The sequence below is a fragment of the Tachypleus tridentatus genome, chromosome 10 (genome assembly GCF_004210375.1).
Source record: "Tachypleus tridentatus isolate NWPU-2018 chromosome 10, ASM421037v1, whole genome shotgun sequence".
Lineage (NCBI taxonomy): Eukaryota > Metazoa > Arthropoda > Merostomata > Xiphosura > Limulidae > Tachypleus > Tachypleus tridentatus.
The window spans coordinates 45,679,076-45,823,254 of record NC_134834.1 but is presented as its reverse complement, the minus strand read 5'-3'; the positions used below and the strand labels follow the sequence as shown (position 1 = coordinate 45,823,254).

At 32.6% G+C, this 144,179-nt stretch overlaps 1 protein-coding gene across 2 annotated transcripts; it reads left to right on the top strand.

Moving 5' to 3' along the window:
* The first annotated feature begins 31,167 nt into the window (after positions 1–31,167).
* On the top strand, positions 31,168–143,113 carry LOC143229188 (SPEG neighbor protein-like). Of its 2 annotated transcripts, XM_076461147.1 has the most exons (6): positions 31,168–31,548; positions 89,438–89,619; positions 91,872–91,946; positions 123,238–123,448; positions 126,473–126,766; positions 142,639–143,113. In XM_076461147.1, the coding sequence occupies exons 1-6, from the start codon at positions 31,476–31,478 to the stop codon at positions 142,755–142,757; spliced, it is 954 nt and encodes a 317-aa protein (XP_076317262.1). In that variant the 5' UTR covers positions 31,168–31,475; the 3' UTR covers positions 142,758–143,113. The 2 variants fall into 2 exon arrangements, with proteins under 2 accessions (XP_076317262.1, XP_076317263.1); XM_076461148.1 differs by lacking the exon at positions 91,872–91,946 and having other exon boundaries at positions 142,639–143,112.
* Positions 143,114–144,179: the final 1,066 nt, after the last annotated feature.

Here is a 144,179-nt window from a genome sequence, read left to right as displayed (position 1 = left end):
TTGTATGCAGTTTTATGGTAGTATAGTAGCAAATATACCTAGTAAGACCATCTGCTTTGGTAAAACAAATGTAATACAACTGGATATATAAATAAGATTTATAAATATGAGTTGAAACAATCTGAAATCTGCTGGCAATCGTCTCGGAGTATAGTAATGTTATCTGTCTACAGAAATACCATCCATCTTTATAAAACACACTACACACACAATACACTTAATAAGACTATCTGTTTAAAGAACCTCATTAGCACTGTCTGTCTAGTAACACCATCTGTCTATACAAATACTATCTTTAGTAACAGCATTAAGCTATAGAACCTTAGTAACAACGTTTGCCTGGTAAGACCATCCATCCATTTTTCTAATACCTATGTATTATATAAGCAAAATCTATGTAATTGATAAGTTTGCAATAGCAGATTTAACGTTTTCAAGAGCAACTTTTTGAAAACTTTTCTGTAATGTTAATTGTAAATATGAGATTATGTAAATTACATTAAATAAATTATTAATTTTAAGACTTTGTTTATTACTATGAAGTTAATGTCATTTTGATATACTTGATATTCTGTGGTTATTTTCATTATCTCAAAACACTTTCTTGTGCCACTTCGTGGTAAAGACGTATAGTAACAATATCTGTATCTCAGAAATGCTGGTATAGGTTTTAACACTTTTATTACTAAGGAGAGAACAACGTTTCGATCTTCCTATATCATCTTCAGGTTAAGTCGACGTAGAAGAAATGGACTTTTCGATTACATAACAGGCTGTGGTTTGATAAGAAGAGTTTTGAACTCTGACGCTTTCAACAACGTAAAATTAAAATAATTTAATTGTTATTTGTATAATCCGATTTATTGGAATCTCTCTTGTCTTTCTGTGGAAGTTCCTTCTTTTTGTTTATTAATTTTCTAAAGTATTTTGAAGTGCAATCTTGTTATTACTGTTACGTCGTTGTTAAGCGTTATAAAATCGTTATCAATATTACTATTACCATTCGAGTTATTTTGATTGGCCGGTTTCCTTCGAGTCGCAGGTGGATAAAAAAGAAGTGAGAGACTGGATTTTAGTAAAACGACGTCACTCATTCTGATATGGATGCTCCCATTAACAGCAGTACTTACGACGATCTCGTCCAGTGTAGATGAGCCTGAAATATTAAACCTATCATACACTGTAGCTCAGTGTTAGTAGTTGCAGCTTACTGTAATAACTTTATTTTTTGCAACGTTTTGATTTTTTGACTATGATACTTTTCTTAAGAAGTGTCAGAAGAAAATGAAGACATTGTAACCAAGTAATGCATTACTTTAACAGAAATCATAGAAATAAGAAGATGTGTATGTCTGTGAATACGTGTAATGAAAAGTATCCATAAATATTAGTTTCGTTACAAATAAAAAAGAAAAAGGAGAACAGGAGAGAAAGAATATTAAGAACGGATCAACCTCTTACAAGAGAAATGACATTTTGAACAAATACATTTATTCAAAGTTTACTGTTGTATAAAATCAACCTGAAACAATCTAGTCCAACAAAGCAAAGTATATCAGACGTAATTATATAACTGAATAAATTACATAGAAAACGCATTTGATTGCCTTCCTTTATATTTCAAAGAGTGACGCAACCAGATAGTAAGACTAGACTGAGTTTCAAAGCACTATCAAAGATCAATATAAAGACAGTTGGAACTAAACTAACAGTCGCTTGTTACATTTGTTCTTTATCCATGACATGTGCATTTGACACACAGATCTACAAGGTAAAAATTTAAAATAGCCTAATACACCTAAGATTTATTGGAAATTTTTCTTTGTGAATGTATACGTCTTCATCAGTCATTTTTCTGATGAAGTTGAGACCGTCTACATATATGTATTACCACAACACATTTATCATGTACTGGGATAGGACGTATCATTTATTGTAGTTTCGACTGGGCTGAAGAATGTAAAAATAAGTATGTTATTTTTATGGCATTAGTAGAAGGAGAAGAAAATAAAGGTGATTTAATGGAAAACAGACACATATTTTGATAACTAAGATAAAACTCTGACTTTTAGAATATGTACCTAAGACACTTCTAAATAAACAACCAGAGTCTTTCAGATTTTCATGTTAGAAATATTTGGTTACAGTTCTTGTTTTGTCTCACATACATTTTTTTCCATAGTTAGTGCTCCTTCACAAATGAACAGTGAAGAAGCAGTGCGATGTACGAAATAATTTAAGTTTAGACCACTTCTTTGTTAATTTAAGTTTAGACCACTTCTTTGTTAATTTTACTCTTCTGCCAATATTATACTTCTAACTGTTTTTGCCGGTGAAACACAAATATGAAAGATATATAGCACATAACTCAGAAGTATTAATTAAATAGTAATTAGATTTATTTTAATGTAGGATTCCCTATTTAATAACCTGAATTTTAAAGGATTTAATCATAAATATCGAAAATCCAAAAATAATAATAATTTATATTTTAATATCTAAATATTATTTCACAGAACTTATATCCTACTCACAACCATAATTTAATCCCTAGTGTGATTAATTAGATAGCACGAAAAGAAAAAAACATTAGAAAAAAAGAAAAGTTATTAAAATAAAAATACAATATGTATGATATTAAAATCAAAACTTTTTTTGTCATTAGTAATATTGATTGGATGTTTAGATTTCAATTATGTGGAAAGAAATATAAAGCCATGTCTGTTATGTTATGTAACTCCCATTACATCCATCAAAGAGATGCTTCAACAAAAAAAACCGGATAAACCTATTGAATTCGAAATACTTCAATAATCACTCAAAAAAAAAAGCAATGAGTAACCTTACAAGGTATTTCGCAAACAGTAGTAAAATCATAGGTAAGAGTGATTTGTTGTTATTTTATTGTGGAAATTGTATGTTTACTTTCGATTATAACTGATTTAAAAAGCTCGTGCCTGCAATGTAAGTTTATAAAAATTACTCTTGATTACTTGCTATTACAAAGAATGTTTTAACCAAAATGTTTTTTATGAAAATAATATTGTACAATATATTTTTCTTTTCTTTAGTAGCTTGATAGATTTAGACGCTTGTAAATATATTCATACAAAATATACGCAATTTTGATAAGTTTTTAGCTCTTTTCTCTAAAAAACTGTAGTTATTATATAATTCTTACATTTGAAAAAAGTATTTTCAAAATGTACTTAAATGACGCAATTAAATACATGTTCAAAGTAAAGTTTTATAACTTTACGAGAGAAAATATAGTTTGGTTTATTCATAGTTTAAGAACAACAGCAAATAATCACGGTGATTTTTAAATATTTAAGAAAGCTATAGTAGAAATTTATATTTCTTTTTGCTATTTAGGTTTTATGTTTTTCTGGATTAAAATAATATCAAATACAATAGATTCTGTCCTTGCTGTAGTAATAATAGTTCTAAATAATGTGAAACTTAATTTGTTTATGATAAACAGTTGAAGAGCTCAGTAGGCTTTATGGTTGTTTTTAATATTAAACTTTATATTATATCTTAATAATATTAAATATTTTACAAACGTAATAAAAGGAAGGCATGTGAAATTATTACAAAATTAACAGAGGTTTTTGATAGGTGTTTAAAGTAGACCAGATGCGTTTTAAATGTGACTTATGTTTGGCTAAAGGTGAGTTTTCCTGCTCAAGGGATCTTCCGCTAGAGCAGGGGTTAGTCTTCAGATTTACACTGCTAAAATCAGGGGTTCGATTCACCACAGTAGAGCCATCCTGTATGTCTTTCCTTACAGGAAACATTTCTGAAACCTGTTGATACAGTCACCTTTCGACAGTTTTCTTTGCACAGAAATGTCAGGCTATGTGATGGACGAGTGCATGGAGGGGTGGCACTGTTGGTTGATCAGCATGTGCCTTCCCTGTCTTTGTCACTCAACACACCCTTTGAATCCGTAGCCATCCGTGTTTTCTTGGGTCATACCATCACTGTTTGTTCCCTCTACCTGTCACCTGGAGAGACATGTGATCAATCAGACCTTGATGCTCTCATTGAACAGTTGCCATCTCCTTTTTAATCCTGGGGGACTTTAAACGAACATCATCCCTCTGGGGAAGTGCTGTTATTGTTAGGAGGGGTCACTCTGTAGAATGTATGTTCTCTGATCACAACCTTTCTCTTTTCAATGCTGGTTTTTCTACTTATTTTCATGCACCTAGTCAGTCCTTTACTGCAATTGATCTCTCAGTTCGCTCCCCTTCATTATTCTCTCATTTTTCATGGAGAGTTGACAATAATCTACAATTGACAATAATAATTTTGAGAAAGACAGGCCGTGGTCGATGCCACCCAACCCGCGTGCCCCGGTGGAAGCTGGATCAGGCAGACTGGCCCACTTTCACTGCTTTCGCAGAACTTGATCCTGCCATCGTCTGTCAGCCATCAATAAACGAATGTGTGGCAGCAGTAACTGATTGTATTATACAAGCAGCTGCTCAATGTACTCCTAAAACCTCGACATGTTTTTCACTATATTTTCGTCCATGGTGGAATTCTGCCTGCCACATGGCACGGAAGGCTCAAAAACGGGCCTGGGATACTTTCAGTAGATATCCCACACTTTCAAACCGCATCGCTTTCCAGCGAGCCCGTGCACGTTCTCGGTAGATAAGACGTCAAAGCCAGAAGGAATCTTGGATTAAGTTCACAATTGGCATATCTTCTACCACCAGTTCCCAAGTCACATGAAACAAGATTCAAAAGGTCAGTGGGGAATACAATTCTGTCCCCTCTCGATCTTACTCTCTAATGGCCAGGAAGTAGCTGATATCCGAAGCATCGTCGATACTCTATGTGAAAGTTTTTACCGGGTATCTAGCACTTCTGCTTCTTCCTCCACCTTCTTAGCCATCAAGACTCGGGCGAAGCGATCACCTCGTTCCTTTTGAGCTGAATTGAAACTGGCCCTTCATTAGTCTGGCAGTACATCGGTTAGATCAGATGATGTACACTATGACATGCTACGAGGCCCGGCATGGCCAAGCGTGTTAAGGCGTGCGACTTATAATCTGATGGTCACGGGTTCGCATCCCCGTCGCACCAAACATGCTCGCCCTCCCAGCCGTGGGGGCGTTGTAATGTGACGGTCAATCCCACTATTCGTTGGTAAAAGAGTAGCCCAAGAGTTGGCGGTGGGTGGTGATGACTAGTTGCCTTCCCTCTAGTCTTACACTGCTAAATTAGGGACGGCTAGCACAGATAGCCCACGAGTAGCTTTGTGCGAAATTAAAAAAACAAACAAACAGACATGCTACGCCATCTATATCCTGCTTTTCTTGATATTCTTCTAATTGTTTTTAATCGGGGCAGGAGAATGTTTTTCCTGATGCCTGGTGCCAGGCTATTGTCCTACCTTTCTCTAACCCGGGGAAAGATCCCATGATTCCTTCAAACTAACGTACAATTGCTTTAACGAATTGTCTCTGTAAGACCTTAGAGAGGATGGTTAATGCTCGTCTTGTTTGGTTCCTCGAATCAAACAACCTTCTCTCGCCCACCCACTGTGGGTTCCGACAACAGTGCTCTATCAAGGACCACCTAATTCGACTTGAAACGTCAACCAGAGAAGCCTTTCTCAAACGACAACATTTTGTATCAATATTCTTTGACATTGAGAAGACTTATGACACAACATGGAGGTATGGCATTTTGCGAGACCTCCATATATATGAGTTACGTGGCTATTTGCCCATTTTTATTACAATTTTTTTAATGGACAGGAGATTTCAAGTTCGTGTGGATTTGACACTTTCCCGTTCTTTTCTTCGGGAGCTTGGAGTCCCTCAGGGCTGCGTTTTAAGTGTCACACTTTTCAGTATAAAGATTAATGCCATTACTGAACAACTCCCTCTTACTGTTGCAAACAGGCTCTACGTCGACAACTTTCATATCTCATGTCAGTCGTCGAACATGAGATATATTGAGCGGCAGCTACAAACTGCCCTCAATCGTGTACTGAAGTGGACCACGGTGAACGGCTTTAATTTATCTCTATCTAAAACCGTTTGTGTGCACTTATTTCTGCCAACGGGGTATTCACCATGATCCTGAACTCCGTATTGGTGAAGTTGTGCTGCCTGTGGTACCTGAGACCAAGTTTTTGGGGCTTATCTTTGACCGTAAGCTAACCTTTATACTACACATTAAGCAGCTACGGGTCAAATGTACAAGAGCACTGAACATCATCCGTGTCCTTTATACTACCACTTGGAGAGGGAATTGATGTTCTATGCTAAAGGTATATCGTGCTCTTATTTGATCGAAACTCAACTATGGATCACTGGTCTATGGCTCTACCAGACCTTCGGTCTTACAGATGCTGGACCCCATTCGTCATCAAGGACTTCGGCTCTGCACTGGAGCTTTCCGCACCTCCCCAGTTCAGAGTTTATACATAGAGTCTCATGAACCTCCTTTGCACCTTCGCCGTTTGCAACTGTCTCTACTATATGCTTTGAGACTTCGTTCCTTATCAAAGCATCCCACCTGGGGTTGTGTTTCCCTTCCTCGGTGGGCCATACTTTTTCAGAAAAGACAATCTGCCATTGCTCCTTTTGACCTTCGTATCCAGGCGCAGTTGGATGTTTTGGGTCTGTCTTTGGATAACATTGCAGTATCCACTGGTCAGCCCATCCTACCATGGCTTATTACAGTCCCCAAATGTGACCTTTCTTTAAGTCATCTGATAAAAGCAGATACTCCCGATTTGAAATACCGTATTTTATTTGCTGAGCATCTTTCGAACAATTTTTCCATTTCTATTTATAGCCTCATGTGTATTTGCTATAAGAAACACACACACACACTGGTCTAGAAAATGTTGTTTTAGATTTTATTTATATTTTTGAACTTTTCCCATTGATATTTCTGGTGCAGTTGTATGTTGGGATTATTACGTTGGTGGATTAATAAAAACCCCTAAGGTCTGACTAATTCGATACAAAATACAATGATATTTGAATGAAGTTAAAATATTTGTGGGTACGGTTATCAACTGAACTGGTGGTTTGTAGGTATCTTCAGGGCTTTAAGCAAGCAACATGACTTCGGTCGACTCTTTTCCTTGGTCAGAAACTTATCTTAATGAATGAAGCAAAAAGTAAATTGTTGCTTTGCATTTTGACGAAAAAACGTTTTTTTATTAAAATTAAAAACATTAAAACCAGCCAGACGAGTTTATTTATAAGTCCAAATGATACACGTTTCGGAAGTGCCAAAAAAAAAAAAGAGTTGTATTCCTACAAGACAAATCCATCATGGATACAAGAGGAATGTTTAATGTTCTTATTTGATGTATTATTATTATTATTTATCTAATTATTATTAGATTTGATATCTCACAAGTGAAAAACAAAATTAAATATATTCAAAAATAAATAAGATAAAATCAATTAAGCATTACGTTATTTTATCACAATTGGATTTATGTACACAGTTGGACATTTTAGGTGAAATTATTTGCGGTAACACAATTGAAGTGTCTAGTTTGTATTAATTATTTATGTACAAATTTTGTTAATGTGGTTGGAATTAGTTATTTATGTCTACGTTTGGTTAGCATTGTTTGAGTTAATTATGTACCTGCACATTAAGCATTTATTTACAATTACATAGTGTTACTGATATTGGTAATTTGCAGACTTAGTTAATCTAATTAGAACTAATCATGGAAGTACACATTTGGTAAGACAAATTACTTTCATTGAAATTAGTTATTCGTGTGAAGCAGATGGTTGGAATAGTTAGAATTCCAGCCCAATGGGTAACTGAAAAATAAGCTTTACTCTTCTTTTGTCATCAGAAGGAGACAAAGATGAATGCAACTCGAACTGTATTACGTGTTCATGATGTGGACATTTATGGAGTAAGTTATTGCAGTTTACTGATTTATTCAATTACATTTTCGTAACTGAAATGTAGCACTGAGTTAATAACGTTGTTTTCTTGCAAAGAAACACTTTAAATAATCGGGTTTTGTACTGTTCAAAATAAGCTCCTTGTTCTGGCATTCTCAGCAAATGGCACAATTCTTTTTCAAACATTATGTTTCTTGGAGTCTGTGTTAAGAGTTAATTAAACAACACATTCTTTTGATTTACATTTCTGTGATTACATATGCTCATACTGCACAAGAAATAGTGGTATTAGAAAACTATATTAAAAAAAAAACTCATTGAATTAAGCCTTTGTTTTGCAACCTCTGCATCGGTTGTTTCATAAGACGTTTAAGTTTTAATATTTATACTTCTTGACACCGTATTCCGAAATCAGATTTGAGTTATTTGTTTGTCGCAGCTTTAGATATTTTTTCTATTTTGTTTGAATCTGAAGTAAAAAATTTTCATTCTGAACAAACCATGTTATAGCACAATGCTTGAAAATAAATGTACGCATTCATGAAAGAACTGAAGCCTATGAGTTCAGAATTATGTCTTATATTTGATTATTTTAATCATATTTAAATACTAATATCATCATTTTGTAGCATTGTCTAACCTTCTGTTTCTGAGTCAGAGAAAGTAAGCCATTTATTTTTTATCTTATAAGTATATCATCACTGTGGTCACACATAAAATATTACATATGTGTTTAATTAATTGACAGACTTTAAGGAAAGCATCAATCTCCCTCAATCCTTTTGATATTGTTACGTATTATAAATTACCTCTGACGAGTCTTTGATTTATTATGTTGCGTAAGTTAAGTGTTACGATTTCAAACAGCCGGAAATTTAAATTTGAATTTAAAAGTTATTTAAATATTTAATTTATGATATTTGTCAATAAGATTTATATCAATAATTTTCTTTCTGAACACAAATATATTTTTATGTACAAGCAGCAATACAATTTATAATAATAGTTATTACAAATAACTAGTTATATACAGAAATTTCAAAAAACTCATAAACGATTTTCAGTCTTCTGTCTGGTTTGAAATTTAATTTTTTATCAACGGTTCGGGTCCATGATGAGCGAATTAATTTTATATTCATACACAGATACATTTCACTTGACGCAAATGTCAGGTTTCTCGTAGAAATACTAACTTCCAAAGTTAATTCTCTAAAGTCGAATAGTTCGTAATGTTTGAAATCTATGCATTTTCCTCGTCAAATATCTATAGTTTATCATTATTATAGTTTCCGAGCCTATAGTATACTGACCGTAACAAACTAACAATATTAAACTGTCTCTTGGCGCTTCGATTTATAATATTTAGTCAAAGTTCTAGAAAGTTCAGCTGGTCCAAGAGTATTTAAAGATACGCTAGCGCTTTCGTAAAATATATTTATTGTTGATCCTTACTATCAAGAATCTTCTACGAATTTAGAGAACAGGCATGACTTGCGCAATACACATTTAACAATATATGTTACATACCTTTCTAAATATATATGGTATATATATAAATATATATACGTAGATATTAAATTAAATGTACTTTATTATATCATTTACAATATGAAGTACAAAAGTTATATTAAAGCAGTTCTGAGTACGATAATTAGAAAGTCATATGGCAAATAAAATAGATTTTCGTTACCATACATATATCAATATTGCTTAGGTAAACTGGTGCACTGAAAATTGATTACTTTGCGGAAAGAATATGTAACAGACGTTGTCTACACAAAATATCCAGACATTTAAATTACAATAACGTGCTCATACTGTAGGAAAAGAGTTTCCAAAACTTGAATATCCTGTGTACCAAAACGAATTGTGTGTGTGTTTTTTTATAACAAAGCCACATCGAGCTATCTGCTGAGTCCACCTAAGGGAATCGAACCCCTGATTTTAGCGTTGTAAATCCGTGGACTTATCGCTTTACTACTGGAGGACAGGAGAAGTGGAAACCTCAGCAACATGGAAGGCTACCATCTAGAAAGATATTGGCACCACAAATAACCTTTGTCGTGGTAGTGTCGTGGCAAAATGTAGTCTTTTAATAAATGAGAATCTATGAACATAAATATAATTGTCAAAAGCCACTCCAGTTCACAACATAATCAACCATGGCATACTTTAAGCAGTTGGGGTATGAAATATGTATTCTCCATAAAAGCGTACCAATCACGTCATGAGACAATAGATTTCTCTTTCATTGAACTGAGGAAAATTATCTCGTTCTCTTCCACTCTATGGTTTATATGAAGGTACCTAGGATGATATATATGCTTTTGGTATGATAGTCTTGTTGTTCAGTCCATTTCAATGGCAATTGTGCTACAGAGCTATCGTCATGATTATGGCTGTAAAATAGAGTAAAACTGATAGTGTCAACACAGATTTAACGACGTTGTGACGGTACAAAACTGTTTTATGTAGTGGTGCAACAAAATATTGAACATATTAAAGGAACTCAGAATTACTTTGAAGTGAGTACTAACTATGAGAGAACATTGCAAAAATGTAAATAGAAAGTTTGCTAGACTGTTACTAAAACAAACTATTTTTAAACCATATTTTTAGCTTTACAATTCGTTTTACAATCCATTTCTGGATGAAAATCTAATGGTCCAATTCGTACTGCTGTATATAATATACATCATACTTTAATTTTGAGTAACTTTTTAGTAATTTATTTTTCCAGTACGAGTAAAGTGATATTACTTAAAAGTATCTTACTTTGTTAATATAATTTTCAAGTTTTATTGCAATGATATGTAAATATTTCATTGCATCATGATAAAGCATAAATTATAATTTTATTGAATTTTAAAGGTTATGATATTACAAACTAATATAAATACATTCTTCTATAAAAGGCTGTCCTATAACTAAAGTAATAATTACTTACTTGGTGACTTAATGGTAAGCCTGAAGACACATAGCACTAAATATTGGGTATCGTTACACAATACAGGCCATAGAATCCGTTGAATATGTTTAACTTTATGAACAAAATATCTAAGTAATTAAGTTTGCATTATTAGGATAGTAAATAATTTTTTTCTTTATTTGATGTCTCCTTAAATACTTTGATTTCTTAATTGTATTAATGTCAGTTTTGTTACAATGAAACTCGATACCATAGATATAAAAGACTCTGAATAGTTAATATAGCCATCCAGGACGGGAAATAGACAAACATGACTTAGACCCAATTTCAATAAGGTCACAGAAATGTAATGATGTGATGAGAGCATTGACCTCATTCGTATGTATGTAGTATATCATCATCAAAGGCGTGTTGATATTTGCATATCTCTAGATTGTATAATATAATTACATGATAAACAGAGGGCGCGTTCTTAAGTTTTTTCATATCATTTCATCAGATTTATACTATTTGTTTTTATAACTAATTATCACTGACATTTTATGGAAATCTGTAGAGAAAAACGAATTTATCCAACTTTAATTAGAGTAATGTGGTGTATCTTACCTTTCAAAAATTTAAGAGCAATCACTATCTGTATGAATCCAACATATTTAATTATAACGTAAAGAAACAAAAATGTATCATGATTTTGAAAACGACTTCTAATATATATCTACAGGGTGTTCTTAATTTTCTTACTTTAATTTTGTTTAATGTAACAACATGTTTACTATATATATATGTATATATATTTTATGTAGTTTAGTTATCAAAATCATTATAGTAAGAAGATTAATAAAGGTTTTTTTTAATCTAAAGATATTTGTCAGAGTGATTTCTATTATGTAGAAGATACTAATCGTCCTAGATCATAATAATCTTGGTTGTAGATCATCTGATGAAACAAAACGAATCTCATGAAAATATTGTTTATTTGTCATAAATATATAGACCACAGTTACTTTATTTCACATTTTTACATACATGTCAGATGGTTTTTGAATAAATTTACCATTTTCAATGAAATCAAGGGGATTTAACTTCTTAGAATCATGCATATTTAGCTTAATAGCTCTATCTTGAAACGAGGCTAATATAATGTTTTACCCATTTAAGTCTACACAGCAATTAGTTATAGCCAGATACCTCCATCAAGATCCAATATCAGCTTGAATAGGATCGTCAATTTCAAAAGCTAAGCAATTCTTCTTTCTATTTTTTCTATAACGAGAAATATATGTTCAGTGTGTATGTAAAATAACGATTCTTTAATGATATTAGAATTAGATGTATTTTCTGACTTGGTTTTCTATAGATTTAAATATGAATTAACAAAACAAATTTTTCAAATCACTCATACCATTTATACTTTTTTATAACTTATAAGACTTCATACATAATTATTAACGTTATATTGTGTTGAAACATAATGGATACATGGAACTAGCAGTGACTATGACAATATATTCGAATTCTTGCCATTTAACTTTGGTATAGCATGATATTTCCATAATCTCTACATTGACAAATGACTATCCGTGATGACGAGAAAACCCACTTGTAGAGAAAATTATGTATGTAAAAACGGCTGGTATGCATAGAGAAAGCACTATGTAGAGGAGCAAGCAACGTTTCGACCTTCTTTGGTCGTCGTCAGATTCGCAAAGAAAGAAAGGGTTATAGAACACTCACTTAATTTTGTCAATCCCATTAACTCTATACGTCTTAACATTAACTTCACGTGTGAACAGAAAGAAAGCAACAAAATATTATTTCTTAACCTCAAAATTACAAGAACCGATACACAATTTAAAACAGAAATCCACCGGAAAAACACCCATACTGGACTATACATTCCTTGGAACTCAACAAATAAAACAAAACAAGAAACCCAACATACTTAGAAACCAAATAAACACAGTCACAAAACTGTGTGCTCACCAGATAAAATTAACAACGAATAAGACAAAATAAAACAATACTTCATCCACATCAACAAGTTTCTTCCAAAAACCGTAGAAAACTTTATACGCACACACCTAAATCAACTAACAAAAGAAAATATACCCCATGATTTCAGTTAATATCAAATTTATTCAAAATCCTGACACAAAACTAAGGTCTATATTATGTAAAAAATACATAGACAAACACAACACTAACATTATTTATAAAATACAATGTCATAACTGCCACAACTTCTATATTGGAGAAAGAAGTAGAAAAATGGAAACAAACCAGATTAAAAGAACACAAAGAGTCACCTTCACACGTCTTCGAACACTGTAAATCAAATAAACACAACATAACCATAGAAAACACCCAAATACTAAATAAAAAAACAAACAAAGGTAAAATTAAAGAAGCCTTACTTATACAACAACTTAAGCCCAAAATAAACCAATACAAATGAACAAAGGAGCTAACATAGCTCTCGTCAAATTTCGTTCCAAAAATAAAACTAGTGGAGGAAATTTTGACATAAATGTTCCTAAAAGTGTGTAGTCTGAAAAAATTTAATTTTGATTTTTTCTGCTATTTCTAATAAAATATATTATTTGTTATAATTATTTCACCTGTAAAGTAATTTTAAATGAACTATAAAAAGCTATTTCTATCTTACATTTTTTCACATAAGATTTGCGTAATTTTTAGAACCTAATAAATTAATATCAATTTTAAAGGTAAATATATATACTTTATTTTCCATTTTGTCTACTATATCACTAATTCTATCTATTGTCATCAACATATAGTGCAATGAAATGTCTAAAATTAGTAAGTGAAAATATGTACATATCTTTCAAAACTCCACAGAAATTCGCTAGAATGGTCTTCTTTGCTTCACATGCGTAATTTCTCGTCTCTATTTTTTTCACTTTTCAATTCTATGCCTTTTATTATTTATGGAGACACTCAGCTCGTGCCATTGAGGCTTGATAGTCATTACCTGCTGACGACCGCACACAATCTCGTTTATAAGGTGATAAGTTAAATTTATAAAATAATTAAACCTTTCGAGTATGCATTTAAAGATAGAGATAATATATAATCGATTAAAATATAAAAGTGAAATGTGAATTAAAACTAACGACTATAAGGTGAGAAATAGTTGTCAAGCACTACATACCACTCACAACAATTACGGACTTAGCTTCATTTTATCCATTTCAAAATAAAACACTACACACATTTTTGCTATTACAGTATCAGTATTCAAGAACGATACCTGTTATTTCTGTTGATTAGAACTATGCCATTCGATTTCAAACTGAAGCATAGTAACTCAGTTTCGACTCTGCTAGTGAGGTGTGGCTGATCTTAAACTAAGAAAGTATTTACAACTGTTTCTTGTGGTAAGGAAATCCTCAAAAGTAAAATAAGACAGTAATGCAAACTACATGTATATGGACTTTGGTCATTTGAAAGAAACCTTTACAGTGCAACAGTTTCTTCTCAACCAGTTATTAAAATTGAGAAATTCTAATACAATATGATCATTTGACAAAAAACAAACAAACTGAAGTTTTACTTTTTGTTTTAAATATTGTTTTTTAAATAAAGACTCAAAAATATAAAACTAAATTATAATGTATTTGACAATAATAATGATTTTATTAAAATACATTTATAGTAAAGTGGTTTAGTTAACTTCTCAATGTAATACAGTAACAATGCAGAAATGAATTTGAGAATGGCACCAGAGTCAATAGACTTATGTGGTGTTCAGACTACATGCAACAGTCCAAATATGTTGATATCCAACATGCTCTGAGCAATAGTAAGATTAAAATATTAAATTGTAGTGTTGATAGCTTCTATAAGAAGCATATATGATTTTTATGAGAATCGGACAGGCAATATGAACTAGAATATAAGAGATATGAAATTATTTTGATCTGGAAACATTATTTTATGAAATCCACCAATAAAAACGTAATTAGATGTATTGGGGACTACACAGTATTTCCTCACCTGGATATACAGGACAGTCTCTATGGTGGTAATGTCAATGCTGCTATACTTTTATACGAAAAGAAAAGTGAAAATATCAAGTACTTTCAATTTATGACTCATATACATGGATGAATAGGTACACTGAGTATCTAGTTGATCATCCTATAATCATTAAAACAAGTATTTCAGATCACTAGTTTCACTAAAAGTTTCGTATTGTTTTACTTATGTTAAACAAAAACAGAAAATAAACTTTCCATCTCTGTAATATGTGTATTTATTTACATACACTGTCCTCACATAATAAATTGAATGAGAAGAAATTTTCTATCACCATATGGATTACTGAAAGCATTTGAGTGTGGTTATAATATAGTAAAAAATCATGATATTTACCATTTATCTGAAAGTTTCATACGACTCTTTAAATATTACAGAGTAATATATCTTAAAAATTAAACATGGAAGTTCAGTATGGCCTTCTCAATGCATTACAGAAAGTTTCTGAGCAGTCTGTTGAAAAAAAAGGTATGCAACTGATCCCAAAAACATAGAGATTAATCCATGTAGAGGGTCAGTTACTATTTTTTCTCTTAATTTTTTCTAGAGTCATTGAAGTTTGTCTAAAAACAAGTCATACTTGACCTACATGTCATCTGTTAAACAATTATTAATCTTTTGGGGCCTGGCATGGCCTAGCGCGTTAATGCGTGGGCTTCGAAATCTGAGGGTCGCGGGTTCGCGCCCGAGTCGCGCCAAACATGCTCGCCCTCCCAGCCGTGGGGGCGTTATAATGTTCAATCAATTCCACTTTTCGTTGGTAAAAGAGTAGCCCAAGAGTTGGCGGTGGGTGGTGATGACTAGCTGCCTTCCCTCTAGTCTTACACTGCTAAATTAGGGACGGCTAGCACAGATAGCCCTCGAGTAGCTTTGTGCGAAATTCCACAAACACATTAATCTTTTGTGAATGATAACAACAAAATTGTAACAGATGTTACACTAGTTACTGATAAAATTATTGCTCTTTTTTGGAGATACAAGCACGAGTATTTACGTTAGAAAGATCAAACAAATATCTTTCTGGTAGTATTTTTCATAATTCACATGTATCCAAAATGGTACCATGCAATAGAGACATTAAAATTCGTGTATTTCATAGTATGGCATTGATAGTGTTGTTTACATATCAGATGTAACTAATGACTTACATGTGGTTATCTCGAGTAATTTACAGACGGGCTTCATGGACGTTACATCACATCATGGTTCAGTGGTGGACTTAAACATTATGGTTACTTACATGAAGATGGAAATCTTTTTGCAAGATTAAAGGGATTACCTTTAAGTTTTATCAGCAGTTAGAAGTTAAACTTCTCTTCAATGAAGAGTGAAATATTAGATGCTGTTACAATAATGAATGAAAATAAAATATGTTGGGATATGAAAACACTATCTATAACAAAAAAGAAAGCGAAAAAATATATTCATTTATACACCAAAATACATATTTTACGAGATTTTAGCACCCGAAATAAAGCTGTTCATATTGTATATGTGTATATTATCATTGTAGTTTAAGATTGATTACTGCTTCCAACATCCTTTTACTTGCTTAATGTAACGTCAATCAGTAAAACAGTTTCTTAGCAACGTGTTATCAAATTGTTGTAATCATATTATTTACTTTACTGCAAACATAATTGTGTGGTTCTTTAGCGAAATTCAGAAGTTGTGTACTTAATGCAAACCATTCCTGACATCCATTTTGTTAAAGATGTACCTGAAAATTTTCGTAATTATTTACAACTGAAAAAGCTATTTCTTTCCATAATTGATGATCTTATGTGCGAGCATAGAGAAAATGAAAAAATGTCGAAACTGTTTATATATGGGCGTAACTATTTCAACTGACCCGTGTTTTATATTGCACAGAATCTATTTCATCACAGTAGAGAAATGCATAACATTAGATTAAAATCTCAATTCATAGGTTTGAGAAAAGTTTCAGCTGAATTTTTAGTGAAACAAATATTTCTGATATGTGTTAGACACTTTGAAGAAATCTATCGAGATGCAACTCGGCAATCATTTAGATATCTATTCAAAGATTTGAACTCTCAAACTGTTGACCAATTACGTTTAAGAACTGATTTATTTCCATGAGATGAAATTCTAGTATATGTGCTCAAGTGACATGTGTCCATATATCACAGTGACTTCGGCTGTGATAAATAATGAGGATGGACTATATGTTATTAAACAACTAATGTTCAAAAATTTATTCAGCAGTTATATAAGTGTGTTTTCTTTAAACAAGTTTTGAAGAAATTTCTACAAGAGACAGACAACATGCAATGGGATTAGGTGACTAGAAATATTAATAAAATTACCTGAAAGGTAGAACCATGAAGTATATCTGTTTATGGAATGTGTTTAGTTTGCTAAGACAATTTTACTGCTGTGTTGTCCAGTTAAAATTTGGAGTCAGTTCGTTGTGTCACAGTTAATCAACTTCATAAACCAACTCCACTCTATAATAATGAAATAACTTATTATTGTCGTGTTAAATAAGCCGATGTTATATCTAATTGCATTATAAATAATTTTATAATTATATTTGTAAATAAATAGATTTATATGTTGTTCACATACTCTTTTTTTTGTCCTTTATTCCCCGTGACACCTAAATAAAGCAACACTGGGATTTCCTTCGAGCGTTAACTAAAACTACATATAAAATAATTAAAAATGATTTTATAACTTTTATTTCTTAATGGATTTTAAATGCCTAAACGGGTAATATTCCCACGGCAAACCTCTATATACAGAAATTTAAACAACACAAGTCATTATTAAGAGCACTGATTGATAAGAAAATATATGTAAATTCTGACCACATGGACTGTGTTAACTTTACGAACCTTTCTTTACTCGTATAGAGTCTTTATAGTTTTGATACTACTAACTTTTAATATAGTGTGTAAATATTCAAGAACTTTGGCAGTCTTTCAATATACATATTTCTAGTAAGGTATTTTTAATAAACTAATAAAGATTTGTACTTGAAAATATCAAGTATTTGTTTTTAATAGTCAGTGCGTAAAGTGATTTTCATGTTAAGATTTAAAATACTGTTCCTCATTTTACACCAATGACATAGATGAAAAAAATGGTTAATAAATTACTTAAATATGTAGTCTTGGGTGTTGCTAGCTGTGAAAAGAATGCTGCTAATTTACAAAATAATTTAGATCAAGTAGTGATATGGGCAAATGAATGGAAAATATGTTTTAATTATAATAAATGAGACATAATGCGCATGGATTGTAATTATTTGAATTATAATTGTAATTTAGATGAGAATGATCTTAGCAGTATCATGAAATAAAAGATTTTGGTGTAATACTTGATCATTCTCTAAACCTATTCAAGCAGTGTGCTCTTGGTAGGCAGATAGGTTTTTAGGTTGTATTATCTACGGAAATATTGAATACAAGTCTAAAAAAATTATAATTTCATTGTATAGATTCACTGGTTAGGTCACAATTTGGATATTTTATTCAGCAGGCCCCTTACCTTAAAAAACAAATTGAATTATCGGAAAGGGTTCAGAGAATAATTACTAGAATGGTGCCTGTGATGGGGAATTGTCATAAGAGGAGAGTCTGAAATATTTCAAATTGTTTTATCTTAAAAAAAGGAGTTAGAGGAAATCTGATTGACGTGTTTAAGATTGGAAAGGGGTAGAAATGCTACTGTATAATCTTTTATCATACTTAACAGTGAGAATATAAGGCCTAGGAGACACGAGTATAAATTTTAGCATGGTAGAAGTAATCTTGAACTAAAACTTTTATTTTTCTAACAGAGCGGTTGGCTTTTGGAATATGGTGCCTTCAGATGTTATAGAGGCAGTAAATTTAAATAACTTCAAAAGAAAGCTTGATAAGTAAACAAATGTGACTTTTTAAAACTTATTTATTTATAGTTTTAGTTTAGTTTAGAGAATAGAACTGCCAAAATGGACTAATAAATGCCATTTTCTCCCAAAACGTTATGTTATGATAAGATAAATGCTCTTCTTACTTTTAACTCAAATTATTATAGACAGTAAATTGAATCATTAACATTTTCGAAACTATGTTAGTGAATATTCACTTTGGTACAGAAATATTTACCACTTCTCTTTAAGTAGTCATGTTTATCAATAACCGATTTTGCATTAAAGGTATATTGTTGAAACATATGTCATTTCACTTTAACAAATTAATGTCAGTAAATACATCCTTTGTATAAACGGAATATTGTTGAAACATTTATTGTTTCACATTAAAGAAGTCATGTTAGTGGATTTCTCCTTTACATAGAAGGAACAACGTTGAAACATTTACCAATTCTCATTAAAAAGGTCACGCCATTGAATACCTCCTTTCCACTGGACGTATATTATGAAACTATTGCTGTTCTCTCTTAACTAAGCCATGTTAGTGCATACACACGTAATATTTGATAGAAGGAACAATATCGAAATGTTTCTCATTAACAAAGTTATGTTAGCGAACACTCGCCTTAGTATAGAAGGTATGTTGTTGAAACACACATCTTTCATCATTAATGAAGTTATTTTAAAAGACAATTACTTTAGAAAAGAGATACGTTTTGAATAATTTACCGTTTCTTATTAACGGAATTCGGTCAAAAAGTACTTAGTTGAAAAACATGCGACTTCACATTGATAAACTCGTTTTAGTGAACATCCACTTTAGTTGTACGCTCTTGACACATTGGCTGTTTCTCATTTAAAATTCATTTTAGTTAATACTTTACTAAAAAAAGTACGTGGCCTGGCATGGCCAGGTTGGTTAAGGTGTTTGACTCGTAATCTAAGAGTCGCAGGTTTGAATCCCCGTCGCACCAAACATGCTCGCTCTCTCAGCTATAATGTGACTGTCAATCCCACTATTCGTTGGTAAAAGAGTAGCCCAACAGTTGGCGGTGGGTGGTGATGACTAGCTTTGCGCGAAATTTCAAAACAAAGAGAAGGTACATTGTTGAACTACAAACCTTTTCTCATTAACAAAGTCATTTCAGTGAATACCTTCTTTATGTAGAAGAAATAATGTGCAAATATTTACCATTTCTCATTAATGAAGTCAGATCAGTGAATAACCATTTTTTAACATAAGGTAAGTCTTTTAACGATTTACCTTTTCTCATTAGCGAAGACATGTTAGTGAATATCTACTTTCGTATAAAGGGTAAGTAGTTGTAAAATTTACTTTTTCTTAGTTACGAATTTGTGTTAGATACCCACATTACTGAGGAAGGTGCGATCATAAAACATGTACTCTTTCTAATATTTAAACTTTTATAAAGCAGTATTAACTCAATCATAAAAATGCTAAAAGTTAACTGACCTAGTCAGAATCAAGAATTTCTTAGTATAATATGCCTTAATAGGTCCAATTTCATCATCTAATACAATTCCATCTTTCTTTAACCCTTACACACTAATCCAAGTTTTCTAAAAACTTAAGTGTGATAACTTTCAGCAGTAGATTAGGTCTCTGCTAGAGGTCTTAACTTTACACCACCCTTAGTGACATTTGTATATTATTTTAGAATTTTGGAAACCCTTAGACTACAAAAACTTCTACACGTGAATATCGTCACATCCTTCGGGGAAAGTTCGATTCTAGTGACAGATTGGAATCTGCATTTCAGAAAGTTTCGGTAATGTATATATTTCTAGGCCTAAGTCAGAGCGCTCTAGAATACAATAACTTTTTTGTAATTGAGGAACATTCGATGAGAATTAATCATATTAATTATGCTTAGGTTTCTCACCAAATTTATTTGGCTTTTATATTTCGACCATTAAGATCAATATTAAAAACAGTAATATTTACACCTAACAGTTACAGTATTATAATTATTTGTTATTATCACCACTACGTAACAAGAACAATTTACGAGTTCTTAAATTAATCTTTATATAATCAACAAAGTAGTTTTTCAGAGAATTGTAAATTGTGTTTTTGTTCATTTCAATAGCTTTTGTCTGGAAAGCATTTTAATGAATTTAATCAAAATGTTTCTAAATCGTTCTTATAGGACTGTAAGCTGTTATCTTTCGTTATGAAATATTTTATATTTAATAATTCTCTAAACTTAATAAGTCTATATCTAATGTTTTAAATATTAACGTTCCAAAGAAAGAAGGTAATCTGATCGTGGTCAGAGAGTATCAACAGACAGAAATTAGACACATGTTAAGTCTATGATAAAATACACAATTTTCTTATGTATTACATTTATATATCCTACTTGTTCTTAAACTGTGTCGGTGTTTAGGTGGTCTCCTTTTAATATGAGAGAAAATGTTACACAGAACCAGCGACGATGTATTCGAGGGTCGTGATCCGCGTTTAATCCCACAATATAATACTTGTCACATTAGAACCGTAGATGTGTTATAAGAATAGGTACTAAATACTTTTAGTTCATTAGAACAGTCTCAGGTTGATGCTGTTAAGTAGTTTTCTAATCTCTAGTGTATCGGTCTAACATTGGAAGGTTAATATAAGTAACCCATGTGTAGTTTTGCACAAATATCCGTGAAAATTAATTGAGGATTGCATGAAATACTTTAACCAAATGTAACACTGCTTTTACTAATGTTAACTTTGTTGTAGTTAATTAGTCAAAGTGAGAAGGAAGAGCATTTGAGGTTTCGTGATAATTGAAACTGATAATGACGTCAGTATGATTCGGTGACACCATTTCTCCTTAAATGGCTATTTCTTTTTCGTTATAATAATGTTAGGTCATTATGTGGCTATGAAAGGTTTCGATATTGGGTATCACAAGATTTTACTTGAAGTATGTTAGGTGACTTACTATCAAACGCATGACAGTAAGAAACTTATAAGCTCTGTGAGATTTATTACCGACGCCTAGCATTAAAAGAACGTAACAACCTAAAAGTATTGTTATTTCTATAAATATATAGAATTGCGGAATTACAATAATTGTATTCCTCTCTAAATTACTACTGGACAGAGTTGTCTACTATTTTTTAACTTTAACTATCTTTCTAGAGCTTGTGGTGACCATTTTAGGCTGTGCTTTATCCAGCTTATCTGCACTGAGTTATTGTCTGCGGTGCTTAACATTTTCATAAAATATCAATTTTTTCATCTCGTATCACTAACCTGTCAAGAAAAGGCTAGTTACGTCACGAGAATGCAAATGTCCACTCTTTCTCTAAAATTGGCTTCTGTCAAATTATAGAAGACCCATTTTCCAAGTTTTGACTCCTTTTCAAGCTGTTGCAGATGACGGTAAATTGTTGAATGGGTTGAATTAAGCTTCTGTGCCAGTTCTTCAATTGTTACAGCACAATCTTCATCAAGTGCAGCCAGCAGCAAGTTGTCATTAAACTCAACAGGACGAACTGAACGTGGCACATCACTTAAGTTGTAGTCAGCTGAACTTCTCAAACACCTTCGATATTTTCTTTCATTGACACCTTGAATGTTTCTTGTAGTTTCTGCTGCACTATTGCTTTTTTTAAACTCATAAAGCATTATATGGCTAATGTGCTCCTCAGACACATCCATCTTCATAAGGGTTTATTTGATTAATTATCTGAGAAAGTGGAGTTGGGTGTGCGTGTTTTCTTATAGCAAAGCCACATCGGACTATCGAACCCCTGAATTTAGCGTTGTAAATACGTAGACTTACCGCTGTACTAACGATGGGCAGGAGTTGGGTGAGTTTCTTTTATTTGTCTGAACATTTTTATACACGTCCTACTACATATTTTAGTCATTAAAGAAAGAAAAAAATGATGATGCATTTTCTATAATAAATTTTCAGACATTACTTATGGGGTGACCTGATAATTACCACGATAACTGAAATAATTCCAAGCAATTATAAAACAAGAATAAAATGTGTAGAAATTGATCTATTTTCTTGAAATTTTATTAAAACTTTTACTACATACATATATCTGTGTAGGATATTTATAAAAAATAATACAAAATTAGTTAATGTAAAAATGTTAAAGCATTTCCTAGTGAGAATTACATGTTATTCTTACCTCACTATCTGTAAGAAGGAATTGTTCTTAATAGCAGAGCACAACATGATAGCTATTGCTCTACTTGGAAGAAGAAATTGTTTCCAGTGGAAGAACACAATGTAAAGAGACATTGTAATCTGTAAGTAAATATTGTCCCATTATTTTCCTAGCACTAAGAAGACGTTTTCTCACATGTAGTAAGATGTTTTTGTATCTATAATAAGGCACTGTCTTACATGAAAAAATACATGGTGCTATATATGGAAAAATGTTTGTTTGTTTTTTTGTAAAATAATAGAGAAAGAAATTTTAATTGAATGAAGTTAGTGTCTTACATAAAGGAACTACTTCTATAACTTAGAAAATGGTTTATTCTAGCTTTAATAAGTCAATAACATGTTTAGAAAGAGCAGCTCTGTTCTTTCTATGAGTGAAGCCTTTTAGTAACTCGAAAACCTTTATATTTTATTTTTTTTTGTAAACCTGAAACAAAATCTACTGTCATGAGATTTCCGGATTTTGCGAGGACTGTATCCATGTAACAAACTACTGTAATAAACAAAATCTTATAATATTTGTTTATGATAATTCACATTTTTAGAAACACTTTAATGATTTCAATTGATGCTTCAACAATCTATTGTTTGTAAAACTATAACAAAGAAATTAATATTAATAAGTTTATCTAAATAATAATTATTACAAGAAAATTATTAGGATCAGTTTTGTTTTGTGAATAAAGCAGAATGCATTATTAAAGTATACAGTAACTCTAAGGTTGATGTATATATGCACACAAATACACAACCAATTACAGTTAACATATAGGATAATCCAAGCTCGATGGGTTCTCTGTCTTAAAGAAAGTGCGCTTCCTAAACCACTTTTAGCCATTTAATCAGGAATTTCGTTGTATTTCCTTCTTTTTCTTCAGAATACAGTTTTTTTTCTGAATAATCGAGGGATATTGATCAATTATGAAATAATGAAGTACTTACGAAGATATTATACATTTTAAAAAGTTAAGAATTTTTTGTGTAAAACTGATTTCTGACCATAAGTTGTTTTATATGACTTCATTGAGAATAGAATACTTAAAAAGCAAGAACGTTTATACCAGTCATTCCAAATTCCGTACAAACTCGAAAGCATCAGTTTCGAAATTGAACTGTGAGTGCAAGTTTGCAAAATGCTCAGAATTCTACCACTGTAATGCAGAAAATGTGGATTTTATTATGACTGAATACCTGTGGCCGAGACAATAAGACAAAGAACATTTAACTCTGACAAAAGCGACTACGCAAATAAAGATCACAAGCGATCGGATATTTTCAAGAGATTTCAAAAAAGGTCCTTAATCACCAAAAATTAGTGTAAGCAAGAGCCACGATGAAGGGGCAATAAATAGTGATGACTTATTATACGGGCTTGGTCTGGCTTATGATAATCTTATAACCAACTTTTCACTCTACAAACTTTTCAATTGTAACTAAATTCTCTGAAGTGTGTGTGTTTTCTTTTAGCAAAGCCACAAAAATTCTCTGAAGATCTTACTCTACCCATCAATGTGATTCATTATACTTTTTCAGATTTAGCCAGAACCTTACTTATATAATAAACTACTATAATTTTCTGGTTAAATAATAGATAGCTCGTTAAAAATCAGTACTCTGTAGAGGTTTGAATGCATAATCACTGCCCTTCATTCAGTTGTCAAACAAAGAAAGAGAACCGCATCTTTCTTCTCACATTAATTAATACATCTTAAAACCTCAAGAAAAAACAACAATATTAGCATGCAGAAACACTATAATAAATTATTTTAATGAATAATTCATACAGCTGACCTTATGACAAACTGTCGCAAATTATTTCGGCTAGCAAATGCAGAGATGAGAATTATCTGCAGTTTGTTCTTTGTGCTCAAATAAGATACAAAATAAATAAATAAAAGTAGACACTGAAGAACTCAAAATAAAATTTGTGAGTTGAATGTATTCTTTGGATAATTTGTTGTTTTGGTGCAAATAAATCAAGTCTTATAAAATGAACAAATAGCAATTCTATTGATTTGTTGCACAACACTATTCACTAAACGTGATTACTGAAGGAAAAAGAAAGTTAATAAACACCACTGAAAGAAACGAGAAAACTTATCTGCTGATTTAGCGCAATTCGTTATAAATTGTTCAGGGATTCTAGAACATTTTAGGAAAACAATTGAAAAAACAAGAACAAACCATCTATTTACTTGATTCGATTTTTCTCGCGTAGTGTTTCTGAAAGAACTCAAGAAGAAAAATTTAAGGTACAGTGAAAACACGTTGTGGATCTAGTAATAATGGATGTATATTGAACAGTCTGTAAAGAACACTATAAAATATTTAAATTAACATTAATCTAGTCATCAAAGTTAATATAACCAGTTATACCTCGCAACATGTTTTTACAGTTGTTTAATAATTTAAATAATTATAAAACAAATGATATTTAATTTAGTGAAATAGGTTATAGTTAGCTCAGAGATGCTAACAAAGTTTAGAAACAGAACTCAAAAAAAAAAAAATTCATTTTTATGTAAGATCGGCCATACAGTGAATTAATAACACTTTAAAAAGACTGTGTTATTAACTAGAATAAGTTTTCTATTGATTCTTCACAACTAGTTATTTCTCACCAGGAGAACTTGAAACAAAAAGAGAGGAAGAGTAGAATCTGTATTACTGAAGTACTACGTTTGGTTAAAGCTGGCCTGGTTTTGAACAAACTATATAAAAGTTCCTGGAAGAAAGCTGGAATATGATGTTCATTAGTAAAGTAAAATAACTTAATACATTTTCAGGTTTGATAAATATTTGTATAAAGTCTTTGAGAAATTATTTATCAAATGTATTACATGCTCCATGCTCCTGGTTTAGTGTGAAATAAGATTGAATAAAATATCCACTTTTCTGACAATCCCTAAAGCGTGTTTGTTGACCAACATATTTATAACACAACTTGAGAAAGCAGTATTGACTTATCTTTCGTGATTACAAAATTTGTTGACAAATGAAATTAACAATAATTCTTGAACATTGTGCAGCAGCAAGAAAACAGTTTATTTTAAACAGTGTTGTTTCATTATATGTTTATTTTTTTGTTTGTGCATGTTTTTTGCATAACAATTTAGGCTACTCAGATCACATTATTTTTGATTAAGCATCCTTATGTCGTTTTTTCTTCTTTACAGTAATGCTTAAAACAAACAAATCAGTTTGTATAAATTCATTTGAAGAGGCTTTCGTTTCCACGAGAGCTGTCATAGGTATCAACCAAACAAAGAATTTGGATATCTCAGAGTACTTTATGATATTCCAAACATTAAAGCGGTAAGTTTGATTGACGTACTGCTGCTGATTTAAGCTGATGTGAAAAACAGCAAGTATAAACATATAATACTCTCGCTATGTATAAGAACAAAAATTAACAAAGTAAATAAAATCATTCTTACTTTGATTTATGAGTTTAATAATCATAGTAATTATCGACTGCAATAAACTTTCCCGGTTTTAAAAGTATTTTATTTTTACGATAGAACCTTCGAACTTCCTTAAGCTCGTTACTTTCCAAGCAGTTCACAAACATCAAATAAAAATGTTTATCAAAATACAACAACATAGTCAGTTTTAGCATTAGATGAGGATTATACAACAGTAGTATATTCATGGAGTGTCCCGGCATGGCAAGGTGGATTAAGGCGTTCGACTCGTAATCCGAAGATCGCGGGTTCGAATCCCGTCACACCAAACATGCTCGCTCTTTCAGTCGTGGGGGAGTTATAATATGACGGTCAATCCCACTATTCGTTGGTAAAAGAGTAGCCCAAGAGTTGGCGGTGGGTGGTGATGACTAGCTGTCTTCCCTCTAGTCTTACACTGCAAAATTAGGGACGACTAGCGCAGATAGCCCTCGAGTAGCTTTGCGCGAAATTCGAAAAAACAAACAAAAAACAAACTCAAAAAGTGTCTAGTAGAGTGGTCGAGAGCAATGTATGAAATTAATCGTATAAAGGATAAAAAAAATTATAAAATATGTTTTCACCGTAGCCACTCCTAACATAAACCTAATATTTCCAATACTGAAGCTGTTTTGGTAAAAAAAGTAATAGTAAGATTATTATAATTAAGGCATTTGTAATAGGTGCTACATATTGCAAGCATTAGCTATGTATAAATTAAATGCTTCATTGTGCAATTAATGCCGAATAACAATAATTTGTCTTGTATGATTTTAAAAAAAATTTATATATGTGTACCTATTTTATAAATTTTAATAAAAAATACTCAACTTAATCTGGAATAATACTTTGTGTTTCTATACGTGTTTATTACAAAAATTTCAGTCGCTTGTATTTAACAGCTATTTATATATTATTATAACTAATGTCACACAAACTTTGTAATACAACAGACAGACATCTCGCAAAAAATGTCTAAGACCTATTTTTTATTCACTATGTTGATATTCTCTGTAAAAGAATAGGAAAACACATTAAACGTATTGTATGACTCGACCTTTCGAGAATAGCTTGTATGCCTGTAATTCTAAATAACTGGAGATTTCACGAGTTAAATAACAGTTGAAATATAGATGGATAAGCAAGGAAAGAGAGAAAAGATATGTAATCCGAAAATTATATCAGCAAAGGAGTTTGAGGAAAACAAATTCTTACACAGTTTTCACATTCAAATAAAAATCAGATTATGTTCTTTAAATCAGTTGTTTAATATCGTGTCTACAATCATTTCACTATGAATTCAGACACACCAAAATTATATCACAATTGTCTCCGAGTTTTCTATGTTTCGAACATTTTAACAGTTCTACCTTTGTGTTCTATTTCCATTAAAAATATCAGCCAATGATTCACAAGTAATAGTATCATGTGGAACGAACGCAAAAGCAGGATTTCTGCAAACTACCGTTTTTTAAAACTGGAATGACGATACCGACTCTCTATAACAAGCATCACATGTAAAATATTCCTGAACAGCTGTGCATTCTCACAGTAGAGCATGCAAAACAACCAATTGTGGTTAGGTATAATTTTCCAACCAGTGCCCTTTTTTTATTCTATTTAAATATCTAGTAAATAAAAATACAAATAACAAAAACTAAGCACAATTTTAATCTCCTTCTATCTTCCGGAAAGTTATGGTTCTTTCTTTGCCAATGAATTTATTTGTACTTAGTAAGAAGAACCAACGATTATGTGTTGTAATTTGTCCAATATTTCTTCAGTTGACATAAAATTTACATTTTTAAACACAATATTTGGAGTAAAAAAGTATGAACGCAACAAATAGAAGATCCTGTGATGATTTGGAATATCAAGATTATGTATTTACTATTTTTCATATTGTATAATTTATCACAAAACCTACACGGTAACAGGAGTATTTTCGCTAGCTGAATTATTTTGGTTAACTGCCTGAATAATGGGTTCACAACAGAAGCTTTTTGAATTTGAAATTTATTTTCATATATTCATAATTCTGGTCAGTTATTAATAATCCTTTTACGTAATTTTAGTGTATCTGAAAGTTAAATATGTATGAAAATTGAAGAGTAATTTGTTGTATCTGAAGCGTAATTTATACCTTCAAATACTTTCCCTATGGCTCACAGAATGTGGCCTCCAAGATGTATGGAATATCAAGTATTTTACAAGTCAGCTGCACTTTTTTATGCAATATTAAAATTAAGCTGCTAAAGTTACGAAAACAACCACAGGTAATGGAAATTGCACTGGATTCCAAAAAATAAGAAAAAGCACTCTACTAGGAGTTCCACAAAAAACCGGAACTTTTTCCAATGAGTATTGCATAATTTCACCTATGCATTTTCCTTAATCGATTTGTTAAAATTTCTATTAGAGTAAATAGTCATAACATAATATCAACTGTTCATTTATATAGATTTTTGGGTGATTACAACCACATCATATAGGAATTAATAATTACCAAAGCACACACTAGTTATTAACACCATGTCCAGGAAACCCAAATTTTAAACACTAATTTTCTTTTTTCTAAATTATAAATAAATAAAAACATAACGCGTGCTCACATCATATTAACGACAAATAGTTTTCTAAAATTACACGGAAATATCAGCAGCATGTTTCTCCTCTTCTCTATAAAATGCAAAACTGTGCCGATGAATCAGTGTTTACGAACACCCGTATTAATTGAACTGCGCTCAAACCAACTTGATTCTCATGTTACATATTTACCCGAAAGAAAGATACGGGCCTATTACAAACTCAATACAAACATTATTACAAGCGATATTAAACGGACATAGCATATAAATGTTACAACACTTCAGTTGTCACAAGTCACATGTTTCATTTCCGACTGCGACACATTACTGACGTCTAGAGTGTCAAACTACGTCATAAAAAATGTGTGTGTGTTTTTCATACAGCAAAGCCACATCGGACTATCTGGTGAGTCCAGCAAGGGGAATCGAATCCTTGATTTTCACGTAGTAAATCCATAGAGTCACCCTTTTTATAATATGTATTAAAACAGTTACAAAAATGATCTCATGATATCATTTTCTATAAAATATATACTAAACAGTTCTGGAAGTTAAGGCTGAACACAACCATCAACCTACATTGAATATTAGCTTTATTAAGAGTGAAAAATAAGAATGACGTTCAATGGCACAATGAAAGATAAAATCGTTATAAAAGTTTTCAGCCAATTAGTGTAGAAAACACAACTGGTAACTGTATTACTGAAAAGAGTCGACTTAAATATTTTCAATAAATTTTTATCTTTCATTGTTGAACTACGTTTTTCATCGTAAAGTTTCAGAGTAAAACTTTTGTTTATTTTATTCATACAACGTTTCACCAGATTTTCCTGCCATCATCAGTTGAACAACAAGAACGGAGGCTAACGAATTATTTTTTTAAGAAAAAGGAATCCCGTGCGCATCTATAACAAAACTAATTTCTAAGCATATGACTAAGGAATTCCAAAGTTAATAAAGTAAGCATTAATGAACTCTCAAATTTAGGAATATATAAATAACAACTCATAGATCTTTCTTTGTTAACATGAAGATGATCTAGCAAGGTCGAAACGTTGTTGTCTGCTTATCAATAAAAGTGTTGATACCCATACCAGCCGTTCTAAGATACATTTATACAGCTTTTGTTTGTTTGTTTTTGAATTTTGCACAAAGCTATTCGAGGGCTATCTGTGCTAGCCGCCCCTAATTTAGCAGTGTAAGACTAGAGGGAAGGCAGCTAGTCATCACCACCAACCGCCAACTCTTGGGCTACTTTTTTACCAACGAATAGTGGGATTGACCGTACATTATAACGCCCCCACGGCTGAAAGGGCGAGCATGTTTGGCGCGACGGGGATGCGAACCCGCAACCCTCAGATTACGAGTTGCACGCCTTAACCTACTTGGCCATGCCGGGCCTACTTATACAGCTTGTAGGTCTGAGTTTTAGTATTAAAGTTAATTATAGGTATAAGAGGAAAAGGAGCTAATGAAATAGATATAATTAAATATATTGATATTGTTAAGAATAGGATTATGAGTTGTTGTTTATTTTCGATTAATAAGACTTTCTTTATTTTTGGGGCCTGGCATGGCCAAGCTCGTAAAGCATATTTGGAACACTCTTATAACCTATATGGCAAATAACAACAATTATGAAAATCTGCTCTATAGATCTATTAGTGATTTTGTGGCTTTGTTATAAGAAAACACAAACAGCTAGAGAACTTAAAACGTAATATTTGAAACGCTTGTTATTAAAATTATTTTAAAATGGAGGTTACAGTAACATTTGAAGTGCAAGGATGTTTTAATGATTTCTATTCGCCCTAAAAATTTAAGTATTTTTAATTCTTTTATACAAGCAAAGCGCAGTGACTCTTCATGTTAACAAGAAGTAAAAGTTAATTACCAGATTTTTTCATTTTATTTTATAATACTGTTCATTACAAATTGTTTATAAGGAAACAACAAATAAAATAAAATAAATAACAACTGTCAAACATCAGTTAATTCAGTTTCTACCTGAACAATCAACATAAATTATCACCTTGGCAAATCGCCGACGATCATGTGTCATACTTTCCTAGATTCGATACGAATTTCACCAGATGTCGTTGCTTTGCTATAAATATCGGTTTCTCTTACGTAAAGTTCGCCAGCGCGAGGTTTGTGACTGACTGTTCAATGTTTGTCTTAGAAAAAAACTTTTATTCCTAGACCTCAAATCGATCTCTGTAAGAGAAAGTTGGGAGCTGAGTAAGCTGGTGCTGTAAAAGGAATGCTATGCCATTTGGCAATAAAACGGGATTAATAAACACAAGTTTTCAAACAAAAAACCGATGAGACTTTAAAATGGAAAATATCTAACTTCTCTTTATAATCGTGTTGCTCGTCTCCACTAAAGCAGAGGGTCTTAGAAACTGAAAGGATAAGACAAGTCTTCAAAACGCAGTACATTTTCATAACGTTCAGCATGAATCTCCGGAATCACAAATGGTGTGCATTTACCAGAATTGTGTTTATTTTCGTCCTAGTGTCATGTAGAGGTAAGCTTTTATTTTATTTTTCATGACTCAACTATTGTTATATACCTTAAAAAAACAAAATAATGTTTGGATTATGACTTTAGTGTATATGTTCCTAATCAGTTCGAGTCAATATTACGTATATTCTACGCTTTATATCTCAGTGATGATCATAGCACCTTTTATGTTGTATTTTGTTGAACATTTTTGTTATTTCTCTTGAAATGAGGTTAATTTTTTCTTGTATCCTAATACGTTTAACAATATCAGTAAGTTAAAGACCGTATATTTTAATTACATGTGTATTAAGCTCAAAAGTTATCAGCAGTTAATTAACGGAATACTGACAGTATTACAAGCCCCTTAAAGGGAGATTTTTCACGTTTTTTTGAAGTAAAGAAAATCTTGAAAATATTTCAGTTTCAAAAGATTCAAAGTTATTTGGTCTATAACCTAACTGTAGATTTGTATTTGAGTAGAAAGCTATCTGTACTCTACCCATGACGGGTATTGAAACCCGGTCTCCAGCGTTTATGTCCGCAGATTTTCAGCTGTGCTACTGGGGAAGCCGGTAACAGTTAAATGTTGTACGATATATATTTATATATATTGGTGCTGAGAATTTAAAAATGATAAAAAAATTTTAGTGGGGGAAAAATCTAACAATAAAGGTGTATGACTAAGGTGGTTCATTTAACAACAGACTCTATTTTTTTTATTTAAGGCTCTATAGTAAATTCGAAGAATACGTTATTCCTTTGCTGTGCTATGTAAATCTTTCATAACTTAGCAGTCGAGAAATGTGGGAAGCTTAGCGAGTTCAAAATACTTTCAGGAAAAGATCCTTCTCTTACTTTTGTTATAACCTTCAAGTACTTATCTACCTGTTTGAACCAAATCTGATATTTGAAAACCATACTATAATTAACTAATATAATGAAACATTGTTGAAAAATTTCTTTTATAAAATACTTTTCAAGTGTATATATATATATATATGTATGTATGTATCTATATATATTCTAAAACGTAGCTGCCACAGGAATGTTACGTTAAATCAGTATATTTTGTGTTTATCTAGATTTTAAAAAAATTCAAGAAACCTACAATCCAAGAGTACTCATACTGTGAGTTGAGAAAAAAAATATAAACACCGTAAGTGTTCTATTGGTTGGATTACATTACCGAATAATTCATTCTCTTTGGTTACTGATTAAGAAACTGAAACTTACGTAAATCCTATTCTTTTAATATATTTTACCTCTGTTTGTTGGATTCAAGTTGTAACCTTGCCTGCAGATCTATCTATCTTTACTATTCTCAAACATACTTTCTTTTTTTTTTCCACTAACGTTATGTACATTTTCACCTGTCTTAGATACATTGTATTGTGCCTGTCTGTTCCATTGTAGCCTATTTTGTATATACCTATGAACTTTCGCCTGTGTAACATATTTTCTGCTTTGATTCTGTTTTCATTTGTCTTAATCTATTAATATCCTTATGACCTTACCTAATTATGTATTTAATAATCCTCATAAGCATGCGTGAAACCTATCCTCTATCCTTTGAATTATTTGTTCATACTTCTAGAAAACCTTTCCTTTATTCCCTAATTAGTTTGATCATGCATCTTTAAAACCTTTCTTTAGTTACTGGAATAGTTTATTCATATATTACCTGAAACCATTATTTTACATTATTCGAATCCCTGTCACACCGCGCATGCTTGCCCTTTCAGCCGTGGGGACGTTACAATGTTACGATCAATCCCACTATTCGTTAGTAAAAGAGTAGCTCAAGAGTTGGCGGTGTGTGGTGATGACTAGCTGCATTCCCTTTAGTCTTACGGTGCAAATTTAGGGACGGTTAGCGTAGATAACCCTTGTGTAGCTTTGCGCGAAATAAAAAAAAAACACGAACTAATCTGAAGCGTTAGAGCCTATCCTTTAGAAATAGTTTTATTCCCTAGAACATTGTTTACTTTTCCTGTATTCTCAAATACTCCCTTTACATACAGCATTGAATTCTGATCCGATAGCCTGGAATTCCTGAATATGTCCTTCAAAATTTGATTAATAGCGATCATTTACTCTTTTTGAATCCACTAGATTGGTGTTTTCTAATATTCTTTAGCAAATTCGTCTCTATGTAGCATATAAATAATATGTATGTATATTGTAAGGTTATCTTATAGTCCTTTAATATCTACTTCCTGAACATTCCCCACGTAATGCTTATATATATTAAACCTTTGTGTCTCGATCTACCATCCTAATTCTATTTATTGAATTTCCAAGCTCTATAAATGTCTATTTAACTTATTTAATATTATCCAGTATTATTATATCATAATTTAATTCAAGCTAGGAATACGCTTTGTGATTTTAAGAAATATGCAAAAATAATTTTATTTTGTTTTTGTTTGTTTCTTGGAATTTCGACCAAAGTTACACGAGGGCTATCTGCGCTAACCTCCCTAATTTATCAGTGTAAGACTAGAGGGAAGGCAGCTAGTCATCACTACCCACCGCCAACTCTTGAGCTACTCTTTTGCCAACGAATAGTGGTAAATTATAACGTCCCCACAGCTAACAGGGCGAGCATGTTTGGTGCGACGGGGATTCTTACCCGCGACCCTAATATTACGAGTCGAACGTCTTAACCCACCTTGTCATTTCGGGCCTATTTTGTTTTTAATTATTCCTTATTTCAGGATATTAGATCATATGATCAGTTCAGTAATCTTCGTAAGAGCATATTAGTAATCTTGTAATATTATACAATACCTTTCTTTTGATAAATGACTTACAATCGTATTTCCTCCCGCAGGGAATCAGCATTTGATATTCCACATGGAAAATAGATCCAACTAATTAATGAGTATCCAAATAAAACGTGCAAGGTTTCCTCGGGCAGCTTGCAAGCATTAGGCTTTCGTTATGGCTCTTTCTAAACTGTTGATGTCAGCCTTGCAAATAAAATGGGTTATCTCGAGCGAAGTTACGTATAGACATTTTTAAAATCGTCATTTATTGAATCGCACCTTATCGTTTACCACTATCGCTTTAGTTATGTAATATAATTTAAAAAATTCACATTTATTTCTTCTCGTTCTTTCCTTTTGTAAGAGATAGGAAGTCACATTCAAAACGTGATAATAATTAAGAATAAAACTGGATAAAATGAACTTATTAATTTCACTTGAGTACAGTACGCAATCATTTTGGCCCAGATCTTGAAGTATCTGTTTTACAATTTAAGTATATCTAGAATGTTTGCGAGTATTATATTACGTGGCTATTATTTAACGTCTGTGTATATCTTACAAATGTCTAATATGTCACTAAATCTGAAATATATTTTTTATTGGAGAATAAATTCCACTGGAGGATTATGATCAATTTGAATATCAAAAGCGTAATAATAGCGTTAAAGGTTGGTTCCACGAACGTTTGATCAAATTTCAAGAATTCCCTGTTTTAGACTATATTAAAAATTGATTTGCGTCATTTTTTTAGCGTAGTATCAAGGAAACTGTTTCGGACAGATATTTTCTAATTTCAAAAATGTTTAAGTTCATAACACGACTAAAATTACAACCATGTTTATTGATTTATACCATACAACGAGAAAGTAGTTACAAATTATATTGTACAAAATCAACTAAACACAATAATGCAACACAGAATATAATAAAAGAAACATATCCATATAACAACCTAAAATATCGATAACAGCGATATGAAAAAAGGCATTCTTTTTTTATAGTTTTCCAAATAATTTTATGCATAATAGAAATTTAAATATATTGGTCGTTCAGTTAGTGAAAAAAATTATATTTATTTTTCAAATCATAAAATACTATTTTGTCAAAAGTTTGTATTAAAGTTGACAAAACATTTACTTGTAACGTTTGCTTGCCTTGACATCCAACAGATTACGTTTACCAGCGATCAGGGTACCACCTTGTGAATATATTTTGCACTAATTGGTATTGCAGTAAAAGACGTTTTTCTAATTTGTCAGTATCCGAGCCAATTTAGGTGGTATTAATATTACAGTAATTTGTGATATAATATTTATTTCTCTCTCCATGTAGGCCCGGAATGGCCAGGCACACTACTCGTAATCTAAGGGTCACGGGTTCAAATCCCCGTTGCACCATACATGCTCGCTCTTTCAGCTGTGGGGGCGTTATAATGTAACGATCAATCCAACTATTCGTTGGTAAAAGAGTAACCCAACAGTTGGTGGTGGGTGGTGGTTACTAGCTGCCTTCCCTGTAGTCTTACACTGCAAAATTAGGGAGGACGGTTAGAGCAGATAGCCTTCGTGTAGCTTTAGGCGAAATTAAAAACAAACCAGACCAAACTTCTCCATATATATGCACTAACTGATGTACCTGTTTAAAATATGGAAAGCATAGGGAAGGATCAGATCCGAAAATCTCTTATGTCACTCTCCGAGTTTCATGACAATTGATCAAGCTGTTTGCCAATTATAAGTGGACTTACACACTAACTTTTGTCAAGTAATGATTTAACTACTAAAACATGTTTGCATCAGTTAGTAGAAGTCATTGCATTGTTTTAGTTTAATTTGACACGTTACTAAAGGTTTATGGTAGTGTTTATATACTAGTTTATATTAATCGGCTTTTCACTACCATGTTGTCCAGAAGAAATTTAAATAATCTCATATATTTATCACAACTGTTTCTCAAGTTCAGACTTGAAGGTATATGTCACAAGAAACTTACAGAAAGCTTTATAATAAAGCAAACCATTTGTCTACTTGACGATATTTGATTCCATCATAAGCATTTTGAAAGGTTAAAAACCGTTTAAACGCATCCTAATTTTTGGTTGCTTTTTTCCTTTGTTAGAGAAGTGTTATTTAAACACTTCTAAACATATACTTCTTTAGCTTCTGTAGATACTAAACTTTTAAATACCTGAGTTAGTCTAGATGGGTGATATGTGAAGGCGTTTCTGATACTAGTATTTATTGAGGAATAACCCAGTTATTAGGAACGTATCCTCACTGCTTACTAGTTCTTTCAATTTCTTTCTCTGTGGCAAATTTTCTCTCAATAATTGATTTCACAAATATTTTATCAAGTTTGAACTCTTTAATGTTCAATGAGATATCAAAAGGGAATATACAAAAATGTATAGTTCATATTATTTTAACGTTTTTTATAGGTCAGAAGCAAAATATATATCTACGAAGAACAATTTTTCAAATACACCAGTACCCTTTAGTTCGCGTAATGTGAGCACAAAACTTTACAAAGGATCCCCGCTTATTCTTCAGTGCTTTCTTATTATTATTGTTTAGAGACTCTAGACAGGAAAGACAAATAAGGAGAGCTAAGTGCCTGCGGAACGTCTTTGCAGTCTTTTCTGCTTATCCTATAACTGGACGTGTTAGAATAACGTGTGTTCCAAGACAGATGCCTGTGTGAAAACTGCAGGAACCAGAGTCTGACTTATTACTGCTATTGATCCGTCATCTTTCGGTCGACATGAAGTGACTCTCTGCACACAGAACGTTACTCTGTTAGTATTCGAACAAGATCATGAGACTAGCTGAGATCAATCTGTGTTATTATATTGCAGGGCACTAAATGTCACAAAGAGAAAACTTTGTAGAAGTTTAAGATATAATTCGGTTTTTTAGCTAAGATTATCTGGTCGTTTTGTAATTCCCACCTCTATAACAATGTTAAATAGATAATATTGCTATATATAATATTACAATAAATATGTACATAGACTATGCAAAGTATAAAATAACCTGGTTGAATATATGTTCTGTAATATATATATCGTATTTCCCGGCGTCGTAGACCCACTCCTATTTCGATTAGCTAAATTTGGAAAAAAAAAAGATAAACGTAAGAATAAGGTCGCAGCACTTCCACCAAGCTTATCAAGATGTTTTGTGGATTGTTTAGTGACTTGTAGTACATAAATCCTCTTGCTTACTTCTCGTTTTTTGTGAGGTATATGCTTATCGTATCTACCTTTGCGTAACTTATATTACTACTGTAATATTTGTATTATTATCAGTAATAACGTTATTCTCAGCCTGAGGAGTTAGAGTGCCGGTATTATAGCACCATATGTACGGTGACCTGTTACTGTTTATTTGTTTGTAATTATAATACTAAGTAACTTATACATTTCATTCTGGGTCGTCTAATATCGAAACGCTTCATCTAGGCTGAGGTTTAGGTTAAAAAGCAACGTAACCTTCGGCCTGGAAGACGCAGGGTAAATCTTAGATTTATTCTGAGAAAAAAATAGTGTTTTCGACGCCGGGAAATACGGTATATCTCATACCGAGATGTAACATATCTGTAAAATTTCTGTATAGGTTTCAAACAAATTCCCAAATATATAAATATATGTGTGTGTGCAAGATATATGTAATGTATTATCAACGACATGTTTGAAAACTTTCTCTAAGTTCCATATATACATAACATATATACACGTAACATATTCTTCATCATTTAACTCTGATTCAGTATAGCTTGCTAAAGACAGAATATTCTTCATCATTTAACTCTGATTCCCGTCGAATGAATGTTGCTAATATATATTTGTGTTCTGAAAACTAGTTTATTCAGTACACAGTAGAGGAATACTTTAATATATCATAGTTATTTCAGTGTACCTCAAACAGTGTAGCTAGAATGTTCTAGAAATGATCACTTACCTGCCTGTAATAAATTTATTATATTATAAAAGAACTACTTGAATGTAAATAAACCAATTAACCATATTGTGTGAGAAATAAAGAGCTGCCTATTTATTAAGTTATATCTCACTAGAACGGGCGCTAGTCTCGCAACTGAAGGTAGCGGTTCGAATCTCCGTCCACTAAACATGCTCTCCCTCTCAGCCGTGAGGGCTTTATAATGTTCAGTCAATCTCACTATTCGTTGATAAAAATACCCCAAAAGTTAGTGATAAACGGTGATATTTACCTGCTTTATCTATTGTTTTTCCCTGCTAAATTAGGGACGTCTAGCTTAGATAGCTCTCGTGTAGCTTTGCGCAAAATTGAAATGCAAACAAACTTTACATAACTCTTATCTAGAATGTTTTTTTACAAGAAACTGAATTATGACGCTCTTCAAAGTCAGATAAATAGTGTTAGGCAAGCTCTCAGTTGATTCTCCACGAAACATTGACATTGCCAAGTAAAGAATTGTTTATGTATACGGAAAATTGAATTAAGACGTTTTTCAACAGTCCGGTAAAAACTATTTAGCGGTCTACTAACCCTCAGCTCACTCTCTGTGAAACGTAAAAATCTTTTACTTTTATGTATTTCTTCTGCAACTCTAATTCAAACCTTAACCTTCATAAGTATATGCACTGATTGTGAGACCCTTGACGGAAAAAGTATCAGTAAAGGTAATCTGAAAATATTTGTCTGTCCAAGCTGACAAAACAAATCTATCTAGTCCTACGCATTGAGTTGTAGGCCCACTTCAGTAGATGAATGCTGAGCGACAACGCGAAATGCAAGAGTCGCTAGAGCTGTTAGTAGTATGTAAAGTGCCATATTTGGAATAAACAGTAGCTAGACCTGTTAGTAGTATCATATTTGGAATAAACAGTAGCTAGACCTGTTAGTAGTACCATATTTGGAATAAACAGTAGCTAGACCTGTTAGTAGTACCATATTTGGAATAAACAGTAGCTAGACCTGTCTGTAGAACCATACTTGGAACAAACAGTCGCTAGAGCTGTTAGTAGTACCATACTTGGAATATAATGCTACTAAAACATTACTCTGAATAAAGTGTAATGTAATAAAAATGTCGTCGCACAGCGATTCAAAAACTGGCATGTAAATATGGAATAACTCATCTATCTCCCAATTTTAATACGCCAAACCACACTACAGCTGTTTAATACGCCAAACCCCACTACAACTCTTTAATAAGCCAAATTCCTACAGCTGTTTTGAATTATTATGCTTCAACAGTAATTGGTCAATTCCCAGCATAGTTACCAGTAAAACGATTCTTTTGCCTGACATGAATCTTTGCTAATTTTACAATAACTGGTAACGTTTTTTGTTTTGGAATTTTGCACAAAGCAACTCGAGGGCTATCTGTGCTAGCCGTCCCTAATTTAGCAGTGTAAGACTAGAGGGAAGGCAGCTAGTCATCACCACCCACCGCCAACTCTTGGGCTACTCTTTTACCAACGAATAGTGGGATTGGCCGTAACATTATAACACCCCCACGGCTGGGAGGGCGAGCATGTTTGGCGCGACTCGGGCGCGAACCCGCGACCCTCAGATTACGAAGCGCACGCCTTAACGCGCTAGGCCATGCCAGGCCCTGGTAACGTTTTTTATATTTACTTAGTGCTTTCAAAAGTATTTTAACTGTATTGAAGAAAGTTTTGCTGTATTAACTCTTACATTTCACTAGGAGATTTACGTAAAATATTTGTTTCTTCATTTTGCACCTATGTTTTTCAAATGTCCTTGACAAAATCCCCAAACATTATCCATTATGATTCTACCAACGGGAATTTGTTAAGGATTTGTCGACTGTTAGTCAGTTTTTAAATAAAATTTTATTCGTATGTTATACAACGTTGATTGTTGAACGTTTTAATATATTTTAAATATTTATACAAGTTTCTTTGACATTATCCAATATTTCTGAACACTGAAGACCCCTCAAATTCAAGTGATTCTGTGAGTGTAGCTGTAATTTGCTACTACGGTTTAGTCGTTCATCGGATACCCTCTAGTTCTGTATTCAATATTGAAAAGTATGCAACCTGTGCGTATTATTTTGATCACATAGTGGCTAGTAAGTACACTAAAATTAATTAGTTTGTTGCATCTTTCGGAATCCTTTATTCGTCTTTTCTCATCTCATCTTCTTAGATATCACTAACGACTAGCAATTTCATCTGTATTAATTCAGATTTTGTGCTTTTTTGGCATCACCGAGAAAGAGACCATCGATACTGTTGTCAAATCAGCTTATACTGGTAAAGGTTTGTTTGTTTAGTTTGAATTTCGCGCAAAGCTACACGAAGGCTATCTGCGCTAGCCATCCCTAATTAAGCAGTGTAAGACTAGTGGAAAGATAGCTAGTCATCACCACCCATCGCCAATTCTTGGGATATTTTTACCAATTAATAGTGGGATTGACTATACCATTATAACGCCCCCACGGCTGAAAGGGCGAGTATGTGACGAAGATTCGAACCCGCCGACTCTTATGGTGTGAGAAGAGCGCTCTGGCTATCTGCCCTGGTAATGTTGAAGTCTTCCCGAATCCTTATATTCACAAAAGACTAGCTTTATGATAGTTAGGAATTTCGGGATCGGTAACAAAATAATAATAAGCTCTTCCAAATCAAACTAATATTGGCCATATAACTGAGTAAAGATTGTAGGAAGAAAGATTGCTCGATTGGTTATTGCATCTTCACGCGTTTTTGTTTTACGAAGAGTCTGTGAACAGTGTGAAACTCGTGCTAAAAGCGGTAATATATCCAACGTGTCTCAAGTGATGTTATTCGTTAGAAATTGGAAAATGTCGTAAGAAATGATAATAACCGAAATGAGGTTTTTTGTTTAGTAATTTACTGATCATTTTAAATTATTTATTTATTTTTCAAAAATACAAAACAAGTTGACCCCAGCTTATGCACTTGTTTTTTTTTACCTTGCAATTTATCTTATTTCCTTTTTTATAAATTTCATATATGTTTACCCTCTTACATAGTTCAATTCATATTATATTTAAAATATAATTGTTTTTCTAATTATTATTCTTGTAGCTCTATGATTTCTGAGTAAAGGGTAAAAGCTGGTAAACGGTGTTCTTTCCTTGTAGCAACATGCTTAAGAGATATATGACTTTGAATGAAAATATCCACTGTAGTGTTATCCTAACACATGATGTAAGAACGCACCTTTGTGATCGATAAATCAAACATAAAGCTATTTATATAAACCACTACAAAATAATGCTGCTTCTATTCATCAACATGACTAGAATGTGTCTTGTTAGTCCAGTATTATGCGCCAGTGCAGAACTTGAGCAAATAAGGTGGCGTTGTGTTGAAATTAGTAAAAAGAATCTTATCTTTAGTACCTACGTTAAAACTCTCGAAATGGCAATATATGTATGATCATTTACACTTCTAAAAACTAATTCCCCAAGATAACAACTTAAGAGCCGAGTTTCTGTAACAAAAGCAAAAGCCAGACAGCAATTTATTTCAGATTACAAATATACTTAAAACAAGTAAATGTATTTTATTATTTCATATTAATCCAGAGATCTGACGTTACATTATAATTACTTTCCTTGCAGAATAAAATTTAAAAGAGTACTAAGTGTTGTACATTCAAATAATATGCTTAAAAACACTAAATTTACATTTATCAGTTTTTGCTTACCGGAATACCATGACTACTTAGTGCTTAGGCATGCAATAACAGCGTACAAAGAGCTCCAGGAAACAAATCGTTTGCCCCTCCAATTAAAATGTTTTCCATGTTTCTGAATATCTTATCGTCAATTCATATGCTCAGACTTGTTTCCAGGGCAGCTGTCTAACCTACTTCTACGCCACTGTGTGGAATATGTTCAAAAATACTCTAGGCTTATGGAACCATTCAGTCAGTTCTTTTGTCTTCACCTTGAAGTTTTGATTTTCAACGAATATTAGATCCTTGCTATCTCAACGGTAATTAAATGTTTCGATATTCATTTAATGCACAACATAAGTAACTAATCATATAGCTTTGTGCTTAACAACAAAACAAAATTTAAAATAATATATCGAAAATATATACCTGTACCCCACCTGGAACCGCGGTAAGACTTCGGAATTACAATGCTAACAGTAGATAGAGCAGAGAACCCGATGTGGCTTTGCTATAAGCAAACACAAACAAACAAGATATCGTACCAAATGCAAAACAAAAATAACTTCTGGAAATAAACCTATGAGTTTTCTTTTCAGTTTTCTGAGATCCATTTAAGACAATTGAGAACATTTTTTCTGGTAAAAATATATTAGCTGATTAAATTGAAATGTGTTTTAAAACCACTGCACCCAAAAGTATATATATTTTCATGGAGTGTTTTAAGCAGATTTCCCTGGATTTTCAGATTTGCTCAAATGTTGTCTTAATTGTGTATTTGAATAAAGCTATTTTGAACGTTAGTTTCTTGTGTACTGAGATTTGTACTCAGCAAGGTTAATGAGAAAGAAAATTAAATTGCTAAAATACAAAAGTTTCTGGCAGTGGTAAGTTCTGATTTATATGTTGATTGTTTATATGTATGCAATTTTTAAATAACAATCTAACCTACTTAGAAACAGTTTCAAAGCAACTAAAAATAATAGTCTTAACAAAAGGTATCTACTCTAAATGTTTGGGTTTCTTGTCTTTTTTTGGTGTTTTTTTCTCAAGTATTATATTACATAATTTGCACTGTGTTATTATTGTACTGTAACGAAAGGAGTATTCAAGTTAGAAATACAGAGAAACAATTGTTTTTAAGGTCACAAATGTTGATTGCGAAAATTTTAAATTAAACTTGTATAACCAGAAGATTAGGAATGAGGACTAATCTTAACTGAAATATTCTTAATACTTGCTTTTATCATTTTGAAGTAAAAGTGTGTATAAACACAAAATGTTTCAGGTTATTGTCTGTGTTAATCTTTAGTCCTACTAGTATAACATGTTTCGTAATACTGAAAGTTTTGTTAGCAGAAATTGCTTAATAAATAGACAATGATACAGAGCGGTAAATGAAATGTGTTTACCGAAGATCAATGAGACACAACAATTACAAACAATAGCACTCAACAAAATGTACTTTAAAACCCGAATAAGATTAGAATGATGTTGACGAATATTAATGGGAAGTCAAACGTAATAAGTCACATCTGTTAGTCTTGATGAATGAACTATTAATCAATTAAAAGACAAATGATTAAAAAAAATGTGTACAGTAAATTTCATAATTTTAATAGGCTATGCATGGTCTGCCTACCGCTGACATTGAAATTTGATTTTTATCGTTATAAGCCCTCCGACTTGCCTCTGAGCCATCGGGGAGCAATTAGTGAATTAAAGAAGCATGTAATTATTACGAGTCGAGCATCGTAATCTGATGGTTGTAGGATTGAATCCCCGTCATACCAAACAAGCTCGCTCTTTTAGCATTGGAGATGGTATAATGTAACGGTCGATCCTACTGTTCGTTGATAAAAAAGTAGCCCGTTAGTAGTGAGTGATGATGAGTAGCTGCCTTCTTGCTAAATTAAGGACAGTTAGCACAGAGTTATTGTGTAGCTTTGCGCGAACAAAAACGAACAAAGTAATAGACTCAGCCACACGTTAATTAATTTGAAATTTAAAACCAAAGCTTAAGAACCAGCAAACACCACTGAATGTCAAAGTATGACAAATTTGTTATGATGTAATGGACACTTTTTGTCATTTGAACTGCGTTTTGTATCCTCTAAACACACAACTTTTTCATTTCTTTGTGAAGTAATTAACTTATGTTTAAAAAATGAAGGTTGAAAAATATACACACACACATATACATATTATTCTCTTTTTCTTCCACAATTTTAACAAATTTTTATTTTATGAATTTATCACTACTTCTCGTAATTCATATTTATGACCCATCGAGGCCAACAGCTTCAATTTATCTCCAAATACCAAGGAATTACACTATAAGAAAGTGTTATTGAATATAACGTGACAGACAGTAACAGTTAATATTACATCTTGAAAAGAAAGTCGTCTTTTATGAGATATTTCTGTAAATTATACACTGGACCTTAATTTCAGCGTGAGTCTTCTTTCTTCAACGCCATTTTTACTATTTTGTTTCAGTGTAATAATGTAAAGAGGAAATATTGGGCAAATTGTACTTCAATGTTTTTCGTTATATTCTTTGTTTATAAAAAAAATGAAATAATCACGCATTTAGTGGCACTTCTTGCTGCGTAAATTATTAATACACAGTACAAATCATCATCTTCAATGTGACTGAAATCGTAACTCAAGGATGTCTCTCTCATAATTAATTTTTCCGTAGTAACCAAGAATAACCTGTCATTCCTACAAAATTACCTAGATTTTCTCTCTCCCTTTTTGATAGGGTAGCGCCGTTTACTGTTCTATATATTTCTTTTTTTTTTTATTTTTTTCTATATGTTATATATCAGATTTCTATCGAACTACTAAGCCGTATGGTATTTAGAACTGATCACCAACTGATTCGGCTGGTTTAGAGTTCCTTTCTTTTCTTTCGTTTTTTTTTTAATGATCAAATCAATTGATCAGAAAACCACAAAATCATTTTCCTTTCCTTTATAGTTAGTGACAGTTGGGTTTCTCACGGTTATATTCCATTTTGGCTATAAAAACATTAAAACAAGGTAAAAATAATATTAGATATCAGGAACTTTACTTTCACATTTGATTAGAATCCCAAGTGTGGAGTATTATTACCTCTTCTGAAATTCTGAAAAGATTATTGACATTTACTTCAATACTTCGAAGTATTATATTTTTCTTAATTTTCTTTAATAATTTTTATATACATTCAGTGTATAATTAAATAAACCTAAATATAGTTTGTTTTACTAAAGGTGTTAATTTGTATATTGTGTAAGACTAGAGGGTAGGCAACTAGTCATCACTACCCACCGCCAACCCTTAGGCTACTCTTAGCCATGAATAGTGGGATTGACCGTCATATTGTAATGCCTCCACAGCTGAAAAAGCGAACATGTTTGGTACGACGGGGATTCGAACCCACGACACTCAGATTACGAGTCGATTGCTCTAACGACTTCGCCATGCTGGGCCTAAATGCATCGTTAAATGGACTAGTCCTTTCATAATTTTTGTGTACCGAATCACCCAGGAAAGCTCGTCAAATAATACAAAAATCATTGAAACAATACAGACTTCTTAGTAAAAATATATATTTCAGAATAGAATTAAGTACTGACAACATAAGTATCTTTAGAATAAATGTTCCCAAAAGTATTGAACTAACAGCTTAATACACACAAACGTTTATTTTAGAAAATAAGAAACAGATGTAAAAGTATTTAACTGAGCGTCAAATATCCTGAAGGTCCTAAAGAAAGAAAAAATTGTATTCGAGCATATTATACCGAACACTAAATACACACAAACATTTTTAGCGGAAATCTGGTGATGACCTAACCTCACGACCTTCCTACTGCGCTACAAGGATTCCAACGTCATCCCAAACTTTCTGAGACTAGAAAAACTACAATCTATCACCAGAACTACTAAGATAAAAAGGTCCTCGACAATACCAGCAGATACCTCCTAAGACTGCATATAAAAGAACAGAGACAGAAGAAGACCATATAATGAACAAAACTGGAGTACAATAAACTGAGCTTCACCAACTTTTCTCCACAAACATTAGAGCACTAGATATCCTAAACCTCAGACGTTATAGAGCCAACTTAGAAAACATCAAAAAGAAACATGTTAAAAAATTCAGACTGATCAATACGGATATATTCTATGTCTATAAACATAGTTCACAATTACAGTTTGAGAGTACTAAGTGCTACAGAAAATAAGATCCTTAACCTAGGTCTAAACTTCGCCATCCAACCTAGCACAGTTCCAACTGTTGACACAGCTGCAACCTTAGAACTTGCTGCACAAAGCCTCCCTAACCCTATGGCCGAACAACTCTGTCATTAAACTTTCACCATCCTTAGGATGACCAAGAAACAAAAACCGAGACAAACCTTCGACTTAATATGGCATCAAGGCCTCAAGTACAACCTCCTTCAGTTACACCTCCCGTTCACCTTAAGCTTTTTAGACAACAGAACAACTAAAGTAAGAATTAACAATGCAACATCTCACACTGTTCACCTCTCGGCAGGCGTTCCCCAAGGATCTTTTATGTGTCATGTATGTTAATGACATTCCATTCCCGAAATTAGCGTATACCTACGCATCCCAAGATGCTGTCGACATAGCATTATGGAGCACGTCACGTGAACCCCTGATAGCGACTTCGAAAGTTCAATCCACACTTAACAGTATAACCGCCTGGTGCAACACCTGGATGATAGCGCTCAATGTAACCGAAACCCAGGCCATAATTTTCAAACGAAAAATCTCCAGAAAAAACAAATCCATTCCAAAAGTCGAACTGAAAATGATGAACACTGAACTTAAATTTTCTCCCACCATAAAATTTCTAGGCATTACATTCAATAGGAAACTAACATGGTCCGACCACTTTAAAAACATTATCACAAAAGTTTACAAACGAATCTTCTACCTAAGAAGAATCAATAGCATTGTCAAGGGATGCAGAACCAAAACTATTCTTACCATTTACAAGATATACATTCACCAAATCATAGAATACGGAAACATGATTACAGGAAACGCACCCCTTAAACCGCAACAAGCCCAGAATATTGCCATTCGACTGGCACATCGTCTCCCTACATACACTCCGCTCTCAATAATAGACTAATCTCTCTAGCATTATAATACTATAGAAAAGCATGTAATCATACCTAATTGACAAGACAATTTCCAGTACTAGCAGCCACCCCGCGAACATGGCAGTGATATCTCTCCCCCTACAACTTTATTCACGCCCTGAATGAAAACTCATGTATCTAATGATATACGCCATTTAAAGTTCAGTAGATTTTTCGGCGCCCTACCAGTGAAAGTGGGTTTTCTCGGCGTACTCCCGTTTACCCCCAAGGCAAAATCTCGGTTTTATTGGATCTATAGATCCCAGCCATAAAAAGAGGTCCATCTTTAAGTATAAAAATTTTTCTTTAAGTATAACAGTCATGTGTGTTAACTATATCGACGTGCTGACTTTGCATCTCCCTGCTCTTATCACTTCGACCACATCTACGCCAAGTTATCTTCCAGAAAGTGTAAGCTGAATTTCTTGTTCGACTCTTCACACGCATCCTGGCTCGCCGACCCTTTTCGCAGCTGTGACTTACGCTTCTCAAATCTGTCAACAAGGACATTTGTTACCACCACTCTAGTTTAGAAAATAAGTGTCATTTTTGTTCACTTAACAAGTTCTTTAATTTATGTACTAAATTAATTCTAGTCGCGTGTGGGGTGAAGAGAAACAAATTGTTTCTGACCGCCTAGAGTTATTTTTCGCTCCCCTTCGGGAAACAAAATGATAGTTTAACCCAAATACCTACCAAGAAATGCACACAAACTGACTTGAAGAAGAAAGGCAGAATACTTTCGAAACGTCGTCCTCCATACTTGTCTCCACAACAGGCAGTTGCCGTCCATACTACCAAGTTTTATCAAACTGCAGGTTTTTCTGACCTCCAACCTCCTTCACACATATCAATGTAATATTTGATCGTTAAATTTTGAAAACAACTTAATTAAAGAAATTGTTTATATTATTTGTATTTCTTCAAAATATAACATTATTGGTGAGGTGATCACTTTTGCGAGTCACTGTATGTAACTCGAATAATTTAAAATCTACTTGAATTACAGTACTGATATTTCATTTTACATAACTTATTAACATAAGAAACCTACTCTGTAGTTAAGTTAATGAATTGCAGCTTACAAACGTTTCAGAGAAGTATATAAGAATAAAACAAAGAGAAAAGTAAAATACATTAAACCAAAGAAACAGATGATAATTAAAATTTGTACCATTAGAAATATTATAGGAAAAAGCTTTTGTTCTAAAATATTATTAATCCCTTCAATTTGTTTTTATGCAAGTCATACATCTAATAAGAAGCCATCCATCAGAAATTAAAATTTGATGTTGCACTTACGTATAGACTTCGAACGAGATAAAAAAAAACTAATAAATCACAGAAGTATTTCTAACATAATATAAAGATATTTACTAAATAACGGTATACACACGATTCTTATTTTGGTTCGTATCAATTGCAAGACTCCTTTTCCGAGACTCAGCCACTTAGTTAATACACAGACGAACAGAAACAAATTTCACAATGCTGAACATTTGTCAGATACTCCCTAATGTGCATCCGACTCACAGCAAGCAATATATTGCTCGCCAACAATAATACCAGAAACATAACCAGTTGATCAACAATATGTGAGTATCATTGTTTTCTACATATAAACCACACTTTATCCTACATGCGGGTAACAGATGTTTATCCTCTTGTAAAGAGCCTAGAAGCACATTCTAGCCTATTGTTGTACAAAATCGTGACTCATTCATTTGAAGTGTTAGTATGTGCTCTTTGAGTAACGAGGTTAAAGCCAGTTAGCGCAAGAGACATCATCGATAGTTACGTGTAAACTTCAATACTTTTCTTAGATATTCAAAGATTTTAGTATTTTATTCACTGTATTCAAAATTATGTTAAAACACTTTAGTATATATGCTAAAAAAATTCAATTGGAGGAACCAGTTTGATGACTAGTTATTATTACTTCGGGTTATAACTGAACATTCCTTATTGTTGCTCTAGATGTACCACGTGTTAACTATTTTAACGGATAATCTAGCTGCACCAAAAGCTGTTCTCTTTGATTAATTCTAGGGATTATTGTTAGTCAAAGGTTGACATGTTAGATATACTTCTGTGTTTTATTGCGAAACCAGTTATGTGGTTCTGAATAAAGAGTGTAAGTGTAGCATAATGTTTTGTTACTTTTAATAGAACTCAACATTATTTTTATTTGACAAACGAGCTAGTTGTATCAAGATAACGCTAATTAATAAATCAACTAAGCCATATCTTCTTACTGTTTTAACAGAGATTCTAACTACATGTTATGTTATTGTTATTTGATAAATGTAAATAACCTAGTTGTATCACGTTATTATTTTAATAGACAGTCCATGTGTGATATGTTAATGTTATTTAATAAATTTAACCCATTATTATCACGTGATTTTTTAAAAAAAGGAAACTGTAGTTATATTTGATTAGACAGAAAGTTTATATTTTCGGAATGACCGTATTTTCTGTAGCATTTAAGAGAGTGTTAGTTATTTCCACATATTTTTCTCTCTAAGAACCTCTTTGTATAAACTTCATTTTACTAAGTTGTAACATTGTGAATGAAATAACTCTACATATGCTTTTTCGGTTTCATGTCTTGATTTTGAAAATCGCAATTTGTTTCTAATAAAAATATTTATGATTAAACATTTAGGATCAGCCTAGAATATAAAGCTAACCCTTCTTACTCTTTAGTTAATCTTGCGTTAGTATTAACAATCCATGGATTAAAAATATCAAACATATTTAGCATTATTTGATAAATTATGTCAGCTACTGACTTGACATTTTTTTTAAGTTTGAAGAATATGTTAATGACGTTTTAATGATTTGAATTTTGAATATTAAAATGAAATAGCATGAATATGTTTACCATTGAAACATTACAACATGTATCAAATATTTACTATTTAGAATAACAACTACTTAGTCAAAATTCTTTAAAATTAAATCAAAAAATATCTTACAATATGTGTATATTACAGTTGCTGAATGTAGAAAATGTTATCTTTAAGAATTGTCCAGGATTAAATAAATTTCTTTAACTGTTTACTGACAAAATAAGTTAGTAACTATGGAGAATTAGCACACATAAGCCTTAGCAATTAGTGCTCTTGAAATAAAATGTTCTAATTTTAGATTGAGATATGACGGAAGACAAATTCTAAGGAAACATAATGTATAGCTTTTAATGTCATGTTTCCTTTGTTTTCGCTTCAGATAAGATTATTTGTTGGGATAATGTCCTTACTGAATCATTACTTACATCGTATAAGTTAGAATATAATTTTATTACAAGTTATTGTGTTTAACTAAGATCACGACTGTATCATATTTCACTATTTTATATTGATAACCTACTTCTATTACATGAAAACAGAATTACAACAGATTTCACTGTTTAATACTGATGGATGAAGTGAATCGTATTTCGTTATTATTTTTTATTGAAAACGAAGCTGTATTTCATGTTTCTATTTATTATTCAAAATGTTACTCTTCTATTGCTAATGCTTCTGATTGGCATTATAGCTGTATTTAACCATACTGATTTCATATAACTTTGTTAAATTATTTTTCTTACTTTCAACAGATTTACCACACTATAAGTTGCAGTATCTTATAGAAAATCTATATCGCATTCGACGGTAGGCTATAGAAAATCTAGCTGTAACGAGTTTTAATTATCTTTTATCATATGACTGTTACTTTTATGTTACTCTTACTTTTTGAGAATTTAGATGTAACAGTTTGTTATTCTTCTTGAAAACCTATAGCGAAATGAGATGAACTCCTTACTGAGGATGCAGTTGAAGTGAGTTTTAGTTTTTAATATTAGAATCCCACTGGTGATTCTATGGTAAGTCTTGAAACTTATATCGTTAAATATTTAGTTTCGACAAACGAGGTGGGTACAGCACAGATAGCTAATTTACAGCTTTGTGCTTACTAACCCAAAAATTAAACTAGTACCACAGAATAAAAAAATTCTTATTGTTGTACGTCTCTTGTATTGTCTTATTTAAAGTACCTTTATGTTAAGCATTACCGTACTTTGTTTAACACGTTGTATCACGTGTAATTATTGTTACCAAAACCCTAACGGTTTCATGTTGCATGTTAACTACCTACCTAGTTCTTTTGGGTACTATTAATCCTCACTAAAGTATTGTTATTTAACATATTAACCCTTACTAAAAACCAAGTTAAACAGCATTTTATTGTTCCATGTATAAATATACAGTGTGCCACTGTTCCGTATTAATGATATTGCTATGTCAATGTTTCTTATGGATGATATTTTTGTAAGGCGTGTTGTTGTTCCTTATCAGCGGTATAGCTATACAGCATGCCATTGTTTCTTATTAATGATCTAGCTTTACATCACGTCACTGATTTTTAGTAATTCTCTACCTCTATAGCATGTCAGGGTTCCTGATTTAGTTGTACATCGTATTATTGTTCCTTATTGACAATCGTAAAATACAGCGTGTCACTGTTCCTTAATAATAGTATTACTATATAGTGTGTCAATGTTCATTATAGATGATCTTTTGTAAGATGCGTTATTGTTCTTTATTGTTGCATCGTGTCACAGTTTGTTACTGGCGTTCTAGCTTTGCAGTGTATTGTTGTCTTTCATTGATAATATAAGTAATAATATAGATAAGTTTATCTCTAAATTTTCATCTGTTCTTTGCTATTCAGTTTTAACTTTATAAAAATATTCTTTTAGCGTTTTAGTTGTTGTTGTACTGCATCGCGGTTGCTGCTATCTCTCTAGTTATAAGTAGGTTGTCTACATGTAGAACGAGATTACATTCTCTCCCCTGGTAACCGATCATTATATTTCGGTACTTTAAAAATAAATGCATTTTTTTTAAAAAATTATTCACTACAGTATACAAGGTGGGAGATATGGTTCGTGAGTTTTACAACACGTTAGGAAACGGACATTGTTTCCTTTAGCAAATGCATTGAAAAAGTCATTTCTTCTACGCTGTGCAAAATTATATTTATACTAGTTCTGACTTCTTATGATGAAAGGCGGGTATTTTTATTTATTTCATAGTTTACGAAGATAGTAAAATCTCCGCTTGTGAAAACTGTTAAGTTGGTATCCTATATGAGGTCTATTTAGTGATTTATTGAAATATTATAATGGTTGTTTATTTGTAGAATTTTCGCGCAAAATTAAATTTAACCATTTATCATTGCCAATAAATAGATTAAAGGTTCATCAGTTAGTCAACTATTTGACTACTTTTATTCATCAAACAGTAGGGTTTGACTATCACTAATTTAATGCACCTACAGTCCCAACGTCAGAATGCGTTGTTTTTTTAATGGGACGTCAACCATAAATGCTCTTGTCTAATAGAAACTGATACGTTAGTATAAATAAAACTTCACAAATAACAATGACAGGCTGCTTAGATAGATCTTCAATAACGAACATTAACATATTATGCAACAAATCATCAATAAACAACAGTGACACGCTGCACAGTAAGGTACTAAGTACTGAAAAATGACAAGCTACAGAACAATACCATGAGAATGAAACAGTGACATGCTGCACAGATATATCATCAATAAGGAAACAGTTACAAGCTATACGGCAGTGTTACCAAAATGGAACAGATACATATTTCCCAAAAAGATCAGCATGTAATAACGAGATGTAGCACGGCTATTTCATTAATATCTAACAGTGACACTGAAGAACAATGACACACTGCATAACAATATCATCAATAAGGAACAGTGATACGCCGCACATTTAGGTCATCAGTATGAAACACTGAAGTGCTGTTTGATCAGATTTTTCAACAACAAGACTTTTTGCGAAGGTTACTAAAGTTCGAAACTGCGTTAGCTTCTGAACAAGCAACAACACATAAAACTGTCAAGTCTTTAGCGTTACAAGCCTTCAGGCATACTGAAGGAGGAGCAGCATCCATCGAAGTAGAAATTCAATACTTCGCAAAATTGTTTCATTTGTATCAAATCATCGTATTTTGTATTTATCTATTCAAAATGAACCGAATAAGAAAAAAATATAAAAATATTGAACTTTAATGTATTATAGATACCTTATAGCAAAAACTAAAAGTAACGCAATAATAATTTATACAGTAAAAAGCTACAGTGTTGACAAACAATTCATAATGTTGCCAAATACTCTGTCGATCAGCAATATTGTCGCCTATGTTGCTTTATTGCCAAGTTTATTATCGCCCAATTATTTCTAAACCGATTACAATCATTATCAGTATTGTTGTTATAGATACTATAATTCAACCAATATGATGAAAACATGTAGAACAACAGGAATTCGAATTTTTAATTCGAATGATATCTTTTTTACTCGTGGGCTAAAATAGGTCAGTCCACTGTATTTTGTATTTATCTATTCAAAATGAACAAATTACTCATATACGTTGTAAACCTGATTCATGTACATGTAAAAATTGTTTGTTTGTTTTGAAATTTCACACAAAGCTACTCGAGGGCTATCTGTGCTAGCCGTCCCTAATTTAGCAGTGTAAGACTAGAGGGAAGGCAGCTAGTCATCACCACCCACCGCCAACTCTTGGGCTACTCTGTTACCAACGAAAAGTGGGATTGACCGTCACATTATACGCCCCCACGGCTGGGAGGGCGAGACATGTAAAAATGCATGCATTCTTCCAAGTAAACGTTAAATGGCCCGGCATGGCCAAGCGTGTTAAGGCGTGCGTCTCGTAATCTGAGGGTCGCGAATTCGAATCCTGGTCGCACCGAACATGCTATTTGTGATGTGTAAAAATATAGTATTTAATTGAAAAGTAGTTATTAAAATATAGGGCACTTACATTATTCTCCCTATATGCTAGAAAGATCTGTACCGAACGAGAACTTTTTCTAATAGGATCAATTTAATCCTGTCACACGATCACTACCATTGGCATAATAGGGGAAGGCTAAACCTTCAGGTATTTTGTAAATCTTTGTACAACTGATGCGATTCGAAAACCCATTAGTACCAGCGATCCTCTACTCATAACATCGGCCGGAAATCCAGAAATTCCAAACGTGAATGACCATTCATAATGTACGGGAAGAACAAAACGTCAGCATAATACAGAACCCGTTACCTGTATGCTGTACTGTATCACATCTACCATCACGTACCAAATGTGAAAGATATTGGAGAAATATTTTCACCACTCCAATTTAAAAAGCGAAAGAAATGTAACATAATATCTTTACGAACTTAAAAACAAACATTTTTAGTAAACATTGCGTAACTATGCAACTAAATATCAAAACTTTTTTAGTTACACATTCCTGTTTTATGTGTTTTTCTAGACATGTAGTGTTTATTGAATTTTATGAACACAATGGGCGTAATTAAGTAATATCAGATTTTTCTGATGTTTCATCATTCTTTGTGCTTCATTTCAAAAACTTCGTTGTTTTGAATCAACTCCAATGATCATTTTTTGATCGAGTGTAATTTCTGACCGTGAACAACTTACACACAATTACCTTTCCATTGTTTGTAAAGTCTAATCATGCTTGTGTTTGAACAAACCATAAACTCTTTATTCCACTTTTAATGTGCTTTTTTTGTTTCAATTTCAAAGAAATGAACATTTGGCTTATACATATCCAACGTCCTTTCAGCTATCCGAATTGTGCCCGTTGTAGGAACTTATTATACTTAGGAGTAAGTTCATTATGCCATCCCAACATATTGCAAAAAAAGAAACTTTTTCAATTAGTATTTTAAAATCATGAAACTTGATAAAATTAAAAGCAGCAAAAAAAGCTTTTATTCCTATGATCATATTTCTTTGTCTAATGGTTTTCCTTAGTTTAGTTTCTAATCAACTGTCATTTTACTCTTAGGGTTTCTTACCGTTAACAAAGTCATTTCCGACTAATGAAGTAAATTTTTTTATAAATTGATCTTATTACTCCAAAAAAGCTGACTGAGTTTCTAAAAAGAATGAGACACTAGAACTAAACGTATTTCAATAAATTTAAGTGGTTAAACTATACAAGTTTTAAGATCATTGCTCAAGATTTCTGCCAAATTTTGTTATTACCAAAGTGAAAACTGAGAATTAGGGTTTCAGAAAAAAAGGGGAATTAACTGTCTAAAGCATTTTCTAGGTGTAAACAAAGATAGTTTCCGGTAGCACCGGGTATCAAATTTTATTGAATTACACACTCTAATTTTACAAGAAGACAGGTTACCTTTAAGAATCTAAAGTTAATGTACCAGAAATATTCCAATTTAAAAATTAAAATGTTATTGATTCCAGCTAAATATAGGTGCCAACCAACGTTTGATTTTAATTAAGTGACTGCTGATTAGCCGTATATGATACTATCCGCCTCTGGCAGTTGAATACTGTGTGTCCTATACATTACGGATTGCAAAAATTCCGTGCGTGCTTAAAACAGCCATAGTCAATCAGTTAAGCATGTGAAAGAACAAAAAGTATTTTATTCTAATACGACAAGTGCACCATCGCATTTCACTGTAATTAGTACCATCCATTTGTTCTAATTTTGTTTTCAATACCAGAGTTTAAAATGGTTGATTAGAAGTTAACCAATTTGGGTTACCAGATCATGTTTGAATCGAATTTGTTATGTTGTACTTAATTCTAATAAAAGTTCAAGTACTTGTATTTTATTGTAATACTGATTTATATACTTGCTTACTTCATTCTTATTAGGTATTTTGTATTTAGGTTCTTTGGTCAAATTCTGAAAGACGAGAAAACATATTTCTTCAAGGCCAGCCATGTCAAGAAATTTCACAACGCTTTCTACTTCCGCTCTTCACGTTTACATTTATAATGCTCTTAGTGGAATATTTAGCTGTATTTTTTTATGTTTCCTGTTAAAGATTTTGATATTATATTGTGTATAAAAAATCAAAATCCCTTTCTAAAGTATTTCGTTTTTTTGTTGTTTCTTGTATTGCTAGAATAATATATTTTATACGTTTATCAAAAACAGGTTTAATTTGCAAGTACTAGACCTGCGTATTTTATATTATCAAGCTCAGTCAGATTCATCAAAATCAAGTTTTTACTCACATAAGACAGTATAGAGAGTGAAAAATAAATAAAAAGATGACTTTTTATAATTTATTTACAGAATTCCTATCTGTTTTAGGTTTGTATATTCAAAGATAAAAACGATTTATTCCATTTTTTAAATTGCGAATGTATTGTACAATCTAATCTTGTAAAGTGTTTTAGAGAAAAAGAATATTAAATAGATTCAAACTGCATTGCTCATAGGGATTTTATAGTGCAAGAAAACTGGCAATTAGACGCTGTGTTTATTTATGTACACTGTTCAGAGATTTTACACTGAGCTTCTCGTGGATAAACGACTTAAGGTTGCGTTCCGAACTCAATTAGTTGATTTTTCTTTCAACGGGCTTGAAGCTGTCCACAAGAAACTTACAAGGGGATAATCCGGTTACATCGTAAGTTCTTAGATTACAGAGGAGAACTTAATAAGTGCACTGCTGTTTGCAGTTTAATGAAGTCTTTCCAGGACAAATGAATGCAATCTATTTGATGAACACTGATGGAGAAAAAGAACACTGACAGTTATTTCTTTGGACTAAGATTCTACACACAGTTCACGACTCTATTTAAACAGGGAAATATAAGATAGCAACTAACTCTATAATTACTGTTCATTATAATAATTCAAAATAATAAACAAATTTTGTATTTGCTATTTGAAAGGTACGTTCTGATAAGTCGAGTAAAAGTGTTACTGATAATGAATGCTGCTATATCAAATGTCTTGCAAAAGCATTCACCTCTGCAAAGTTTTCACATTTCATTGCCGTCTGAGCTTAGAATCATAAAAAATTTAAATGAACTTCCATAGATAAGACTAAAAAAAATACTATTATTTTATGTAAGTTATATTTTCAAAGAAAATTATCAGAATATGTATTCAAGTCCTTTTCTACAGAAACCATCAGTTAACTCAAGTGCAAAAGATTAGTTTGAAAGGCCACAAAATTAGTGTGCTGTGTGTAATCGGAGTGATTCAAGCTGATTTCAGAGGAAATGCTTGTATTCAATCCACAACTCATATAGTAATACAAATATGAAGACCAATTAGCTTTCCAAACAATCCAGGAATAAATCGATAGAGAAACAGAAGTCAGGAAAACTTACAAAAAAAATTTAAAGTCACTAATTACCCCTTTGGGTATGGTAAAGTCCATCATTAAGATATGGAATGTGCTTCATACCACTCATTACTACACAGGTCAGGCGTCATTTCCAAATTAAGCAGCCAGGCAAACAGGAAACTGGTTAAGAATGCTACTGTGAAGCCAATACGGGCACTGGAATATTTGTAAATTTCTATGTCTGAGATCGGAGTAAATGTTCATTCATTGACAAAATCCCGTTTTTTTCCCCACAAATGGAGCCGAGTGGCAAGAAAGAAACTATTACTGAAATCGAATCGTCTTAAATCTCGTATGGAGTTGCGACAAAGCATGAAAATGATACTGCAGATATATGACCAAAGGTTTTTGTGGACAGACGAAACATAAATTGAACTTTATTGTCTAGCATCAAAGTGTTTTTTTTCTGGAGCATGTTAAGCACTGCTCATCACCCAGACAACGTCATCCAAACTATCAAGTATGGTGGTATTATGTTATGCTATTAGTCCTTCATCAACAAGGACTAATAAGACTGTCAGGATTGAATGGAAGATTGATGGTGTAAAGTAGAAGCGAATATTAGAGAAAACCTGCTTGAGTCAGCCAAGAATATAATACTTGGTCGAACATTTATATTTGAGCAAAACAATAACCGAAGCACAAGTAGATTGAAAACAAAAAAGTGAAAGTCCTACAGCGACCCAGCCAACGACAATGTATGGCGAGACTTGAAGCTTGTAGTCCATCAACGATATTATCAGGACTGGAGCAGTTTTACTAGGAAGGATGGGCAAACTTGTGCAAAGTTGATGAAAATCTATTGATAAGATTCTTAGTAGTAATTGCTGACAAAGCTGCTTCCAACAAGTACTAACTGAGAAGACTGAATACTTATGCAATCAATGAACTTCAATTTATATATTTTCTTTGCAGGCTTTTCTGACCTCCAACCTCCTTATATTTGATTATTAGAGTTTTGAAAAGCAACTTCATTAACAAATTGTTCATATTATTTGTATTTCTTCAAAATATAACATTATTGGTGAGGTGATCACTTCTGTGAGTCACTGTAAGTAACTCGGATAATTTAAAATCTACATGAATTACAGTTCTGATATTTCATTTTATATAATTTAAAACATCCAAAACCTACTCTGTAGTTAAGTTAATAAATTACAGCTTACAAACGTTTTAGAGGAATATATAAGAATGAAACCAAGAGAAAACTAAAATACATTAAACCAAAGAAACAGATGATAATTAAAATTTGTAGCATTAGAAATATCACAGAAAAAAGCTTTTGTTCTAAAGCATTACGAACCATTCATTCAATTTATTGTTATGCAAGTCATAAATCTGATAATAAGCCATCCATCTGAAATTAAAATGAATAGTCATTCAAGCTTGTAAACCTAAAAAAAAATTGAATGTTGCACTTACGTAGAGATTTCCAACGAGAAAAAAAAACTAATTAATCACAGAATATGAAGTTATTTACTAAATAACGGTATACAGACGATTCTTATTTTGGTTCGTATCAATTGCAAGACTCCTTTTCCGAGACTCAGCCACTTGCCACAGCTTTATTTAAACGCTTCATTAATACACAGGTGAACAGAAACAAATTTCACCGCTTGTGAGACATTATGGGCTCTAATAACCAGATTCCAACCATTTATTAAATAAGTAGCTTACTTTCTACTTTTCCGTCCATAGACGGAATATTCACAATACTCTTACCTTAAATATTTTGAACTTAAAATGATACCATTTGTTATTCTATATAAATTTCATAATAATAGACTGTTTTATTACAGTTTCCTTGGAGTAATGATGTATTTATTAGTGCGTGTAATAAAAATTTGACTTTTAGATAATTATCTTTTCAGAACTGTGAGACATGAATCTGTGCAGCTTTCACATAATTGCGAAATATATGTTTATTCTATTCTACTTAATTATTCAAATAACAATATACCGCTTCTTAGCTCAAGTTGTTATTTCGTTTACTAAGATGAACAAAAACTAACATAACTACAAACAAACTTACGAATATGGAAGAACATTGTTGTGAAACTAAAATGTGTCCGCATTCATCCTGATATTTTTTGTGAAATCTACGTCTTCTAGTCTCAAAACTATTTGTTGTTTACTTTCCTTATGTATTGCGCATGGAGAGGTAATCAGCCATCGTGCTGATGTTCCACTTTCCCTCATACCTATTCTCCATTTCCCCGATTTCTTAATTAAACTTTTCCTCTGGTTCATCGCTGACGGCACCGAGATCTTCAGAGAAATAGTCAATGTGTGTATGTAACAAATGAGCTTTAAAGTTTATATTACAATCCAACTCTTTGAATTTATCGAGCATGGTATTTACAATATTTTTGTGATCTATTGTTTCTCATTTTGTCAATAACATTTTTTAAAGGGAATCCACCTTCCTTTTTCAATTCTCCTCATTGCCATTTTGAACTGTTCATTCAAAGTCAATTTTCTAATCTGAAGTCCAACGAAAATTTATCACAAATACAGTACCATTCAAAAGTTTTAGCTCAAAGTCACTAAATAGATTTCAGGCCACTTTCAAAAACAATGGAAAGTAAATCAAACAAGGTAAAACATCAACATTTTATTAATATTCATATTTAGCAAAATGCCAGTGTAATATCTTGAGTTCAGCAAACATTTAATATTTTGTGCGTCCAACTTTTGCTTTAATAACTGCAGACAGTCTTTCACGCTTTGTTGCAACATATTTAATTAAGGTGTCCTTTTGGATTTTATTTCAAATATCTCTAATACATTTCCATTTTATTTAGATTTAAGTTTTCATTTGTCAAGTTTTTGATCTACCAAATCTCAGATCTGCTCAATTAGGTTGAGATTTGGGTTCTGTTGAGGCCATTGCATCATTTGAATGACTCCAGCTGCTTCTTTCGTAGATAATTGATTTCTATATAGGTTGGATGAGTGTTTATGGTATTTACTTATTAATGAGATAATGCTTTATCAATAATAGGCAAACCATTAGGTATATCATGACGTCTCAGTATCTGATTGTACTTGCGCTAGTCAGTTATCCCATTTGTTTTGCAAATATCTCCTGTCACCTCAGAAAAGAACACACCAAGCCATCACATTGCCTACTTTCCCCATGCTTCATAATAGGTGCTATGTATTCAGGTAAGTATCTTTCACCTTTATTCCGCCCTTTCTTCGAGGCCAAGGCTATATAAACGAAGATATTAAGTTGTCCAGAAATAAATGTCTGAATTCTCACAATGACATTTAAAAGCTGAATATTAAATAACTTATCGTTGATTGGTTGTTTCAATCCAACGTTTGTCGCTTACAAGGTATCTTAATTGTCTGCTGTTTTAATTCAACTCAGAGTAAGTTTCGCAACACCCAAGACAGCATCGACGAGAAGGATTTTTGTTCGATTTTCTTCTATGACTTCAAATTGGACGAAAAGCTATCGAAACTACACGGAACATCAACCAGATATTCAGCCATGGATCTGTTACTGAACTGATTCTCTTAATGAGACTGATCCTCGCATAACAGTACATGAGCTTGCAGAAAAGCTAGGCACAAGCAAATTAAGCATTGCCAAACACCTTAGTGCAATTGGAAAGACGAAAACGTTGGATAAGTGGGTTCCACATGATCAACAAAATCGGCGTTATGAGACACCTGTCAAGGATGATTCTCCAAAAATAAATAAAAATTTAGAATCAAGATTCTGCTTTATCCACCTTTTTCCCTAGACCTTTCTCCTACAGATTTTCAATTTTTCCAGCACTTTGACAAAAGTTTGAACAATAAACGCTTTCAAAACCAGGCAGCTGCAGAAGAAGCTTTTAGGGAGCTCATTGACCATAGAAACTCTGATTTCTACAACAGGGGCATAAACAACAGCGTTAGAAGTTGACAAAAGTGTGTTAAAGGAAATGGTGTTTACTTTGATTAAAACATGTTTTACAACACTGGTTTATACTTTTCCAAACTTCACAGTTCATCATCTATTTGGACAACCAAATCATTGAGTTTAGTTGTGCTGCTTCTTCCTTTACTATTCTCAAATTTATGTGTCTCAGTCTCACGATCTAGGATATACTTAACAGTGTTGAGGAGCATTTCAGAACTGCAGCATATTCTACTGACATTTCTCTACGCTCTTTAGCAACAAGTTTTAATGTATAGCATTAAACACTGTTTATACCAAGGTTTATTTGTGGAGCGCTATTAAAATGATTTATTCTAGCCTATATCGGTTATCTCCTTGCAAGCTATTTAAGACACTGTCAAGACACTGCATGGGCATCACGATAATTTTTTCAAATCCTAAATTTGATCAGTGTGTTCATTCAAGCAGAAACCTTGGTACAAGTATGTGAGGATTCTAAATAATATATTTTCATCCTGGCTCATTCACTTGTCAACAGGAACCAATGAATCATTACCATAGTGATGAATTTTACATTCTGTAACGGCATGCAAGAATTATCCTCAGAAAATAGAAAGAATAGCAAAATATTATCTTGTTCCGACACTTTTGCACAGTACTGTATAATTTAATATGTTTGGGTCTTTTACACAACCTTTTATTGCGATAGCAATGAATAAATAATAAATGAAAAAAGTAATTTCAACGTGAATGTACAAACAAAGAAACATAAGGCCTGTTAATCGTGTATATAATAGCGGTGATCTAAAAAAAATCTATAGCCACTGGTTGTCAATATTTTAAACATAAGAAAATGTGCCCCAGTTTAAACGAAAATTATTCGCTTAGATTAAAATACATAAGACGTTTTGTAAAAAGCCTGTACATGAGGAAAAAAATGGACATCGCTTTCGGATTTAGCGTAAAGTAATTTGTGTATAACATGTAAAAATTTCAAAACAATAAAACCATCACAGGCATATGTAACCTTAATATTCTACTAAAGCAACTTCTGTAACTCAACAAATATTAAGCTATGTTGATGATTAATCTGTTTTATTCCACTCAGTAAAGCCCTAAGAACTAAAACCTCGATATTCAAGATGCCAAACCTATTTCGTTGCTTTATACAAATTTAATCAACCTAAATTTACAATGTAGTTTTATATCATAGATAGACCTTACAAAAATAATAATGTAATGTTATTAGTTTTGCCTTAGTATTTTGAGGCCCGGCATGGCCAAGCGCGTTAAGGCGTGCGACTGGTAATCTGAGGGTCGTGGGTTCGCGCCCGCGTCGCGCTAAACATGCTCGCCCTCCCAACCGTGGGGGCGTATAATGTGACGGTCAATCCCACTATTCTTTGGTAGAAGAGTAGCCTAAGAGTTGGCGATGGGTGGGGATGACTAGCTGCCTTCCCTCTAGTCTTACACTGCTAAATTAGGGACGGCTAGCACAGATAGCCCTCGAGTAACTTTGTGCGAAATTCCAAAACAAACAAACAAATTTTTGCTCAGTGTAAATTTACAAAATAAATATAATCTAAATTTAAACGTTTATGGAATCATAAAACTTATAAAACCGCCAAAAGTTATTAAACTCGTCGAATCAAAACAAGATTTAGTCAATTTTCAAATTTGACTGACACTTCACTCTAGAAATGTAAATCCATGTTTTATTACGTGAGTTTAGAGGATAAAATTTGAAAGTGAGTAGAATATATCGTTGAAATTAAAAGAGAATTTTGCAAGTGGTGCTTCATGGATGAATGGAAATGAAACAAGATCTACGTTCATGGTTACTTAAGTCTTCATTATGTGGTTGTCATGCAAGTTCTAGAAGTGTATAGAATTTATCTAGTAAAGTTTCTTGCTTTAACTTCACCTAAATACGAAATAAATAGACTTAATTAGAATTATCAACAGGGATTTAAGATCTTTAGTACTACAATCAGTTCCATACGAACTAAATTTCTTTTTTGTTTATACTATCAGACTACCGTTGCAAGCACAACGTTTCCCTTCTGTCTTTAAACTGCTTTTAGAATAACATTTCCTGGTTTATTAACTTCCAGAATAGTGATACAATTATTTTCTTTGTAACTTCTTAACAAAATAAATGCATGAGGTTTATTGATTTTTTATTTGCTCTCAACTCACTAATGTTCAACAATTCCTGGTTTTATAGCTACTTCAAGGATACTAATGCACAAAATGTTTATATTTAAGCCCTTACGACTGCATATAGTTTCTTTACTTTTCTTTTCCTAGGATACTAATATGCATGATAACAGTATATTTATAGTGTTTCAAGAAAGAGGTATTTCTAGCACTTTCCGATTTATGCCTTTTGTAACCCCAATTTCGAAATATTCTTCTTGTTGGATTTATATCTCTGTTGGAACATTAATGAGCAAAATTCCATTTCTTCCAGAAAGTATTTCTCGAAAAGAACTACTTAAGTAATACTTGTGTAGAATCTTATTACGTACTCTTGCCATTTAAATGAAACATCTTTTTTTTCCCAAGAATGTGTACCACGATGACATGATGTAAAAAGGAATTCATTTATTTCGTTTAAATGTAAGATATTCCAATCAAACTAGTGCACAAGTGAGGCTAACCAAGTAATGAGACACAATAGAAAGTCGATTTATATCGAATATTATGTAACAAAAACCAATATGACCAAATGTTATCATACAGAGGTCAATCAGATCAATGGGCGAAAAACACGTATTAATAATGTCAGCAAATATATGGCATGGATCAGTCAAACAGTTTAGGTACTTTATAACCTAGGTAAGTCATGTAACCTAGTGCATAAAATATACCAAGCGAGTCAACTAGGTCGTAACTCAGTCCAAAAATGCCAGTTACTACAACATAATTTAAACAACTCATTTAGATCACAGTAGAGTCCAATGATGTTATCTAATCCCGAGCATATCCCCATCGAGGCACTATACATGCAGTATTGGCTAAAATATTTGCATACTTTTTAACAAATGGGACCATCATTACTAAGATGGAGTAAAAAAGATTTAATGCCGTCAAACTGAGAATTGCATATTATATTAAACATCTGTGTACGTAATTTGTACAATGAAAGAAACTTTATTGACATCATGAACGATTTACTGGAACATAAAACAATTTTGTGATACACCTGTAAAAACATTTTTAATTAAGTGTCTCGTCTATTATAATAATAAAATATAGCATCAAATTATTATAAATAGTGTCTTTAACCAGTTGATATTTAACATTCAGTATTTAGTTGGTCTTTCTCTTTCTCTAATGACCTTTGCAATGCGAATTTGCACACTTTGATAATATTATTGACATAACTTACTGTGATTCCGTTACAATTTGTCACTACTAGACGCTGAAACTCAACTACAGTAGCTGGTTTATAGTCGTGGTTAGCAATTTTCTGGCTCAATTATTTCCGTCTCATTTCTTAAATCGATTACTATATGGAAACTTTGCTGGTCATGGCAATCTTGTAATGTCCTTATTGTTGAGATAAGCATGTACAATACGTGCACTGTGGGCAATGGCATTATCAACCTGGAACAAAAAGCTATTGTCATAACTTTCAATAGCAAAAGGAAATGTTTCGTCCCGCTTTTCCCTAATCTGTTCTTCAAGCAAGCAATGAACATGAATTCTACCATCTGCTTTAAAAAACCAGAAATAGAACCGATGTGAAAATAAAACATGTCACCAGTGTCATAACTGTAGGTTGGTATGTTGTTTGGCCCATACAGCATGGTGACGGCGGCAAATTTTGATTAATATCGGTTTGCAAATAACCCTTTTTGTAAATTAACTTGTTTTACCAATCTACTATTTATGGTTCTTCTGAATATCTAGAAACAGATATGTTCATTCCATTCCTGCCGTAAGTTGCTGCAAAACTTCTTTCAACTTTGATGTGTTAACCTGATTAAAATAAGGTCCTCTCGAGCAGTAGTTTTTGGGCGTCTACCAGTAGACTTTCCTGGGACAACATTTATTGTACTGCGATGACGTTTCATGATTTTGGATACAGTATTCTGATAGTAACCTACTGTTTGAGCAATGTCTGCTTGCTTTATACCAGTCGGAGAATTTGACGCCATATACAGTTACGACAGAAAGTGTTCGTACCCTTGCGTTCCGAGTGGTTTTTTGCTCATAACTTAAAAGGTATCACGATTAGGTTAATAGAAGTACAATATATTATAAGTATTATACTAACACATATCTACATAATTTTTTATGTAAATTAAACGACAAATAAACTGTTTATAAACAAATAACCAAAGATAGTGTTCGTACAGTTCAGAGCGTGTGGAAAAACTGATATTCCCGTAAAAATTTTGTTTAATTTGGAGAATAAACTACATTATAACATTCCAGAACTAGACACTGGGTTCATAATAATTGGAATTTATTCAGCAAAAAATGTACTTCCGGCAATTTAGCGCCGTCTCTGTTATATCTGCTTGGTCATCATGGCGAACAGGAAACAACTGTCCAGTTATTTAAAAAAACAAATTATTGTAAAATACAAGTCTCGTGTGTCTCTTTCCGGTATTGCTACACAACTTAATGTGCCAAAAGCTACTGTTTAAATCATAATTGCCAAGTTTAAGCTTACAGGATTAACTGCTAACCTCCCTCGTTCCGGACGCCCCACCAAAATTCCAGAGAGAACCAAGAGGAAGGTTCTCAGGGAAGTTAGTAGGAACCCTCGTTTAACACGTAATGACATACAGAACCTGGTAAGGGATACTGAGGTTGAAGTAAGCACCTCTACAGTTACGAACATGTTACGCTCTTCTGGGTTCAAAGCATGCCGTCCTCGTAGAACTCCATATTTAAAGCCTGTTCATTTAGATGCACGATTGAGGTATGCAAGAAAGCATGTAGATAAACCCCTTACCTATTGAAAGAGTATTCTTTGGTTAAAAGAGAGTAAAATAGAGCTTTTCGGCCACAATGATGTTCGCTATATTTTCCGTAAGAAGGGGGAACGAAATCTTCCAAAGAACACCGTCCCTACAGTTAAACACGGAGGTGGCTCGATCATGCTATGGGCTTCCTTCAGCTCTTCCGGTGTAAGCAGCCTTCACCGCGTCAACGAAATCATGAAAAAAAGAAGAGTACGTTGATATATTAGGGGCACTTATAACAAGAATGATGGTCGGAACTTGCGGCTTGGGCGTCATTGGATATTCCAGAACGACAATGACCCTAAGCACACATCGAAATATGTGTAATCCTGGTTGCAGAGGAACCATATAAGCGTTCTGGAGTGGCCATCGCAGTCACCCAATCTCAACTCAATTGAAAACGTTTGGCATGAGTTGAAGACCAGGGTTCATCAGCGTCATCCGAAAAACTTGCAAGAGTTGTAGGCCTTCTGTAAAGAAGAATGGGACAAAATACCTGCCGAGTACTTTCAAACGATTATAGAGGGTTATGAGGAGAGATTGCGTCAAGTAATTCACCTGAAAGACTACACAACTGACCATTAAAGTAGACGCACGAACATTTTCTGCCCCTCCTATGTTTGGTTATTTGTTTATAAACATTTTATTTGTCGTTTAATTTACATAAAACTTTACGTAAATGTGTGTTTGTATAATATTTATAATACACCGTACTTTCATTATCCTAGTCGTGATACTTTTTAAGTTATGAGGAAAAAACTACTCACGACGCAGAGGTACGAACACTTTCTGTCGTAATTGTAACTTCTGGTAGGTAACGAGACTGAACTCTTCACCAAGTACAAAGAAGCTGTCTGAACAAAGCGTTGATCTGTGTTGAAAAAGATTATATTAAAAACTCGTACATATTTGTCCGATCATATTTCTCTATTTCGCAGGGCGCCTGTTATACAGCGGTTATAGATGTACGTTGTTGGTAGAATTTTTTTTTAAGTTAAAAGTACATTGTGTTGACACAGAAGATAGTTATGTTCTTTAAACATTCTATCATTCTCAAGTTTTCAGCAGAGCGTGAAAGTTTGATGTTTTGAAGAAGTGCTTTGGTACATCGAAGCTGATTATTGTATATTTGTGTGAGTATCTTGGTTGCTTATATAGTCTTAGTAAAGTTGATTGAGTTCTTAACATGTACGTACGTTTTGCTTGAAATTACGTTTACCATTTATCTTGCTAAGATGAAACTCTGTACTTAGCAATTAGATAAATAGTCTAACCTGGTTTGTGAATTTCAAGTAAACTCTAAGTATGGTGAGTTTTAATTTTCTTTTCAGTATTTACGGTTGCGTTAAAGTTGATCTTAGTGTTGTGGTTATCTTCAACTAGTATTTGGATGGGCCATTTCTTTTTATACAGTTTTTAAACAGATCATCAGTTTATAAGGTTATTACCTCAACTAGAAAGTAATATTAAAGCTGTTACATCAAGTAAATTTAAAAGGATATTCATTTGAAGGAACATTTGGGTTAATTACGAAATTCGTGTATACACAAAAGGTAAATGTGGTATCAACAGCGAGATCTTCCGTCGAGAAGGATAAGTCGGGTCTGCAGAAAATTATCCCTATATGTTTCCAAAAGCTCTTGTAATTAGAAATTATTTCCAAACAGTTTGATAGATAAGTCATAGTTTCAACATAGTGCTTGAAAGTAGTTAACGAAATTAAAGGAGAAGACACGATTACATTTAAAGAACACATTTCACCCAAAGTATAATGTTCCTATAAGATGCATATGTCAGAATCAAATTACATAGTTTTACTTCTTGTGGCAAAATGAAATGATATCGTCAGGAGTCTCTTTTATATATAGAGAACCCCTAGTTTTGTTTACAAGATTCAAGTATCATGCATTTCGCTGTACTGTAAAAAAGTTCTGCCCTTTAAATAAAAGTTTCAACAACTTCACATATAATTTTAATGTTTTATTTTATATATTTTTCCCAAGTCATTATGTGTTTTTTGTTAGTTCTTCATTTACAAACATTCGAAATTCTAACATATTTCTCATGCTACTATCACAGATGGTGAGTTTCTCTCCAACTCGTGTTACAAAGAACTATCGTTAAATCCGTACTAATATTAGGTTCCGTTTGGGTGTTACTCATTGAATCCTTGCCGGAAGAAAATACAGATGAATACTGCTGAAAATTTCGTTATCAATAACTTGATAGAAACAAACTAAACTATGTACTTTTACACTCTATAGTCTTAAAATTTGTAATAAAAATCACGTTAAATGCATATCTTTTTGTTTTATCCTTAATACTTACAACCTGTTCTCTGTCAAACTAATTTGACAATGGATTATCCATTGAGTTCGTTCCTGTGGTGTACTTTAGCCTGAATTATTAATCCATATATAAACAGTAGGTGGCTACATGTCATTATAGTAGCTGATTATTTTTACAAACTTGTGCCACCTCTACAGGAATTTATTAACTCTTATTAAATAAATATATTTTACTCTCAATAAAAAAGGCTTCCAAATTATTCCTTTGTAACCAAAATATTCTAGTATTTATAATAACAACTATCTGAAATATATGGCTATTATTTTTACAATTTATATGCGATAAATTCTTGCAAGTAATTTCGTTATGCATAGCATTGATCGTACATTTATCAAAATGAGTTTACCTATTTGATAATCATTCTGTGATCATAAATTTAGTAATTAAGCAATGAAATCTACACAGTAATAGTATAATAAAATGTAGACCATGACATTTTGAATCAAACTTAGCGATTATTCAATGGCTGGCTGTTCATTGCTTGTTTAACAACCTATTTAATGAAATGATGTTCAGCTTCTCAGTATGATGAGTCATTTCCGGACTACGGATTTGCGTGATTTGTATTTATACTGCAGTTTCAAGCGTGTTTATTTCATATTTGAGAATGGACTGTGAAATAGCTCAGCGATTCTTGTATTGGATATAGCTGTATAATACAAACCATTTCGAAATAACTGCTATAAAATGACATAATTATATAAATTACTCACTTTTCTACGTTTCAAGACTCCATTAATGTCTATATTCCTGAACTAAAATTATTTAAAAAGATAGCATCTATCCTACTATTATTGTAGTACCTGTAGTTTTTATAATATCAACATTTTTATATTCATCAGACAACCTGTGGTTTCCCTAGGTTTATTAATCTTACATCAACTAGATAAGAACTTAATAATGTCACACCGACGTTCTTTACTCTCGATGAAAACTGTGCAACTATTGTCAATTTCGAACAATACCACGAGGGAAAAGAACCCCGGATGGCCACATTTAAAACACGATTTATGGATGTGGTGATAATGCTTCTCTTTCAAAGCGTGTTAAATTACCTGGAATGATTTCTGTCATGACACCAAGTAACAAAATCTGCTGTTAGGATTACTCATTGTTCGTCTGAAGAAAATCCCGCCGAAACGATTTCACTCATACAATTGTTATTAAATAAAAAAATACATACACGACTGATTTTATGAACACATAACTCACGGGATTTTTTTTGTGAGTGTGTTAAACTTGTGAATATTTCTCTTTAAGTATAAAGCATTCTGTCTCACTTCCAATATAAATTTTGTATAAAAGCAATTTATGTCTCTAATTATCTATCATCTTTTTCGTAACATATCTGATACACGTAATGAAAACGAAAACGTTACCATATCCAGTATACATGTAATGAAAACCACAGTTACATATTTTAAGGAATGTCGTGTATTTCATAACTATTGTCTAATATAAATTTAGTAAAAGTTTGAGTCATGTTTATAAAATTTTCTCATTTTTTCTATGATATAGAATATTACCGTTGTAAAAACCTGAATGATATTTCTCAAGAACTGTAATGTTTGTGAGAAACATTCATTACTTACTTAATGAAAGCACGAATTATTTATCTAAAAACTTTATTAAAGCGAGGCATATTTTGTGTTGAATATTTTATTTACATATTCAAGGTTTCGATTTACAGGAACTGCCATTTAACATTGTGAAACACAATAATAATAATTGCTCCAAGTTTTTCATGATACTTTTTTATCAATAGATTTGTAAAGAAAAACTAATGGTGTATAGCATTTAAAATAGAGTAAATTTGATTTAATCCCAAAATAAATTAATATAAATGGAAGTGATATCAATATACCTTCCACATATTTCATCAAACAAAGCATGAATGGACATATGGATATGGACTTAACAGTGTGATAAGACTTGAAAAGCGTTTTACCATAACGTAACCAAGCTTTACATTTATTTGAAAAATAGCTATATTTAAACGAAAATGTAGAAGTATGTGGTTAAAAATACCAATATATTAGCCACCTCCACATGACTTATGTTGACCTCGACAGACGTATGCAAGTGCGCAAATCCTTCGTTTAATTCTCTGAAAAACTAACGATGTGCAATTGAATAAAATCTTTCTATTGAAAGTTGGTTTCTAGGTGTAAACCATAAGCTTAAACTTCCCCATATCTAAAAACTGGTCTGCGGTGATTATGGTGAAGACGAAGAGTGCAGTAATGGTCCGACACATCCAAATCATCAAATATAGAAGGAGCATTCTTTAACATCTTACAAATAAAAAATAGATAGTATCTTGTTTTGTTGAAAAAACTTAAACCGCTGACATTATCAGCTTCTATGTGCTGGAACAAAACTTTCTTTAGTATATCCAGATGTGAGAGTCCGGAGACAATGTTTGTTGAAAAACAAATAGATTTACATTTTTCTTTGTGAAACTCAATTTCTATATCTGTCTTTCAGAGAGCCTGGGATCTTCCTCTGAATGTCAAAGATTTTCATTTCTTCACATTAAATAGCTATGTACTTTGAGTGCTCCTTATGGACTTAGTGTAGCCTCATCGGACATAATAATACAAATGAATATTTATTAGATGATTCATTCAGACAAGAAACATAGTATTCAACATGAGTTTGATCACTTATTCTACAGTCTTAACATTGTACACGCGAAAGTTCAACGTATTTTTAACTGTAATTCTAGAACATTGAAGATCTATAGAACCACCCTAATTCAGTGTTTTCAGAACTTCATTGAAAGGCCTCTTCATTTATGCTGAGTTGTTCAGTAATCTTTTAAGACACGCAACGTCTGACTTCGAAATACTTTTTCAGTTGCCCAATTGAAATCTTTAATGAAGTCTTAATGGAAGTGACGTTGCTGTTGTGTGTATCACAGGATTTGGCTTATGATCAAAACGAGATGTAATAAACCTTCATAGTTTTAAATCAAATATATTTTTCGTGTTCTTTTAAAGTTCTTATTTCATCGTACAAGGTGTACAAGCATTTGTGTATATATTGTACTAATAAGGACAAGATATTAACAGTTAAGGTTTCATGAAAGAATAGAAAATTTGAACATTATACTATATTCAGTATTAGAGTACTAGAGATAAGAACATCAATTTGCCATTCTCTAGCCTTAACTATGTGAATGCAGAGATTAGGCCCCCAATGGCACAGGGATATATATGTCTTGAGACTTGCAACGCTAAATTCCGGGTTTCAATACCCATGGTGGACAGAGCACACAGAATTAATTGTGCAGTTTTTTTGTTTAACATTAAGCAAATTACAAAAAAAAACAGAGATTAGACGTAAATACTAACTATACAGTTTTTCAGCTTCAACCCAAAATATTCTTATTTTTACTGCAGTCATTCATAGTTGTCTTAAACTAATTGACTTTACTTTTGTAACATTATTTTCACGGATATCACCAAGTCACTAGTGACTGTGACTGTCTAATAGCAAACAACAGCAAATAAATATTCCCCTGGAATAAAAAAGGAATTTTCATATATCTTCATAATTTCATTGCATATTTCCCCTTTCTTTCTTTTATTAACTATTTGTGAAGCTTAAACGCTAGACCATACTAACATGTAAAATAGCTCTTTCACATTCTTAAAACCATCATCGAACAGTTGATAATAGCTCTGGGTATATCTTGTTATCCTACAAATTAATTTTATTATATTATTATTAAATATACATAAAACATTTTCACTGTTGTTGTATATAATATATTGTTTAATACATCCAAACAAACTTTCCGAATTAACGTATACACATGAAAATACACGAGATGAAAGTATGCTACGAAAAAAAACGATACTTGAGTCACCTTGCAACCATGTTCAGATAAAGTCGTCGTCACTAACTGTCACCATTTATGTATTTTTCGATTAGTGTTTCTAGCTGATGTACTGGCTTTAGTGCCTAATTCTAACAAATTCTAGGAATATTTAAAAAAGACATAATATGGTTTTACTTTTTTTCATAGTTTATTGATTAGTATAATACTGAGTGTGTGTGCACACACAAACAGACATTCCAAATTCATATATACACATAGAAAAACGGAGGATGAAAGTAAGCTATATATAAAAAAAATCGATACATGAGCCATCTAGCAGCCATGCTCTGATAATGGAGTTGTCATTGATTGCCCCAAGTCCAAACATTATGATTGAATTGGTGCTTCTCTGACCCCTGCAACAAAGAATTCAAGAGAAAAATAATAAAAAGTTGTTGTTCCAATGGCTAAAAGACGGAAAAGTTGTCATTTACTGAATTGAAAGCAAAAAAAGCTTGTGTTTGGGACAAATCAAGAAAACACTATCTATTGATCCATCTTTCTCTTCATATTTGTCTGTTTGTAAGGATCACTGTCTATCTGTCTGTCATCTGAAAAACCTGAATGTATTGTTATAATAATATAAAGGGAACGCTAAGAGGAAAAAATGAAGATAAACGGTAAATATAAGGTAAGAAAATTATCCAGATACAGTTTTGGTCAAAAATTTTATATCGTCTGTATATTGATGTTATTGATTACGTCCATGAAATAGTTATTGAATAAATCTTCAAGTAGTAACAGAGAAGGTAGTTGAAATATAACATGTACGAGTCCTGATCTGTGTAAGTTATTTTGAGCATTTGTTCATCAAACCACACAAACCTGTTTTATATTAAACGATGTGCTTTTAGTATACTTTTTTATAAAAATAGATCAATGCTTTGTGGAGACAGTTTTTTTGTGCTTAGATTGGATTCATTACTCTTCACGTTTCAGAAGTTATAGCGCGTCATATTCTCCGATTGTTCAGAAATGGTATAAAGATTAGAATAACCCGAGTGTAATTTATCTTCAGTCTTTTCCTCCAGCAAAAAAGTCTATCGATAGACGCCAAAAATTATTGCTTCAGATGGCCGTGTTTCGATCAAGGTCGAAGTCTTGCAACACCTTACAACAGGAATAGCCTGAAATCCGAGGATATCCATAAGAACAGTGAATAAGAGAATGACCAGACAAGGCTATTTTGCAAGATAGGCTATCTGCAAACGGTTATTAGCCAGATTTTACTGCCGTCACCCTGTTTGTTTGGTAATGAGTACCGTAACTTACAGTTATAAGTATTATAAGTATGGATGCGATCATAGTGGTAAGATGGTTGTTCAGAAAGTTAAAGAGATCAGAGAACTTTCAGCAGAGGTGCTGCTTAAACGTCTAAAGAAAAGTATATCTATGTACAGGATGCAGCCGACGACTTTCCATGAAATGTGAAAGAGAGCAGAAGTAGATGAACGATTATAGAAAAGGAAAGGAGAATACTAAAAAAAAACATTGTCTGAGTGAATACAAGAACGTTACATGGATAAGAGTGAGGAGTCTTAAAATAATGGCAAAATAACATTATCATATTGTGTGGGTAGTCCACTTTGGTAAGACAGAAAACTTTAATGATCATTCTGACTAAAGAAAACATTTTGGCAAAATGGTCCCTGGATAATCTTTTTTACAAACACGTATTCAATCTTAGACTTTCGGATTTCAAAATCTGATGAAATACCAAGGGAGTCGTTTTTTCTTTTTTTACTTTGAGTTTGAGATTGCTTGTTGAAATATTTAATAATATTTTGTGTTTTATGTATCATGAACCAAAGCATCTTAAACCATAAAGGCTAGTTCAAATAACATTTTAAAATATTTACTATTGATTGTCTATGCTATATGTTTATAAAAATGCATATAAAATAAGTGTGTCACATTTACAAGAAAATCTGCTCAAAATTGCTCATTTTTCACTTTTCTTATTGTTATTATTCTCTTGCCAAGTTAAAATAAAAACCCAGACCTTTAATTAAAATACTAAATAAGAAGGTCTTAAGGGTATTGAGAAAGGTCGATTGTTTCTTCTATATTTTACCTAAGGTAATTTGTATATTACACAGGTCTGCGAAATTAAATTTAATCAGGCCCGTCATGGAGATGTGGTTAGGGCGCTCGACTAGTAATCTGATGGTCGCGTATTCAAATCCCCATCACACCAAACATGCTCCCCCTTTCAGCCGTGTGGTCGTTATAATGTGATGGTCAATCCCACTATTCGTTGGTAAAAGAGTAGTCCAAGAGTAGGTGGTGGGTGGTGATGACTAACTGCCTTCAGTTGTCTTTAGCTGTCTTACACTGCTAAATTAGGGACAGCTAGCGCAAATAGCCCTCGTGTGGCTTTGCGTGAAATTCAAAAACAAACAAACTTTGTAATTACTGATTTTTACATGCTTGTATTTAAAACAGTAATGATTTAATAATTCAGCATAATATCGTTTATTCTTTTGTCAATATAAATTGTTTCTGGCTTAATCCTTGTTATTGCACAGTTCCATGATTATATATACCTATGATATATAAACGTGCATAAAAGAATAAATAACACGTATCTTGTGTTAAATTTCCCTAGTTATAACATGACCTCTCAACTATATTAAGTCAGACTGAAGGGTTTTTTTATTTATCAAATAAAAATGACGATAACCATATATATCAATGAGAATGTCATTATGAAATAGAAATTTACGCATATATGAAATACATACAAATAGATCTATATTACTTGAAATTGCATTTACTGTAATAGCAAAAAATGAAATGCCATTAATTCAAAACGAAAAATAAAATATATCTAAAGATAAGTTGATGGAGTTAGAAATCTATTCAAATTTAATATCCTCTAAGGATTCAAATAGGAAAATAGCAGTTTATGAATTTTGAAAGAAAGTTTACAATTTTAATAAAATTGTTTATTTACAAAGTACCTTTGAATGCTCAATATAATATTTTAATAACCTAATAAATATTTTTGAGGTTGAATATAGTTTACATATAGCCCCTTCAGAAATTCAATTTGGTAACTCTTGGAGATTCTGTGAAAAAGAAATACTGTTTTCAAAGTTAAGTTAAATTCATCTCATGCCCAGATACATAAACGCCAGTGCTAAATTATATTTTCAATGATAAAAGTGGAAGACAATAGTAACACGTTAATTCCTACTAACGGGATTTCAGTAATCGCCGGTTAACCCTAGCCTGGTGAAACGAAATACCTTAGTTGACCCGGCATGGCCAGGCGTGCGAGTCATAATCTGAGGGTCGTGGGTTCGCATCCCCGTCGCACCAAATATGTTCGCCTTTTCAGCCGTAGGGGCGTTTTAATGTGACGGTCAATCCCACTATTCGTTGGTAAAAGAAAAGTCCATGAGTTGGCGATAGATAGTGATGACTAGCTGCCTTTCTTCTAATTTTACACTACTAAATTATGGACGGCTAGCGCAGATAACTCTCGTGTTATTTTGCGCGAAATTAAAAACATACCCTTGTTTATTTTGTTTTGTTTTTATTGTCTTTGTTTGTTTTTTTATTGGTTTGCTTGATATCTGCATGTGAAATACTTGGATAATTTTAACTGCACTTCAGGACGTATGATAGATGATTAAATGTCTAATTTCAAAAGAAATGAATTTAAAGAGATTACTGATATTGGTTTTCACCTTGTTATAAATAAGGTATTATAGATTTCAACTATTTTTTAACTGTTTTGAACGACGTTAGTGGTCTGTTGGAGGAAAAAAATTGAATCACAGACTAAGTTGTTAAGATTTTTTTATATGTGTTACATAACGTTCTTATATGGATTTTCTAATTACAAGTGATAATACAATGTAGAATGCGAGACTGGCAAAAAATGAAAACTCTTTTGTTATAGATTCTAATAGAATACAAATTTAATGGTAAATATTTAGCTTCTTTTAAATTATTTCCATTCTAAGTAGCATGAGTGGTTTGAGGTCTACAGCTTCCATCATGAGATTTAATATAGTAATACCTTGTATAAGTAGTCAATTGTACTAAATTCCATGAAAATGAATTATAGTATGTAAAATGAGACAAGAAAATGTATACCATTTTTCATTTGTTAATAGCTGTGTTGAGCGTGAATTGGCTATGTAGTAAAAGTCTGGATTTCAGAACTAATGAGCTAAGCTAGTGTCTGCGAAATACCGAAAAACATTACATATGTACTTTAAAACTTGGGGCGTGTTGTAAGAGTAGCAGTTGTTTACTAGCTTGGGTGGTAATGGTCTGCTGACTATCATCCTTCCCGCTGGTCAAGTTTAGGGATAGGGAGATAAGGTTTTAGTGACTTCGCCACAAATACAAGAGCAATGACTACCGTACATAAGTATTGTATCTACAGTATATAAATAATCACTAGATCATATTGTGTTTATAGCGTAATAAGTGAGCACATTTCATCTACAGTATACAAACAATTACGTTGTGCTGATTACATTGAGTACACAGTATATAGATGATCATGTAGTGATGGTGATACATGATTATATAGTGTTTACTTTATAGATAATCACACAGTACGGTAAAATATTCTTCCATCGTAATTACAGTACAAATAACGATATTTACCATGATAACAGTACAATATCATATTGTGAATACATACGTTTTATTGAACTTTAAATGTAATAAAATGCAAATTTAACGTGTGACAGTTTTTAAAATATCTTAACCAATAACTGTCTAACTCTAGACCATTTAATATCCAATTTTACCTTTAAAAACTGTCTAGTTTTAAAGTATGTTTTGTACAACATGTTCACTTCATATCTTTCAAAACTATCTTCTGCTAAAGTGTGTTTATACTATGTCCGCATTTTACCTTTCAAAACTGTAAAACTCCAAAGTGTGTTTAGGATATTATATTCACTTTTAGCCATCAAAACTGTATGACTCTAAAGTTTGTTTAGTATACAGCGTCAGCATTTTAATTTTCAGAACTATCTAGTCCTAAAGGGTCTTCAGTATAGCATTTCCACTTTTAACTTTAACAACTGTAAAATTCGAAAGTGAGTTTGGGATATTATATTCACTTTTACTCTTAAAGTTGCCTGATTCTAAAATGTGTCTAATATAATATAACCATTTTTTTTAATCTTTAAAACTACTTAATCCTAAGATGTGTTTAACATAGCGTTTCTCTTTTTATCTTTCAAAACTGTTTAACTTATAATATCGTACTCACTTTTAAAGCTGTAAATACTCAAACGTGGTTAGTGTAGTATATATACTTTTACCTTTAAAAACTACTTATTTTTAAAGTGTGTTTAATACAGCATGCCTATTTTCTGATGTTTCAAAGCCATTTAATTCTAAAATATGTTTAATGGAGCATCTCTTACTTTTTATGCTTCAAAACATTCTAACTTTAATATGTATATACTATATAGTATAGCGTATCATTTTTTTTCTTTCAGAATTTCCTGATTCTAAAGTATGTTTAGGATATCATATCTGTATGTTATCGTTTAAAGCTGTGTAATGCTAAAGTGTGTTTAGTATAAGATATCTCATTTTTAGCTGTAAAACCTATTTAATCTCCAGTTGTGTTTAATATATCATATTCAATTCTTATCTTTAAAAAACTTATCTTACAGTGTATTTACTATATCATGTTCACTATTAGTCTTTCAAATCTACTATTATAATGCTGTTTAGTGTAACAAATCCACTTTTTATCCTTGAAAACCATCTGATACGAAGGTGTGTTTAGTACAGCTCGTTTAGTTTTTATCTTTCAAAAACATCTCGCTGTAAAATGTACTAAGTGTAGCGTATTTTCTTTTCATTTTTCAAATCACTAATTCTAAAGTGTGTTTAGGATACATTATCCCATTTTACCTTTAAAAACTCTCCGATTTGCCTACCATATGAACATTTTCATCGTTTACAGCTATCTAAATACCATATCCATTTTTGTCTTTCAAAAGTGCGTGTCTGTCGCCAAGATTTATATAAAACGGCGAATGGTTTATTTATTTGTTTTTTGAATTTCGCGCATAGCTACATAAGAGCTATCCGCGCTCGCCGACCCTAATTTAGTAGTGTAATAATGGGAATAACCATGCCATTATACCCCCTCCACACACACATACGCAGTTAAAAGGGCAAGCATGTGACGGGAATTCGATCTAGCGACACTCAGATTACTAATAGAGCGCTCTATCCACCTGGCCCCAGCTGAATGGATTTGGACAAAAATTTGTGTAATTTAAGGCATGACTCTACTTAAAAGTGGAGGGTCATGGTAAGGCAAGGTCACGAAAAGAAAGTCATATTTGTTAACAAGGTGGCAAAAAATGAGCTGATTGTGAAAAAATTTGTATATTTAGAATATCATCCGTCATTATTGTGCTCAAAGTGTACGTATGTTCAATGTTATCAACATTTTTATATTTGTTGTAAATCGAATATGATGAACACTGCTTGGAGGAAAAAGACACGCGCTCTAGTGAGTGTCACATCTAACTCTGAAGTATGTTTACAAACTACTTTTCATCTTTCAATGCTATTATCCATGACTATTGTGTTATCATTTCAGTATTGGTAAATTGATAATATTCAAACTTACAATATTAAACCTGAACTTCTCTAGCGTTCATTTGCAATATCATGTAATCTTTAATGAATATAACATCAATGTTTAATCTTAAATACAACAAAGTCCATGTTTTTATTCACCTCAGTTATTTGGCGTCGCCACATAAATTCAAATTTTACTTTGTGATTTCTTTCTATTTTGATATGGTTTTCATTTCAACATGACCGAATTTATTAGAGTAACATGTTCCAATTGTTTTACTAGATGAACGTGATTACAAATTTATTAGTTGAAAATGATTACACTGTTATTATCATTTCACTATAGTCACAACGTGCTTATCGTATTATGTTTACAATACCTAGTTTGTTGAGTCAATCTTATAAGTACGTTTCATTTCTCCTCAAATGGTGCCTACACTGTTTCTCTGAGTATCGTTTTAATTCTGTATATTGATCAGAGCAAACTCACCAATCGTTTTATCAGTAAATACTTATATAGCATTGGCTCTATGTTTGTCCTTTAACAAATGGGATTTGTTCAAACATACATGTATGTATATATATGTTTATTTACGTATCATAAATCAATCAACGAACAAATTAAACACACATCTACTTTCGTTTAGGCATAAGCTGGACTTTCTCTAGCATATTGATATTTTTGGTCGTTATGTCAATAATATCTTACGAAATTTAAGTAAATGTAGGTTATTTCTAAGTCCATATACAAAGCTAAAAATCCAAAATATTCTCCATAAGTGTAAACACTAATTATACGAGGTATTCAAATTAATTTCCGTCATTCCATCAGAATTAATGAAACTGAGTATAAAAAAATGACAAAAACGTAAAAATCAACTGCGTATTTTCAGAATCCCCAAAGCTTATCAGAATTGAAAACTTGAATATATTTACGTAGCATGTACGTATTGTCAATGGTGCACATGTGATAGAAATAATTGATGGAGATACAAACAAAAACAAGAAAAATCATTAACAAACGTATCGCAGTCGCGTATCCTGAAAATTATAAAGATGTTTTGCCTCTGACATTGTAACGAAGCATGATATCGGAATAATTCTATATACATAACAACGACAAGTGACTAATGAGAAGCGAGTTCTCAACCCTCACTGTGTAACTTAATTAGTTTTTCATCAATGACAACTTGTTTCTGAAACAAGTTGCTGTAAAGTAACAGAAGCAGCAGCTAATAAAACTAAAAAACTAAAAAAATAATAACAAAATAAGTGTTTGTGTGTGTTTGTATATAATATATATGTAATAGATTTGATTTTTGTAAAAAATAGCGATAAAAAACACTAGTTAAATAAATTCCGAAACATAAATCTTATAAGTCGCGGTAATGCAATGGTAAGAAACAGAATTTACCATTTCAAGTCTATAAATCTAATACGGAACTTTTCACATGCATAATGATGTTGACAAACAGGCTTTTTAAAATAATTGCTACAAAGATACTTTGATTTTGTTTGTTTGTTCCAAATTTACGCTTAAAGCTATAAATCGTATATATGAGAATAACGGTCCCAAAGTTTGAGCTCACATAACGTTAAAAACTAGATGAATTATATTAAAATAATTTCGAATAAGCAAGTCAGCAATTCACTGCACAACTACAGCTGATAAAATTCCCAGTAGAGAGGAATATCTTAGAACGACATATTGTCAGTGATTGGTTGGTTTTCGCAAAGCAAAGCCTCATTGAGCTATCTTCTACGTCCATCGCGAAAACTCGAACACCAGATATTTGAGGTCAATGTCCATAAACTTACTGCTCTCCGAACAGAGGACTTTTCCATTGAAAATTGACCACTTATAGGTTGAATATGTACGACCCCTTTTCCTTAAACAATTTAATACAATCACATCGCAGATTTAATATATCCAAAACAAGGATATCCTTTATACTTAATAGCATGGAAAAACAAAAGAAAGTGGATCAGGTTGGGGTAATCTGGACCTTAGTCATGGCAACCAACGTACCGAGTCTTGAATTATGTGAGAATCCACGAACCCACAAAAGAGTAACACAACTGTCTGTATAATCAAGAAAGATCTCTGTCTGGAAACGAGGGGATATGGTTTCATCAAAATAAGTCTTACAGTCATATTTTCACTTTAATTATCATACAAACAAAACAGCTGGAAAATCAAACGGGTGTTTACGGTGTACCATAAGAAGACATATTACTCAAATCTCTAGCTGCAGTGGACTTTGTAATCGAACTGTTGAATGGGCCGTAGACGCCATTGATTCTCTATTACTAAATAAACTATAGAAAGTAGCAGGTACAAGGGTGTTTTCTGTAGATATACCAGACTTACGATGGATACCTTTCTATTGTAGCTATGTTGCAGCTCTACTGCCTAATTGCTTTGTGGTCAGGTACAGTATGAATGAATGTGGCGACATGGGCAGGAATTATAACGACGTATTGAGTTTACAAAATCTTTTTTCTTAATATATACGCACTTAACCTCTATATAGGGAAGGCAGCTATTTAAACAGCATCTATCGCCAACTCTTGAGATACTCTTGCATGATTAATCATAACAGAATATTATTATTCAAATGCGTTTTTCGCAGCAATGAGACGCGTGCTTTAAAGCCTAAGATTCACAGTTTGATCACGCTAGCTTCTAGACTATGTCTTGCCCATACTTTAAAATAATTAATCTTGAAATATCAGCAATGGTAACTACAAGACCTGAAAGTATAACTAGATATTCAAATACATATTTAACTATCAAGATCAAGTCGTATCAAGAAAGATTATATAACCCCCGACCTAACAACGGTATGTTTACGGAATAACAGTGTTCAAATTCTGGATTCAGTTCTCAGCGTCAGACAGAGTGCAGATAGCACATTGTGTTGTTTTGCATGAAAAAAAAATAGAATAAAAGACAACATGAAACAACGTAATAATGCGAACAATCCCAACAAATATAAAATATTGTTTCATTCATCATACACTAAAACAGGGGTGTGCAACATTTTTCGTCGGTGGGCCATATAACCAACTTCATCAATCAAGCGGGGCCACTTAAAAAACAAGCTTATTCGTGTACAAGCACAATAAATTAAAAAAAATTCTCAAAATGCAAGCAATAATATTTTATATTTTTGCATGAGTGATCATTTTAGTGCGACACTTGAAATTTAGAGTCCTTGCAGAGCTTGTCAATATCAGCTTTGACAGAAGTGGTTGCCACTCTTAACTGACTGGTCAAATGTTCATCAGTCAGCTGACTTCTACATTTGGTTTTGATGAGCTTCATTTTGGAGAAAAATTGCTCACAGCAGTAGGTGCTACCAAAAAGGGAGGCAATTCTTTGTGCATGACGGGACAAATTGGGAAACTTTTCACGTACACAGAGTTTGTAAAAGTCTAGCAAACTGTTTTCAGAGAATTTCCTTTTAGTGTCCATGTCAGCCTGCAGTTCAATGAGTTCCATTTGGCAATCATCAGGACTGTCTTCCACTGCCAAATCAAAAGGTTGAGCGAACAATTTCAATCTAATTTCAGTTTGTCTGAAATCTGGAAATCTGTTTGCAAACTCATCACGCAGCTTTTGTACACTGGTTCCATATTTGGTGCAATCCAGATTAGGAAATTCCAGTTTCCTGGTTGCAAGACATGTAAAATGGGTCAATATGGCTCTTCTCAACTGAACCTGAAAAGTTCCAATTTCTTCTCAAAAGCACAAATATGCTCAAACAACTTATTCACAAGTTGACTTTTCCCTTGTAGTTTTAAGTTTAAATCAGACAGATGCTGTGTAATGTCTGTGAGGAATGCTAAGTCATTCAGCCAGTTCTCATTGCTCAAGAAGTCCACATTCTGACGTTTGCTCTCCATGAAGAACTTAATCTCCTCTCGCAGATTCCAGAATCTCTTCAAAGTAGCAGCTCTACTAAGCCAACGTACAGCAGAGAAGTACAAAACATCTGAATACTCACTGTCCAGCTCATCTAAAAAAGTTTTAAATTGTCGATGATTTAATCCTCGTGTTCGAATATAATTTACGCATTGGACGACATTTTTCATGACTTCTGCAAAATCCAGAACTTTGGTGCACAAGCTCTCTTGGTGAATAATGCAATGGCTTACAACTACGTCTTGTGCTCCAATTGCAGTTAGAAATTTCTTGGTGAATCCATTTGTCCTACCTGTCATGGAAGGAGCACCATCTGTTGTAACACCACATAATTTATAAGGATTCAGTTCAAACTTTTCTACAACCTTAAGCACTTGTTCACAAATATCCTGTCCTGTGGTTGTGGAGGAAAGGCTTGCCATATCTAAAACTCTTCGAAAACATCAAAGCCTGCAGTAACAGCTCTGATGAAATTGACAAGTTGGGATGTGTCATTGATATCAGTGCTTTCATCCAAAGCCAGACTGAAAGCTTCACACGAATTCAATCTCTCTTTCAAAGTTTCTTTGATGTCCTCTGAAAGATCTTTTGTCCTGCGTGAGACAGTAAAGCGGGAAAGGCTAGTTTGCTCCACCATATATATTTTCTCTGGACATGCATATTCTGTGAATATTGTTAAACAATTTTTAATAAATTCTCCATCACTGAAAGGCTTTCCCTTTTCTGCCATACATTCACAAAGCTTAAAACTCAGTTTTGTCACCAGTTCTGAATTTTTCTTGAAAGTGGTAAAAACACCTTGTTGCTTTTCAATGGATGTTTTTAAATGTTCAATTTTGTCCTTTCGTGCCTGACCAACAATTTCATCAAACTGGGAGGAGTGCTTAGTTGCGTAATGTCGCTTAATATTGTACTCTTTCATGACTGCAATTGTAGTTTGACAGACGAGGCAGACAACACCTTGATTATGTGGGACAACAAGATATTTTGTGCACCATTCACTGTTGAATAACCTTCCCTCATCATCAATTTTTCGTTTCTTAACTGCTGACATTTTACTAGCCCTGAAATCAAAACAAAAATTATTCTCACGAAAATAGCAAAGTAGAAAAAACATAGAATTTATTTACACATGGAACCTCTTATGGACAGAAACACATGTTTCTAAATTGGCATCCCGATCATAGCCTTCCGGTACTTAAATTAATTGAGAATAGCAAAATACAGTGTGACCTCGCCTATTCGCGGTTCGCCATTCGCGGCCCCGCATATTCGCGGGTTATGCGCGAACTGCGTTTTGTAGGTCACAGAGACTGAAAGGGCTTTTCGAGGAGATTTCTGTTGTATTTACTCAATCAAGCCGTTTTATCAATTGTCGTCTTCACCAAACAAGATTGACTGCTATTGGCTGACTGCCTCAGCTTCCCCAACAACGCAAACGGCAAAGCACAGCCCGGTAACGCACGGTACAATTTAGTGAAATACATAACAGTATGCAATATTGCTACATTATTACTGCATCAATGAGTATAAGTATCATTAGTGTTTGGGAAGCATTTCATCTAGTATATAATCGCATACATATACGTTTTAAAACTGCGTCCAATATTCGCGGTTTTTCGCTATTCGCGGAGGGTAAAGAACGTAACCCCGCGAATAACGAGGTCACACTGTACATAGAATCAGATGCATCTGAAAGCAAAAATTTTAATAAATTCAGTAAAGTCACAACAATATGCTAAATAATAATCAATTTACCTTCAATCTCTTGTAGTAACTGTAAAAGGTAATAAAATTTTCACCAATAATGAATGACGGACAGCAGAGGTTAGGGAAAATTGTCGCCAGCGGGCGAAGGCGAGGTTCAGGACATGACGTTGAGTCGTAGACAATAGTGCTAGTGCACGTCACCTATTCATGCCCTAAGGAGGCCGACCAATCGAATTCGGCCTGCTCCTCTCTAGCAAAGATAATTTTAGAAGTTTGTCGAGTCGAAGCCTGGGAATCCCGTAGGATCGATGCTTTTTAAAAATATTTCATTTGCGTTGGATTACAGATCAGGCCACATGGTTAGATTACAACAACTAGGGCCACACTAAATGGCTTGGCGGGCCGGGTTGTGGCCCGCGGGCCGCCTGTTGCACACCCCTGCACTAAAACGTTTGTTTTGCAAGTTAAACGATTGTACTTTTACTTTTTTACAAAAACACTTATAGTGTATACGAGTACTTGTACACATTTTAAAACGTAATAACTTCTTAAACATTGAAAACAGATATATACGATATGTGTTTTCTTATAGCAAAACCACAGCGGGCAAGTTGCTGTGTTCGCCGAGGAGAATTGAAGCCCTTATTGTTGTGTTGCCAATCCAAGAACTTATTACCGTCCCGCCACTGGGACTGTGTTGTCCACTCCTCCCTTTAGAGTACTTTATTGTGTTATCATTCGATGATACCTGTTCATATTAGACTTACCGGAGACGACATACGGTAAAGTCTATATTAATCAACTTCTCTCAGATTCTGTATCACTTTTATATAACTGCGGCCAATTGACGAGTTATTTTAGATCAGTAAGTGTAACGAAATGTGAGGAATAAATTGTAGACTTAAGGTATTCGCACAACCAAAAGTTTGGCGGCGTTGAATATGTAAAATACGGAATTCAAGATAATATTATTCCATGGTATATCCAGCGGTTTGATTTGCTGCAAAAAATACAAGTTATTAACAGAAATCTTATGGAATAAAAAGTTTTATTCATGTTCAATATGCACTGACTGTTTTCTCATAGAAAGAAAAGCGACTGTAAAAATTTAACTTCATGTGAATCAACCACTAGTTTTAAACGAGGCTTTCACATAGGTACTTTAGGAATTCTGACCTCACAAAATTTGATTCTTATGTCTATTGACTGATCCACACAGATGAAACTTTGTTTTATTGGACTTGATAGTTAAACCTAAAAATTTATTGTCATAATGTATTTAATCGATAATTATGGGTCAAAAAGAATTATGGTTGAAAAAGACCTAGAAAGAAAACCTAATACAAAAGCTATTAAAGCAAATACAGTATTCCAAAAGTACCTTTCAGTATTAATACGAATGTTGAGTGATAAACAGCAGCAATTCACTAGGAAAGATAGTCAAGAGACAATTAATGAACGAAACAGAGATATGAGATACGATATGAGATGTGCTCATAAATAAGCATCATTCAAATAGTGTCTTACAAAATAATTTACCTCTACCAGTAATGTCATATGTTGATGAAATGTAAACATATTTTAATGGACCTATTTCGTTTAAAAACTCTCATGATCGAACTTAACACTGTTACGTGTGAAGGATGTTGAATGTCTGTAAAACCTGCAAAGAAGAAATGTAAATTAAACTTTCTTGATTGGCGTAGTTAAAACAGCCTTTTAAGTCAGTACTTGATGGAAGCAATTTTGGCAGCAATTATTGGTGTGAGATTTTTGGATAGGTTTCTACTCGTTTTATACAATGGAGTAGTTTATTAGTGATCGTTTATGGACTGTAATTATCAATATTTTTAATAGATTAAAGTTAGGTCACTAAAGGATACTCACTTTCTTCTTTTAAAACCACTCCAGTATGGCTTTGACCTTGTGCTTCTGGTCACTGTTCTCCTAAAATGTGGATTTAAGACCTAGTTTTAAATTTTTGGCTAACTAAAGCAAACTTTTCTCCAGGATTACCATCTACTTTTTACTTTGCACTATCCATCTTCCCCTCAATTCTAACTAGATTCCCAGCCCCTGCTGACGAGAAGCATCCCTATAACGTGATGCTGCCACCACCATGATTGACAGTTGAGGTGGTGTTGACTGTATGATTTGCTGTGTTAGATTTTCCCCAGAGGTAACACTTTGATTTTAGGCAATAAAGTTCAATTTCTGTCCAGTCTGACAAGCTTTTCTGTCACATGTTTCCAGTTTCATTTATATGCTTTTTACAAACTTTTTACGAGATTTAAATGACTTGTTTTCAGTTATGGTTTCTTTCTTGCCACTCGCCCAGGATTTAATACATACGTATGTGACTTTTAGCTAAGTTCACATACATCTAGCTTCCATAAATACGTGTTAAATCTAGAGCGACATGAATTTAATATTTGCTCTTATGACCTTTAACTACATTAATAAAGGTCCCGAAGTCGGTTCTAAATTGCCAGAGACATGAATCTATTACGTGTGTGAATCACTTTTAACTACGTTAAAATGGGTGCCATAAAGTGTACCATAGTAGAAAATCTCTATTACATCTACAATAGATCTGTCAGCAAGAAGAAAACCTTACATGAATGTTTAATTGCCTGATCCGTCTACATCAGCCCTTTCGCTGTCCAGTTATTGAAGTAGAAGTTAAATGCACTACGACTCTCATAACTTTAGTTTTTACCAAATTTGAAAAATAAAAATGACCTTCTGTTATGTGAGCTGTCTGGACATGTATTTGAAGTGTATTCTCTTGCGAACTGTCTGATTTCATGCCTAGCCTGCAGGAAAGTGAATTCTTTATTTCTCTATGACCTTTAACTTAGTCAACATGTATGTAAGTGGGTTTCCTTACATGCGTCATAAAATTTTCAAAAACAAAATATTATTTAGCTTATTCAGTGTTATCTCATGGTACACTATTCAATGTATACAGTTGATAAGCATCTTAGTTTATTCGTGTGTTTGCCACTAAGTGCAAAGCTAAATAAAGGGCTATGTTCTCTTCCAAAAACGGGTATCGCACCTTTTCAGTTTAATACGTAGCTAAAACATTTAATACGTTCAGGTTTTTATTTATTGTACTGATAATAATATTCCATAGAGAAATGCAAATATTAAACATAGAAATTGTTCTAAAGTTTAAAATATCTATATTTCTACTGTTTTCATTTTAATATCCAGTGATTTATTATCTGTAGTTTATTCTTAAATCAGTTATAAGAGGTAACAACTGAAGTAATTTCAACCTAATCTGCTTATAAACTCTTTCATTAGTACAGAACAAAAATTTGCGAGTTGAAACCATTTTTGTCTCTCTCTTTCAAATGTAGTGAAACATAAAGTAGACTTAAAACTAACAAATATCTGAATGCCATGTAAATTTACCAGTCGTTGATGATATTTTGCTCAAAAAGTTCTGTACACATTATTATTGTATTTCTTTAGGAAACGGTTCCACCTATGTGTTCTGTTAAACAGTGATAGTTACTATTTTGACGGGTTCTTCTAAAAAGGTGTATGTTTCGTGGCATGTCCAGATAGTTTCTCCATTAGCACACACAATGCCGTTACTTTCAACTGCATTGGTCATTACTCAAAATACTTATCCTTGTATATGTTTCATTAAGATTGTGCTCCTGGCATTGTAATATATTTTATTTGCAAAAAAAGTATCTTTAATTTCCAGGATACAGTTCCCAAAGAAACACATACATTGATAAATAGTAAATAACTAATATTATTTCATAATTTATTATTCTGATCATATAATACTGTCTTTGGATATCGCATTAAATCTTTAACATAGATTTTATATTTTCTACTTTTTTATTGGCCATCGATCTTTTATATTGGTCCTGGCCCTTAAAGATAGAAACCATTTAAAATTGTAAAGAATGTTTTGACAAGATAATAACAGGTCATATATGAATATGAGTCACAGTGAAAATTCGACCAAAATTATTAGCCAGTAAATGTCGTACTAATAATAGATATTAACATATAGTATTATTCATTTTATTACCAGAATAATAAACAAAAATATAAGACTAACACCTTTCCTTAATTTTGCTTTTATTATACAAGGAACTTTTACGGAAGATAAGTGAATTATAAAATATTTTTTACTTATGAAATGGTAAATGAAAACATAGTAAATGTGGGTAACTTCTATAACCAAGCTAAAATAAGTTAATGGATGAAATAGTCAAAGTATTATTTGTTTTTAATAAATTATATTTACTGATATTTGCATTTTGTAAACATTGACTTTTACATTTGTAGCTTTCCACAAAATTAAAAAAAAAACACATTTGCTATTAGTTTCGCATCTCCAAAAGATCGTCCCTCAAGCAACATAATCATGACACTTAGGAAGTGGGGTAATTTGAAGTTGAAAAATCCTTCTCTTTCATGTCAGGTTAATTTGCATCAGTTCACTTTATCTTGAAATAGACATAAGATGATTATGAGTGCCCTAAATTCATGGTCAGTAATCTACCTTTCATATTTTAGCTGTATTGTTGCTTTCAACTGCTATTTTTACTTCGTAGTTAAAATTTAAAAAAACTAAACAAACATTATTGATTTTTACTTTCAGATATGATCATAATGTTTGACTGTGCATAGATATATGCGGTATGTTTCTTTTCTTTTTTTTCCTTTGTTTTCTAAGAGCACAACGTATATTTTTCTCTTAGGTTCTGAGCTCCAACCTTTTACAAAGACACGACATTTTCAACTAGTACGTTCTGTAACGCGTAATATATATTATGGGGACATAAAGCCATATTTTGACGCCTCAACTGCAAATAACATCACCACATTGTCTGGAAAAACAGCTTATCTCCCTTGTCGTGTCAGACAACTAGCGGACGAAACGGTAAGTCTTCTGATTCTTTAGTTTCGAAGAGAATCATTTATTAATTAAACCTTATACTTTGTACATTCTTATAACATAAGAAGTTACTGATGAGTACAAACGAGACGAAAAACAAACTTTTGTTACTAAATTTTAGATTATGCATTTATATTAGAAATAAACACTTGCATAACAAAGGTATTTAAATTTTCAAGTGCTTGCTAACCTCATTTTGTAATTACAAAAAACAAAATTCTAGATAAAATACACTTTGTTAAAACCAATATTTTGGCAACAAGCTTTCGTTAGGAAGTTTTATATACATAGCAGCTAACAGAAAGTAAAAGCCTTTTCCAATAAATAAAACAGAACGTGGAATATCGGTAGCATGACACATTGACAGGTTAAGTCAACTGTTCTTGGAAACAATGTTGTTGCTAGGCGTATTAGCAAGCTAAATCCTTGTTGATGAAAAACCAAGGATCATAAACATACACCACATAATATATCCAGACTTTGGCATTTTCTCTAAACCACAATAATTATTCATTTGTCTAGTTGCATACGTCAGTGAAACACTAACGAACTCTTCAAAAATTCCTATTCGCAGTTTTTGAATTGAAGCCAACTTAATAAAAAAGCTTGGTAATACACTTGCAAAAGCAAACTCGCAGTACCAACATACGATCCCGATTCTCAATGTAAGAAACTATAAATTATTAGATCAATGTACAGTGATAAAGCAATTTCTGATATCATCTCATAATTTGGGAAGTTACTTAGACTACTGATAGTTGTTGTTTTGAATTAAGCACAGAGCTGTATAATGGACTTTCTGCGCTCTACCCACCATGAGTATTGAAACCCAATTTTTAGTGATTTAAGTCCACAGACATACCGCTGTGCCACTGAGAGGCAGACTGGTGAGAAAGTAAAAATACGAACGTTTCACTGAATACATTAAGGATGTTATCATACTGAAGGTTCATTGTTTGCTTGTTATAGAAATTCCAATCAAACATCTGAACATAGCAGCATATAATTTTGAAATGATAAGACTAAAAATTAAGTAAAAAGCCAAAAGCACCCATAACCAATTTTTAAGCTTCTATTTTTTTAACTGAATATGGGGATTCATGTGCATTTGTATAATGCATCAACATTCAGAAGTATGGATCGTGATTTTGTCGCAAAGAGATGCAAACCATAAACCTTTCAATTGATTGCAAATTATTATACTGTCAAAATATCAAACTTAAGATATTACATAGCGTCATAGCGTTTATTGACTCGCTTTAAATTTTAGTAAACTATTATTTTATGAATTTATGTCATTATGTTTGGTATCAAACTGTACATTACAATTCAAAATTTCATATTATATATTATTGAAAAGTAAATATTTGAAAAAAAGCACATCTAAACATCACTTTTAGTGTGCCACTCAGTATGTTGAACACTGGTTCAAATAAGATGTGATTTCGAAATGCAAAGTATATAGTTTTGCATTAATTAGAAACTTGAATTACCGATATTTAAAGACTAGAATATAAAATGAAAATATCCTATCTTTTCTACTTGCTGAGATATTGTTAATGTATTGAATCAAACACAGAGGTCCCGTACAAATACTGTGATTTTTAGAAACAGTTACTTATGTACATTTAATTCTATATATGACATAAACACGCGCCATACAGTAGGTAAGTTAAAAGATTTAAAGAAGACCATCTCTTATATTTAAGAATAAAAACATAAAGTTAAGAAAAAGTTAAAGTATTGGGTAAAGTATAATACGTACACAAAAGAAAACTTAAGAAAGCGTTATTAATAAAAATACCCAAACCTAACATGAATATAACAAAAGTAATTATAAAGGATGTATGTATCATTTACCTTTATTCATGCCATCCATAAGCCAGTTCAATTCTAAGTATGTTCTATTTTTTCACTTTTACCCAATGCTCAATTGCTCGTGTGAAACTAAAGTTATTACACTTTAAATTATTGTTTAGAATATATTTATAACACTGCTCATGTCCATAATGCAGGTTGCACTTTATTCGGATCCTTATGCACGTACGTATGCATAACCTGTTTTGTTATTCCACTGCATGTACATGTAATTGCATCAATACATCAATATTTCATAAACTATTACCGCTCTATGGAGGGGAGCATTTAATTTACAGACTAAAGAATATAGTTATTTACCTAATAGCTCATGATCCAGCCGGCTAAATGCTTATTTATTTTCCATCTTTTCGTTCCAGAGCCGTTCAGCGACAACCTTGAAGAGCTCATACACTAAACACAGGGTTTCAATATTTTTGGTGGACAAAGGCAAGGTAAACGGATGAGAACTTTTGTGCATTAACACAAACAAACCCTTTCATCTCAAATGGTATTACTCCTATTAACACAAACCAGCATTTTTTATGACTACAAAATTACCACAAATTCTAAAACAAGATCATATTTAACTTTGCTGAACTTCTCGTGTCTACAGCTTCAGAAGTAGCCTATTACTTACACTGCTTGACTCACAGTGACGAACACATTCTATACTTTTGAATTTGTTTTAGGAGTATGTAGAAACGCCACACGGAGACTAATTATTATATTAAACCAAACATATTACTATCGAACAACACGATTGTATGTATGCACCCTAAACTTATAATGAAAATATTTTAGTAGTAATATAATATTAAAGAAACAAACAAAAGATATAAAATAATTCAAAGTTAATAGAAGAAAAAACAATTAAAAGGTTAAGTCAATTAAATGATAATAAACAAAGATGTTCGTCATAAATACCACCGTGAGTTGCGATTAATAACAAAAGAAGAATAAACAAACATCTGCATAATAATGTACAGTGTGAATCGCATCTAATAACTAAAACTTATTTTTCGTTAGAAACCCTGATTTCAAGATTAAGATGAAAACTAAACTTTGTTTAGTGACCTTTTTGCTTATTTATTAGTTAAGCACAAAGTTACAAAATGGGTTATGAGTGCTCTGCCCACCACAAGTATCGAAACCCGGTTTTTAGTCTTCAGACATACCGCTGTGCCACTGAGATCTAAATGAACTTGAAAGTCATAGTTATATGGTTTAACAGAATATCACAAGAAAGGCAGGATAGTCAAACTAATTGTATCCATCTGTAGAGAAGAAAGAATATCTTTCTTTGTTAATTAAAAAGTTAATCTGTCTTATGCTCTAAATCATCAGAGTTACAACGAATTATTTTCTTTGTAAGCTAAAAGACGTACCAGTCCAGTAGGTCCCCAGTGTCTATAGATTTACACTGCTAGAAACCGGATTTGAATATCCATGGTAGACTGAGCAAAGATAGCCCTTTGTGTAGCTTTGTGCTTAACAATAACAACAATTCAGTAGAACTCACTGCTTACAACCGAGGCGTAATTTTTCTCTACCCATTAATGCATACCATAGTGGAACATTAAAATAATCACAATATTTTTGGTATTTATCTGAAACGCTTAAAACAATGCCTTCACTTTATTCTGACTATCAGTTAACAATTATTTCCAGTTTGACAAGAATAATTACTGACTGGAATAGGAAGTTGCTATGGGAAGTAGAGTTTTAGTGGTTTTTTTAGAGTATTTATATAAGTATACTATAAAAAGTCTTGAGTTCATAAAAAGTAAGGTGAAACATCTCCGGGTTGCTAAGAAGTGATTTATTTATTCAGCATTTAACATTTTACATACACTAGAAACGTATCATAGATATTTAAACATTTTACGAAGAAAAATATCTTTTATTCTAGAACACTTGATATTAAGTGGCCAAGATAAAGGTGCATAAATAACTTCTCTGGATCGGTTTTCTTACACTCAGATTCACATAACTCGCCCCCAAGTGGTACTTCTGCGTTGAAAACCGGGTTTTGATATCATTGTGTAGCTTTGTGCTTAATTCCAAACAAACCACTTTATATGAAAAAAAGAAGCTGTTACCACAAGACTAATCATGAATATCAACCGAATGTATAATATTAAAACAAGTAAACTCAACGGACTGACAAATGTACAACACACGAAATAACTGAAATATTACTTTTATAAATTTATATCTCATACATTCAAAACTGCCGCGCGTAAGGCGTGCGACTCGTAATCCGAGGGTCGCGGGTTCGCGCCCGCGTCGCGCTAAATATGCTTGCCCTCCCAGCCGTGGGGGTGTATAATGTGACGGTCAATCCCACTATTCGTTGGTAAAAGAGTAGCCCAAGAGTTGGCGGTGGGTGGTGATGACTAGCTGCCTTCCCTCTAGTCTTACACTGCTAAATTAGGGACGGCTAGCACAGATAGCCCTTGTGTAGCTTTGTGCGAAATTCCAAAACAAACAAATCAAAACTGCTAGAAAAACAATTAATAGGAGAAACGTCACTACTTGAGAAAAAAGTTTCGTAGTATAACGTTACTACTACAAAATTAGTTTTTCTCGCTTGAGTTCCTTCATACGTCTTGAATTTATCATCGTTCGTTCAGAAATTTGTCTGGTACATGCCCAGCCACAGTTCTTTTCATATGCCATTATTTTGCCCTTAACACGTTAATATCTGAACCTTATATTACCAAGATACTATATGTATTTGGACAACATAGGTTTATTTCGCATCAAGTTTTATTTTTAGTATCGATTTACTTTTTATAAAGGGTAAATGATATAAAAGATAGCAAACTTTGATTAATAGTAAAATTATACACTTACACAATTAAAATTATTAAATGTTGGTACATAATTCAACATGTTGGTAAAGAAAGTGTTAAAGACATTTTTGTATTAAAAAATGAAAAATTGTCTACGTCAGCTATCGTGTTGATTTAAGAGGGAAATAACTTCTTGCTCTTTTTGACCTGTATCACTTAGAATAGTCTGCATCTAAGGAGAAAGGTGATAAAGAAAGCAATAATAATCACCTGAATATAGATATGTTCAATTCTTCAATCATAAGATTTATATTAGAAGGTGACCCTTTTTAACTAACTACGTGCAAACAATACTGAAGAAAAACGTGATTTTGTAAGTTTGTAAAAGCAGTGTAAAAACAATTTGTTGTCTTTATATTGGTACAAAAACATTTTCATTTTGAAATAGCGCAAAAATTATATGAACAATTTTATTTTAATCTATATGATATTTTGTATTTTAATTTAATTGAATAATTAAATTTGCATTTTTACGTAAAAAATTATTTTTATAATTTTATGAGAAAAGGTGTTAAAACTGAAATATATAAATTTAAAATCAAGTAACACCAAAGAAAAACATAAATTAAAATATGTGTGTGTGTGATTAATTCATGTTTACATTAATATTCTAAAGTTATTTCGTGGAATAAATTTAATTCAGATCTTGTTGGTCAATGTGTGTATGTTGTATCTTTGATAAAAAAGCATATAGAAAATGTGTATTTTAGTTTTCTCTCGTTAGTATACGGGATATTCTAAATAAATATTTTTTTATTTATTAAGAATAAGAAATTACTTTAGTATTTAAAAGCTAGTATTTGCTAGATACATTAATCCTTTTAAATAGGATTAAAAAGTATTTTTACACTAAACGGGCAATTTATTTCTTTATAAATATATCTGATCACTATAAAATTTAATAATTATTAATTCATTAATGCCAGTTTTTTTAAATTATTGCTAAATAATTCATTGCCCTCCTCCCGCAGTAGCACAGCGGCATATCTAAGGGCTCACATTTCGATAAACTGGGTTTCTTTACCCGTGGGGAGCATATCACAGGTAGTCGATTGTGTAACTTTGCACTTAACTTTAAACAAACAAACAAAACACTAACATCATTAAAATAATATATTTATTTGTTGTTTCTCCTTACATAGTACACACGATTATATTTGTTATAAACGGATATATCTTCAGACTTCTCGATATGTTATTTAGTTCCTTTACAAAATCTATGTGATTCTTATGATATAATATTTCATGAATGACTCAAGACAGACTCACAACCTCTAAGAGCCTTATTCTTATTATAATCTGCTATTCATCTGTAAGCCCATAACCTGTTAAATTACCACACAGTAACGCGAAAGTGACATTAAGTCATAAAACCATGTGTATTTACGAATGTTAATTTTAGGGTAGTGTATCCACTACCCTAAATATCTGAGACATAATTTTATAATAAAATTCTTAATATTTTTTTTCAATGCTTGAATAATCAAGATTAACTTCGCTTCTGATACGAATTACATGAATTTTTCAACACAGATCTTATTTAAAGCAAGCTAGCAATAAAGGAGGTTGGTGCCATTTTTCTACTCAAACATTTTTTGGTATACTGCTCTTTTTCTTTGTTCTTTCTAGAAATTAAGCAAAAAATGTTTTCTGTTTTGATCGTAGTAAAATTTTTTCTCATAAAAATGTAAAAACGTTTCAGAAACGCCATGGTTGTGCTTTAATTTGTCAACACCTGATCAACCTTCATCCCACTTACGTAAAAATATATTGAGAATCTTCCTTTGGTCTTTCGACGTATATGTATTCTAGAGGACAGCGATCTATTTATGATCAGATTATTATCGAAATACATTTGAAGACAAGAAAGAACAAATAAGAATATATAAGTTATATATCACAACAAGTTAAGACATAGTTTAGAACTATGTAAGTAATATTCACATTAATGAACATAACAAGTTAAAAAATACATTTGTAGAAATTCATTTGCTCTGATGATGGCCCCATTTAATACACACGTCTGTAGCAGTTGATTGTAGTAAGTAAACACTTGTGTATCAAATACATTAAAAATACTGTCTTTAACACTACATAGAAGACTATGTCAAAACATACCCTAAGATAATTACATTAATAGGTCGACACTTTATCAGCAGATAAACACTTGTGTCACAGGGAATTCTTCAAACATATTTTATAAATTAGTAGCCACATGTTTTCATAAAGCATTATCAATTACTCTTTATCAATAGACAGACACTTGTGTCATAGTGAATTCTTTCAGTATTTTATTAGTTCGTGAATACTTGTGTCACGCTGAGTTTCTCCCTATCAGAATATTAGTTCACACATGAATTATAAGCCAATTTATTGGTTGGTGGAGATGTGTCACAGTACACCCTTGAAGTTTGTTTCTTGGTCAATGGAAATTAGTGTCACAGTAAAGTTTAGCGGTTGTTGATGAGCTGGTGGGTATACGTGTTAAATAAACCTCTCCGAATCATTATTTTAGATGATAGTGATCCATATCACAGCACACCTTCACCATCTCTTTATTATAGTTGGAATTGCGTCAGATTATACTTATTGAAACTTTTTCAACAGCACCCTAAAATTATCAAATCACTTCATTAATTGTATGATACTAAAATGTTTGTCAGGTAAATCTTTTTTTTCCAAATAAAACACACAACCTTTCCATTACACAATAATTTCGAAAGTATAAGACACAATCAACGCTATTTTACACAACATGTCCGATCGCATACAGTATATCACGCGATAAAATCTCATTATAAAATCAATCTCCCAAAGCACATATAACAATTCTTAAAATGCGACAAACGTCCAAGCTTACAGTTCAACGCCAAATCAATCACGTAGTGCAGAACACAACAATCTAAGCTGTATCACAAAATTAGTGCCTTAGCAGAATACAGAAACAACTCATAGAACAGCTGTAAATCATTTAGACAGTACAGTTCACCAATATTATTAACATTGGTCCCTTAATTAGTCACATAATGCAACACCGAACAATTCATTACATAACGGTACAGTGAAAGTCAATAATACAATACACTACCTGTTTCACAATGTATAGTGCACAATTTGCCCTGCATTACAGAATTCAATAAATATTAAATACAGAACACAATCAACCTGTTGTGTAATATATATTTACAACTATATTGTTGTACAGAATCAATAATTTCAGCAATTCACTGATTACAATCACATATTTCCGTGTTACCTGATCAATTCACGGCACAACATTTAATTCCATAATGAATTACAGTCATAATGCAATATATGGCCAAGAGAAACTCAGAATGAATATTCAATCCCACGTTGGACATATAACTAATCATACCGTAAAGTAATGAACTCCTTCACAGTTTGAAAAATCAGGGGTTTGATTCCCCTTGGTGAACTTAGCAAATAGCCCGATGTGTCTTTGTTATAAGAAAATACACACACACTGTACTGAAGGCTTGTCTCTATGTTTGTATATGGATTTCACAACTTACTGTACTGATTAATTCACTTTTTATTTGGGATATGTACTTCACTCTTGGGTTAACTTTGTTCTACGGTGGATCGGTTGGCTAAACACTACATAGTGTGGTTGATTTCTTGTGGTTCTTTGGATTAATAGGATATTACACTATAAATTTCTACCATATTTATGCTTTTGTACCAGAAATTGCGTTATTGCCAAATATTTTTAATGTCAAAGGGTTAACAGTGACTCACTTTACATTTTGATACACTATTGGACAATTTGGTATTGCGATTTAATGTGAAGCTCATTGTTTGCCTTAAAGTGAGATTTATGTCTACTACATTGACCACATTAATATATAGAACATTGTGTATCGTACTGTTACTGTTTTTCACTCTTATATGTGTAATAAACTTATTTCGTTGAATACTTAATTGTGGGTTTAGTTATATGTTAAAATATAGTTTTTTGTGCTACGTTATGTGTGTGTGTTTTCTTATAGCAATGTCACATCGGGCTATCTGCTGAGCCCGCCAAGGGGAATCGAAGCCCTGATCTTAGCGTTGTAAATATGAACTCTTGCATAACAGAATAAATATCCAAAACATCTTAATAATTTTCATAAAGTTGTGTCTAAAAATACTCGATTTGCTTTTCTACCTTTGAAACGATAGAGTTTCTGTTGGAGTGAAAAAAATAACTCGTAATGAAAAATTATTTTCCTTGTACTCATTCTCACAGAGAATAAAACACTATGCAGTCCACATGAACTTATTTACTCTATGCAGATTTTTTAATGTTCATATTATAACTTATCACAGCAACTACACAGCGCAGTACACAGTCCCACTGTCAAACCCGTAACTAGTCTCACAGCGCATCCAAAATCAATTTCAAATTAAATATTTATGTTAAGATTGTGGCGATCAAATACCATTCGCCGTAACCGTTAGAAGCGTATATGGTCAGCCAAGTTAAATATTAATTACTAACAGCTTTTATTGTTTTTACTAATTTTGATATTATATTCTAATTTTAAAGGAAGTTCTGAGAAAGATTATTCATGTGGTAGTATGGACCAGGATTCGATCCGGGATTTTCCTTAGTAGATATTCTGGTTTGTTATACACTCAACTTGGATCTTCCCTGTTAACACTCCGATAGACTAAAATACTACCAAAGGTTAGTATTCAGGAGTATAAAATGAAAAAAACAACAACTCAATAACACGGATTTATCTGCATAATTACATCATGCCAGAGCCGAATACCATATAATAAACTAGAATAATGTTAAAATAAGCCACACATACAAGAAAAGAAACATAAAATGCCTACTGCTACTCAATGTATTCTATTTGATAACTCAGTCATCTTTCATAGAAATCAGCAAATAATGGATACCCTGTTGATTACATTCAAAACGCACCAGACTTTCTACCAAGAAGACCCGAGATTGTATCTTGACCACAATCATCATAATCCTTCTCTGAAGAAAGCAGTGAATTATCAACTGTAATATAGAAAAAAAATAACTAATTACTATTTAATTTTGTATAAAAACAAAAACAATAAGTAAAGTAAAACCATTACTTATTATATAATAATAAGACGTGAATGATTATATGAGTACTAATCATAAGAAAGATAACAGACTTCAGTACACAATCCAATCTCTCGGTGTTAGTATTGTAGTTCTTCACACAGTGCAATACAGAGTTTGCAATAAATTCCATAGTGCAACACCAAACCATCCCAGATTACAATATACAGTAAATTCCGTATTGCGATAAACGATTAGTTTAACACTTTTTCTCACACCACTAACTACACTCCAATACAACTATAGCATAAATAAAATTGCACTGCACTTGTGAAGCAACTCTACAGTGTTTCGTATAGTTGATCTTCACACTAATGTAAACAAGAAGGATCAATAAGAATTAAACAATTAAAAACTCAAAAGAAGCTTCTTAACGTGTACAAAATTTAAATCAAAAATCAAAATTTAAAGAAAGGGTAAAAGAATACATAGCGCTAATACATATTAATTATTTAAATCACAAGTAACTTCAAATATTTTTAAGGTGACCATGAGTTGTAGATTTTTGTTGTAACTCTGAAGTATCACAGCCACTGTTCTTAAAGAAACTACGCTCTTTTACCACAGTTCTTTCTTGTCATATCTCTCTTTACCCGGAACTAAAATCTTTTCCTCAATTTTTTTTTACCCTTGAAACGACAGAATTTCTGTTTGAGTGAAAAACAACTTGTTGATCTTGTCCAGAAACAGAGAAATTATTATCTCTGTACTCATTCTGGCAGAGAATAAAACACTATTGCAGTTTAAAAGAACGTATTTACTCTAGGCAGATGTTGCTTTTTACATTATTTCATATTAATTTAACATATTGCAAAAACCTTCTAGATGAAACCATATTCATACTCAGTCTTTTATTCATATAAAATTTAGCATGTTACTCTTCCAAGCAGCATAGAAACTGATATGTTCAAATATGAAAACAACAAAACAGAAAACATTAAATCACTTTTGTTTAAACAAAAATACTGAATATCCCACTATTCTTAGGAAAATCAAATTACGGGATTAATTTTGTTTATGAAAGATTAAGAGTATTTATTGCAAACATCGTGCTAATATTGGGGATTTTAATAAATTACCTAATTAATGATAAATAATACGTTTTGTCTAAAGACCTGTCTGGTTACTATAGTTTTTTGTTTTGTTTTTTACTTTATCTTATCCCATTTTGTTAAGAGTAGAATTCGTTCACTAAAGACCAAACATTGTCTAGAGTAATAGGGCTTATCGAAATAAATTAGAGCAAGTCATATTACAAGACCTATCGTTCTTTATTAAATTACAAGACATGTCTTACTCTATGCTATATTAAACTTTGTTGTCGTTTGAAGAGGCGGTTGTTATTGTTTTATTTGAAGGACTCTCGACTCTACACTAACAACTCGTAGGCCCTGATGAGGCATGAGATTTGGTCAAAAGAATGTGTAGCGGATTTAAAATAAATCAGGCAGTAATTTGTTTGAGAGGAAGCGATTCATTGTTTCCTGTTTAATTTTCTGGAAAATGCGTTCTCACGATTGATTAGTAATATTTTCTTTTCTTTCATTTATATCCTAACTTACTAAAAAGGTTTTGAGAAAATACATAAATCTAAATAAAACCACACTTTCGAGTACATAACAGCTGTTTTTTTGTTGTTAATTTTTTTAGTTAGAGAAATACAGGATATGCTTCCGTCACTAGGTTTCAGTATGTATACTGAACTATATTTATTGCTGTCAGCAGAGCAGATGTGTACAACTACTGATTTCATTTATTTTGAATATGGAATTAGCCGTTCCTAATTTAGTAGTGACAGACTAGAAGGAAAGCAACACCACTCACTACTATTATTTTACTATAATATAGTGGGACTGATCGTAACATTATACCGCCATGATGAAAGGACGAGCATGTTTGGAAAAGAGCCTGTGATCCTTAGATTGTGTGTCAAGCGCCCTAACTAACAAGGTACTTGTTCTTTACAATAAAGTGAGAATGACGTTATGTGCGTACCAACAAAATAAAGAAAACCAACTATATGTATGCTATTGGGACGGAGTAGTGCGGCTACATGTCTGTCCAAAGCGAGTGATGTAAACTACGTATTTTTTACCACAATAAATAAACACTAAGAAAGAATACTACCGCTAAGCTTCTGTCACCAAGACAGCTATTTCGTACCATCTGCTACGCCCACACTAAGTCATCATGTCAAAGGAGCATTAATTAAATTATGTAACAAAATTTTTACTTTTTCTTGTTCCTGGGCAGAAAGTGTTATTTCCCAATTGCTTATGCCTATAGTAATTGGAATAGACCTATTTTTTTCTTCAAACTTTGCTTTAGTGACCTGGGAACGTATAACGAAAACTTAATGGGAGACTGATACATGAAAGTGATTTACATTACTGTCGCAAATCTCGAGAAACTACTCACTTCTAAATATTTTTGCTCATTTTTGTTTAACTTTAGTACAAAAATATGCAAATCTTAATTCATATGATGTTTTATTCAGACTTTATGTAAATGAAAATGTGCAAATCTGCCCGTTTTTACATAGAAAATAAATAAATTAAAGTAAGTTGACAATAACGATCGTAATGTCGAGGCTTCTTTTAAGGACTTGCATTTTTATCTATAATATTTCCAAATAAATATATTCATCCATTTCTCAATCGATTATTCGTCTCTTCCTGCGCATACGCTACGCATCTCACTAGTTTTGCGTGCTCGTTGTCAAAGTAAATACTTTCTCGAGATAAATTTGTTTTGAGCGTAGCGTTACAACTATTTTACTTAATGTCCTATATCTCTGGATCAGAATTTTATTACTTTGAATGAGCCTGTGATACTCATTTCTGAGGCTCGGAAACTTGACTCATGAGCGTCCTCTTTCGTGCGTATCACAGGACAAGGATTTCCCGGTTTACGTGACATTAACTGCGCCTTGTGTTGAAATATAGAGCTAGGAAGGTGTTTTATTGAATATTGATTGCCTCTATTACATTTATATTTTAAAGCAACTTTCCAAATTCCACACAACCTTTTGATTTTTCACGTAATCCACTGTTCTCCAAATTATTGGTTATTTACCCGTTAACCTGAACATATATTTTCTTTCAGTTTCAGTCAGTACCAACATTTCTATCCATTTTTGTTTTCAACCTCTAGTCTCAAAATACCGTTAGTTTTTCTGTTTCGTACTATCCGTGCATTCTCTCTTAACCTTAAATACTACAAATTAATTTTCATTTCTCACAAACGGGAATATTTTTTAATAGCATAAATACTGTTGGGAATTGTTTAATGAAATTTCAACAAAACATTTGTCCAATATACAATGTGCTAAATTTTCTCTTCCCATCTGGGATTAAGAAGTAGATAATAACAATAGATGCTTTTTGAAACTGCAATATACAATGTATTCCTCAGTTTTGGTTAGTTAAATTATTGTACCTTGTATAGCTGTACATCGTGATGGATATATGTGTATAGAGTAAGAAATAAAAATTAAACAGCCTCCCTTAGCACATATAAGTTCCTATCCATTTCAAAAGGCTGAAAGTTTCCACTGCAGTAGAAATTCCTCGATCTGCAGTAAACCTACGGACAAATAGCTTTAATTTCTCTAAATGAAGATAAAATATAGTTCGCTTTGTTATGAAACACAAACAGACAGACAAGAAATTCCTCATATATTATCTTCTAAAAGCAAAATTTCGATTAGTAATTCCAGAACCCAAAACAGTATTAATAATTATCTCTTATCTACGTTACCTACTTTTTATTAGCTAAAACCTTTAAGGAGATTGCTACAAAGTTCACAGATAAGCATGCATTGCGTTTAACAGCAGTTATTTATTACATTTTTCAGTCATTTATTGTACGATGCTTTTAGAGACTACACTTTCTTTGTGAATTGCTCGTGATTAAAAATATATGTAATGACGTGTTAACATCTTTTTTTTTCCTTATAAGTATTTTCTCACTTGTTTTATAAGCAAATGTTTAACAACCATGCTTTCTGGTTATATACTGGTATTTTCTTCAAATAACAAAAAAAAAGACGCTTTAAATTATCTTTCGTTGTACTTTGTTTTGTTTTTGACAACTATCTTTGCTAGCCGTTTTTGTTTTAGCACTGTAAGACTAGAATTACCACCCACCACCAACTCTTGGACTTCTCTTTTATCAAGGAATAGTTGGAATGATCGCTACTTTATAATGCCACTACGGCTGAAAGAGTGAGCATATTTGGTGTGACGAGGATACGTACCCTCCACCCTCAGATTGCGAGTCTCGCCCTAACAACCTGGCAATGCCAAACCTTTCGTTGTACTTAATAAGAAATATGTGAAGATGATCTCTCTTTCTTTTTTGAGACCCGGCATGGCCAAGCGCGTTAAGGCGTGCGACTCGTAATCTGAGGGTCGCAGGTTCGCATCTCCGTCGCGCCAAACATGATCGCCCTCCCAGCCGTGGGGGCGTTATAATGTGACAGTCAATCCCACTATTCGTTGGTAAAAGAGTAGCCCAAGAGTTGGCGGTGTGTGGTGATGACTAGCTGCCTTCCCTCTAGTCTTACACTGCTAAATTAGGGACGGCTAGCACAGATAGCCCTCGAGTAGCTTTGTGCCAAATTCCAAAAACTAACAAACAAACATCTTTCTTTTTTTTTTGCTCAACAGATTTTGTGTTACGTATTAAGGATTCACTCTTTTCAATCATTTGCTGCAAAATTTTAAACTAAATAACTTCCATATGTATATAAAGTAGGAGTTATGTTAAAGCTTCAGCATGTTTAGTATTTTGGACCGAAGTGATAATCCTTGGAAAAGCTATACCCGCGTTTTAGAAACGCACTGTGTTGATATATATTTAAGCATCGATTGATTCTTTCACTAAATAAAGAGAATATTAGGTAACTGATTTGCCACTTCGCTTAAACTAGTAAGGTTGTGGTAATACTTTTGAAGTAAGCATTCTTCTAATTGATAATAAATGTTGACTGATCAGATCGTTGAAGCATTTATTTTGTGTTCTCCACAGGAAACACTATTTGCTAAAGTAAGTTTTACAACAACATTGTTAAACAATAAGTTAGAGTATAGGAACGGATTATTGTAAAAGTGGTTTTAAAAAATCCTTTGCATAGAAAACGTTCTCAAGCTCTCTGGGCCAAATATTCTTCACCAACTGGATTAAAGTCAGATTTACAGAAAGTCTGTCCCATTTCATTTGTTTTCCTTTAAAAATTGTATATTGGAATTCGTCACACGAAAATAAAGAAAGCTTATAAAGTACGGTCAAAATAACCTGACTGAAGATGAGCAAGAAATAATGAAGATATTGAAACGAACAGCACGTGTACTTCCCCGTAGGTAAAATTACTGTCGAAAAATTGTGTAATTGTTTCCAATTTCTTTACAAACAGGATGAATTCAATGCATGAAGTTATTTAGCTCTAAAGTATTATTTAGGCTCAGTGAGATTATAAACTCAAATAGGGTTTGATATCAAGTTTGTTTTATATGTAGTTTTAAAGCTTTAAGATTAGTCATTAATATTTGAAAATGATAAAAATTCATCAATAAATATGTGAGCCATTTTTCTTCTTAACTACAAATCTCGTGTTAATAACGTTTTGTTTCATCAATAACTTCAGTTTAGCTACATCAATTTATTATGTACAAAGTAATCTCATAGAGAATATGTGTTAAATAAGTTTTCACTCAAATAAAAACTTTTTTTAAATTCCTGACTTTGTATGCTTTCTTATAACATGGAGGGAAATCGAACCCCCTTTATTATCCGTAGACTTACCTCTGTACTAGCGAGGAACTAGCGTGAGTTTAAAATGGCATTAAATGAAACTAAAACTGGTGTAAATTGGAATAAATTAATGAACACTTATTCATCAAATTATTAAATATATTTATAATAAAGACTTATGTTAATGTTTGGAAGTAATAAATATTAAGATAACATAAATCTTTTAAGGTATTTTCCAAGCATTTGTTGTTGTTCAAATTTTTAAAACTTTTTATCAGTTTGTAAATTAAATTTACTACGTCTAAAATTTTACATTAAACTGATCAATCGTTTTCAAGTTATTCAAAGTTTTAAACAGGAAAACGTATAGAAAAGAATTTGAAGATAGAACGTGATGACAAACTGATCACCCGAAGTAATACTGTTGGATAGAAATTTGAGTCTAAATTGTTAAGCTTTATCCAGCGTGGATAATTAATGATATTGATCACGAGTATATTCGTCTAGTGCTTCTGCTCAGAAGTTAACATCGTGGCTCCAGGGAAGTAGTAATAACGTTTTCATATATTACTTTTGGGACCTATTCCTCTAGAGGAAAGAAAAGAGACGTAACATTTAGTGAATATAATTATGAAACTATAACGTTCTCCAGCTACATTCGTAACTAGTTGAACTAGTTGAACCTCAGAAATAAAAACTATTTCACTGGCACTTAGGTGTAGTAAGGTTTGAACTTGCTACCTATATAAAATACATGAATCGAAATATTAGAAAAAAAGCACAGTAGAATTATACCAATGTGTGTAAGATATACCTGATTTAAGTTCCGTGTTTTAATACCAGATTTATTAACTACTGTATGGCAGATAGTATCTTATTTGACTTGGCTATTTTAATACTAAATTCTCCAATTATCTTATGACAGTTTGTCTCTGATTAACTTGACTGTTTTAATACCAAATTTTTAAAGTACCTTATGACAGATTGTGTCTGGTTACCTTGGCTGTTTTAATAGTAGATTCTTCAATTATCCGAATCTGTTTTATGCTGTATCCACCACGAATTTTAGCGTTATAAGTCTGTACACTTACCGCTGTCCTAGCAAAATGTCTGATTTAACTTGACTATTTTAGTTCTACATTCGCAAACTACTTTGTGACAGATTGCGTTTCATTCAGCTTTGCTGTTTCAATAGAAAATTTGTCAACTATAATATAATAAGTTGTGTTTGATTTAACTTCACTACTTTAATATCAAAGTTTTCTAATACTGTATAGTATCTTCTGTTGATTTAACTTGGCTGTTTTAACGCCAAGTGCTTTTTCTACATATGTATATGATGAATGAATGGGTTCTTCAAGAAATACTTTGTTTGGAAAAACCTGTAAAACTCATTAATACTATGTCACTATTTTCAATGAAAAAGTAATGACTGACGAGTCGGCTAAACATCTTTCATCCAGTCATGATGTTGTTAACCTTCTATATATATATCATTAAACTGGACCCTTCCTGCTTCCCGATCTGTTGATTTAACTTCCTATCCCCAGTTTAATAGAGTGCATATTTCCATATTTCTAATAATGTGTGTCGAACATTTAAAGCTCGCCTCACTATCTTTAAAATCATCTCCCTGTAACTAAATTAATGAATTGAACTCTTCTATTCTCTACCATTGGACTTCAACACTTTGACTTTTCATCACTGGATTTCAATCTGATCAGGTACATCATTAATGAAATTGTCAAGTGTTTAAACTTTGTATGTTCACCATTGTCAAACCGTTGTATTCCTTTCAGGTTTTTACTTGTTCAGTTCCTACATATCACATGTATTTATATCTTAAAATTTTACTGACTGATCTCATTTTACAACATATTGTAGTCAAATGTATAGTTGGCTAGCCCTTGTATTGCAATAGGCTCAAAAAGTTAAATTCTCACTATTTTCGAAAGCTTTGTAAATTTCAACTACTTAAAATTCCAAAACAGTAGTTACGCTTCGTTTTCACTATGCATGGTATTGTTATACGTCTATTTTTTATCTAATACATATTTTGTAACAAGCCTTCCAAGTGACTAATGCTAGCACTGTACTTGGTTTTCTATAATTGCATTCTCTTTAGTGTAGTATAGTAACTTAGTTTTATTAATGTCTTCAAAGGTACACCGCAAGTTGTGTGAAAACGTAATGTCCATTTCAACTAAGGCTACGTATAGTCTAGTAATCTGTGAATTCTAGTTACCCCGGTTTGCATCCTGCTAGTGCAACATCGTGCTATGCATTTTATAAAAACTGGCGTTAAATGGTGTAACTATCTGACTTTCCTCTGGTCTATCAACTCAAAATTAGATATAACTAGTGCAAATGGTCATTGCTTTGCTCAAGTGTTCGAATGAAAGACATGTTTAACCATCTCACTTCATCTCTGCATTTATAAATATCAACGAAAGATATATTTCGATAACTGTCTTGCAGAAAAGCATAAATAATTAATTGCGTTAAGTTTTTTTTGTGTGTGTGTGTTATTTTATTGTTTTTTATTTTGTATTTCAAAACCCAATGAAAATGTGATTTTAAGTTTTTTTATGTATCGTTCTGATCATATCCATTTAATGTGGCTGTTGTGTACTGTAAGAGCTAGACAAAGCAATAATTTTGCACTAGTTCTATTCTACGCGTCATATGGTACAACTAGAATTATTAATATAATTGTATATATTTTAATTAATTACTGAAGTAAATGTTGTGCTCCAAATGTTTATAATTGGGTTGTTTTATGAATTCAGTCTGTTTTTTGCAAGACCGTCAATAGATTGTAATTTTCCTCTACAATCAACTCTATTCGACCCTCTTACATTGTTCTGGAAAACGTAATTTTTATTTCTATAGTCGATCATTTCAAAAGCTTCTATTATTCATATTTTGAAATTTTCTGACGCATTTATGTTCTGCAAAAGAAAGTGAACAGTACAATACAGTTTCAAAAGTGTCGAAAAAAATCATCTCAGGCCTTTTCGAGCTACTTTCAATAAAAGAAAAAGGTTCTGTATGTGGTTTTAGCATTCCCTGCATTCAATATAGAATTTGCTCCATAAGTAAGAGAAAACTTTGCTATTATCTTCATAATGGTTTCTAGAGCTGTAACAAAATCAAATTCCCAAGATTTCGTAATGATTTTGGACCTTGTTTGATTCTCCAATATTTCAGAGAATTGAAATTTTATTTACCCATCACCTCGCTCTTTCCTTTGTGTCAAATACAGAGGCTACGTGTGTACATGTAATAGCTGGTGAAAAATGTTTATTAGTTCGAGGAATATTCAAATAAAAATATCTTAAGCAGTAGTTATCCGTCTCTTTGAAAACAAAACACCTGAATGAGGAAACAAACTCTTGAGTACATACTACATAATAATAATAATTTTTAGAACATTAAAAAAACTGAAGAAAAAGAGAATATATATATAAATTTGAGAACAATATGTTTTTACAATGTCATAAAAAACACAAAGTTCATAACGCTCGCCAGCTCCGGTACTCTAAAACGTTTTTTTTTATGCATATACTTTAGATAACAAGTGGTTTAGTAGTATGATATCAGTCTATATATAGTCTTACAGGTCCGGCATGGCCAAGCGCGTAAGGTGTGCGACTCGTAATTTGCGGGTTCGCGCCCGCGTCGCGCCAAACATGCTCACCCTTCCAGCCGTGGGGGCGTATAATGTTACGGTCAATCCCACTGTTCGTTGGTAAAAGAGTAGCCCAAGAGTTGGCGGTGGGTGGTGATGACTAGCTGCCTTTCCTCTAGTCTTACACTACTAAATTAGGGACGGCTAGCACAGATAGCCCTCGAGTAGCTTTGTGCGAAATTCCAAAAAACAAACAAACTATAGTCTTACAAAACACCGAATGTTTTTCAAATATATTGAACATCTACTGGACTCGCTGGTATTTACCCTTAGATGCAGATAGACTTTATGTAATGTTTTAACCACCTGCAACACCGGGTGACCCAAATAATCATAATATTTTTGCTGGAGTAATGAAAATTAAATGGTTATTATAATTTGTTTTTTTTTCATTTCTCGCAAAGTTAAGCGAGAGGTATCTATGCTAGTCATCTCTAATTTATTAGGGAAGGCAGCTAATCATCACCACACACTGCCTACTGTTGGGGTTGACCATCACATTACAATGTCCTCACAGCTAAAAGTTTGCAGGAAAAGACATTTGAACCTTTGATCCTGATATTGCGAATAAAGAGTTCCCAAGCACACACATATAAAGCGTTATTCTATTTCTACACTCGTATATAAGAATGTGTATGCTCATAACTTGATTAAAGCAATAATTTCCATTTCAGCTAAGGCCACGTGTAGTCCAGTAATCTATGAATTTGAGTGCTGATGTTTGCATCATGCTATCACAACATCGTGCTCTGCATTTTATAAAAACTGGCGTTAAATGGAGTAATTATCTGACTTCCTTCTAATCTATCAGTTCAAAATTAAAGATAATTAGTGCAAATAGTCATTGCTTTATGTAAGTGTTCGAATGAAAAACAAATTCGGAAAAATAACTGAAAATATTTCTTAAACACAAAAACAAAGCTATTTCATTATAGTAAATTAATTTGTATCTTTTTCACATTTAACATTTGTAATATTGTATAAATTAGTTACTGAAGATTATTTTAAAATGAAGCATGTAAAATTATTTGATATTAATGAAATACCAAAAACTGACGCAAAGAAGTATGTTTAGGCAAATCTTGTAATTTGACAAAAAGTAACATAAATTATGAAATAAAAGTTATATATGAATAATTTGTGAACTTTCTAGGAAATTGAAGTGCACTTCGAATGAAAATATGATTTATATCTTCGTATAACGTGTCTCATTTCCAATTTTATATTCAGCATTAATGAGCTTTCTAAAATCGAACCTTACATCATACAACATATTAAAGAACCCAAAGAAAGGAAACCATCGAGTTGTTTTTATTATTATTGTTATCAAATCGAGGAATCGTATAACGCCAGCCTCCAACATATGACGCTGGAATACCTTATCTCTTCCTTTTAAAGGTCACGAATATTATCCTGTTAAATATGATATGTAGAAACTTGTAATTTTGTATGCTAATATATGTAAAATTTGCTAGAAAATACTATCTGTTTTTATATTCAAGATAATCCTTGTTTCTGAGCGAGTCAGCTGCTCAAAATGAATTATATGAATGTCAAAAATGAATACTATCACAGTATTAAACGTAACCAGAGCTAAAATCAGAAGTCTGTTCAATACTTACGTGATTTTAATATTTAACGCCAAAGACTAGTCAAAATTTAGAAATCAAACGAGAGCGAAGAGATAAAAAAACAACAACAAGTAAGCAAGATAAGGTCTCTAAAAAATACTGAGCAGTTGGTTCAGCTATTCGACGATCGTTCTCTAATGGACGATATGAAACCGCTGCTGTACCAAGCAGCAAAAAAAAAAAAAAATGTTACATTCGTTAGTAAGTTGATATGTTCACCCCTCCCCTTCATTGAGCAATTTACGTCCCAGCTAATCTAAGGTATGAGCCATTTTCTTCTAGTTTTCTTACTGAACTAACTTTCTCCCTTCAAAGGAACATATGTATATTTCTTGATTATAATTTTGAAAGGAGAAATAGATTTAATATACATGCATTCGGGTATAGTACAATGTAAATTGGCAAAAGTTATAATATAAGCAACTCAAGTTTTGATTCTCATGATTTTGTAGCAATATTCGCCGGATTTTAACAATATGTTTCCACCAAGAATAATACAAAACTTTAGTAGCCAGACAAAGGTCATATGTGGATTTCTTTCTCGGATATATACATACAAGAGATTTTAAAGAATTAATTAAAAATTTTCAAACTTATTTCCAATTAAGTAGAATTATTTTTGTCAAAAAGAAATATGGTTGATAAGAAATATTTAACGGCCAGGTGATTAATTCAAGGGTCGTAGTTTCGAATCCCCGTCCCATTAAACATGCTTGCCCTTTCAGCCGTGGGGCATTATAATGTGACGGTCAATCCCAATATTCGGTGATGACTAACTGCCTTTCCTCTAGTCTTACACTGCTAAATTGGGACGGCTAGCGCAGATAGCTCTCGAGTAGCTTTGTGCGAAATTAAAAACAAACCAAAAAGTATTTAGGTCCCGGACAAATACACTTTTTGACATTAGTAATCTATCACTAACAAGCAATAACAATGTAAAGTGTAAGTATGCCGCTCGAAACAATGGGGATTTTTTACATCAAAGTAATAATACTCTCAGTAGAAAATACAGTTCTATATAAATTCCGAAATAATAAAACTATCTATTTATGATAAAACTGAAACCATAAAACTGCTACTAGAAAAGAAAAACTAAATCTTTGTTAATGAAAACAATAGCACAACCAACACTATCATCGAAAAAAATGCATTTTACAACTAAATAACATTGTAACTATAAAATTAACTCTTTGTACTGTTGCAATAACATTGTAAGTTATCTATTGATATTTTGTTATGACGTAAACAATCATGCAATTATGGATCTATTTACATATTTAGGAAGCTAGTTGTCATAGGTCCAGCATATATCGTGACTGGAATTTTGAACTTCCTCACGAAAAGACTTAAAACTTTTCACGTCAGCTCTTGACTCTACGAAATAGAAACAAATAAAGCAATTTAAGAAAGCTATGACAGGTCCCATAAATGATTGATCACGAAATTTTGGGTCTTACACGTTTCAATCATTGATTCAGTTGAATTATTCTTATTGACCTGTTCAAAACAGTGATTTAAATTTAGATTTTATAATTTTAAAATTATAGCATTCAGAAGATTTTTGGATTTCTGAGAACTGGATTCAAGCATTTACATACAATTTGATCTGGACACAGTAAAGGATTATATATGCAAAAACGGCTCGTTTGGGTTGAGAAAATATTTTACGTAGAAGAGCGAACAACGTTTCGATTTTCTTCGGTCATCGTCATCGTCAACTTGTTAATCTTAAATCAAATAATTAAGCAAGATTGTTTGAAAGTGTATAATGATATCTAACTGCCCTGAATGTAAAAGTGCGTCAGAGCCTTTAGTGAAGAAACACGTTTATTGTATTTCGTTTATGAAAATTAATTGTGTTATGAGTTTGCAAGTTTAAACATTTGTTCATCTTTTCTCAAAGTATTTCGAAAAAGATTTAACTTAGTATATTCTAAGAACGAGAACGTTTCTAAAAAAAATTAAAATAAAAGATCAAATGCAGAAAATATAACTTAGATATGTTTTCGAATACGTTTGAATAGCCAGCTAATATTTTCTTTAACTCACTAGCTACAAAAATCGAGTTTCTTGGTCAGAATTAGAACTCGCAAAAACAAAGATTCTTTTCTTTTTTCTGTGATTTTCCACCAATTTATTTTGTTCTGTATTAAGATAATCAATCATACAGAAGTATAGAACGATATGTAAGGTCTAAGTATCAACGTTCTTTATTTGGGATACAGTAGGAATCGTTTACGTCCATCTGTGTGTCGTATGTACTCCAACCACAAATACACTGAAATGAATCAAACGAACTATGCTGCACATATTGAACAATAACTAGCGCAATGTTTTAAAAAATTAAATTAATGAAGTTTTAGTAGATAATAGTTTCTACTAAAATGTGTCATAAATATTAAACATTAAAATTTCCCATAACATATAAGAAAGTAAAGAATATTGTCAAATACGCTTAACAAATAATAGCATACATCGATTTTGTAATATTGGGTTTCACATATTTATGAATTTTTTCTATACTATGCTTTTGCAAAAGATAAGCAGCTACCATCAGCTACTATCTTTATATTAGTATGAATACTTTGTAACCTATAATAATAAACTAATGGTGCTAAAAATGTTTTGAGCTAACTAGTTTCTTTTTGCTGAAACCACAAAATAACGATCAATACTTATGTCATTAAAAAGTTGTTGTTTCTGGAGGGTATGACCCTAGGTTCATGGAAAGAAAGTTCTAGATTAAAGTTTCCAAATGGTCCATTGTAATGTAATATTATGTGTATGTTTCAATCTAACAGTATAATATTTAGTTCCTATTCTTGTTAGTAAAACTGATATCGGTTTAATATGTGACATGGTGTATGTAAATAACACAAGTGGCGAAAACGTGGATTTTCATTGTCGGAATTTGTAAGTAAGCCTTATAGGTGGTGAAAAATATAGACTTTAGTTTGGGTTTTGTACGCGAGTCTTAGATATCGTGACAAATATAAATATTAGTTCAAAATTTGTGTGTGAGATTTAGATATGACGACAAATATGAAACCGTTATAATGTAAATGTGAATTTTAGTTTTGGTTTTCGAGATGAACAGCACATTTGTTAACAGATGTGGTTTGTTAGTCTATATTTTTAAAATAAACGTTTGTTGTGAAAAATATAGATTTAAGAGTTTTTAAGACTACCCTGTGTTTTAAAAACGTTTTTTCAATAACGCAGCTTCGATTTGCTCACTAAATCTGTTTTACCTTTTATAACATTCAAGTAGTCTTACAAGTGGGATCTAATCACCTATACATGCTTTATTTTTAATGACATATATGGATTTAGTTGGGTTTTGGAGGTAAAAAACAACAAATCACTACAAAAAAGTGATGTAATTTAAGTTTTGGTTTGGAGAACTCGTGGCGGAAGATGTATATTTACTTCAGTTTTTTGAGATAAACATTAGTTTCCTTCCCGCGACTCGCAAAGCATGTGCTGTAATTTTAATGCCCTTAGCTTGAATTGTCCTTATTCTGTCAGTTTCGTACACATTGTATACGCTATGCATTCTTTTAGATATTATGTGTCAGATCGAGAGATTGTGGTCTATTTCAAGATAATTTACGAAGTCAGAAAAACAAACCCATGTAAACATAATTTTACCTAATAAAAAAGACGAAATTACCTTTATTTAGTAAAAATACACGTACAGTAAACAATAAAGTACAGTAATAGTACTTATAATAGTGTACAGAACATGAAAGAGATGAGAGTTCAGTGTATGATAGATTTTGCGAGTTAAAACAAAGAAACTCATAAAAATAAAGAATAAAATCTGTAGTAGAGATAACAGTAGCCTAAAATGTGTTTAAAACACTATGAAACAAACCTAAGTTAAATTATTGCTAATTAAATAAAGTAAATGTGATATTTTAATGAAAATAAATTTAGCTAACTATGCAGAAACGTCTGAATGCGTGTTTCCAAACTGATGAGATTTTTAATGAGCTGCTTTTTCGTATTTTAGACTTAAATGAGAAAGCTCATAGTAACTGTATTTATAACAAATAACAAAATAAAGTTGAAGCCAGTCATCACGAGATCACAACGGCATTATACCAAATCTCATAGCATTAAAAAGTTTGACTTAGCAAAAAACAGGTGACGTGAATTTGAATTGGAAAACCGATATGCAACACGAACTCTTCGGAGAAAAGCTTTTCTATCGATATAAAGTTTGTAGCGTTAGATCTAGAAATTTGGGACAGACAAACTCAAGCATATTGTATATATAGGTATGATTTAGTTTGACTTTTGAAGGTAAGCCTTAGTTGTAGTTCTGTTGTTTGGGTTTGGCGATGAACCTTAATCGCAGTGACACAAAAATGTGGATTTGGAAATGGTTTGGAGGTGAGTTAGCTGTAGCAATAACTGTGGATTTAATTTCAGTTGTTGAAGTTAGTTTTACTGGCAGTTTGGGCAATAGCTTCACGCTTTGGACTTGTAATCAAACGATTCGAATTTCAGACTGATCCATGTCATGCTGTTCCGCCTTAAAGAAAAACACTTTACTCGAATTGTTCCAACTTTTAATTACCGGCTTTATGTGCCTTGTTAATACACGACAAGAATTTTACTAAATTTGTCCTAATTTGTTCGAAGTAAAGTCCTGTTAATAAATTATCATTTTTTATTAGATCCACTGCAAAATAGTAAGTTCGTGGTCGAAACGAAAGTTATACAGAACATTGTTTGATGTCATGCTTGTTGAAATTGATATACATTTGTTCTTCAACAATATAAACAAACAACATTTTCTGTTGTTAAATCAGAACATAAAATTTTGATTACTTTCAACTTTTATAAACCCTATCATTTTGTTATATATAATGTTGACAACGAAAGGGATATTAGCTACGAATGAAAAATTTTACAAAGAAAAAGTCAAAATGTGGATGAGATTAAAACATTTGGCTTGGTGGTAACTGTATCTAAATCATATTTCATGTATCTGACGTGAAGTAACAAATAAGTAGGAAATCGCTGCACCTAACTCATTGACACCACGCTAAATTATGGAAGCTTATTATAACAGTAGTTTTGTCCTCAGTAAATTTCAAGTTAGATTTCCAGATAAAAACTAATGTCTGAGACTTTCGGATACAGTAATCGATAAGAGTTGCGCTCTTCTCAGCATGCCGTAAACATGTTCTTAGTTTATTTTCGTCATGTAAAACCTCTCCTTTTGTTTCATCCTCGTTACATATAAAATCCTAATCGGAAACTCAGTACTTTATTCTGAAAAAAAGATGATCATTCTTCAACCACGTTTTGTTTCAGAACTGGAATTACGTCAGTATATTCAACGTAAAAAAAATAACATTTGTTAAATTGAACAAAAAGATACATTAGATTGTCCAAACCTGGGGTATCCCAATCATGCTCGAAACATTTTAGAACAAGACGAATTATACAATGCAGCGTATCAATCATTCAAAACAATTTACTCCTTTCTCGTTGGAGTCACGTGAATTTTAAGCATATAGGTATTATTATACATACACAATTATTTAAATTATGCATAAAAACCTATCAACCAAATATTTTATTCTTAAACTAATTTATGCTTCAAAAAATTACCTTTGATATAATCAAGTTTATTATCTTATTATAAAAATAAAACGTATGTCTTTACCGACGATATCGCTTGAGGTTAATTATTTGTTTGTCGCTAACATAATCGTTTTTAGTTTGAGTACAAAAATGGCAATATAAGTACTTTATCAGCACAATGAACACTCTATATTAGACAAGTCGATCCACTATAAGATCGCACTTTGTTGAACAAATGTTGATCTATACTATGTGAACACTGTTTGTTACATACAATTCGATCCACCAGATAAAAATATTCTGTGGTACAGATATGTCTATCTATTACATTAGCACACTGTTTTAAACGCAAGTTTATTTACCACAGTACTAAATAACATTCTTTGTTAGACGTCAAGTGACATCAAAACATACTTAAATTCTGATTTATTCGTCCTTCTTTTCTGTCAAAACTCATATGGTTACTTTAACGCCATTTAACAGGCAGATTTCTCCCTATGTTTCAAAACAGTTCGTCATGCCGCGAGAACACTTCAATCCACAGCGGTATGTTTGTGGGCTGATACCGCTAGAAACCAGATTTCGATAGCAGTAGTGAGCAGTACAAAGGTGTGTAGCTTTCTGCTTAATAATAACCAAAGAATGCAAAGTCAACAGAATAAAGAATAAAGAAGATCCCGATGCTTTCCGAAAATGCTCTGATTTTAGGGTTTCTTTTCTCGTACTTGTAGTGTCTGCCACGGATGACGTACAGAATTGTATTAAGTACTTATGTATTGCATGTTAATTCAAGTATTATTGAAACATACGTATACGCCTCGCTAAAAATATTAAAAGCATACCTTGAATGCCACTTTTAAACAGCCCTAGTATAGTCTACTTACTTCTAGATAAAAATATACATTAAAAACAGGAAATAGAAAAATAATAATAGGTTTATTTTGAATTTAATATTTATTTTTCTATAAACATGTTTGTAATAATTTTGATTTTCTAATACCAATAACCTTATTCATAAAGAGTTAAACTAAATATTTTTAAAGAGTAAACAGCTATGAAGATCACCAAGTTCAAGTTGTTATTGGTAAACACACTTTGAGAAATATATAACATACCAATAAAAATTTGATTTTCAATCGCCACAGCCACAAAATATTAATGTGATCATAAAAGTGTTTTAATGTAAGTGACTCTCTAAATGATGTTTCAGATTTTCATAATACATTTACATTATTTCAGTTGTTTACAAATTCACAACCCATTCACACCCTTACAAATATAGCAGGATTGTGAAATTTTATTTACTCTATATTTTCATCGAAAGCATTACGTTCTCATCCTGTGAACAACGAAGACCGCGTTTTTTTTTCAAATTACATCTCCTTAGGATACATAAATAAGTTTTCTCATAGTAAGCAACTACATCTTACGTTTCCCACAAAGTTGACACGTTTCTTCTATAATTCCCCACAGCCTACTTTGAACCGTCAAATATACCAATAAATTTAGATACACACTTCTCTTCAAACACACTAAACTAACTAAAACTGTAACGCCAGCCACCTTATATATTACACAAAGTAAATATATGTTAAGAGAATATTTCTCATTTGCTTCTGCTATCGTAATTTCATATACATACCGAACATCTTACCAATGTTAACAACTGAAACATAATTATTTTGCTGATAATTGTTTTATGTATTCTTATTCAACAAATGTAGTAAATGAATTTGACCGCCATTCCCTGCATTACCTTGCAGGTTGCTGCCTAAATTGTTTGAAATACCAGCACTTCGCCTGTTTTCAATATTCAAAACATTAACTCACTATTGAGACCTTTTGTTGGGCATTTCCTGCCCTGTTTAAGATCTCTTTTTGGTATGGTCTTAAACTTTTGACCAGCTAGTATTTAGGCTAATTTCATAGTGTTCACATTTTCCCTGTTAAATACTAAAAAAGTTTTTATTTTTATTTTCCCTTTTCTTATTTTCATCTTTCTAAGCTCTACTCAAATAAGTGGTTGAGTCTAACAATGCAAAATGCATATTTTTTTATTTATGTTCATTGGCCTTAAGATTTTGTCCAGCAGTGTATACGGTACATATATTACAATCAAAACCTGGCGTTCGACTCGTAATCCAGGTTCGCGGGTTCTAATCCCAGTCGCACCAAACATGCAAGCCCTTTCAACCGTGGGGGCGTTAAAATGTGACGGTCAATCCCACTATTCTTTGGTAAAAGAGTAGCCCAAGAGTTGGCTGTGGGTAAGTGATGACTAGCTGAATTTATTGCTTTACAGTATATCTACATATAATATTTTCACTTCTATTTCTTTCCAAATGGTATGGCCTCGTACACATACACATTTTTACCATACTTATAAAACAAACACGTCAAGATTTTAAACCAAAAAGAAATACAAAAGCCCGTCAACATCTCAAAGCCGATCAAATGTAGAAAAGTGTGTGTTCGTGTGTTTTTCTTAAAGCAAAGCTACATTGAGTTATCCGTTGAGCTCACCAAAGGGAATCGAGCAACTGATTTTAGTGTCGTAAATCCGTAGACTTACCGCTGTATCAGCGGGAAACATTCTCTAGACTCGGAATAACAGTCTTCTTACTGTTATCTTTAACATCCTCAACTTTAACAGGATGCTACTCACATTTTATGTAAAGAACCATTTTTCTCCTCTTTATTTATCGGTCCTTAGTAAATTCTTGGTCAAAATAATCTACATGTAACCATATTTCAGTTACTTCTATTATATCAAAATCCTCCGTCAAAGAACCGACTAGAAACAACGCTGTTTTAGATTTGTTGTTAATGTCTAATACACAAATTGTTGAAAGAGATTATGTGGAACAGGTTGAAGCTCTGATGAAGAACTACGGCAAAATGAGCTGCAGGATGTCCCTGAAAGTACATGTACTTGACGCTCATCTTGATAAATTCAAGAAGAACATGGGAGCATACTCAGAGGAGAAAGGCGAGCGCGTCCACCAAGATATATTGGACTTTGAACGCCGTTACCAAGGCGTGTATAACTAAAACATGATGGGAGGCTATATTAGGGGGCTGATGCGTGAAAGTGACTTACATTGCAGTCGCAAATCTCGAAAAACGACTCACTTCTAATATTTTAGTTCATTTTTGCATAACTATAGTATAAATATATGTAAATATTGATTCATATGTTGTTCAAACGTTACATAAGCGAAAATGTGCAAATTTGCCTGTTTTTACATAAAAAATAGGTCAATTTCTAAATTTCATTATCCAGGTCACATAAGCAAAGTTTGAAGAGAATAATGACCATTTTCTGTACTTGTACAACATAAGCAATTAAGAAATAACACATGCTATCAGTAACAAAATTTGCGTTAAATAGTGTAATTAGATAGAAGAGTGGTCGGACGGAATAAAACAGATGGCTTATAAATAGAGTTCAGTCAAGCTGAATTAATGCCAGAAGTGGAGTACCTCAGAGTTCTGTCTTAGGAACTTTACTCTCTTTGATTTACATTAGTGACAAAAGTGAAGGAATGGTCAAAATACTATTTAAATTTGCTGGTAATGTTAAACTATTGGTGTTCTAGCTGTAAAGATAATGCTGCTGATTTACAGAAGGATTTGTATCATTTAGAGAATTGGTCATATAAATGGTAAATTTTTTTTTTATAATAATGGAAAAAAAAATGAATCTATTACAGGTGTAATAGTTGATCAGTCTTTTAAGCGTTCCAAATAGTGTGCAGTTGCTAGTGATAGAGCAAGTAGGATTTTAAGTTGTATCTACAGAAATAATGAATTCGAGTCTAAAAAAGTTATACTTACTTTGTACAGGTCACTGCTTAGGCCATGTTTGGAATACTGTGTCAGTCTTGTGCTCCTTACCTTAGAAAGCACATTGATTTGTTAGAAATTGTTCAGAGAATGGTTACAATAACAGGTCTGAGATGAAGATGCTGTCATATGAGAAGATATTAAAACATTTGAAATTTTTTCCTGTGTTTCCTATAGTGTGAGTATAAGTGAGACATTCTATAAACTTTGCTTCTAGTCTTCATAGTATAAGTACAAACTTCTTATATTCGTAGTGTGAGATATTTGATAATTTCATCTCTTGTCTTCATAATGTGAGTAACATAAGCATCTGTTTTTATATGAACTTTTGTATTATTTTTGCTGAACGCTAATGAAATTTCGAAGATTTGAAAGTAAATGTAATTACAATGAAGTAAAAACGCTATTTCCAAATGCTTGTATACAACTAATGTAAATGTAATTTTCCGTCAATTAAAATAATTTTATCTCCATAATAAAGAGTAATATGCAAGATGTTGGTTCTGAATGCTAAGAACATATGGAATAAAAAATCAGTCTCGACCGGGACAAGTCTCTTCTGGACGCGCTCGGATGAAACTTTCCGGTTCGCTGGTCTTTCAGTAGTTTTTCTCCGCTATGAACGAGAAATGCCAAGCTGTGTCAGTTTTTCATGTGGAAACATATAATAAACTCTCTCCTACCATAAGAAGTTCTTTCTATAGAGATTGATTAAAGTCTACGTTTATATCATCAATGGGTATTACATATATGTAAATTAATCTCACGCGCCTCAACTGGATAGAAACGTGACTTTTATCAAAAGTATTTGTCCTAATGAATTTTTAAAGCTTCTTAAGCGTTCAGCACTGAAACTGTAGTTTTAGACTTCTTCTTCTCCATACATCAATGTAGTTCTCATTATCCACCCATCTAATGAGTTATGATGGTACTGAAAAAAATAGTTGCTTATAGGGAAAAAAAGACGGGTATAAAATACAATTTAAAACGCGCTACTGAATTAACATTTTTATGGGCAAATTAAGAGCAATGTGAAAGAAATCTGCATTCAGAAGTGATTTTTATCAAAAACATTAAATCTTTTAGAGCATATGCATTTGAACGTGACATTTCTATTTTAATTCCCTGTTATATTCAGAAGTATTCCTACAAATTATTGCAAAAACTACAACTTATAACTTAATCAGGAGTGTATGTCTTCTTCACTAAATAAATTTAAACAGTTGTCATATCAGTATCACCTCATTATAACTACTTTGTTAATATATACCTGAAGTTCCACTAAGATTTTATCTACAATCTGTCATTATGGGAAAAGTTTGTTTGTTTTGAATTTCGCGAAAAGCTATAAGAAAACTATCTGCGCTAGCCATCCCTAATTTAGCAGTGTAAGACCAGAGGGAAGGCAACTAATCATCACCACCCATCGCCAACTCTTGGGCTACTCTTTTTTTCCAGGGAATAGTGGGATTGATCATAACTTTATAACGCCCCCACGGCTAAAAGAGCGAGTATGTTTGGATGTTTTGTGCAACCGAGATTCGAACCCGCGACCCTCGGATTACGAATCGAATGCGGACCAAACATGTAAGCACTAAAAATGTTTTTCATGCTGCCAGTTCTTTCATCCACGACAACACTTTCTGTGTTAGCATGTCTAATTAGTTTATAAGAAGTTCGATTAACCCTTTGCCTAAACTCATAACTATGTTAAAATGGAAGAAATAATGTCAACTATGCTTAGGAATCTATAGCAGAGTAATGTTATCTATAATTCTCGCAAATCTAATATCAAATAGGACGAACATCATATAGAGTATGGTCTGACGTGGACTATAACAGCGTAGTGTTACGCCTCAATCGTCTTAGTATAATTTACTCAAGCTCCAATATCTTTTTACGTGCGTTTAATTACGGTTCTAAAATTGATCTTATCGCCATCTATGGACATTATAGCATACGACCATAGTATATGATACACTATTGTTACTGCAAACAATATATCAGACAATTGTATATTTCCTTGTGTATGACCTTACTTATACAACAACTCCATCCCAAAATATACAAATACAAAGGAACACCTATACTTATATTAATAAATATATCCAACATCTAAGCAATTCCTCTACATTCCTGCACTAAATTACACAACCGCCTTTAAACATCTGGTCAGCTACCGGTCAGTAACCCTTTCTTTCTTTTTTGTGAACCTGACGTTGACCGAAGAAGGTCGAAACGTTGTTCGCTCCTCTATTTGTGCCTTCTCTACTCACACCAGCCGTTTTTGAATATATAACGTAATTGCTTCGTTTTACGTTACCCTACAAAGACGCTACTGATGCCAGGGCGCTTTTTATTTAGTTCTAACATATTAAATGTATGAACAATAGACAATGGGGGTGTTTTATAATTCGATCAGTTCCTTTATGTCTTCTATTAATATCTGTAGATTTGACTTAGATCTTCTATTCTTAGATGGATTGTACGGGGTATGTCAAAGCTATTAGTGGATCCAAGATTGTTGTTTTCCCTTATCTTAAGACAAATTTTAAACACATCTTGGTATCAACATAGAACTATCCTGATACTGTCCTGCTGTCAACATGGAACCACTAGTAATTAACATTGGCTCGCTCCGCAGCGGTCCCCTATTAATGTGTTTAGTTTTTAACACGTAAATATCTCGTAACTTCACACTGACATAACATACCTTGTAGTTTAAAAATAATTGCTTTGTATTCTCATAACGAAGTTTTGTAAACTTGTTCTCAGAATTATGTTTAATTACAGGTTACAGGCGAAACTTCTGAGTTTAATTACAAGTGAATATACATCAAGAATGAAATGTGCAGCTCACGACCACAAAGGGCTACAGGATTGTTATCATCTTATATCATAATGCGCTAGAATGTTATACTTGTTAAAAATTATGAAATATAGTTCGCGTCATAATTTGTTTTATGCAACAAGAATGATGTTTATGTTTAGAAGACAACATTTAAATACGTTGTTTTATCCCATTTTTTAAATACAGAACCGTACTTGAAAATAGCTCTGTGTTATAATTTACAAAAGAGAAATATGGTCTGATTCTCACTACTTGAGCTGAAAAAATCTGACATATTACTGGAACAAATGAAATCACATCTTAAATGACATTAATTTTAAATTAAAAACGCCAACAATGATGTCATAATTTGTAGTGATATCGGTTATTAAGTGACAGGATAAACACTAACGTTCTTCTTTTAGGTATCGTGGATCAGAAGAAAGGACTTGCACGTGTTGACTGTAGGCCTTTATACCTATTCCAGTGATCAGAGATTTCGAGTAATACACAGAGAGAACTCCGACGACTGGACACTACAAGTGAAATATCCGCAGAAAGAAGACACTGGACAATATGAGTGTCAAGTCAGCACTGTACCAAAAATGTGCAAGTTTATCTATTTTACTGTTCTGGGTATGTTGTTTTTGTACGGTAATATACTATAAAAACATGCACGGTGACAAAACTAAGTTCTGAAAGAATTATACTCAACCATCCATACTGAAACAACTAATCACTTTACTCAGCTTGATTTCATTAGAATTGCATAAAATATAATGGTAAAATAATAAAACGTGTTTTATTTCGCAAACGTGCTCCATTATTCGAATATTGCTCTTGGAAGAATAATGTTATAAATTATCATAACAAAATAATGATAAACTCAATAAAATCCAGACTACCAGCTTTCTGGTTCCTAAGCATGTGCTCGGCAATGATCAGTTGCAAACTCTCTCTTTGTTACTCTGAAGATGACCTAAGAAGATTGAAACGTTGCTCTGTACTTTATTTTAAAGTGCTAATACCCATAATAGTTGTCTTGAGTGAGTGATGTTGACTGGTTGCCTTTCCGCCAATCCTATCAGTTTTATATTATAGACGACTTGCACATTAAACCTTTCTGTGACTTAGGACGAAAATTTGGTACGAGACAAAACCAACAAATTAACTTATTCACTGCGGAAACCGAGTTTATCCCCTGTACATAATTTTTTTTTAGGAGGCTAGAGGTAATTTTTTTGAGGTTTTCCTGTATTATTTGAAAATCATTAAAAGAGGCTGTTGATAATTTCATGGTTGAATCACTTGTTTCTTGACGTCAGTTTTATTCACCTCATAACACTCAATAAATCAATCGGCGAATTTATCGACCTACTGTTTTCGATTATATAATTTATGCATCTCGACATTCGTACGAGTATCCAGTATTCAAAACATTATTTACAGTAATATTTTGGCTTTTTTCGATTTTTTTTTTCTGAGATGTTACTTCAAAAGCAAGCACAGTTAATCTTGTTTTTTGTTATTGTTTTTTAAGTCTATGCTGGCTAAACAGACACGTACGCAAAAGTAAACTAGTGAATGCTTGATAAAACCAAAGATTTATCTGAGACTTTTTGCGGAAAGTTATTATCACGCATTAGCCACTTTGTTGTGTGATGTACACAATAAATAATAAAAAACATTGGAAAACTTGAGGATTCCTCTGGAAGCATGTTCTCTGAAATCAGAAAAATAATCTGTATGGGAATATAGAAAAAGAAGTTTAGTTCATTCGTTTGTTTGTTTTTGAATTTCGCGCAAATGACAACTCAAATAATTTTAATATGTGTTGTAGATTGTACGGTACAACACACATAAACTAATATATATAATACAGTAGCACAAGACAATGAAAGGGTTATCGTATAAAAATTCTTATAGTTCTTGCTTTTATGCTTTAACTCTCAGTACAAAGAACTAATACAAGTACACGAATGATGGTCTCAAATTTGTTTCTTCAAAGGTAGAAGAAAACGTTTTCTGAAAAAAGGTCTAAAATCCATAGAAAATCTGTACATAGCAATCCTACGAAGATTAGGAAGTGCGGCCCCTAAACATGTGGCATTTGTAGACTTCAAACAAAAACAATTCCTAAAATATGCATGTTAAAATGTGAACAGGTAGTAACTGTATAAAAAAGTCATTAAAATAATCAACAGTTATTAGTCTGCTTCGACCAAGACAGATCTAAAGCGCTATTGCCTCCACATCGGCTGTTTTTCTGGCTATTTTGTTTTATTCACAACATGGATAATATTTTCTTCACTTGATTATATATGTTGATGTAATTAATAGTCCGATTTGAATTAGAGATGATGAGTTCTTTACGTATTGCATATTTGATCTGACAAATAATTGTTAAACATGTGTTATTAACGTTGAATATCGGACGTTATTGACAAGTAACATGACGATTAATATAAGTAGTATACAACTTTTATTAGTGATGATGAGTTTTTTATAACTTGTGTATACTAGATGCAACATACGATGTAACATATTAATGGTGAATACAGGATGTTATTGACACTAACTGTTTCGCAACTAATCTTGCTTAGAATAGAACACGGTGTTGTAATAAATAACTAGTGGTAAAGGCAGAATGTTTACATTCAATAAGTTATGTTACCGTTACAAGTGTAGGATGTAAAAGCTACACCAGTTGCATTGCTAGTGATCATTTGAAGATGCCATTTTTATGTAGTTTTATTATTAAGATTACAATATTTATCATGTGTGCAAGTGGTAATTCCACAAATAGAGTTGTCCTAATGAATGCATGCCATATTAATTACGTTACTTTTGTTACATGTAAATATCTTCTATTTTAATAGCTAGATATTTGCGTGCACACCAGTGGCGCAGCAGTAAATATGTAGGTTTAGAATTCTAAAAGTTAGCTTTCGATATGCGTGGTGGACAGAACACAAATAGCTCATAAGGTTTATTTGCGCTTAACGACAACACAAAACAACACAAAATAAAGCTACTGTGTCTAATATATTTGTGTTACTGGTGGTAAACGTCAAATCTAGTCGTTGTTATATAACTTGCGTACTTAATATTCGATACAGAATGTAGTCGTCGCGTAACTTGTGTTGCTAATGCTAGATGAAGAATATAGTTGCTATGTAGCTTGTGTTGCTGATAGTGGACGTAAAAGTTATTAGTTATTGCATAACTTGCGTTACTAGTATTTGAAACAGAAAATAGTCATCGCGAAACTTAAATTACTAGTGCTAGATGAAGAACGTGGTAGGAACATAACTAAGATTAATGCAGGACTTAGTCATTATGTAAATTTGTAATAGTTATGATGGGCGGGTATATAGTCATTATGTAATCTGTGTTTGTAACGATGAAGTTAATGCTGGTAGTCGTTATTTAACTTGTGTTAGTTGTTGTTAATGAAGATGTTATCGTTATGTAACTTCTATACACCATGCGGTAGTTGTATTTAGTTGTAGGTATGCAGTTAAACACTACCCTGCATGTAGGCTGTAGTAAATAAGATGTATTTTCACAATGCAACTATAGCCACCGTATGTATTAATCACTTAGTGGCTTAAATACAATTTATTCGTAACAGAGAGTTATTTGTATATTCTAACATAGTAAGCAAGTCGATCATCAAGGAAGGCTTCAGTCAATATGTCAGAAGTGGCAGCACTATCACCTTGAACTGTGTTATACCAGAAAGTCCTGCTCCTCCAGATTATGTTTTCTGGTACCACAACGGGCACGTGATTAACTATGACACTCGAGAGGGCATTGAAGTGAAAACAGAAAAAACGTCACAGACTACAAGCACACTACATATAAGCATAGCTGGTCCGAGTGATTCCGGAAATTATTCATGTGTCCCGTCAAACGCAGATCCAGCAGAAATTATGGTCCACGTCATAAATGGTATGATATGTATTTGTAACGTGTGTATTATAAAGCTATAAATAGATCAGTAAACTATTTCTGTGTACCACTGTGTTGATACGGTACTTGCTATTGAAGTTTAGTTAGAAACTGGCTGAGGTTTGGTAAGCATTTTAAATTATTGGCACAAATAAAAACATTTCCTTCACCTGGAAAATTGCATACTGAAGGGGTATAAATCCGTTTTATACGATATTATGTTTTTTATTATTAATATTTAATAATGCCAGTATTTCTAAATTTATAAGGTTTACTACACTACTCAAAATAATTAAATAACAGTGAGAATAACTTGCATGATTTAATACAGATATTGTTATTAAGTAATTTCACTGGCATCACTGAGCTTATTTTTACTCGAAGTCTATTAACACTCGTTCAGTACGACAAAATGAGCATCCAAAAAACTGGTCAGAAAGTGTTTGTTTATTTGCCTCTCAGTTCTATAGAAAACTGAAGGAAACTGTGTGTTGTTCATATCCAAGAACACACTTTTAGTTCTCCAGACCTAGCTAAAAACTGGTTAAGCATAGCAAATCGTTACCAAATTGATACAAGTTTACAAAGTACAGTTAGCAGACCATTAATACAAATGGTCTGTAATCTGAACACTACTTGACAGTATAGGCTCAACGAAACTACTAGGCATAATATTTCCAGATAAATCAACAGTTCAGAGCAGCAACTGAACAAGAAACCAGTATAAAAATGGTAACAAACAGGTTGAATTTCATGCCAGTTAACGGTGTAATTTCTAGAACTCATCAACACAACAGCCTCGACTTTCAGTAGAGTAAAGAACATGTTGATTGAATAAACGACATCGTGGCAAAATACTTACTAAAAAATAAATCACTCTTCACCGTGCAACAGGAAAAGAGACATTTGCATGTTTAGAGAATATATTTTATCTCAATTTCACGAAGTAAGAAGTGCATATGGCAGTAATGCCATATCGATTTGTGCATGAATGAAGACTGGTGTCCACACTGTCGTTTATGTGTTATAGAATGGTACGATGAATATCTCATAACATTTTGATGTATTCTTACAACCATTGATGTTGACATATGCACGTGAAGCTGTTTAGTACTATCTTCCATCCCGAGTGTACTTAACCGTTTAGTCTCTTGGGAGAAGAGAGTATGGAACTAATGTACTGGCGGATAGATTTAAATATCATTAAATAAGATGCTTTATGAGAATGTTTGACAGAAAGTGATTCATCATCAAGCAACTCACATGGAAAAGAAAGCTAACTGCTTCAATAGCAGTATGAACTGCGTGAATGTTATAGGTGGTAACGCGGCCTATTAACTAGTCTTCTCTAACCACTTCTTGAAATGCAAAGTCTGCATTACAAAATAAACGTTTATAGACACGGACTACAAAAACAACCGTTAAAATATCGAATTACATGACTGTTTATCTAACACTTATTTCATGTGCCATGTTATTCCTAAAATAAAATTTAAAGAGAAACTGTGATAATTTTATTTTTTAGCAATGCATTCACTACCCAAATAATTTCATTTTATATTACACTTTAATATGAAATAACTATTATTGTCAGCAATTTATAATTGTTTACATTGTTTTCTAGTAAATATTAAATCTACATTTGTGCATTTTTTCCAGGATTTAAATGATATAGAATACCCACATATGTTGTACTTTCATAAAAGAAAGCAAGATAAATATGAAAATATGCAACACTTATGTATAATAAGAGCGACAACTTACTGATAAAAAGCTGTATAATAAGAGCGACAACTTACTGATAAAAAGCTGTATAATAAGAGCGACAACTTACTGATAAAAAGCTGTATAATAAGAGCGAAAACTTACTGATAAAAAGCTGTATAACAAAACTAATTTGACGTCGAACAAACAAAGTCTTTACGATTCTTGTGTGGTCTATAAAATATGAAATATTCAAGTGTAGTGAACTGGACTACTTAATATGTTGTAACTATAAAATGAGTAACGTTGGCGGGAAGTGAGTTGGACTGCTTAACATAATAATATGTAAGCTTCCCTACTTAGTGTTATTTAGTGAATTATGTCACAGAGGATATATGTCGAACTGGATGAAATGGTTGTTCATACATGAAAACTGTTGGTTGCTGTTCTAAGTGTTCAAGATTTGAAATTATCAGGAATTAAAACAAAACGATAATGTTATCAAAGATCTTACCCAGAGCATCATAGTATATGTTTAATTTATCAGGAATTAAAGCAACAAGATAATGTTATCAATAATCGTACCCAGAGCATCATATTATATGTTTAATTTTGAATGATTATTATTTTTAAATGCGTTTCAACACGAGTATTATTAGTAATGAAGTATTTATAAAAATCATTACGTTTTAAATGTTGATAATTAAATTCTTGTTACAAAATTAGATAGTTCTTCTTACTTTACAAAATAACTAAAAATATTCTATTAATATTTTAAAATAGGCACATACTGAAATTGTACAGTAGTATATGGGAAATCAGCTTATAATCCAGTTGTGTTTCACTTCCCTTTGGATATAAAAATGGCCAGGTGGTCAGGGCGTTAGACTCACAATCTGAAAGTCTTGGATTCGAATCCTCGTCACACCAAACATGCTCGCCCCTTCAGCCGTGGGGACGTTATAATGTGACAGTAAATCCAACTATTCGTTGAAAAAGAGCAGCCCAAGAGTTAGTCTAGTCTTACACTGCTATATTAAGGACCACTAGCGCAGATAGCCTGTTGTAGCTTTGTGCGAAATTTAAAAAAAAACAAAAGAAAAACCGATCTAGATTCATGCCTCTGGTCCTCTCAATCTTATTATTACCAGTCATACATCCAGTCTTCTTATTACCATCCTCAGTCATACATCCAGTCTTCTTAAGCTCCTTCTTTTCATCACTTACTGTATTACCATCCTCAGTCATACATCCAGTCTTCTTAAGCTCCTTCTTTTCATCACTTACTGTATTACCATCCTCAGTCATACATCCAGTCTTCTTAAGCTCCTTCTTTTCATCACTTACTGTATTACCATCCTCAATCATACATCCAGTCTTCTTAAGCTCCTTCTTTTCATCACTTACTGTATTACCATCCTCAGTCATACATCCAGTCTTCTTAAGCTCCTTCTTTTCATCACTTACTGTAACTGTTGTGATTTTGTTATCAACACTGTGACTCTTTAGAAGATTCAGACCAACTTTGATACCAGCTATTTTAAGCAAAACACAATTATTCAAACGTTCCACACCTAAACTGAGCGTTTTCCGCTGGTACAGTGGTTAGTCTACGGATTTACAACGCTTAAATCAGTGGTTATTTTCTCTTCTGTAGACACAATAGGTAGCCTGATGTTGCTTTACTATACGAAAACACACAAACACTAAACTGAATAGCTTTGACAAAAGTATTGAAATTGCATACTCTATGCATTACCATACCAGACCTCTTTCAAGAAATGTGTTGTGACTTTTTAAAATACATAAACCTTTAAATACTAAAAGATCTTCTGCTGCAGAAAACAAAGGGAGGCTAAAAATAGCAACAGTTATCATTCTCAGTGAAGACGACTCAAAAATAGCTACAATGTCTTACAAGAGAGTATTCACCCCTACCAATAAATGTGACAACATTTTGATGAACTCCAAATAATGTAAACAAATTTTAAAGAACTTTTTACTCAAAACTCTCTTGTGTTATGTGTGAAGGGTATTAGACGTCAGAAAATCTCACAAACACCCGAAAAACATATAAATTGAAATTTATTGATTGCATAAGTATGTAGTCCCTAAATTAGTAAGTTGAGAAAGTAATTTTGGCAACAGTTTCAATTCTGAGTCCATATGTCCCTACTACCTTTTTACAATGGGTACTTTAATTTGTAACCATTCTTTCTCGCAAATTTGTTTCCAATTCTGACAAGTTCGTTTAGGACCGTTAATGAACTGTAATCTTCAAGTCTTGCCATAAATTTTGTATTGGATTAAAGTCAGGACCTTAGTTGGGCCACAGAGAACATTCATTTTTTTTCTTTTCTAACCACTTCAGTGTGACTTTGATCTTGTACTTTGGGTGATTATCCTGCTGAAATGTGAATTTTCGACCCAGTTTCAAATTCTTGGCTGACTCAAGCAGGTTTTCCCTCTAGGATTCGCCTCTATTTTGCACCATCTTTCTTTTCTTCAATCCTGACAAACTTCCCGGTTCCTGCTGACGAGGAACATAATGCTGCCATCATCATTGTATAATAAATACAAGCTGCAGTATTTAACAGATACTTTTTATAATAATTCTAAGACAAAGCATGACATGGTGCTACCACCACCGTGCTTGACAGTTGGGGTGTTGTCAACTCTGTGATGTGATATTTCGGTCTTGTTCTAGATTGAACGCTTCGAATTTAAACCAAAACGCTCAATTTGTGTCTCGTTTGACCACAAACCATTCTTCCACATATCTTTGGTATCATTTACATGCTTTATCACAAACTTCTTATAAGTTTTAAGATTATTCTTTCTCGGTAATGGCTTCTTTCTTGCCAATCACCTATACAGGCCAGCTTCGTGATACTGAGGATGTGTCTACATATGAACAATGTACTCAGCTTGCAGTTAATTCTAATTTCTATGCAATCACCAAAATTCAATTACAATTAGTACTATTGTTTTATACTCAGTGTATATTAGTAATAAACTCTATTATAACCTACGTTGTGATTACTAATAAGCTTTCGTCTCAAGTACGTCCTAGGAAAGATTGTATGTGGTGGCGTAGGTCGGAGGGTGATTCCAGTATAATTGGACATCATAGACTGCCTTTTCTTAAGAATATGTAATAATTTTAATAAAAGATACTAAAAAGAATGAAATAAATCAAAATAACCTTCATTGACTATAGCTACCCTGAACATACGATAAAGTAAAAATATGTTATAAGAGATGAACCCTGAAAATAAGGTGGAAGAGCTTTACACACTCACAGTATTGTGTAGTGTCAAATATCTCTCAGATAATATCTAACAAATACATATAAAGCAAGCAGAATAGTAATTAGAAGCCATAACACAATATGACTGCAGTCTGAAATCACCGATCGCTCAAGATAGAACGAAACTTTAATTAACAATATGTGTAATGAATACGGACTATAAAAGTTTACAGAAGAGACTAAAAAAAGTCAAAATACCAAACTACCTGTAATGACCCACAACGGCAGAGAAGAATATGATATAATAAAATGAACGGCGCTAAAATAATGGATTTTTTGTTTGTTTTTGAATTTCGCACAAAGCTACTCGAGGACTATCTGTGCTAGCCGTCCCTAATTTTGCTGTGTAAGACTAGAGGGAAGGCAGCTAGTCATCACCACCCACCGCCAACTCTTGGGCTACTCTTTTGCCAACGAATAGTGGGATTGACCGTCACATAATAACGCCCTCACGGCTGAAAGGGCGAGCATGTTTGGCGCGACGCGGGCGCGAACCCACGACCCTCGGATTACGAGTCGCACGCCTTTCGCGCTAGGCCATGTCAGGCCTGAAATAGTGCAATATGAGTCATAAATTAACTGTCAACGTACTAAGTCAGGAGATTTAGATGAATTCTACATTTTTATATTAATCTACTAATAATGCAATATTGTCTTGGTAAGTGTAAAAAAATTAAAATATATGTGTGTTTGTATGTATATATCAACGTATAAAAATTACAACCCCAAACAATTAATGCAACAAACTTTAAAGAAAAACTAAGTTCTGCATTTACTTAGACAATACATTAAAAATCGTTTGTTTGTTTTTTGTTTTATTTTCTAATACTGATAACCTGCCTCGAAAAGCCTTACTCACTAACTGTTGACTCATTCGATAAGCGTGCCATCTATTAAGTTCAGTCAAAACTATTTACAAAAGCAATTTAAATTTCTCATTTTCAGTACCAGCATGGTGTACAAAATATATCTCTTGTGTTTACACAGCTAAGCGTTAAGTGTTAATACTCAGTAGGTTTTATCTATCTATGTTCTATCTAAGAGCTGAATTTGAATTATTTCACCATTTGTTTCATATTATTCTTTAGAAAATAAATGTGCCAGTTGTGTTGATAAAACTGTCAGGTAATATTACCAATTGAAAATTTTAAATCTCATATTTTAGTTAAAATACCTGTTTTGAGATTGTAATACGAAACATTTTAATAAAAACGTGTAAATTAAAATGTTTATACCCTTATCAACTGCAAACGATAGTTATTTTATCATGATTGGAGTCTAGTCGGTGTTAACTTAAGAATGTTACTAAGTAATCACAGAAGACTTTGTACTTATTACCTAAGTTGTTTCTGTAGCCAAACATACATGAATAAATGCTATAATTTTTTGCAGTGAGACAAACCTACAATCATAAAATAGCTTAGTTATTGTGGAAAACCAATATTTCTAATATCAACAAATGAATTTTTAATACACCACTAAACAAAAAACGCGTCCTAATATCACAATCATTTCAAGGTTACCCTTAATTATTAACATGTAACAATATTTGTACTTCTAGAAACACCCAATGGATTTTTATATTTATTCATTTTTTTCCATAATAACTTGTTATTTTTAATTTTTCTTGGCTTGAAACTTGATTTAACAGTTTTGAATTATCCTCATTTGTTGAGTTTGTTTGATTGTTAACAGATGGCAGAGTTTAGGTTATTCCCTACACCGGATAATTAATCGAAAAGAGCAAGAATTACATGATAAGATTCAAATAATCAATAAAAACAAACATCTTTCTTCTAGAAGCAATTTTAATTATAAAAAGCTTTATCAACAAAATGTATATTTACAAATACAATTAAAAACTTAAACTCACTTAAAATGTTATAAACATCGTCGTTTCTGTCGTCAAAATGTCAATGGACAAGCTAGCCTTTTTATTTTTCAGTGAGAAAAAGCATTACAACAAAACTAGACAAATCTACAGTGATAGATAACTGGGATTTAGTAGTTATATTATTTATTTAATAGTTATATTATTCTAACTATATAATTGTACATCGTAACACTTGCACAATTGTATAAGGATTTAAGTTTCTCAAACTCATGTTTTAACTATGAAACCCTTTTTGTTCAAAGTAGATACTCTTGCAAAAAGTTGTTTATAGAAGAAATTGGAATAATTGGACGGCTTAGTAAGAGTAACTTATGTTTCTAGAATTAGTTGTGCAGTTTAATAGCTAAGTAGTTTGCATTCCGTAAAGCAGTTGTACTGCTTACTAGTTAAGTTGCTTGTGTTTCATGAAGCAATTTTACAATTTAGTAGTGAGATAACCTTCGTTAGTAAAGGAAAATGTAAGATGTACTAGCTACATAATCCGTGCTTTTATAAGTGTTTGTATGATGATTTAGTTGTATTACTAGAAATAGTTCCAAAGGATATGACTCACATAGCTCTTTGTTACTGAAAGCATTCATAAAATATTGTTACTGTATAATCCGTGCATCTGCAGGTAGACGTTAGATGTAATACTTTCCATACTTTGGTTTCTGGTAATTGCATATACTGTATTTTTATGTCATATTCTGAGGTGCACTTGTTAGGTTATTCGAGTTGTAAGAACTCATGTCTTTACGAGTTCTTCTAAAGTGTAGTAGTTGTGAAGGGGACTTTATAGTAGTTGTACGGCTTAATAGATAAGTTGCTTGAGTTCTCTCTGCCATTCGAAGAGAAAAATCGGTCTTTTCTATTTACTTTAGGCATAAGCAATTGGGAAATAACACTTTCTGCTCAGGAACAAGAAAAAGTAAAATTTTTGTTACACAGTGTAATTATGTAAGATGGATATATGAAGAACAAGAAGTAAACAATTACTGTTGAAGAAAATAAAGTTGAAGGAACAGAAAATAAGAGTAATTGCGGACAGGAAAAAAAACAGATAACAAGCTACAAAATGTGAAAAATAACAATGAGAAGAAATCAAGGGAAGAGGGTAATGAAATGTAGTTTGGAACGTGGCGTGAGTATTTACTAATTAAAATAAATATAGAAAGTGTTTTTCATAGAAAATGAAGATGGAAGTGGAAGCGATAGAAATTTCACTGAATTACGAAAACAAAACATGACTAATAATTTACGAAATGTATCATTGATATTTAGGAGTAAAGCATGTGAATGAAGAAATGGAATTAAACTCAAGGAAGGGTAGCAGGAAGATAATATATATGGTTGTGGAAGATATGATTGTAGGAAATGGACAAAGACAAGTATATAATGTGCACAAGGAAGAATACGTGGAATATTCATCAAAAGGGCAGGGAAAGTTTCAATATCAACAATGAATACAAAGTATGCAGAAGTTGAGTACGTTACATTAAAATTATTTTGAAGCCTGCCTCTGCACCAAATCGTTACACTCCATATTATCGCATCTTTTCATTCATTCTCTATCTGACGATAATGCATTTTGACAAAACCTGCTGTTTTTATTCAAAAAGATTTCAGGATGTTTCAATTATGTCCAAAACACATCACTTTTCCTTAAATGCTTTCCGTGATCTATCTAGTTTGTTAAGACAATGTTTTCTTGTTTTCCATTTCAATATTCCTGTGTTCGACAACTTAACCAATAAGTCTTTTTTTACGAAATATTACGAATAACCTTTATATTCTTAAGCTGCTTGAGTTATGAGACGATTTAACAGAAGGCATAACTGGAAGCTTTACCTTTGGGAGCTTATACCCTGTTGGTGTTGTATAATAATACATGTATAACTTTGAGTGGTATAAATTGTTCATAACATAGATCTAATACTAAATAGAGTTCAATTTTCCTTAGCATCGTCTCTACTGAGCTCTAACTTACCCCTTATATGGTATCCATAAATTCCTTTGAAAAAGTTTTGCAACATTTTGTAAACATCTTTTGGAATATTTTTCACCTATTAACCTGCAAAACTTGCACATGGGCTGTTATAGCTACACAAGCTCTGTCGAATATCAAGAAAGAGTTCCATTTCCTCTTATAGTTTTCATGAATTGACTTTTCTTTCCCGAATACATGATGGAAGTAGTTTGTGTACACGTAAGTTGTGTAAATCTTCTAAACGTACAACCTTCTTGGTTGTATCGTTTGAGATAGGTGGATTACTTTTGTCACTGACCTCTCTCTTTGTGTATTCTCTTCGGTCATAGAATGCCATACTTTGCTCGTCACTGAACACCATTTATAACAACCCTGTGTATTCTTCCATATAGCCACTCTTCTGTCCAAGGAGTCAACCTTTCCCTTGCATCTACAGAGATAACTTTTTTTAACTAGTTTTTGATATGACACCTTGTTTAAGTACTCACTGAAGTTTCAGATGTACAAAATTCACACACTCATCTTCTTAAGCAGCAAGATTTTCATACAAATGTCAATAGATTAGCAAGGTAAGATCTTCCCCTAGTGAAACTGTGTTGGCCATTTAGTTTTTTACAGAAAGCTTTATAAATGTATTGCATGATATTATATGTTGTTTTGTAAACATGTATTTTTAATAGTCCCATCAAATTGAATATCTCAGGATTAATCAGGGATTGGGCCTTTTTATTTTCTTGTTTACATAAATGAAAATAACTGTGATATTATTGAGATCTTTGTGGAGGATATTGAACACATATTTCTAGCTGTATTGAGGATGCTTAGATGCTATATAATAACTTGTAAGAAGGGCTCATTTTAACTAAATTCCATAAATAATATATCTCCTCCACCCAACAAACCTATGATCCAATTAACTCATTCTCAACGAATCTTCCCATGGTTGTCATTAGTCATGGTACAACTTGCTACAGGTCTCTTTCCTTATATTTCTAGCGCCACAATTTCATTAACAACCATTTATTTTCTAATGGCGTTTAGCACTAGGGATATCCACAACTGAACACACTTTCTGAGCTGATTCTGGGAATATGTTGCACTAAATAGAGTTGTTACACTCTTTTCCTAAAAGTGATCTGTTTTTAATGGTACCACATTAGTTCTGAATGCCAAACATTTTCAAACATGCCGTTGTTTCACACCTTTAAACTGCTGTAGTTTTCACGTGACTTGCTAATTTGCATGTTCAAAACTGTTTTAATACAACGTATTCAACCTTCTGTATAAAAGTAAAAGGAGCTTCTCTGGTAGACTTTACGGTAGCAGAAGATGTACCAGATTTAATAACTCGCTAGATTAAGATAGAATCAGATCAGTTAACCAGTTATGCTGGAGATAAAAAAAGTAAAAATTAAGACAAAAATATTAAAATATGTAAAATGGAATTAGAGAGCTTGATATTAAACACAAAGCAACACAATGGGCTATTAGTGAACGATCAATTAATACGAAAACTGGAGGAGAAACTTTTATAAAATATTCAAAGGTAAACGATTGCATGAATAGGTGGAATAACGAATGAAAAATTATGATCATTGTACAAGTGCAGAGTTTGCAAAGACATATTAAAATTTTTGAGGGAAGGAAAAAGTCCCTAGCGAAATGACAAGTTGACTTTCATTGAAATTTAACAAACTAAATGAAAACTATAGAGTTACTAATGGGAAATAATATGGAATACAAACAAAGAAAGAGAAAGGAAAATATTTATAGAACCTAAAACTTGGCAAATAGCTGTAGAGTAATAAAATGATGACAATAAAGTTTAATAAAAGCCAATAAAAAACAAATAATAAAGAAAAGCCAATATAGCTTTGGAAACAGTTGGTACCATAAATAAGGCCTGGCATGGCCGAACGCGTAAGGCGTGCGACTCGTAATTCGCGGGTTCGCGCCCGCGTCGCGCTAAACATGCTCGCTCTCCCAGCCGTGAGGGTGTATAACAGGGGTGTGCAACAGGCGGCCCGCGGGCCACAAACCGGCCCGCCAAGCCATTTAGTGTGGCCCTAGTTGTTGTAATCTAACCATGTGGCCTGATCTGTAATCCAACGCAAATGGAATATTTTTAAAAGCATCGATCCTACGGGATTCCCAGGCTTCGACTCGACAAACTTCTAAAATTATCTTTGCTAGAAAGGAGCAGGCCCTTAGGGCATGAATAGGTGACGTGCACTAGCACTATTGTCTACGACTCAACGTCATGTCCTGAACCTCGCCTTCGCCCGCTGGCGACAATTTTCCCTAACCTCTGCTGTCCGTCATTCATTATTGGTGAAAATTTTATTACCTTTTACAGTTACTACAAGAGATTGAAGGTAAATTGATTATTATTTAGCATATTGTTGTGACTTTACTGAATTTATTAAAATTTTTGCTTTCAGATGCATCTGATTCTATGTACAGTGTGACCTCGTTATTCGCGGGGGTTACGTTCTTTACCCTCCCGCGAATAGCGAAAAACCGCGAATATTGGACGCAGTTTTAAAACGTATATGTATGCGATTATATACTAGATGAAATGCTTCCCAAACACTAATGATACTTATACTCATTGATGCAGTAATAATGTAGCAATATTGCATACTGTTATGTATTTCACTAAATTGTACCGTGCGTTACCGGGCTGTGCTTTGCCGTTTGCGTTGTTGGGGAAGCTGAGGCAGTCAGCCAATAGCAGTCCAATCTTGTTTGGTGAAGACGACAATTGATAAAACGGCTTGATTGAGTAAATACAACAGAAATCTCCTCGAAAAGCCCTTTCAGTCTCTGTGACCTACAAAACGCAGTTCGCGCATAACCCGCGAATATGCGGGGCCGCGAATGGCGAACCGCGAATAGGCGAGGTCACACTGTATTTTGCTATTCTCAATTAATTTAAGTACCGGAAGGCTATGATCGGGATGCCAATTTAGAAACATGTGTTTCTGTCCATAAGAGGTTCCATGTGTAAATAAATTCTATGTTTTTTTCTACTTTGCTATTTTCGTGAGAATAATTTTTTGTTTTGATTTCAGGGCTAGTAAAATGTCAGTAGTTAAGAAACGAAAAATTGATGATGAGGGAAGGTTATTCAACAGTGAATGGTGCACAAAATATCTTGTTGTCCCACATAATCAAGGTGTTGTCTGCCTCGTCTGTCAAACTACAATTGCAGTCATGAAAGAGTACAATATTAAGCGACATTACGCAACTAACCACTCCTCCCAGTTTGATGAAATTGTTGGTCAGGCACGAAAGGACAAAATTGAACATTTAAAACATCCATTGAAAAGCAACAAGGTGTTTTTACCACTTTCAAGAAAAATTCAGAACTGGTGACAAAACTGAGTTTTAAGCTTTGTGAATGTATGGCAGAAAAGGGAAAGCCTTTCAGTGATGGAGAATTTATTAAAAATTGTTTAACAATATTCACAGAATATGCATGTCCAGAGAAAATATATATGGTGGAGCAAACTAGCCTTTCCCTTTACTGTCTCACGCAGGACAAAAGATCTTTCAGAGGACATCAAAGAAACTTTGAAAGAGAGATTGAATTCGTGTGAAGCTTTCAGTCTGGCTTTGGATGAAAGCACTGATATCAATGACACATCCCAACTTGTCATTTTCATCAGAGCTGTTAGTGCAGGCTTTGATGTTTTCGAAGAGTTTTTAGATATGGCAAGCCTTTCCTCCACAACCACAGGACAGGATATTTGTGAACAAGTGCTTAAGGTTGTAGAAAAGTTTGAACTGAATCCTTATAAATTATGTAGTGTTACAACAGATGGTGCTCCTTCCATGACAGGTAGGACAAATGGATTCACCAAGAAATTTCTAACTGCAATTGGAGCACAAGACGTAGTTGTAAGCCATTGTATTATTCACCAAGAGAGCTTGTGCACCAAAGTTCTGGATTTTGCAGAAGTCATGAAAATGTCGTCCAATACGTAAATTATATTCGAACACGAGGATTAAATCATCGACAATTTAAAACTTTTTAGATGAGCTGGACAGTGAGTATTCAGATGTTTTGTACTTCTCTGCTGTACGTTGGCTTAGTAGAGCTGCTACTTTGAAGAGATTCTGGAATCTGCGAGAGGAGATTAAGTTCTTCATGGAGAGCAAACGTCAGAATGTGGACTTCTTGAGCAATGAGAACTGGCTGAATGACTTAGCATTCCTCACAGACATTACACAGCATCTGTCTGATTTAAACTTAAAACTACAAGGGAAAAGTCAACTTGTGAATAAGTTGTTTGAGCATATTTGTGCTTTTGAGAAGAAATTGGAACTTTCCAGGTTCAGTTGAGAAGAGCCATATTGACCCATTTTACATGTCTTGCAACCAGGAAACTGGAATTTCCTAATCTGGATTGCACCAAATATGGAACCAGTGTACAAAAGCTGCGTGATGAGTTTGCAAACAGATTTCCAGATTTCAGACAAACTGAAATTAGATTGAAATTGTTCGCTCAACCTTTTGATTTGGCAGTGGAAGACAGTCCTGATGATTGCCAAATGGAACTCATTGAACTGCAGGCTGACATGGACACTAAAAGGAAATTCTCTGAAAACAGTTTGCTAGACTTTTACAAACTCTGTATACGTGAAAAGTTTCCCAATTTGTCCCGTCATGCACAAAGAATTGCCTCCCTTTTAGTAGCACCTACTGCTGTGAGCAATTTTTCTCCAAAATGAAGCTCATCAAAACCAAATGTAGAAGTCAGCTGACTGATGAACATTTGACCAGTCAGTTAAGAGTGGCAACCACTTCTGTCAAAGCTGATATTGACAAGCTCTGCAAGGACTCTAAATTTCAAGTGTCGCACTAAAATGATCACTCATGCAAAAATATAAAATATTATTGCTTGCATTTTGAGAATTTTTTTAATTTATTGTGCATGTACACGAATAAGCTTGTTTTTTAAGTGGCCCCGCTTGATTGATGAAGTTGGTTATATGGCCCACCGACGAAAAATGTTGCACACCCCTGGTGTATAATGTGCCGGTCAATCCCACTATTCGTTGGTAAAAGAGTAGCCCAAGAGTTGGCGGTGGGTGGTGATGACTAGCTACCTTCCCTCTAGTCTTACACTGCTAAATTAGGGACGGCTAGCACAGATAGCCCTCGAGTAGCTTTGTGCGAAATTCCAAAACAAACAAACAAAGGCACCAAAAATAGCATATTAATTTTAGTATTTTTTATTACAAGAAATAACAGAGTCTTTTGAAATATTTATAATGAATTTAGAAATTTCTTTTCATCCTACAAATTACAAAACTTTATTTGGAAAAATTGTGGAATGTTTGGAAGAATGATAGATGTAGTAAAAATATGCATAAAAAGGCTAAACAGGATTTAAACAAAACAAGAAATATCAGATAGTTTTTGAAACATGAAAAGGTTAAATAAAATGTCTGTTACGTCCTACGCTATTTTCAAAATATTTTAATAGCTTGGAAAATATAACTATAAATGATGAAGTATTGAGAAGATATGTCGTTGAAATATGCTGATGACATTGTAATCATGGCGAATTTACCGAAGGTAATGTAAAATATCTTTTGGATATTTCAACAGATGTATGAAGAATACTAAACTATCTATAAATTTATAAGTCTAAGATTATTGTTTTAGAGAGGAAGAAGAACAGTAAAGAATGGAAAATGTAAATGATAAAATTCATCAGATACAGGTTTTAAAAATATAGATACCTGAGATATTGGTTTAACGACAGGAATACAATAACGGAATAGATAAGATCTATTGAGACGAAAGAATAATGAGTAGAGAATACATGTAGTGCAGCAAAGGGAACGAGATGCAGAATGTGGATAGACAGTTAAATTTATATGATATCCTGATACATTATATTATTCATTATGGAGCAGAAATTGAAGACGAAAAAAAAACAAGATAGAAAGAATACAAGCAAAATGTACAACGCGAATTTTGTGTTTAGATAGGAACACGCTTTTATAATTTTATATGAGGAAGACGTAAGATCTAATATACTGTTCAGAACAATAAATAAAATATCTACAGAAAAGTAAAGAAGCAATAATGAAGAAACTTGTACAAAATCTGCAATAAAATTATGAAGAATTACAAGTCTGTTTATTGTAATTATTCTAAATATACATGAGAACTGGTAGAAATGGATCCTCTTGGAAGACTGAAAAGTAATTGAACGATACCAGGTATCAGATAACGAGTAGCTGCATCTACAAGAGTGTAAAATGTATTAACTTCTTATCTCGTATACTTACTTTTAGGATACGCAACGAAGAAAAATGCATAAAAGTATGTGTTTGCGCTTTTAGAAGTGTAGTTATAAGTTCATTGATTATATTTCTCGTGTTTACACAAACAAAGTGTAAAGTGTATAATTTACAAAGTCATAATCCGTATAACTTGACGGTATTGTAGCTCAACAACTTGCATTCTTAAAAGTAATTGTGAGATGCATCTATTTATTCCATAAACCTTTAGAAGTCTTTGAAAATGTATTATTTACATAGCCTGATTTTCTAAGAATAGTAGTAAGGTGTAGTAGCTAAATAGTCTGTGTTCGGTTGTAAATCATAACAACTATATAGTTTGTGCTTTTAGGAACAATATTAAGGTATTGTTGAATAGCTGGCATTTATAAAATAACTGTGATGTGAAGTGTTTCTAGGAATAGTGTTAAATAGTTACACAACCAGAATTTATAGAAGTAGAGGTATTTATAACAATAACTGGCATTTCTAGAAGCAAGTATAAGTAGTATTTCTTTAACCTTTTGTCTAATATTAAAAAAAAATATGCAACTATATAATATCTGTAAGTCTGAAGTGTCGTACCCGTAGAATGTAGTATGTTATGCGATTCCTAATATTCGTTTACATTTTTGAGGAATTATTTCAGTTGGATTTCTAAATTAATCAACTGTATATTTTTTTCTTTTCCATAGGAGAAAATCCGGCAGCTATGCAGGATGGAAAGCATACTGCATCAGCAATGAAACTGATCCCATCGGGTGTACTTATTCCGGTATTATTGTATAATTCTGTCATTCTAGTGAAACGATGATATTAAATGTGTAGTCTCCATAAAGACGAGATTAGCGAGTGTGAACCTATGACCTGAAAGGAAATTGAATGTTAAACAAGACCACACAATAACCTGGGCCCGCTAACGTCCGAAATGAAACAACCTATTACCAACTCCGTCATTTCTTTGGCAACAAACGCTTTACCCCATGTCCAATGCAAATTATATTTTAACACATTTACCATATATAGACACCGTTACAAAAATAATCCATTACAGTTCAGGTTCTCTGCGATCTGCATGAAAACCTTGCAATTATCCGTTATTACCACCCAATCTGTATAATTTTATGATAAATTAAACAAGGTTTATTTTGAAAAAAGATACTTGTGAATCATTAGTCTTTTTTAGCATGTCATGAAGAAAAACGATCGGATATTGTTGTGAAAGAATACATCAAATGACCAGAATATCTATCGAACGTTCCATAGTTTTCTGTGGGTGAATGAAATGCTGATAGACGTAAGTTGTTTGAAAAGTTATGTTTTATACTTTCTCATTTTGGTTTTGAATCGTTGCTAAAAATTCATATTGTTCTAGTTTTCATTCCATGTTTCTTTCTGTAAAATCTTTTAGTGTCCACAACAGTAACAAAATAATTGTTTAACTAGACCTTTAAAGGAAATCCGCACACACAAAGGGAAGTTTTATGTAGATTAGGATAATGCTAATATTACACATAGTACACGAAATAGAAAAATTCTTATTTTTAAGAATGACAACGTGTTACGAGGAGCTGGAAAGAGCAGTGACAACAAATCATACCCTTTTTCGTAACTGATTCTTATTTTTAAGAATGACAACGTGTTACGAGGAGCTGGAAAGAGCAGTGACAACAAATCATACCCTTTTTCGTAACTGAACTATGCCAATGTACTCTGGAAATAAAAGTGATAGCTGTTTAAATCACTATTCTTTCTCTTTTATCAATGATGTGTTTCTCAGAACGCATATTTGTTTAGAGCTAAAAGTAAAATATAAATGTCTCAGCTGTAGAAGACACAGGTCAGGAACCATCGTTGTGGGTAATTTGGGTCCCACTTGCCAAAGACGCCATCAGAGGGCGAAACAAGTGTGTCCACCTCAAATGTAGAGGCGATAATATCATTAGAGATCGATGACATCATAGTTCCAGGAAACGTATTACTAGCTCCACGATACGAAACAAGAGAGCGAATTGGCATGATGTAAATAAACATAACTTAAAACTTAAAACTAAGAACTTATTCTAATTTCGTAACCATACTTTTCAGTTTCACGTTATAAATAAAGTATTAAATGAACATACAAAACTGTCAATCCAGTAGGATTGCATACGGGTCTCAATTTATATTTTTGTTTTAATCCATATATTTATTTATATTAGATGTGTTTACAAAAGCAGATAATGTTACTAAGTGT

Bases quoted from the DNA above. Each gene is read 5' to 3' on its own strand.
- LOC143229188 (XM_076461147.1), top strand. From the start codon at position 31,476: ATGAATCTCCGGAATCACAAATGGTGTGCATTTACCAGAATTGTGTTT. The intron at 89,620-91,871 runs GTAAGTCTTCTG...TTTTCGTTCCAG, and splicing joins GACAACTAGCGGACGAAACG to AGCCGTTCAGCGACAACCTT. The intron at 126,767-142,638 runs GTATGATATGTA...TCTTTTCCATAG, and splicing joins TATGGTCCACGTCATAAATG to GAGAAAATCCGGCAGCTATG.